Below are 127,574 nucleotides of genomic sequence, written 5' to 3' on the forward strand. Positions count from 1 at the left end.
TTAAGTGTTTTTATATGGAAAACGTTGCACTGTCATTACAGACCACCCAGAGCTGCTCTCTGTTTTTTGGAAACCTGCAAGCCAAGATGCCCACTCACAGCAAGAGGTGGGGGTTGTGACTTCAAGAGTATGACTATGCAATTGTTCACAAGTCTGGCAATAATCATAACCCTGCTGATTGCTTTACTACTACCTTGTCACAATGTAACATCTAAAACGGCTGAGGAGTACATTAAGTTCATTGTGAGGCCCAGCACACCAGCAGCCCTGTCCATTGAACAGATTATTACTGGTACTAATGCCGAAAAGAATATGCTTTTCCTCAAAGACATCATTTCAACTCAATCGTGGAAGAGGCGCACTCGATCTATTGCTGATGATACTGAATTTCAAAACTTCAAAAATATACAGAATGAACTGTCGGTGACTAGGGATGCTCAAGAATTGTCATACCTGAGCACCTAAGACAGCAAGTCTTTGAACTACCCCATGAAGGATGTCATGGCAGTGTAGTCACCCAAAGAGCCAGAGTGTGATTCCCGCACATAGAGGAACGAGTTGAGAGAGAACTCAAAAAGTGTAATCTGTGCAACTGCCTTTCCCTGAAAGTGATGCAGCATCAATTGACAATGTCTGACCTTCCTGCATAGGTTTGGGAAAGAGCTTCAGTTGATTTCTTTGGGCTCCTATGAAACGGACATCATCTCATGGTAGTCATTGATGAGTATTCATGCTTTCCTTTAGTACAGGAGCTATCAACAACACATGACAAGATTGAGTGGCTGGATATTATCTTTGCAGCATGGGGTATCCTCGCAACTCTCAAATCTTTCAATGGTATGGCATTCGATATCAAAGAATTCAAGGAGTTTCTGATCAGACTAAATGTCAAGCATCAGAAGAGTACACCTCTGTGGCCCAAGCCACTGGTGTTGTGGAACAATTCATGGGTACCCTAAAAAGGTTAATTCAATGAGCATTGATGGAAGGGGTTGCTTTAAGCCAGGCCTTGTATCAAGCCTTAAGCGCTTATTGTTCAGCTCCTCACTCTACAACTGGTGAAGGTCCTGCCACCTTTCTATCTGGGGAGCGCCATCAGAACCAAACTGCCACAGGGAATAGTGGATCGACCTTTGAATCTTACGGTTTGTGACACAGACACTTCTCGAAAATGCAAAATGAAAACATATGTTGACCAGCATCAACAAGCTCAGGAAACAGTCTTCGATGAAGGTGACTGGATCCTGGTCAAACAGAAACGAAAGCGATAAACAGGCGCTCCTTTTGCTGGTGATCCTCTGTGGGCAGTGACGTGCAAAGGAGACGTGGTAATGGCACATCGTCCCAGAAAGTCTATCACATGGGACTCATCATACTTTAAGCACCTACCTCGATGTTCATGAGCTCCTGCAGTTATGAATGAGCCAATCCCACAGTAGGAGGCTGGCCTGCTGTGTGGTGGTGTCGCGTATGCTCTCATTATTCTCATAAGAGTACTGGATTTTGAGTGGCAGAGTCGCCCGCAGGGTGGAAGACTAAGTCTAACCCACTGCGGGTGACACCTGTCGCTCCAATCCGGGTTTTGCTCTGGCAGTGCCTCATCTCTACCCAAGGATAGGGACTGGGCAGCCGAGCACGACATTCTTGGTTTCTCAGGGAAGCTGTGGTCACTCAGGTCTCATCCATTTCTCTCAGTTACATTTAGTCTCATATATAAATGACAAACAGAAGCAGTATATGTTTCAATGATTGGTTTAATAAAACGACTGCATCTTAGGTAGCAAAGCGTGAGCTGCAATAACCAGGACGACACAGCATGACAGTATTAAAATGGTGACAAGGAGAGTAAAGCATAGAAATAATGCTATCATATTGTCACTATGGTCAATAGACTAACTCCTACCTAGGCTATAATAGAGCACAGCATGTTAGTCTCTAATTCTGCCCTTCAGGTTCCCCTGGGATAGCATCATCCCCCATATCTGAGCAAAGGCCTGCGGTCTGCGTTAGCATCGGTTGCGCAGCATTTGCCAATCAGCTTACATTCGTGGTTCTCTGGCTGGAATCTCCCTCTAACCTGTAAGGGACAAGGAAGTGTTTTCATAACAACACAGCTGATGCTCTGAGAAATTGTCCCTACATAAGGATGTGTGTTTTCTACAAATGTTAGAGACTAAGGCCCATATTTATACTTTTTGACGCAAAACTGCGCCGGCGCAGTTTTGCGTCAAACATTTACCGCCGGCTAACGCCATTTTGGTGTGCCGTGCGGGCGTCATATTTACACCTAGACGCACGGCCGTGCAAACAACAGGTGGGAGTCATTATTTTTGACGCACACCGCAGCGTCAAGTCGGAAAGCAAAACAACGTTAACGCAGCAGAAATGACTGGGGGTCGATTTACGACCCCGCAAACCGGATATGCGCTGTTTTTGATGCAATAGCGTTAAAAAAAATGCTAACACTGCCATTTCACCAGAGGAGAGCCACAATGGATCCCAGATGCCACTACAGACCTCAGGAAGATGACAGCAGACCAGGAACCAGCCAGGAGGATCCACACAAGAACCAAGACACTTTTAAGAAGAAAAGAAAGTGTCACTTTAGTGCAGAGGAGCAGGAAATTCTGGTTAAAGAGGTGACGGAACACCAGCACCAACTGTTTGTCACCTCAAAGTTGCCAATCAGTAGGAGAGAGGCTATATGGCAACAAATTGTCGACAAGATTAACAGTGTGGCAGAAGTACGCAGAACAGTCATCGAGTGCAAGAAACGCTGGCATGACTGCAAGTGCAGGACCAAGGAAAAGATGGCCAGGAACAGGAAGGCAGCACTACAGACTGGAGGTGGGAGTCCAGCACCTCAGGAGGCCCTGGACCACATGGAGGAGATGGTCGCAGCCGTCCTCCCTGAGGAGATCCTCACAGGGATTCAAGGACAGGACAGCGCAGACTACCAGGAGACAACGCACATGCAGGGTAAGTCGCATGGGGAATTATAATGCACTAATGTCAACTGTGAGCAGGGGGGATACTGACCACAAAATACATGGAAGTCATCTTATACATGGAGTGGCATGGGTAAAGGGGCACAGCAGGGGGGCATGGCCCGTTCGGAGAAGACCTGGGGCACACCATTACACAACACCAACAACAGTCCCATGGGGACATGCTGTCATGCCAACGATGGAGCAAAGAGAAAGCCACGCCAGGAGGGAAGGGCACAACGTCAAACTGACATCCCGGCACACGTCAGCCACCATACCCCTACATTAACTAGGGCCCTCTTAACAACCTCTAGCCATACCGACAACTGGAATGTAACTGCGACAACAGTTGCCACTACCACCTCTGCTCTGTGTGCAGCTCAAGAAGCCAATGGCAGTAACTTCCCCATGGATCATGCACACCTAAATTAGGGAATGAGGATGACAACTTCAACAATCCCCAGAAACAAGACAAAGGCCCCAGTACTCTCAAATGTCAATTCCCATAGTTGTCGCAAACATCAGCCAATGTAAACAACAATAGGAGCTACACAGCACCAAGGACACACCCATGCTGCATATGTCAGGGTCCATCCTGTGCCGGGGTAACAGTGCATCATCCCAAATGTCATACTGCTCCAACAACAGCATTGAGGGGGGACACATGTAACTGGTCACTGAAATACACCTGCACAGTCAGAGGAGGAAATAGGACACTGATACGATTATCAGGGCAATCCAATGTAGCACACATTCCCCAACATCAGCAGGACACATTACCAATGTCAACACCCATATCAGATCATAACATTGCCATGCATAGGATATGCCACATGTCAATTACATTTAAGTGGATGTGAAAGATCAAAGATTCGGGCAGGTCCAGATTGTTAAGTGTGCTGCCAGGGCCATCAGTACACCCACAGCCAGTGAAAAGTCTCACCATGAGAATGGATGTAGACGGAGGCTTGAGTAGGAAAAGAAGGTGTCAATTCTCTATTTGGCATAAACCAACACCTAGAGGCGATGAGGCTGACAAGTCTGATAACTCAATAACATACATGTGACATGCAGGTGGGCCATAGGCCTGGAAGAATGCCCATCTGAAGGGCTGGAGAAATTAACACAAAACAAGATCACAAAGTGAATTCATCAAAAGGCAGGCACGTCACATCAAAATTGCCACAACACAGACACACTAATTGTACCCTGTTTCATTGCAGAGGAAGATGGATCTCCTGCGGATATGCCTGTTCCAGATTTCCCTGATGACATGGATGACGAGCCGAGGAACATTTACCAGGAGACTATCTAAAAGGTCCTTGAAACCCTCCAGACCCCACCTTCAGTCACAAGGAGGAGCACAGAACAAGCAGCCATCGCAGAGGATCCACCCACCACCCCAATTGTAAGACCTGCCAGCTCCAATACAGCTGAAGACTCAGATGACACCGGCACCAGCTTTGAGAGAACTGTAGTTGGAGTACAGCGGGAGCTGGCCAAGGAGGTGCGGTTGGGGATGCAAAATATGGCAGCCAGCCTTGAGGGAGTGCGTTTGTGCATGATGTCATCTGCAGATCAGGCAGCAGCTCTGCAAGCCCTAACATCCATCCTGCAAGGACTACAAGAAACTGTCAAGGAATTCACCACTGCAGTAAGGGAGTTGCCAGAACACCTCGTACTCCAAACCTTCCACTGCATGCACGAATGCAATCATGACCCCCCTCAGGGCCGACCTGGCTGCCTACCATCGTGATGTGGCTGCTATTCTCAAGAACCAGCAGATCCTCCTTGCTGCAGTACTGCCCTTAAGACATTCACAGGGAGCAGCAACCGGGATGTCGGACTCCACGTCTTCTAACACTGAGGTGTGTGTTGCCCCTTCACAACCAACAACAACAAGGACAGAGGAGGCAACACACACATCAGAAGAAGAAGACATGGAACAGATCACATTCACAAGGAAAATGACCCGGAAGCACTAGTCCCTGCGACATGGCCCACATTTACCAAGGTCCTGCGCTTTGTAACTTGCCAGTCTTGGAACAACTTTACTCAAGCACTGTTCTGCAAACCACTGTATATCTTGTCACCCAGCCCAGTATTTGTCTTTCTCCAACTCATTGGCAAATTCTGTCCCTCTGCACTGTCTGAAACATCAACCCCAGTATGTCAAAAGCATTTTGGTAAACCCTTGTGTTGGATCACAATGTAAGAGGTCTCTATAATGGACTCACAATCATGGACAATGTACAGATAGCACTACAGCACTTTTCAATAAATAGCACTTACACAACAAATCTGTCTCTGGGTAATGTGACATATCAACTGTGCAGTAGATAACTGAAATGTGCCTACTGTCAAATTACGTAGCTTGTCAATACAACTGTCCTGATCATATGTAGTCAGAGAAATCTGCGCAGTGCCTATGATTGCATCATACTCTGCCCATCCTGAGGGACAAATCTGATGAAGTGAGAAACCATACACCATCATGCTGTGTTTGAGAGAAGAATGCTTCCTCAGGGGATATCTAAGTCATCAAATAGTGGCCGCAAAATGTTGTCAACATGCCAAAATAACACAAATAAGATGGCACACTAATCTAAGCAAACACTACAAAAACTGCATAAATGAAGGTGTCTGAGTTTACATACAAATAGGTAATCATGCTGAACTGTGTCACAAATGATGTATGAGAGTCATGAAGACAAGAACACAAGATTGCCAATGAGAACTCATCTTATAAGGGTGTTCATGATCATCACACTGCAGTCAGACCTAAAACTCTTTCCCCAATACCAAGTCTGGAAGCACTGTTTGTGACTTTCAAAATACACTTATCAACAGAAACACATTGTCATCCATATTAACTGTGATTGGTGGTTGCAACGAAGGGTCGACAGCTCAGTTGGGATTTGTTTGTAGCATAGGACACAGATGTTATAGTACAAAATTGATGTACACTGAATCCAAACCCACGATCAAGTACCATTCAACACATACTATTAAGGGTTAACCAAATATTTATTAAATGCTAATCACAGAAGGGGAAACTGAGGGAAAAATCTTACCTACCCTAATCTACCCTGACTACTCATTACCCACAACTGTCCCTAACTAACCTAAGCTACACTTACTTATCACATGCAACAAAACGTTCTAAACATCTACCCCCACCCCCCTTATGAGACTGGACACATGGAGGACAACACATACTAACCTAAACACATACTATACTATCCTATACAAATATATATATATAAATTATTATTATTTATTTAAACACACAAGAACCCTAACATAGCCCTCCACCCACACACTTAAGAAGTAAATATATAAAGATTGTGGACCCCCCACCCACTAACTAAACTAACAGCCTATACTAACCTAACACTAAGGGCCATATGTACGAACACTTTTTCCCCATAGACACAGAATGGGTAAAAACCTTTGCTACATTTGGCCCTAAGCCCCGAAACTATAAGAACAAGGAACGTGGAGGGAGGGGAGGGAATCATGTCCATCTAAAAATGTCTAGAGGTTGGCCCTCCAGAGGGTCCTCTTAAGAGACTTAACAAGCTGGTTAATGAGGCGCACATCCCGGCTCAGGTAGCTTAACTTGCGCAGCACTCTGTCCATCTTCCGTTCCATTTGGTTGAAGGATGCAGGGTCAACAGATGGAGCTGTGGCAGTCTGGGTACCGGTGGATGAGGTCTGTGTGGGTGTGGTGCCAGGCCTAGTGGGCTGTCCTGCACCGGTGGCAATGCTGGGGCCTGGAAGTCCAGCAGATGTCGGACCAACAGTCCCAGCTGTGGGTGGGGCCACCTGGCTTGGATTGGTGGTTGTGCTGGTGGTGGCTCTGGTGGGCAAAGTAGGCCCACCCTGTGGGAAGGCTCTCCATGCCCCAGAGGCCTGTTCATGCCGATATCGCCGGGCCATCCTCCGGAACCCCGACTTCACCAGCAGGATGTGCTGGTATCTCATGGCCCGGCGCTGGAATTCACAGACCTGGTCTGGAGTCATGTTAGTTGCTGTGAAGACAAATGCAGATATTCTACATTAGTAACTGCATTGTGTGAAATGGCACAAGAAGTTAATCAGAAAATACATCTACTGTACTTGTAACAGCTCATATCACAATACAGATCATTGAATGTCCCTGAGGAAGTACATGGCAGGCCAGCCTACAAAGGTCACATCACACATGGCCCATCAATAATCTACAAGGTGGGTAACAACTGGCTTTGACTTGCAATCTGAGTTCTGCATGTTATCAGCTAAGAATCATGCTGCATATCTTCCGCCAAGACCTTGGCTACAAATGTCAGTGTACGGAAAGCAAAACTAAAGCCACATGGTCTGCAAGTTGTAACTGGACTTGCCAGTATAGTACCAAGTGCCAAACCTGAGTGTGTATACTAGTTTGCAACCAAAGTCACTTATTCACATGTATGTGTAACATAATGGTAGCATCAGTACTAGGTACCCCATTCACAAACCCATGCCCGTGTTTGAGGGTGGGGGGGGGTGGATAAACAACTATAGTTTGCCAACAACATGTACACCGAGGAGTGTATAGAAAACTCCACACGTTTGTCTCTACAGACACACCGCAGGTAAGGCCTATCAACAATTAGGAGCCAGCAAACCCTAGAGCAATCATAGGGCCACACATATCAGGAAATGCAGAACTTGGTACACAACATATACTTCCAGTGAGGCCTGACTTACATCAGACACATAGTTGCTAGAACACCCATGATCATAAATTGCATGCACACCTAGGCCATTGCACTCAAGTTCCACATACTTGTAGAACTACATGTGGAAGTACATGCTGCTAGGAGGTTCTACCTACTGTTTCATAATTACGTAGGTAAATAGGGAAGCAGATGTCTATTGGAAAGCAATTTGCTGTACCAATCTTGGAGAATGTGGGTCTGACAGGCTGACTAAATCGGAGCTGACTTCCAGTGCGACTCTTGGTGATACAAGTGTCATCCACATTACTAACCCCTGTACTCACAGTGGGGCCTACAGGAATGGCCTACAATCCCTACATAATACCATTGGATACGCATTGGCCAACTCAAAACATGTGAGAAACTGAATTCCCACTCATGGAACAAGAGAAAAGATTGCCCAACGCATCACACCTTGCTATGCGTTCAACTCACATGAGTCCATAACCAGCAAACACAACACATAACAGACATATCAACACTTACTGGAGTGGTCGGGGTCCTCAAATGTCACCACCTCTCCCACAGTGTAGGGTGCCGGTCCACCTGTAAGGTATGGAAGGAAGAAATGTGCTCAAAATCTGTGCACAGCGCAACAATTTCATAAACATATACAATGTGTAGGCTGAATAAGGAAATGGCAGCCATTAAGACATGATGGTACTGCATCTGATATATCACGACCAACTTGTACATAGCATGGGTCTCCTGTGACAGTTACACACATATCTGCACACATACATTGGCCCTAACTATCATGTGGTTGCAAACATGCCCCGTAATTGGTGACCAGAAAAAAATATGGAGTGTAATAGTCTCATCATGTGCATCCAAGAGAGACATCCAAAGCCTGGTTACTTGAGGACTGCATTACCAGTCAAACATGCCTTGTGGCCATGACACATAGGTACAATGTACAGAGGGAGGGGCAGGGACTTTTGTTAGCCCCCCTGTTGTTACATTTGATTCAATTGATGTGCCCCAGCTATGGTGATTTGCACCAACCATGGAGATGTGAAGCCATGTGCATACACTTGGACTGCCATCCATATTTGTAATGTGGCACAACTAACTCCAACAAACATTCTAAGATGTTAGCTGAGGACACCTTTTCACAATGTTTTCAAATCCAGATCTGACATGTATCCAAAAAGATCAAGGAACACAATAATCCCACTAATTCATAGTACTTCCGTGAACGCTTTCCTTCCACACTCACCAGACTCACATGAGACATATGTCTGAGCCACTTTGTTATTATCAATTGACGTGAAGGCAGCACTCATTTTCTGCATCATGTAGTGACTCTAAAGTCAGTCTAGCAATTACGTCAACAAAGTTGGCCTAAATGTTGGTACATCTGTACTTCTCTGTCAATAGTACCCTATATAGACATAATTGGCTCCTATTTTGTTAGCTTTTCTGACAAAAAGACAAGACATTCAACACATTCCAAGAAAAGACATGACATTCCAGGAAAATTCATGACATTCCACACATTCCAAGAAAAGACATGACATTCCAGGAAAAGACACGACATTCCAGGAAAAGACACGACATTCCAAGAAAAGACACGACATTCCACACAGCATTGCAAGAAAAGACATGACATTCCACACATTCCAAGGAAAGACACGACATTCCACACATTCCAAGAAAAGACATGACATTCCACACATTCCAAGAAAAGACATGGCATTCCAAGAAAAGACCTGACATTCCAGGAAAAGTCATTACATTCCAAGAAAAGACACAACATTCCACACATTCCAATAAGACATTCCACATGACATTCCAAAAAAATACTTGACATTCCACACATTCTAAGAAAAGACATGACATTCCACACATTCCAAGAAAAGACAAACATTCCACACATTCCAAGAACAGACAAGACATTCCACGCGACATTCCAAAAAGTACATGACATTCCACACATTCCAAGAAAAGACACGACCTTCCACACAATCCAAGAAAAGACATTCCACACGGCATTCCAAAAAAAACATGACATTCCACACATTCCAAGGAAAGACACGACATTCCACACGTTCCAAAAAAAGACACGACATTCCACACATTCCAAAAAAGACATGATACCACACATTCCAAAAAAAGACACAACATTCCACACATTCCAGGGAAAGACACGACATTCCAGGGAGGGACACGACATTCAAGGGAAAGACACGACATTCCACGCATTCCAAAAAAAGACCCGACATTCCACACATTCCAAAAAAAGACATGACATTCCGCACATTCCAAAAAAAGACATGACATTCCGCACATTCCAAAAAAAGACATGACATTCCACACATTCCCAAAAAAATGACATTCCACACATTCCCAAAAAAAGACATGACATTCCACACATTCCAAGAAAAGACATGACATTCCAGGGAAAGACACGACATTCCACACATTCCAAAAAAAGACATGACATTCAACACATTCCAAAAAAAAGACACGACATTCCACACATTTAAAAAAAAAGACATGACAGTCCAAACATTCCAAGAAAAGACATGACATGCCACACATTCCAAAAAAGACACAACATTCCATACATTCCAAAAAAAAAGATGACATTCCACACATTCCAAAAAAAGACACGACATTCCACACATTCCAAAAAAAAGACACGACAGTCCATACATTCCAAAAAAAAGACACGACATTCCACACATTCCAAAAAAAAGAAACGACATTCCACACATTCCAAGAAAAGACATGACATTCCACACATTCCAAAAAAAAGACACGACATTCCACACATTCCAAAAAAGACACGACATTCCACACATTCCAAAAAAAAGACATGACATTCGACACATTCCAAAAAAAGACACGACATTCCACACATTCCCAAAAAAAGACATGACATTCCACACATTCCAAAAAAAGACACGACATTCCACACATTCCAAAAAAAAGACATGACATTCCAAGAAAAGACGACATTCCAAGAAAAGACATGACATTCCTAAAAAGACATGACATTCCACACATTCCAAAAAAAGACGACATTCCACACATTCCAAAAAAAAGACACGACATTCCACACATTCCAAAAAAAGACATGACATTCCACACATTCCAAAAGACACGACATTCCACACATTCCAAAAAAAAGACACGACATTCCACACATTCCAAAAAAAGACATGACATTCCACACATTCCAAAAAAAAGACACGACATTCCACACATTCCCAAAAAAAGACATGGCATTCCACACATTCCAAAAAAAAGACATGACAATCCAAGAAAAGACGACATTCCAAGAAAAGACGACATTCCAAAAAAAGACGACATTCCACACATTCCAAGAAAAGACATGACATTCCACACATTCCAAAAAAGACACGACATTCCACACATTCCAAAAAAAAGACGACATTCCAAGAAAAGACGACATTCCAAGAAAAGACACGACATTCCACACATTCCAAAAACAAGACATGACAGTCCAAACATTCCAAAAAAAAGACTTGACATACCAAGAAAAGACACGACATTCCAAGAAAAGACACGACATTCCACACATTCCAAAAAAAAGACATGACATTCCAAAAAAAAGACACGACAGTCCAAGAAAAGACGCGACATTCCACACATTCCAAAAAAAGACACGACATTCCACACATTCCTAAAAAAAGACATGACATTCCACACATTCCTAAAAAAAACATGACATTCCACACATTCCCAAAAAAAGACATGACATTCCACACATTCCAAAAAAAAGACATGACATTCCACACATTCCTAAAAAAAAACATGACATTCCACACATTCCCAAAAAAAGACACGACATTCCACACATTCCAAGAAAAGACATGACATTCCACACATTCCAAAAAAAGACATGACATTCCACACATTCCAAGAAAAGACATGACATTCCAGGGAAAGACACATTCCACACATTCCAAAAAAAAGACACGACATTCCACACATTCCCAAAAAAAGACATGACATTCCAAACATTCCAAGAAAAGACATGACATTCCACACATTCCCAAAAAAAGACATGACATTCCACACATTCCAAAAAAAAGACACGACATTCCACACATTCCAAGAATAGACATGACATTCCACAAACATTCCACACATTCCAAAAAAAGACATAACATTCCACACATTCCAAAAAAAAAGACATGACATTCCACACCTTCCAAAAAAAAGACATGACATTCCACACATACCAAAAAAAAGACATGACATTCCACACATTCCAAAAAAAAGACATGACATTCCACACATTCCAAAAAAAAGACATGACATTCCACACATTCCCAAAAAAAGACGACATTCCACACATTCCCAAAAAAAGACATGACATTCCACACATTCCAAGAAAAGACATGACATTCCACACATTCCCAAAAAAAGACACGACATTCCACACATTCCCAAAAAAGACATGACATTCCACACATTCCAAGAAAAGACATGACATTCCAGGGAAAGACACGACATTCCACACATTCCAAAAAAAAAGACACGACATTCCACACATTCCAAGAAAAGACATGACATTCCACACATTCCCAAAAAAAGACACGACATTCCACACATTCCAAGAATAGACATGACATTCCACACATTCCAAAAAAAGACATGACATTCCACACATTCCAAAAAAAAGACATGACATTCCACACCTTCCAAAAAAAAGACATGACATTCCACACATTCCAAGAAAAGACATGACATTCCACACATTCCCAAAAAAGACACGACATTCCACACATTCCAAAAAAAAGACATGACATTCCAAAAAAAAGACACGACAGTCCAAGAAAAGACACAACATTCCACACATTCCTAAAAAAAGACATGACATTCCACACATTCCAAAAAAAAGACATGACATTCCACACATTCCAAAAAAAAGACAGGACATTCCACACATTCCTAAAAAAAGACAGGACATTCCACACATTCCTAAAAAAAGACGACATTCCACACATTCCAAGAAAAGACATGACATTCCACACATTCCCAAAAAAAGACACGACATTCCACACATTCCCAAAAAAGACATGACATTCCACACATTCCAAGAAAAGACATGACATTCCAGGGAAAGACACGACATTCCACACATTCCAAAAAAAAAGACACGACATTCCACACATTCCAAAAAAAAGACATGACATTCCACACATTCCAAAAAAAAGACATGACATTCCACACATTCCAAAAAAATGACAGGACATTCCACACATTCCAAAAAAAAGACATGACATTCCACACATTCCTAAAAAAAGACATGACATTCCACACATTCCAAAAAAAAGACAGGACATTCCACACATTCCAAAAAAAAGACAGGACATTCCACACATTCCAAAAAAAAGACATGACATTCCACACATTCCTAAAAAAAGACATGACATTCCACACATTCTAAAAAAAGACACGACATTCCACACATTCCAAAAAAAGACACGACATTCCACACATTCCAAAAAAAGACATGACATTCCACACATTTAAAAAAAAGACATAACATTCCAAGAAAAGACGACATTCCAAGAAAAGACACATTCCAAAAAAAGACGACATTCCACACATTCCAAAAAAAGACATGACATTCCACACATTCCAAAAAAAGACATGACATTCCACACATTCCAAAAAAAAAGACACGACATTCCACACATTCCCAAAAAAGACATGACATTCCACACATTCCAAAAAAAAGACATGACATTCCAAGAAAAGACACAACATTCCACACATTCCTAAAAAAAGACATGACATTGCACACATTCTAAAAAAAGACACGACATTCCACACATTCCAAAAGACATGACATTCCACACATTCCAAAAAAAAGACACGACATTCCACACATTCCAAAAAAAAGACATGACATTCCAAAAAAAGACGACATTCCAAGAAAAGACGACATTCCAAGAAAAGACACGACATTCCACACATTCCAAAAACAAGACATGACAGTCCAAACATTCCAAAAAAAAGACTTGACATACCAAGAAAAGACACGACATTCCACACATTCCAAAAAAAAGACATGACATTCCAAAAAAAAGACACAACAGTCCAAGAAAAGACACGACATTCCACACATTCCTAAAAAAAGACACGACATTCCACACATTCCTAAAAAAAGACATGACATTCCACACATTCCAAAAAAAAGACATGACATTCCACACATTCCAAAAAAAAGACATGACATTCCACACATTCCCAAAAAAAGACATGACATTCCACACATTCCCAAAAAAAAGACACGACATTCCAAGAAAAGACACGACATTCCACACATTCCAAAAAAAACATGACATTCCACACATTCCTAAAAAAAGACATGACATTCCACACATTCCCAAAAAAAGACACGACATTCCACACATTCCCAAAAAAAGACACGACATTCCACACATTCCCAAAAAAGACATGACATTCCACACATTCCAAGAAAAGACATGACATTCCAGGGAAAGACACGACATTCCACACATTCCAAAAAAAAAGACACGACATTCCACACATTCCAAGAAAAGACATGACATTCCACACATTCCCAAAAAAAGACACGACATTCCACACATTCCCAAAAAAGACATGACATTCCACACATTCCAAGAAAAGACATGACATTCCAGGGAAAGACACGACATTCCACTCATTCCAAAAAAAAAGACACGACATTCCACACATTCCAAAAAAAAGACATGACATTCCACACATTCCAAAAAAAAGACATGACATTCCACACATTCCAAAAAAAAGACAGGACATTCCACACATTCCAAAAAAAAGACATGACATTCCACACATTCCTAAAAAAAGACATGACATTCCACACATTCCAAAAAAAAGACATGACATTCCACACATTCCAAAAAAAAGACAGGAAATTCCACACATACCAAAAAAAAGACATGACATTCCACACATTCCTAAAAAAAGACATGACATTCCAGGGAAAGACACATTCCACACATTCCAAAAAAAAGACACGACATTCCACACATTCCAAAAAAAGACATGACATTCCACACATTCCAAAAAAAATACATGACAGTCCAAACATTCCAAGAAAAGACATGACATGCCACACATTCCAAAAAAGACACATTCCACACATTCCAAAAAAAAAGAAGACATTCCACACATTCCAAAAAAAAGACACGACATTCCACTTATTCCAAAAAAAAGACATGACAGTCCAAACATTCCAAGAAAAGACATGACATGCCACACATTCCAAAAAAGACACGACATTCCACACATTCCAAAAAAAAGACACGACATTCCACCCATTCCAAGAATAGACATGACATTCCACACATTCCAAAACAAAGACACGACATTCCACACATTCCAAAAAAAGACATAACATTCCACACATTCCAAAAAAACGACATGACATTCCACACATTCCAAAAAAAGACATGACATTCCACACATTCCTAAAAAAAGACATGACATTCCACACATTCCTAAAAAAAAACATGACATTCCACACATTCCCAAAAAAAGACACGACATTCCACACATTCCAAGAAAAGACATGACATTCCACACATTCCAAAAAAAGACATGACATTCCACACATTCCAAGAAAAGACATGACATTCCAGGGAAAGACACATTCCACACATTCCAAAAAAAAGACACGACATTCCACACATTCCCAAAAAAGACATGACATTCCACACATTCCAAGAAAAGACATGACATTCCAGGGAAAGACACGACATTCCACACATTCCAAAAAAAAAGACACGACATTCCACACATTCCAAAAAAAAGACATGCCATTCCACACATTCCAAAAAAAAGACATGACATTCCACACATTCCAAAAAAAAGACAGGACATTCCACACATTCCAAAAAAAAGACACGACATTCCACACATTCCCAAAAAAAAGACACGACATTCCAAGAAAAGACACGACATTCCACACATTCCCAGAAAAAACATGACATTCCACACATTCCTAAAAAAAGACATGATATTCCACACATTCTAAAAAAAGACACGACATTCCACACATTCCAAAAAAAGACACGACATTCCACACATTCCAAAAAAAGACATGACATTCCACACATTCCAAAAAAAAGACACGACATTCCACACATTCCAAAAAAAAGACATGACATTCCAAGAAAAGACACATTCCAAAAAAAGACGACATTCCACACATTCCAAAAAAAGACATGACATTCCACACATTCCAAAAAAAAAGACACGACATTCCACACATTCCAAAAAAAGACACGACATTCCACACATTCCAAAAAAAAGACACGACATTCCAAGAAAAGACACGACATTCCACACATTCCAAAAAAAAGACATGACATTCCACACATTCCCAACAAAAGACATGACATTCCAAGAAAAGACACGACATTCCACACATTCCAAAAAAAGACACGTCATTCCACACATTCCAAAAAAGACATGACATTCCACACATTCCAAAAAAAAGACATGACATTCCAAAAAAAAGACATGACATTCCAAGAAAAGACAACATTCCACACATTCCAAAAAGACATGACATTCCTAAAAAGACATGACATTCCACACATTCCAAGAAAAGACATGACATTCCACAAATTAAAAAAAAAGACAACATTCCACACATTCCTAAAAAAAGACACGACATTCCACACATTCCAAGAAAAGGACACGACATTCCACACATTCCAAAAAAAAGACGAAATTCCACACATTCCAAAAAAAAGACGAAATTCCACACATTCCCCAAAAAAAGGCATGACATTCCACACATTCCAAAAAAAGACACGACATTCCACACATTCCCAAAAAAAGACATGACATTCCACACATTCCAAAAAAAGACACGACATTCCAAGAAAAGACACGACATTCCACACATTCCCAAAAAAAAACGACATTCCACACATTCCAAAAAAAAGACAGGACATTCCACACATTCCTTAGAAAAGACATGACATTCCACACATTCTAAAAAAAGACACGACATTCCACACATCTTGGAATGTCATGTCTTTTTTTGGAATGTGTGGAATGTCGTGTCTTTTTTGGAATGTGTGGAATGTCATGTCTTTTCTTGGAATGTGTGGAATGTCATGTCTTTTTTTTTAGGAATGTGTGGAATGTTGTCTTTTTTTTTAATTTGTGGAATGTCATGTCTTTTTAGGAATGTCATGTCTTCTTGGAATGTGTGGAATGTTGTCTTTTCTTGGAATGTCATGTCATTTTTTTGGAATGTCATGTCTTTTTTTGGGAATGTGTGGAATGTCATGTCTTTTTTGGGGAATGTGTGGAATGTCGTGTCTTTTTTTGGAATGTGTGGAATGTCATGTCTTTTTTTGGAATGTGTGGAATGTCGTGTCTTTTTTTGGAATGTGTGGAATGTCGTGTCTTTTTTTTGGAATGTGTGGAATGTCATGTCTTTTTTTGGGAATGTGTGGAATGTCGTGTCTTTTTTTAGAATGTGTGGAATGTCATGTCTTTTCTAAGGAATGTGTGGAATGTCCTGTCTTTTTTTTGGAATGTGTGGAATGTCGTGTCTTTTTTGGGAATGTGTGGAATGTCGTGTCTTTTCTTGGAATGTGTGGAATGTCGTGACATTCCACACATTCCAAAAAAAGACACGACATTCCACACATTCTAAAAAAAAGACACGACAATCCACACATTCCAAAAAAAGACATGACATTCCACACATTCCAAAAGACATGACATTCCACACATTCCAAAAAAAAGACACGACATTCCACACATTCCAAAAAAAGACATGACATTCCACACATTCCAAAAAAAAGACACGACATTCCACACATTCCCAAAAAAAGACATGGCATTCCACACATTCCAAAAAAAAGACATGACATTCCAAGAAAAGACGACATTCCAAGAAAAGACGACATTCCAAAAAAAGACGACATTCCACACATTCCAAAAAAGACACGACATTCCACACATTCCAAAAAAAAGACGACATTCCAAGAAAAGACGACATTCCAAGAAAAGACACGACATTCCACACATTCCAAAAACAAGACATGACAGTCCAAACATTCCAAAAAAAAGACACGACAGTCCAAGAAAAGACACGACATTCCACACATTCCAAAAAAAGACACGACATTCCACACATTCCAAAAAAAAGACATGACATTCCAAAAAAAAGACACGACAGTCCAAGAAAAGACACGACATTCCACACATTCCAAAAAAAGACACGACATTCCACACATTCCTAAAAAAAGACATGACATTCCACACATTCCCAAAAAAAGACGACATTCCACACATTCCAAAAAAAAGACATGACATTCCACACATTCCAAAAAAAAGACATGACATTCCACACATTCCAAGAAAAGACATGACATTCCACACATTCCCAAAAAAAGACACGACATTCCACAGATTCCAAAAAAAGACATGACATTCCACACATTCCAAGAAAAGACATGACAGTCCAAACATTCCAAGAAAAGACATGACATGCCACACATTCCAAAAAAGACACAACATTCCACACATTCCAAAAAAAAAGAAGACATTCCACACATTCCAAAAAAAAGACACGACATTCCACACATTCCAAAAAAAAGACATGACATGCCACACATTCCAAAAAAGACACGACATTCCACACATTCCAAAAAAAAGACACGACATTCCACCCATTCCAAGAATAGACATGACATTCCACACATTCCCAAAAAAAGACATGACATTCCAAGAAAAGACACATTCCACACATTCCAAAAAAAGACGACATTCCACACATTCCAAAAAAAGACATGACATTCCAAAAAAAAAGACATGACATTCAAAGAAAAGACACGACATTCCACACATTCCGAAAAAAAGACATGACATTCCGAAAAAAAGACATGACATTCAAAGAAGACACGACATTCCACACATTCCAAAAAAAAAGACATGACATTCCAAGAAAAGACATTCCAAAAAAAGATGACATTCCACACATTCCAAAGAATAGACAGGACATTCCACACATTCCAAAGAAAAGACATTCCAAGAAAAGACACGACATTCCACACATTCCAAGAAAAGACATGACATTCCTAAAAAGACATGACATTCCAAAAAAGACATGACATACCAAAAAAAGACACGACATTCCACACGTGCCAAAAAAAGACACGACATTCCATACATTCCAAAAAGACACGACATTCCACACGTTCTAAAAAAAGACACGACATTCCACACATTCCAAAAAAAGACATGACATTCCACACATTCCCAAAAAAAGACATGACATTCCACACATTCCAAAAAAAAGACACGACATTCCAAGAAAAGACACGACATTCCACACATTCCAAAAAAAAGACATGACATTCCAAGAAAAGACGACATTCCAAGAAAAGACATGACATTCCTAAAAAGACATGACATTCCACACATTCCAAAAAAAGACACGACATTCCACACATTCCAAAAAAAAGACATGACATTCCACACATTCCAAAAAAAGACATGACATTCCAAAAAAAAGACACAACAGTCCAAGAAAAGACACGACATTCCACACATTCCAAAAAAAGACACGACATTCCACACATTCCTAAAAAAAGACATGACATTCCACACATTCCCAAAAAAAGACGACATTCCACACATTCCAAAAAAAGACATGACATTCCACACATTCCCAAAAAAGACATGACATTCCACACATTCCAAGAAAAGACATGACATTCCAGGGAAAGACACGACATTCCACACATTCCAAAAAAAAAGACACGACATTCCACACATTCCAAAAAAAAGACATGACATTCCACACATTCCAAAAAAAAGACATGACATTCCACACATTCCAAAAAAAAGACATGACATTCCACACATTCCAAAAAAAAGACAGGACATTCCACACATTCCAAAAAAAAGACATGACATTCCACACATTCCTAAAAAAAGACATGACATTCCACACATTCTAAAAAAAGACACGACATTCCACACATTCCAAAAAAAGACACGACATTCCACACATTCCAAAAAAAGACATGACATTCCACACATTCCAAAAGACACGACATTCCACACATTCCAAAAAAAAGACATGACATTCCAAGAAAAGACGACATTCCAAGAAAAGACACATTCCAAAAAAAGACGACATTCCACACATTCCAAAAAAAGACATGACATTCCACACATTCCAAAAAAAAGACACGACATTCCACACATTCCAAAAAAAAGACATGACATTCCACACATTCCCAAAAAAAGACATGACATTCCACACATTCCAAAAAAAAGACGACATTCCACACATTCCAAGAAAAGACATGACATTCCACACATTCCAAAAAAAAGACACGACATTCCACACATTCCAAGAATAGACATGACATTCCACACATTCCCAAAAAAAGACATGACATTCCACACATTCCAAAAAAAAGACACGACATTCCACACATTCCAAGAATAGACATGACATTCCACACATTCCAAAAAAAAGACACGACATTCCACACATTCCCAAAAAAAGACATGACATTCCACACATTCCAAAAAAAAAAGAAACGACATTCCACACATTCCCAAAAAAAGACACGACATTCCACACATTCCAAGAAAAGACATTCCAAACATTCCAAAAAAGACACGACATTCCACACATTCCAAAAAAAAAGACACGACATTCCACACATTCCAAAAAAAAGACATGACATTCCAAGAAAAGACGACATTCCAAGAAAAGACACGACATTCCACACATTCCAAAAAAAAGACATGACATTCCAAGAAAAGACGACATTCCAAGAAAAGACACGACATTCCAAGAAAAGACACGACATTCCACACATTCCAAAAAAAAGACATGACATTCCACACATTCCAAAAAAAAGACATGACATGCCAAGAAAAGACACGACATTCCACACATTCCAAAAAAAGACACGACATTCCACACATTTCAAAAAAAGACACGACATTCCACATTCCAAAAAAAAGACATGACATTCCAAGAAAAGACACGACATTCCACACATTCCAAAAAAAGACACGACATTCCAAAAAAGACATGACATTCCACACATTCCAAAAAAAAGACATGACATTCCAAGAAAAGACACAACATTCCACACATTCCAAGAAGACATGACATTCCAAACATTCCAAGAAAAAGACGACATTCCACACATTCCAAAAAAAGACATGACATTCCAAAAAAAAGACATGACATTCAAAGAAAAGACACGACATTCCACACATTCCAAAAAAAAGACATGACATTCCAAGAAAAGACACATTCCACACATTCCAAAAAAAGACGACATTCCACACATTCCAAAAAAAGACATGACATTCCAAAAAAAAAGACATGACATTCAAAGAAAAGACACGACATTCCACACATTCCGAAAAAAAGACATGACATTCCGAAAAAAAGACATGACATTCAAAGAAGACACGACATTCCACACATTCCAAAAAAAAAGACATGACATTCCAAGAAAAGACATTCCAAAAAAAGATGACATTCCACACATTCCAAAGAATAGACAGGACATTCCACACATTCCAAAGAAAAGACATTCCAAGAAAAGACACGACATTCCACACATTCCAAGAAAAGACATGACATTCCTAAAAAGACATGACATTCCAAAAAAGACATGACATGCCAAAAAAAGACACGACATTCCACACGTGCCAAGAAAAGACATGACATTCCACACATTCCAAAAAAAAGACACGACATTCCACACATTCCAAGAATAGACATGACATTCCACACATTCCCAAAAAAAGACATGACATTCCACACATTCCAAAAAAAAGACACGACATTCCACACATTCCAAGAATAGACATGACATTCCACACATTCCCAAAAAAAAACATGACATTCCACACATTCCAAAAAAAAAGACACGACATTCCACACATTCCCAAAAAAAGACACGACATTCCACACATTCCAAGAAAAGACATTCCAAACATTCCAAAAAAAAGACATGACATTCCACACATTCCAAGAAAAGACATGACATTCCACACATTCCAAAAAAAAGACACGACATTCCACACATTCCAAGAATAGACATGACATTCCACACATTCCCAAAAAAAGACATGACATTCCACACATTCCAAAAAAAAGACACGACATTCCACACATTCCAAGAATAGACATGACATTCCACACATTCCACAAAAAAAAAGACACGACATTCCCAAAAAAAGACACGACATTCCACACATTCCAAGAAAAGACATTCCAAACATTCCAAAAAAGACACGACATTCCACACATTCCAAAAAAAAAGACACGACATTCCACACATTCCAAAAAAAAGACACGACATTCCAAGAAAAGACACGACATTCCAAGAAAAGACACGACATTCCAAGAAAAGACACGACATTCCAAGAAAAGACACGACATTCCAAGAAAAGACACGACATTCCAAGAAAAGACACGACATTCCAAGAAAAGACACGACATTCCACACATTCCAAAAAAAAGACATGACATGCCAAGAAAAGACACGACATTCCACACATTCCAAAAAAAGACACGACATTCCACACATTTCAAAAAAAGACACGACATTCCACATTCCAAAAAAAAGACATGACATTCCAAGAAAAGACACGACATTCCACACATTCCAAAAAAAGACACGACATTCCAAAAAAGACACGACATTCCACACATTCCAAAAAAAAGACATGACATTCCAAGAAAAGACACAACATTCCACACATTCCAAGAAGACATGACATTCCAAACATTCCAAGAAAAAGACGACATTCCACACATTCCAAAAAAAGACATGACATTCCAAAAAAAAGACATGACATTCAAAGAAAAGACACGACATTCCACACATTCCAAAAAAAAGACATGACATTCCAAGAAAAGACACATTCCACACATTCCAAAAAAAGACGACATTCCACACATTCCAAAAAAAGACATGACATTCCAAAAAAAAAAGACATGACATTCAAAGAAAAGACACGACATTCCACACATTCCGAAAAAAAGACATGACATTCCGAAAAAAAGACATGACATTCAAAGAAGACACGACATTCCACACATTCCAAAAAAAAAGACATGACATTCCAAGAAAAGACATTCCAAAAAAAGATGACATTCCACACATTCCAAAGAATAGACAGGACATTCCACACATTCCAAAGAAAAGACATTCCAAGAAAAGACACGACATTCCACACATTCCAAGAAAAGACATGACATTCCTAAAAAGACATGACATTCCTAAAAAGACATGACATGCCAAAAAAAGACACGACATTCCACACGTGCCAAAAAAAGACACGACATTCCATACATTCCAAAAAGACACGACATTCCATACATTCCAAAAAAAGACACGACATTCCATACATTCCAAAAAAAAAAACATGACATTCCACACATTCCAAAAAAAAGACATGACATTCCACACATTCCAAAAAAAAGACATGACATTCCACACATTCCCAAAAAAAGACATGACATTCCACACATTCCCAAAAAAAGACATGACATTCCACACATTCCCAAAAAAAGACGACATTCCACACATTCCAAACCGAGGGGACCGCAATAGAGAGCGCAATGTTTAATTCTCCATTTGTAAGGAATATAACATAGGATGCTTAGAAGTAGGTTTGTACAGGGATTTTAGATTCCCCCTTGAATTCTGGGTTATGGTTTTTCAAAAGAGTCTAAAATATTTTATTTTCTTGTTGCAATTCCAGAATCTTAGATTTAATTATATCCTGTGAAATCTGTAGACCTTTCTCTGCAAGGACAGTGGTAGGTTTCACAACAAGCAACAGCACTAAAGCTTGGATTTTGTTACCACTTGCTACTAGCTGCCTGGGTTCTAGTAGGTCTTTTCTGTCTTTTGCTAAACCGATCATTGTTTACCTTAAATGTAGTTTTAAACATTGCCTCTTTAGTATTAAGTACTGTGATCTTTAGTAGGTCACAAGACTGGGCTATATCATTCAAATGGTAAATAGAGGTTATGAAATGCATCAGCTCTTTTCTTTGGTTGTTGGCTGGTTGAATATTGTATTTTACAACCACTTTCAGCAGACATGCGATAATCAGAACTCCTGCTCAGCAAACTGTCAGCATTGCAAAAGGAGAATGATGCAATACTCAGTCACTGAATCTGGACCAGAGCAGAAAATGAAGTCAGGATCTAGCAAAGTGGTGTTGGTGAGCCAACAAGCGAAATATTCTGATCGTAAATGTTCATTTCTCTTAAGAAAATTCAGTTTTTCAGGACTAGGGTTAACATCCTCACACCTTAATGTAGACATTAAATGCCCTTCATTGTCGGGCACAGGTAAACTGCCCTGCACAAACTTAAATGAAGCACTAGTGGTTTTCTTTCCTAGACCTCTCATCGTGACAGTCAAAACAATTTCACCAACAGCAATTTAAACAGAACAAAAAATGGTAACTTACTGAATGCAAGAAACCTTACAAGTGATCCCGGAAATGTGGGTTGATCATTCTGTCAGGAACTGTCGGGGTGTTGGCTAGACTGGTGGCAGGGAAGTCAAAGGGGGCAGAATACTGGAAAAGAGCTTCCCAAGGTCACACAGAGTCAGAGGAGAGAGGGGATCCAAAAGGGAAGCTATGTTCAAGGGAATAAGAGATGGCTCAGAAAGTACAGGCATTCAAGAGGCAATGTGGGCACCAGACTAACCCCCCAGGACAAACGTGCAAGATATATATATATATATATATAAATAAGCATAAACAATAACGGGAATGTGGGGTGAAGCACTCAGGAGCTCCACACGCTAAGACTGAAGCTCAGTAAGTTCCTCACCCACAATTGCTGTTACAGGTTCTGACTGAAAAAACAGATATATTGGACGTGTGCAAAGGCAGGGTCTGTGGATCTGATCCCTATGGTGATGTTAAAAAGTAACTGAAACACCATGTAGGTTGTCAGCTGAGCCCACAGATCCTGGAGATCAAACAGGAACACACAAGGTGGTAACAGCAAGGGATTAGAACTAAATACAACCACTATAGAGAAGGAGCTAGCAAGGAGGAGCGCTTAACAGGAAAGAAAGGAAAACAAAGGGTACACCTGGGAGAAAACAAGCAACAAACATACAAGGAATCTAGAAGCAAGACAGCAGGAAAGAAGAAAACTACAAACTGCAACAAAGAAATGGAAAGAAAGGCAAGGACTGGGAAAAGGAAAATACAGAAGGAGAGGCTTCAAGGGAGCACAAGGAGTGCTGGTGCCGGAATTAAGGAAACCAGGAAACTCTGCAGGCAGAAACAGTACAAGGAATTGCTGAGGCTCAGGAGTCAAGTAGCAGTGCAGGGAGTGCTAGTTCAGTAACAAGGATAGCTACAGCACATGAACAAGGATAGCTACAGCTCAGGACCAAGGAAATACTATGGCTCAGGAACTAAGAATAACAAAAGCTCAAGCAACAAGGGAGGAATAACTAAGGCACTGTAACAGGAAAATGGAATAATTATGGCTCAGAAACTTCAGGAAACAAGGGTTGGTCTCACTAGAAAACATACAATTACCTACACTGGACTAAATGGAGCTGAGTCTTAAAAGGGCTCACAGTAGTCACATGCATCAGGTGTAAGCAGGCTAGCACCAGTCAGCCACAGGTGTGATGAATTCCTCCACCCGTCCGTAGCTGCATGGGTGGAAATGAAGCAATGAGCAGGGGATTACAGCTATTGGAGTTCCAAACATGGGCATGCTAGCTTCCACAAATCCTGGCATGGATTGGGAATGGATGATAATTTCCAAAGAGGGTCCAAATGGCTGGAAGTCAGACTATGGCCCTCATTCTGACCCTGGCGGTCGGCGGAGAGACGGCGGTCGGACCGCGAACAGACCGGCGGTATTAAAAATGGCATTCTGACCGCGGCGGTCCCCGCCGCGACCGACCGCCACTTCTCCACTCCGACCACCACGGCGGTCATGACCGCGGGGCTGGAGTTTGCGCACTCCGGCCCGGCGGTCGTCCCAAGACCGCCAAGGGTATTATGACCCTGCCTACCGCCGCGGTTTCTTGCGGGCGGGAACCGCCGTGCGAACCATGGCGGTAAGCACTATCGGGGCCAGGGAATTCCTTCCCTGGCACTGATAGGGGTCTCCCCCACCCCCCACTACCCACCCGAGTCCTCCCCCCACACCCTCCACCCCCCTGCCACCCCCCAGAGGTGGTACGAACCCCCTCCCCACCCCCACCCCGACATGCACATACATGCACCCCGACATGCACACACCCCCAACATGCACATATACACACCCCCTACACACACATACACAACGGGGACACATACCCGCACACATACATGCAGACATGCGCACCTGCCGAACAGCACACATTACCCATAGACACAGCAGCACCCCCCGCCCGCATACACGCACTCACACACCCCCTCTACACACTCACACGCACACCCCCATGCACGCCCACATCACACAACACCCCCCCACCCCCTCCCCTCACGGACGGTCAACTTACCTTGTGCGTTGGTCCTCCGGGAGGCGACAGGAGCCATGGGGAGGTGACCGCCAACAGAAGACCGCCAACAGAAGACCGCCACACAGAAATGTGGGTCGTAATTCTGTGGGCGGTGTTCTGCTGGCGTGGCGGTGGAGGTTGACCAGTCTCCACTTTCCCGCCGACCGCCAGTGCGGCTGCTGGCGGTTTTCCGGCGGAACGCTCCCAGCGGTCAGAATGCGCACAGCGGCATACCGCCGCGGTCGGCGGTCTTCACCGCGGCGGTAACTCGGCGGTCTTGCGAAAAGACCGCCAAGGTCAGAATGAGGACCTATGTCTATAGGGGAATGTCTGGAAGCTTATTAGAGCATTGGAAAGTCCCAAAATGTGGCCCCCTGATGGTGGACTTGAGAGTGAAGGGAGCGAATTGTGACAAACATTGTTTTGCACACTTCTGTCACTGGAGTATACTTGGGCTATGCTTGGGTGATATTTGTGCTACCTTTGGACTCTCTTTCTCTGGTGGCCACCTGGGGAGACTTATTTCTTATGAAGCTTCCTAACTTACTATAGTATCATCAGTAGAAAATGCTTTCAGTTTTCCACTTTGATTCCATCAAGACAGCTTTCAGACGTGCCATAGTTTTGGCATAAATTCAGAAGGTTAGCACTCTAGTTGCACACTGGAACTCTGCAGAGAAGCTGCTGATCACTAGGGAGTTAACTGGCAGTCTACAGCTGGTGTTAAAAGTGCATTTTCAGTCTGCATGTCAGAATGTTTTAATGAAAGAAGAGGAAGATATGTGAGAACTCACTTAACATCCTCATTTTTCTTTCTACAGCACTAACCATAATTTCTGTGACAAAATTAACCTCTTCATTTTGTTCCTTTCTAAAATTGTTTCAATTAGTACCAGTTTGGTTCAATCAAGATGGCTTCAGGTGTGCCACTCTTATTATAAGTAAATCTGTTAGCATTCTAGTGGTTCCTTAGAACAGTCTGGAAGGCTGCAGAAGACGACAAGGGAACGGACAGGCTTCTCCTGTTGGAAGTACATATTTTACTGAGAATGTCAGACTTCACACTATCTTTCTCAGCCATATGAGAATGAAGTTACTGAAAATATGCTATCATTTTAGCTTCAGGAGCACCTTCAATAGCCTTGATAGGAAAATAGTTTTCTATCAAACACGATTCATGAAATCCCAGAAGGCTTTTTCACTGGGTAAAATCACCTGAGAACACACCAAAATTGCTACAATTAGTATGGTACCATCAATAAATGAGTTATTTATATTGTAACAAAAACCTGTTATCTACCTTTACACGTTCTGCTTTTTGTGACCCTCAAAACCTGCCGTTCACTACAATGTATTTCAGTGGGGTGCTATCATGTATATTGGTCCCAAGAAAGCTCACGATGAGATCTGTGCTTAGGCTCTGCCCAGATATCTATATTTATTTTTGCTTTAGTAATTCCAAAACTACTCAATGGATTTACACCAAATAACAAAAGGCATGATCTGCACAGCAAGATCTGGCTTCCTGCCAAATTTGGTGCAATTCCATTCAGCGGTTCGGGCTGTAGTCATGGAAAAATGAATTGGAAAAATGTGTTTTACGACGTCCCCCAATCCTTTTTTCTGGGCACAAGCTTGACGAAATACCCCACAACCTTCAACACAGCAGCTGAACTGACTGTAGTATTAGTTTTGAAAATTTTGTGAAGATTCAAACGGAATCAAAGTTATTAACAAAACATGTTTTTCCTATGGAAATTAGTTCCTAACTAACTACCTACTGGCAACAGCCAGTCGGTAATATATATATAGATATTTATATATCTATGTATACACACATATATATTTATATATATCTCTATGTATATATATATAGAGATAGATATAGATAGAGATATATATATAGATCACAAAGTTCTGGAGTCTCGGGGCTCAAGACGCAGCAGTCCGTTTCAGGTCCCAGAAACCCAGATAATGCACCAATTTGCATCCATAAATCAAAGGGACCATGAACACCAAAAGATACAGTAAGTGATTTAGTTACCCAAAATGTCGATACCAATGTGTTTCAGCCGTAGCCTTGATCACAGTAGTTGACAAAAGGAACTGACATGGTCATTATATACATACATTCATGAATATTAAAAATGGACATCAAACAAAATGTGAAAGTTATAATACCTCTGATGGCAGCCGCCATGATTGCATAGTTAACAGTCCATATACTTAATATCACCTAAATAGCCTGTATGCCTCTGTCAAAACCTCAATAGCTGAAAATCAGATTGAGAGAAAAAATATTATGTAAGAAACCCCATGTTACTTCAAAGCCTCCGTCAGACAGTAATGCGGAAGCACCGCAAATGGAATAGTGTACATATAGTTAATGTGTAACCACTTATATTACTGCCCCCCAGAGACAAAATAATCACAAATAGTGATTGCATACCTTATTGTGAATTAACACCTGCTTAGATTGTAAAAGATCACAGGTAGTATAATTTGCATGAATGACCTGGAGGGCGAGTCAGAAGTACTTAAATCAAGGCCCATAGGTTCCAAAGTAGCATGGAACGTACAGGTGGCCCACAGAACATATTGCTGAGCACATTGTACTGAATTCTGGGAAATGCAGGACACATCAATTAATCATCATAAGGCATGTTTACGAGTGCGTATATATGTCATACCAGTGCAACAGTGTAAGCACAAGGTCAGTATGTAATACCATAATCCTCAGTAACCGGCACATAACACAGTAAACTTGTGTAAAATTGCAAGAGCAGTGTTGCCCAAAGTTACTCATAATGTCACCAAATACTAAAATAAAGGAAATGACAAATACAAGAATTATGTATATACATTTGTACTCTAATGACATACATTGCTGATGCTAACCATAATAAGTTCAGCAGCACCAATACTCCGAGCATAGCAAATACGAGTGGTACGGGCATGCAGTGACTTAATAGAAGCCGCATGCTGATGTTAGTAACCGGCTTACTAATACACCCACTCAATCATAATAATCCGTGCACTATATAACCCTATGGATAGTTCATGCAAAGTATCATGCATCAGTGCAACTTAGCTGTTCCGTATTATGCAAATATTGTGGCTTAAAAGTGAATCCTGCAAATGTGGACTTGATATAGTTGTAGCGGTGGCAGAGTACAGTGCTGTGCAATTTTTGGCTGATTTCCAATACATGTAGTGCAGAACACCCTTTGTGGAAACAAAAACAAAATGAATAATAATTTAACATTAAAAACGGTTCATAGTACTGATCTAACCTTAGAAGACTGTAACAAATACACAACTACATATTTGTATTAAAGCAGATGTACTGACAGTTCCTCACTAGAGTTGAGACCCAATGGTGCTAATTTTACAAAGTCCTAGACATATTTTGATTCCAATACTCTCAACTTGTATTCCTTGTTACCCCCTCTCAAATCCAGAGTTATAACATCAATCACAACATATTTCAAGAAATTCTCATTACCAGAATGTGTCACAAAGAAATGCCTGGCCAACGGATACTGTTGATCATTATGCCTGATGACACATTTATGTTCCAGCAACCATTTTTTAAGCCTGATGAATAGTGCTGCCTATATATTTTATTTTAAGGACACATAAGGCAGTACACACAGTATGTTGTATTACAGTTGTAACTCCCTCAGGTGGAATATGTTCTGTTAGTGTTAAGTATCACTTAGGTTTTACAATTTGTACTGTTGCTACAGGCTTTACACTGCATGCAACAGAAAAAGGCATTAATCCCGTCTGCTGGAGCTGATACCTGTGACCAAATTATGATTTAATCTGTTCCTGAAGAAGCAACTCGTCCGATCTTGGGGCCCAGGGTCACAATCACCTGGGACCTGGCCTAATAATTTTTTTTTGGGGGGGGGGGAAGGGGAAGCTGCTTGGCCCACCCTCCCAAGGCTGATCTCTGCCCTGAGGACCCCATCCCCCAGGGCCTGGCCTAATTGTTATTTTTGGGGGGGGGGGGGGGGTGCGGGACCCCATCCACTGGGGTCAGACCAGGTGACCTGAGAGGCACCCAGTCACAATATTGGGGCCCGCGAGGGGGGGGCCTGAAGGCCCCAGTGGTCCCAGCCAGCTTGCCACCTCCTGTGGGAGCCAGCATTGGTGTCACAGAGAGGAAGCTGTTAAAGCAGCTCCCCCTCTTGGTGAGGGCAGTTTCCTCTGCTTCCCCTGCCTGCATTTCACGAGCAGGGAAACAGAGAAAATCTCTGCTCGCATGAAGGTTGAGCTTTTTGGCAGCTGTCAATTCATCCGAGTGGAGTGTTTGCTCTTACTTGGCGTAAGCTGTCAGCTCCCACCAAATCACAGCAAACAGCTATGTCGCGGGGTTGGGCACCCCGGGACATAGCAAGAGCGCAGCCCTGGGGGGGTGGCGTTCCCCAGTGCCATCAGTGGCTTTGCGAGGGGGGGCCGCATGGCACCCCTCCAACATAATAGCCCCCGGAAGGTGGTGGTTCTCCGGGCCTGGGGGTCCGCAACAGACCCCCTATGTGTTTTGAAATTAGGCCCGGGGAGGTTGATGTCACTGGGGCTGCTGCCACCCCCTTTTTCTGAGCCCCCGCTTGACAGATCACCGCAAAACTTTCCAGACAGCAGCTCACATGAGCATCAAATTCTTGGTGGAATTTTCGTGAAGATTTGTCAACCTGTGCCAAAGATTTAGGCAAGTAAAAAAAATGCTTTTTCTATGGAAACTAGGTTCTAACTATAACTGCCTAGTGGCAACTGCAACTGGGTAATGTGTATATATGTATATATATATATATATATATATACATACACACACACACACACCTTACCTACTGGCGGTAGTTATAGTTAGGCCCTGTTTACCATTTAACCAATCTTCACGAAATTTTCCCCAAAAAGCATGGCGGTGGTTCTTGTTGTGCATGGAAAGTTTTGGGGTGATCAGTCATGCGGGGGTAAAAAAAAAAAAGTGCATTTCCCATGTTAATTCCCATAGGACCTTTGAACAGACCTACAGCCTGAACCACTGGATGAAATTACACCAAATTTGGCATAAAGCTAGTTTTCGGGTACACAAATGGTTCTGTGGCTTATTTGGTATAAATTCATTCTGTAGTTTGAGATATGAAAGGGGAAATAAATTTGTATATCAAGGGCTGCGGATCCATGCCGACGTTTTCTTGATTATTGCAGAGAATTTGCAGATGCACGCAACAGCAGGAATGCTGTGATTGGCGGCCCGCTATCTGATCAGAAAGTTGCAGCCACCATTTTGAGTAAAGAGAGACAGTCCCCGGGGCTGAAAAATAAAATTAAAAGTGACATAAGGGGTCAGGGTGGCGGTACCCTGATCCCAGGAATGTGATGTAGGGGTGTTTGAGGGGCAAATTATGGGTTTAAATATTTCTTTTTTTCAGCACATGTGATATTGGCGAATATTCTGTAATCTTCGCAAACATTCGAGAATACACCCTTCTAATAGCCGTAAATATTCGTGAATATGCAAAAAATAATTTTAAAAAACATTCATACACTCATTCATACACTCATTCATACACTCATTCATACACTCATTCATACACTCATTCATACACTCATTCATACACTCATTCATACACTCATTCACTCAGACTCATGCGTCCACTTACACACCCACTCACTCATGCACCCACTCATAGGCTCACACCCACTCACAGATCCACTGACAAAGAGGCCCTGTGACCAACTCCGCTGTGTACAGCCAAAGGCCATGAGCGTCATGGGGTTGGGTGGCAATAAGGGCTTGGTTGCAGGCCCTTTGGCTGTGTGCAGCAGTGGTTGGATTACTATATAGTGATTAAAATTACTTAACGTTAAAAAAATTAATGTCTGAGTGGGTCTGTGAGTGGGTGCATCAGTGACTGAGTGGGTCTGACTGTGCATGATTGTCTCAGTAGGTCTGTGACTGTGTGCATGAATGTGTGAGTGGGTGGGTGTGAGTGGATATGTGCATGCATGAGGGTCTGAGTGGCTCTGTGCATGCATGAGGGTCTGTGTGTGAGTGGGTCTGTGTAAGGAAATGCCTCTTGGCATGGTTACCCCCTGACTTTTTGCCTTTGCTGATGCTATGTTTTGAATTGAAAGTGTGCTGAGGCCTGCTAACCAGGCCCCAGCAGCAGTATTCTTTCCCTAACCTGTACTTTTGTTTACACAATTGGCACACCCTGGCATCCAGGTAAGTCCCTTGTAACTGGTACCCCTGGTACCAAGGGCCCTGATGCCAGGGAAGGTCTCTAAGGGCTGCAGCATGTCTTATGCCACCCTGGGGACCCCTCACTCAGCACAGACACACTGCTTGCCAGCTTGTGTGTGCTGGTGAGGACAAAACGAGTAAGTCGACATGGCACTCCCCTCAGGGTGCCATGCCAACCTCACACTGCCTATGCAGTATAGATAAGTCACCCGTCTAGCAGGCCTTACAGCCCTAAGGCAGGGTGCACTATACCATAGGTGAGGGCACCAGTGCATGAGCACTGTGCCCCTACAGTGTCTAAGCAAAACCTTAGACATTGTAAGTGCAGGGTAGCCATAAGAATATATAGTCTGGGAGTCTGTCAAACATGAACTCCACAGCACCATAATGGCTACACTGAAAACTGGGAAGTTTGGTATCAAACTTCTCAGCACAATAAATGCACACTGATGCCAGTGTACATTTTATTGTAACATACGCCCCAGAGGGCACCTTAGAGGTGCCCCCTGAAACCTTAACCAACTACCTGTGTAGGCTGACTGGTTTTAGCAGCCTGCCACACTCAAGACATGTTGCTGGCCACATGGGGAGAGTGCGTTTGTCACTCTGTGGCTAGTAACAAAGCCTGCACTGGGTGGAGATGCTTATCACCTCCCCCTTGAAGGAGCTGTAACACCTGGCGGTGAGCCTCAAAGGCTCACCCCCCTTTGTTACAGCGCCACAGGGCATTCCAGCTACTGGAGTTGCCCGCCCCCTCCGGCCACAGCCCCACTTTTGGCGGCAAGGCCAGAGGAGATAATGAGAAAAACAAGGAGTCACCACTGACCAGTCAGGACAGCCCCTAAGGCAACCTGAGCTGAAGTGACTGACTTTTAGGAATCCTCCATCTTGCAGATGGAGGATCCCCCCAATAGGGATAGGAATGTGACCCCCCTCCCCTTGGGAGGAGGCACAAAGAGGGTGTAGCCACCCTCAGGGCTAGTAGCCATTGGCTACTGCCCTCCCTGACCTAAACCCACCCCTAAATCCTGTATTTAGGGGCTCCCCTGAACCTAGGAACTCAGATTCCTGCAACCTAAGAAGAAGAGGACTGCTAAGCTGAAAAACCCTGCAGAGAAGACGGAGACACCAACTGCTTTGGCCCCAGCTCTACCGGCCTGTCTCCCCACTTCTAAAGACACTGCTCCAGCGACGCTTCCCCCAGGACCAGCGACCTCGGAATCCTCAGAGGACTGCCCTGCTCTGGAAGGACCAAGAAACTCCTGAGAACAGCGGCCCTGTTCACCCAAGACTGCAACTTTGTTTCCAAAGAAGCAACTTCAAGACAACTGCGTTTCCCGCCAGAAGCGTGAGACTTGCTACTCTGCACCCGACGCCCCCGGCTCGACTTGTGGAGAAAACACCTCAGGGAGGACATCCCCAGCGACTACGAGACTGAGTAACCAGAGTTGCCCCCCCTGAGCCCCTACAGCGACGCCTGCAGAGGGAATCCCGAGGCTCCCCCTGACCGCGACTGCCTGACTCCCAGATCCCAACGCCTGGAAAAGAGAGTGCACCCGCAGCCCCCAGGACCTGAAAGATCGGAACTTCAGTGCAGGAGTGACCCCCAGGAGGCCCTCTCCCTTGCCCAGGTGGTGGCTACCCCGAGGAGTCCCTCCCTGGCCTGCCTGCATCGCTGAAGAGACCCCTTGGTCTCCCATTGAAAACCCGACGTGTGTTTGCACACTGCACACGGCCGCCCCCGTGCTGCTGAGGGTGTACTTTCTGTGCTAACTTGTGTCCCCCCCAGTGCCCTACAAAACCCCCCTGGTCTGCCCTCCGAAGACACGGGTACTTACCTGCTGGCAGACTGGAACCGGGGCACCCCCTTCTCCATTGAAGCCTATGTGTTTTGGGCACCTCTTTGACCTCTGCACCTGACCGGCCCTGAGCTGCTGGTCTGGTAAGTTTGGGGTTGCTCTGAACCCCCAACGGTGGGCTACCTTGGACCCAAACTTGAACCCCGTAGGTGGTTTACTTACCTGCAAGAACTAACCAATTCTTACCTCCCCAAGGAACTGTTGAAAATTGCACTGTGTCTAGTTTTAAAATAGCTATATGTGATTTATTTGAAAAGTATATATGCTATTGTGATTATTCAAAGTTCCTAAAGTACGTACCTGCAATACCTTTCATTTGAAGTATTACTGTAAAATTTGAACCTGTGGTTCTTAAAATAAACTAAGAAAAGTTATTTTTCTATACAAAAACCTATTGGCCTGGAATTGTCTTTGAGTGTGTGTTCCTCATTTATTGCCTGTGTGTGTACAACAAATGCTTAACACTACTCCTTAGATAAGCCTACTGCTCGACCACACTACCACAAAATAGAGCATTAGTATTATCTCTTTTTGCCACTATCTTACCTCTAAGGGGAACCCTCTGACTCTGTGCATACTATTCCTTACTTTGAAATAGTGCATACAGAGCCAACTTCCTACAGTCTGTGTGTGAGTGAGAGATTTTGAGTGGGGCGATGAGTGGGTCTGACTGGATCTGTGATTGGGTGCGTGAGTGTCTGAGCGCCTTTGTGAGTATGTGCACGACTGAGTTGATGGGTGAGTGTGCCAATGTGTTTTATTTGTGTGTGTGTGCTTTATCTGATATTCACGAATTTGGCACAATGCTACACACAGGGACCCGCACTGGGCATTGCAGTGGACTCTCTAATATCCATGTTGTGTAAGAAAAAAACACCTTCCCGTTTTCAAAACACACTATCACTTTCCCATTTCATTCATAGGGTCAGAGTATCTCCACACTGACCTCTAATCCCCCTTTCCCATTTTTTTCCAATCACATTTCAGCCCCAGAGACCAGCCCCCATTTTAGAAAATGGTGGGCGCAACTTTCAGATCAGCTTGCGCCCAGCCAATGAGAGCATTCCTGTGGCTCGTGAGTCTGTGAATAGGTCACAAGTATATTTGCTAACTATTTGCGCTTCCAGATATCTATATTTAGTTTTCTATTATTACCTCAGAGACTACTGAACGGATTTACATCACACCACAAGAAGGCTTCTTTCTGGACTGACCGCTACCTTTCTGCCAAATTTGGTATAATTCCATTCAGGCTGTTGTCATGTTCAAAATTGCTATGGGAATTAGAATGGGAAACACACTCCAGGTCCCCTTTATCAGCCTCCACTTGACGAATCCCCCTGATACTTCCCATCCACAAGACCTTACTGGGCACTTTTTGGGGAAAATTTTATGAAGATTCGTCAAACGGGACCAAAGATATAGGCAAGTCAAAAACGCTTATTCTAGGGAAAGTAGGTCCTAACTATAACTACCTACAGTGATATTATCAATGATGTCCAAGATGTCATGATTGATGTAATATCTCGGGTAATTAGTTGTGCATGTCGAGGGTGCGAGTTATAGTTACCTTAGGACATGAGTTATAGTTACTTGAAATAACTGCTGAATTTCTATGGTTTTGTGTGTAAAAATCTGAAACCATCTATAACGTTCTTGCAACCTTTGTTTTTTAGTGAGTTTCAAAGGTTTTTTTAATTCCATTTCACCCTGCGTAGGTGAGAAGCCTTCAGTCTCTGGAGGGCTTGATAATGCAAAAGTCCTGGAAAATGGCTTTGATGGATGATAGAAGTCCCACTATTCTGGCCAGTTGGCACAGAGATATTCTGTCTTGTCGCAGGATGGTTCTGAGTTTCTTTGTGACCTTTAAAGAGGGAAGACTCAGTGAAGCCACTACTGAATCAATGAGGAATTCTAGGAATGTCATCTGTTGGAATAAGTTCTGATTTCCGTTCGTTGATGACAAACCCCAAGTCCTGGAGGAGAGCAATAGTCATGTTCAGATTGAATCGGAGCTGTGTTTGAGATTGGTCCATCAGAAGGAAGTCGTCCAAGTAGCTGATCATCCTTACTCCTCCTGGTTGAAGGATCTCCGCTACTGGTCTCAGGAGCTTTGTAAAACATCATGGGGTTGAGGATAGACTGAAGGGGCGAACTGGAGAAATCTTCAGTGAGGTGGGAAGATGGGAATTGTGAGGTGGGCATCTTTGAGATCCAACCCGACCATCCAATCTCCCCTCCAAAAAATGTCTCTTAGGAGATGGATTCCCTCCATCTTGAAGTGGCGGTAAACCAATCACTCATTGAATCCTCTCAGATTTACTGCTGGTCTGAAGCCTTTGTCCTCCTTTTGCACCAGAAACAAGTATTTTAAAATCCCCTGAGGGTGGAGTACTGACCTGTACATAGGACCTTTGCATAATAACTCCATCACCTCAGCATAGATGAGAATCATCTCTTCGTTCAAAAAGACCAGAGGTCTCAGTGGAGTGTTCTGAATTAGGGATCCATAAAATTCGATGTGAAAACCTCAGACAGTTTGAAGGATGCAAAGGTCCGTTGTAATCCTCCCCAATTGTGAGCATATTTTAGGAGTCTACCCAGCCCACCCCCCCCCAAGGCTTTGAGGGGGGAGGGGGAAAAGGGTACTGCTTACTGATGTTTCCACCTGGTGCATTAGCACCTCCTCAGTTGTTTCTTCCTCTGCCTGAGCCTCTGCTGGGGTAGAAGGTTCAGTGTGTTCCATCATTCCAGCCACTGTTCCTTTTGAACTGAGTTCTAGAGAGATCTTGGTGGAAGGAGCAGCCCCTGCCTCGTCCGGGCCCTGCAAAAACCTTTCCTAGGAAGATTTTGTTAATTGAAGATTATGCCATGTCAAGGGCGGAAAAGGTTGCCACAAACATTCCCAACTCCTTGATGAATGGCCCCCCAAAGAGGTTACTGTGGGCAGTCGCCCCACCTCAGAAGTTGCTAAATCCCCGAGTTTGGGGTCGATTGTAATAAGCAAGGATCTCCTGCGATCTGCCTCAAGCGCACAGTTCGCATTACCAGCAAACAGATAGCTCTCTGATCCCAACCAGCTACTATTTCAGTGGAAATGGGAATGCCTGATCGCTTTTGCTTGTTCTGCCACCTGGATGATCTGGGCAAGAGGGCAAGCAACGTCCAGGAGTTTATCCAGGAAATTTCTCAAGGATTGGTGTATGCCCTTTTTAGGGCCCTTCATAGATTTATTGAAAAATGGTTTTAATTTTGCATTAAGATATGCGGAGCGGTGGACTTTGCAGGCAGAGTGCCCCAGACCCTCACTGCAAGGGAGTCTTGCTCTGACCTCCTTTTCTAAAGGTTGGTGGATTTTACTAGCAACGTACTCTGCCACGTTTTGGTCGGGTGTCTATTCGGAGGACCGTAGATCGATATCAGAGGGGTCGAACATGTCACACTGGTTTGTGTCCGCCTCAGTGGAATCAGAAGTATTAGGCCCTCGGACGCCATGGTCTACTAGATTCTTGATCCTCAGATGAAATGTCACAATCTGAGTCACCCTCCCCTCTAAAGGGAAACCCACCATCAGGGTCTGAATTTTGGGTGGCAGCGCCACAATTTTCTTTGGGACGATCTCCCTCCCGGTAGGGTGTATGTTTAAGCATGCAAACACTCTTACTGAAGGTTTCTGTCAATTTATTGAAACCCTCCATGGCCCCGCATCATGCTTATAGGCCTTCTTTCACATTTCAACACTAGTACTAGGGCCTGGTTCTTGAGATTTAGGGTCACTAAAACCCCCTGCATACTCTCAGCCAATTTATCCACTTTGTCTTTAAGGGGGTTTTGAGAAGGGGGGGGGGTGTGTGCAGGGATCTAGAAATTGCCAAACAAAGTGCTTGGTCCACTGTTGGGGAGGCCATTGTTCCTTAGCATCCTGGAAGGATGAGTATCCATGATCACCACAGTGATCGATTAATAGTCAGATGATTGCACCAGTGAAAAAATGTACGTCCAAAACTTACAAAGGGGAGCCTGCTGCTTATAACCGTAAAAACAGTTATAAATGAAATTGTGCTCACTAGGTTGCTCTGTAGTCGTAATCCATGACTTGAAATTACAGGGGATAACAACTGCCGTAGTGGTGTAAACATGAGGGTTGGCTGGGGAATAATATGAGGAAACCAAAGGAATTCCTCACAAAAATCCTCTAACGCACGTGCAAGCTTTGTTAGAGTGCTGGATAGAAACAGCTCTTTACAAGGCCGCAACGGGCACAAAAGGACCGTTGTCCACACACGAGAGCACCTCCTCAGGACGCACGAGGTATGGAGAAAAAAAAAAAATCACACTGGGAGATAAACCTACCCTGCGTGATAACAGTACACAGGTCTCAGTTAAACAATTAAATCTTTAAACAAGCACAATATTCAGTGATAATCATTAAATGAGGAGAAAGTAAGAAACACAATGACAACTGATGAGCATTCAAGAAAGAGGAAAAGGAAGGGACGTCATTCACATATATGGCTGACCGAGTTATGATTGGACTGTGGTTACTATGGACACTTATTCCCTATGTCTCATGGGATAAGTAGTTCTATTTTTTCTTACCATAAGTCTTTGATAACTGCTATTTTATATCAAGTGAAGAAAGAAATGCATCATACTTGCCTCTTGACCTTATTAGAACTGAAACTTCCCTTCTCGTTATCTAGGAAATTTATCACCACCTGACAGGTTTGCTCCTGTTGGAAGTAGAACAGTTAGATATTTTATAACTTAAAACAGGTCTTAATTTTTCTTTCTGCAGTACTAACCATAATTTCAATGACAAATGAACCCCTCATTTTAGTAGAGTCCAGTGGCAGAGTAGATTGGCATAGACTGCATTGATTTTGAGTAAAGGATTATAGAGTGCATTGGTGTGGAGTGCAGTGGTTAGAGTAAAGTGAAGTGGCACAGAGTAGAGTGGTGAAGAGTAGAATTGAATGGTGCAGGGTAGAGTAGAATGGTGTGGAGTGGTGCAGAGTAGATTGTTTCATACTAGAGTGAAGTGGCTTAGAATGGAGTGGTGAGCGGCAGAGTGCAATAGCATACATTGACATTTAGTGCAGTGGTGCAGAGTAGATTAGAGTGACGTAGAGTGGATTGGCATAGAGTGCACCAGTGTGGAGAGGAGTGATGCAGTGTTGCAGAATAGTGAAGCGTGGTATAGAGGGGAGTGGTGCAGAGGGGAGTGCAGCGGCCTAGACTGCATTGGCGTAGAGTGCTGTAGAGTAGAGAGGCATAGAGTTAAGTACAGTGGAGTGGTGCAAATTTGGACCATTGGCGTAGAGTGGTGTAAAGTAGAGAGGCATAGGGTGAACTGGTGTGGAGTAGTGCAGAGTAGAGTGCAGTGGAGTGGTGAAGTGAGAAAGTGGAGTATGCATGTTGTGGTAGTGCACTACTATTACAGTCAACACATTTACAATTGAAATGACTATTACATTTGCACAGGCATAAGTTTTACTGATAAAAGTATATACCGCACAAAAGATGAGTGGAACTGTCATTATCCGTTATATTTTTTATAATATTAAAATAGGTTTCCTCCACACTTCAGAATTACCAAAAAATGTGCTTCATTTGTGCTCTCTAATTCTGAAATATCTGCACAGTTCATTTAAAGTCATTTATATTTTGTTGCGTGTTAGAAAAAAATAAAATTTTACATCCTTTGGTCCATTACATCCCCATTATCAGCATGAGTCACTTTGAAGTCAGAGCAAGAAAAGTAAACACCAAGTTCACTCATAAGTCAGAGATTTACATTTAACCTGTCTGAGTGCACAGCAAATATGACAAGATAAGAACAAGATTTAAATTCTTGTTTACAAATTGAGCACTGGTGGAAGGATACCGTAACAAAGGTAAGGGCCATGGAAGGGACGACCTCAAGATGGATAGCCTAAAACAAATAGAGCCAGCAAATAGAAAACAAGCAAATGTGAGTTACAAAACAACAATCCAATGGTAAGCAATGAGCAGATTGAATTCACAGGGGAGCTTTCCGAATGTCCAAGGTTTTGTTTGCAAATCACTTTAACCAAAAACATTGAATTGTACTTCATGTATCAGAATCTGTGCCTGCTAATATGTATTATTGACTAAATATATTCACCTCTAAGATTTCCTTTCTTCTCCAACAGTGTGAGACAGGTTGCATAATCTGCACAGACATGCTGTTTCTTTGGCAGCTGTGAATACAATCTGCAAAGCATAGGCAGGTATCACAGTGCATCCTTTCCCGGTCAATAGCGAGATATAGTACAATCTTTAAAGTTGATTCACCTCGCAGTCGTGCCTCTCCTCCCAGTTGAGTCAGGATGTACTTCCGTCTCCTATAATATTTTCAGAGCACAGACTAACAGGAATGAATCGGCACACCTTTCTCTGGCAATGAGAGACAAGTAAAATATCTTTAGGGTTGAAGCTGCCATCAGGATGCCCTTCCTGCTCTTTCAATTAGAGACAGTGAGCCAAATCTGCTATAGCAGAAATAGCCTTCAGATTGTACGTCTTTCTCTGTGAATGACAGATGATGTGCAATATGTCATCATTGAATAACCAGTCAGGATGCACTTCCGTCTCTGTCAGTTTGAGACAATTCTCACAATCGGTCACAGCTGATCAAGCTGTCAGCTTATGTTCCCTTTCTCTGAATGGCATAACAGTGACAACTGTTGTGGCCATAGTAGTTGTCAAGACGTCTTCATTCTGTCAGGAGATCAGCTATTGCTTCAATAGGTCTTGACCAACAGTTTGTTGAAAGTGGTAACATTACAATCAAAATTCAAATCAGATTAAAAGTTCTGTTCAACACAAGTATACAGAATCAATAGTTAGAATCATCCCAATTTGGCAGATCTTATCAAAAGGCTAAGAAAATTGCTACTATTCCTGACATCTCATGTCACTAAGGAAGCCACACTAAGTTCTAGGAAAATTACCTCTGCATTCAGGGACTATCGTCAGAAATTCTATAAGGAGAATGTGGTTAGGCTTCATCATATTTTCGATTATTGTACGGCACATATTTTGCCTGTTTAGAGTTGGCACATCATGTTTCATTTAGAACAAAACATTTTTAGAAATAGGTATTAGAAACCAGCAGCCAGTTGCGATGTCGCCCCAGAAGTTTGGTGATTAAAACCTAGCGATTGTCTTCACTTAGGTGTCCCCAATCCAGTAGATGTTTATTTTGAAAAATTACATGTGATATAGCAACTGGGGCTTTATCAAAGGGGAGCAGAGGCTGCCCCTCTTATTTTCTGTTTCCAAACTGTGCAAACTGCAGCTCCTGCTCTGATTTTCCATTTTAATGTAAATGCTTTAAACTGTGTGCAGTGTCTTAAACATATGCACAGTATCAAGTCCATAGATGTAGATCAAAGTTAAAACCTGCTATCTTGTCTTTTGTCCCACAGATTGACGTACGAATCCTGGTGTTTGTGTAGCAAAGATACCTCATACTTTTTTTTTCTTTTTATAAATAGATGTTCTGTCCTTATACTATGTATATATGTAACCGACAGGTGAATTAAATGAAGTTTATTTTTCAATATCTGACAACAGTACCAACCCCTCCAACAGGTTTAAAACAGATTAATGTGCTAGTACATATGTCAGACAGAGTGTGAGATGGCTAAAAAGAAGCTGAACATTGGAAATATCCCTTTTTCAATTGGGTTAATGCCAATAATCTTGTAATATGTAAGCATAAATAGTGTGGTGCATTGTGGGAACTGCGATAGTGCCTTGGCAATTTATTGATAAAGACGTGATCACAAGTCAGTCAAATAAAGATTTGCAAAACCAGCTGGCTTATCAAGAGTGGGTGATCTTCAGAGAAATTTTGAAAAGATTTAATTAATTTCGTCTTTGAAAATGCCTTTAAGAGGGCAGGTAAGCCTTAATGAAGAGGAAGATATGTCAGTAAATGATCTTCAAATAAGTTTATTGATATAAATGCATTTTTGGGGCAAAGTACACATTTAGGAAAAATGAATGCCTTACTGAGACGTCTAAGCAGACAAGCAAACACTACAGAGGTTACCTAGTCTCTAGGTTTGCCCGATGATTTGTGACAGTCGTTTGATCGACTCATCTGTCATTGACCGGAATAGAAGCAGGGAGATTATTCAGTCACAGGGTTTGCACTTAATTATTAATGTGTCTAGCCATATGATCATTGGTCGTAAGTTTTTATACTCCAGTACCAAATGATTATGTACATAATGTCTTCTCATGTATTGTGACATATTTAAACAGAGCGCCTTATTGATAGGCCCTCACAAGTGCTATGTAGAGTTAATAAACAGAGGTGATGAAATCTAAAATTAAATTAGAGGAATGGGAGGCTTGAGAAAACCTTACATAGAAATGCTTATGGCAGTTTTAGCAGTTAGTATGAATAATTTCTAAGAAATAACCATTTCACAAAGATGACCCATGAAAAACTAATTTGATAGCTCACCATCAATGCATTAGTGGCATCTCCCTTGTGTGCTTGTAGAATTCGGAATGATAATGCGCCCTGCACAGGAGAGAGTTTGTGGAGGCATCACTAGCCTGCAAACACAAGTGCTTCTTTAACTGGAACAACGGTGTAGCACAATTTACTATCGTAGCACTTCTTTTTTTCACCAGGATAAATTGTGATTGTTCAGTTGGCATGCCAGATGAAACATTGCCTTATGTATTGTAACTCTCTCAATTGTGTCCCCCTCATATCGATTATTAAAAGCAGGTCTGTTTAACGTTTATTCCATCCCAATGTTGACAGTTCAGACTGCACCTGCTTGGGGAGGGCACCTGAAATTAATAGTTCATATGCAGCTTTGGCGTGTCATCTGTTATTAAATGTAAATTCCGAACAGTCAGGAGGAGCTTCTCACTCTAGTAGGTTTGAAATTAGTCCTGCCGAATTTTATGAAACCAGCATACTGCTAATAAAGCAATTTAAGAAATTCACTATGTGCACTCTTGAAGAAAACTCAAATGATGCTGTCACTGTTTCCCTCAAGAAGAACTTATGTAATCGTATTTATGATTTTCGAGCCACCGAGAGCATGGACTGTTTCCCAGAGTGGTGGCTAATCTTACATCTAGCACAAATTGACTGACTTTGGAGGGAACCTGTAAGAGTTTTTGATGATTAGAGGCCCCAAATTGAATAAGATACTGGAATTCACTTTGCCTACCCCAGTTCAGAAGACTACCCACTGAAAATTTCAGTATTGGCTTCTTTTCACGCCAGGTCTCTAATGAACGGTAGTTACGCGTGTGATGATTTGGTCCTGATTGTGCCCTGAAAAAAACAGAGGTTAATTATGACATTTTAGAAAAAACATAAAATCATTAGGTTTTCAGAATATTATTAATCAAGCTTTTGTACTATGATCCCAATTTGTGTACTTCAGAGCTTCATTAGCATTCATCACATTATTAAGAGAAATACATGATAAGCCAATGTTATACCTTCTCGGTTTTTCATATCAAACAACGTACATCAGAGGGAGTGAAGAGGGATAATGGGAAATGGTTGCATTTTACTGGCCATCTAACAAGCGAATCAGGAACATGTGGCCAATGATGAAGTATAGCTGATGTGTTCTACAGTTTATGATATATGAGTAAAATAACTAGAAATTGAAGCCACCCCTCGGATAAAAAGCACCTTAGCAGCTCATTCTAAGGGAACGTCATTCTGGGAACCGGATTTTAACCATAGTATTAAAGCCCCCTGCAGTTATTTTACGAGAGTGTGGTTTACCAGAACGAATGGCCTATGATTCCAGTGTGGCTTACCAGAACCAATGGCCTATGATTCTATCATCTGTGATGTGAAAGAACTAAGCGCCACATTTACAAAACTCTGCCTGTTTGCAAGCACAAAAAGCATTTTGGTATGTATGAATCCCAAATTGCGATCCAGTAACACATTTTGGTATTGAGAATGCATACTGATTTGGTATTTGTTTAAGACGTGCCTTCCAAATATCAAAACTGAATGAATGACCTGTATTAATGATTTGCGACCAAATTCCGGTTGCATAACAGTAATATTTTACCAACATCTCAAGGAGGTGGCAACCGTTATGACCCCTTCCATTTGAGAATGTTTTTTTACGAGCAACATATGAAACATAAGTGCATCATTTTTTTTTTTTTTTTTTTTTTTTTTTTAAATGCTGCCTTTTTCCTTTAGGTAAACAGGCTGCATTTAAACTAAAAAAATGAATGTTTTATTGAAAAGCAATCAGACATGGGGGTTCCCTGACTCCAGCATGCCACCATCCCTTTGATAACCACCATGCCTAATGGGACTCAAACAGCTGACAACCTCATTAAAATCAGCTCAGTATGTGACCCACTAGGAATTGCTATTTAACTGTTGTAAGTTTGCTTACATTAGGAATTGGGATTCCCTAATTACGATTAAGTAAGAATTGCAATTAGGAAATCACAATTCCTACTTTTTGTACATTTGACCCTAACTACTTATCCTATCCACCTATACAGTTGTCCATACTTCACACCTTTCCCGACCACTGTGCAACATCAAAGTACCCCAGATGAAGAGTAGAAGATGTAAAGTGAACCTGGATATGGCATTGGTAATTAGACAATACCATCAGCTTTCTTTCTTGCTGCTTCCAGTCTGGGTGTCGTGATGACGTCAGGAGACGCTGTCCGAGGTGCTGATATTGGGCTCATGGTCTGTGAGCCTGATCCGTAGCTGACTAATAGATGACCTGAAGACGAAGACTGACTTGTTGCTGATCCATCCTGGATAGGTAGCTATGAAAAGGTGACAGACTATTTTTATGCCTTTTATTCTAGGTATCAACTGCGCTTTTTTTTAAGATTCTCACTTAGGTAGATTTTTTCCAAATTGATGTTTTCTCTAAATTGTTTTTGCATGAAGACCCCCATGCTAATGCTAATCTTGGTTAGGTAGGCTGTTAGGGTGACGTTGACAGTGACAATGACAATGACTGACAAACCTAATTGCTGAATTTCACTATTAATGCTGGTATTCTTAGTTTGTGGTATCACATTGTCATAGAAAGCTTCCTTTAAGAATGTATGTCTTTTATGATGGATTAACAAAAAGGATTGATTTGAATAAAGATTGAACTAACGGATGATCTAGAATTGTAATCAATAGGGAATAAAAATTGTTAACTCCTTCCTGAGTAGTGGTTATTCTTGAGTATTATGGTTTAGTTGTTTTCCATAGAAAGTTTCTTGATTATTGATGTTAGCTATAGATTCAATAGTCACTGCATGACTAGGATACTCCATGCGACTCAAAAGGGTCATCGACCTATACGCGTCCCCTCATAAGTTTACTTACTAAGGACAAGGCGAGCTAACACTGCCAACTTTAGTTGTAAGCGCAGCTCCATGCTGTGTTCTTTTGAAGAATGGGTATAAGTTTCCATCCCCAGGAAACTTCAAGGTGTAGGGAATGTAGGTCGGGCCAGGTTTTACAGAAGCCTGAAAGTAAAATTAGCTAATGATGAGTTGTGGCTCCCTGCCTATTACTGTTCAAAGTGGGACAATATTAAGTGTGGGGCTGCCAACTACCCAGTATTATCTAGTCTGCCCATCCCTATTTGCTCAGTTTTAACGGAGGAGTCAGGCGGAATGTGGGCATCTAAAGTTTCTACCGACCATGTGTTACTTTAAATTAACTGGAAGCAACGAGAAATGGGTACCAAAATAGCTCTATGGGTCAGCCATTTTGGAAGGGTGGTCTGTGTAAGGGAGTCAGACAGTATAATGATCATAGGGAGGTGGAAGTGGTCATTCTTTCTTTCTAGTTTGTTTTTAAGTTAATCACATAGTGTTGCGTAGGTTCTCATTAGGGTAATGAGGCTACTGGATTTGGGCAGTAGGACTGCTTAAGTGGTGGGTAATGAGTATAATTCCACACCTGGTGACACTTGTGGGCCTAATCCGGGGTTTCCAGCTAACTAGCAGCACCCCATCGCTGACAGATGATTGTGGCAACCGAGCTCATGGTAAGATAGACTCCCCAGGGAATCTGGTACATCAGATCGCATCCAGTTATCTCAGTTACTAAAATCTCACTCAGGCAAAGACACCAGAGGCAGAATATATTTAAATAGGCATTTATCAAAATATCTGCATCTTAGATAAAAGCAGGTGCATAGCAATAACAAGGATAATGAAAGACAATAGGATCAGGCATGTGACTAAAAATGTAAAACACGAACAGTCCGACTATGCTGTCTAAACAGGGGAGTGGATCTATAGCCCCTCACCTACGCTATGTATGAGCGCAGCATACTAAGCCTAATCTGCCCTTTGGGTTTTCCCGTGGGAGAACATCATCCCTCATACCTGAAAAAGAGGCACGATGTCTTAAAAGACACCGTCCCCATCTGGATCAGGGCTTGGTCGTCTAAGTAGGTAGCTGTAGTGAAGCTTGCAGCAATCAGCATACATTCGTGGTCATCTGGCTAGAATCTCACTAACGTGTTTGGCACTAAGGGGTGTTTTATAATAACACAGCTGACATTCTAAGAAATGGTCCCCACGCATGACTGTTTTTGTGTGAATGCTGGAGACAGCATACCACGTTTGTCATCAACCCTATCTGACTGTAGGCTTGGAGAAAGCACAAAGTGAACTATATGTCCTACTAAGAATGTGATGCTTTCCTAGGCGAAAGAACAACAAGATATAGGGAAATAAAACAGCACCGCAAATGAAGCTATTGCTAGAAAAATAAAGCAATGCTGAATAAAACGTAGACAGGTGAAAGTGCAGAGCTGCAGGCCTAGTTAACTAAAACAAGTGCTCAGAACATGGCTAAAATAGCTACACAATAATAGTATCAATATCGAGCACTGGGGAACCAAACTGACATTACAGGGCATATGGTGTTCAGCCATGCCAATTTAAGGGACAACATGCAACACCCTGCAGAGCTATGTGAATTGATTATTCATTAAAAAAATAAAAGCAACGGAGGTAATCACAGCATCATCGGAATGTTGTGTTATGCCTTTAATTCGAGAAGGTGGTCAACCGCATGCAAGGACTAATTGCATTTCCCTTAAGCTGCACTGCATCCTTCCTTCCTTGACCCCTTATCGTAAGTGGGTTGTTGCTATCTCATATTACTTTGAGGAATGGTGTAAAACTATGACACAATCTTACATACATTTGCACATTCAACCAAAGGAGAATTTTTAAACGGCAATTGAACTGTCAAAATACTGCATTTTTTTCTTCGCTTGTGGAAATTAAAATAAAGCCATTCTGAGGTTAGCTGTGGCAGTTGCCCATGATGCTAAAATATTTCTCTCAAAATTTCACTGGGCATTCTGTGCAAACCAGCAAACTGGTTTAGCTTAACCCCTTTTACGCTACAGACGTAATGGTTATGTCCGTGGTGGCGCGCCTCAGGCACCACGGGCGTAACCAGTCTGTGTACAGACCCTCGGGGGAAGCGCTAGTACTCCCCCTGAGGGCCGCCACCCCTACCCCCCAGGACAGGTTTGGAAGGAAAATAGTTTCCCCTTCCACATCTGACCCCCCACCCCCCCAAGACGTCAGCACGCGATTGCGCGCTGACATGAAAGGGTGCAAAGACGTGCTGGAAGCTATTTGCTTCCAGTGCGCCAAGAGGAAAGAAGGTGAGTTTTACCTCCGGGCGGGGGTCGGGGGGGGGGGGGAATCCCTCTAATAGAGGGGATGTGATCGGGCAGCAGGAATGCCCAATAGACACCTGGGAATTAGTGTGTGTGTTTATAGTGTGGGAGATCGACCCCTTGGGCAAGGGTCACTCTCCTTTGGGGGCCAATGTATTTTTCGCCGTTTCTGCCCCACTTGGGGGCAGATCATCCTTTTATTTTTAGGCCAATCTGCCCCCAAGACGGGCAGAAAGCCACTAGAAACCACAGATTTTTTTTTGGGCTGATTTTGTGTTGGGGGGCACCCCCTTGGGCAAGGGTCGCCCCCAAGGGGCAAAAAGCAATATTGGGCAGTTCTGCTCCCCCTGGGGGCAGATCAGCCTATTTTGTTTTTGGGCCCATCTGCCACTTAGCGCCAGGGACCATGTGTGCACTCTGTGTGGGGGGGGGGGTGGCTCCTTGGGCAAGGGTCGCCCCCCCAGGGGGCAATATATTCTATGGCATTTCTGCCCCCCGATGGGGCAGATTTGCCTATTTTCTTTTTTTGTTTTTAGATAATGCTTTAGCCTTCCACGAGATCACCCTGATTCTGACCGTCTTTTTAAGATTAGACCTGTCCTTGATCATTTGGTAGATCGTTTTTCAGAAATCTATGTTCCAGGCAAAGAAATATTTGTAGATGAGTCTTTGGTCCTGTTAAAGGGTCGTTTGGTTTTTAGGCATTACATTCCTAGCAAGAGGGCACGGTATGGAATTAAATTGTATATGCTGTCTGAAAGTAGTACAGGATGTTTATAATTTCCGGGTCTACACTGGTAGGGATTCCAGTATTGACCCCCCTGATTGTCCACCAACTTTTGGAGTGAGAAAATTGTGTGGGAACTTGGTAGACGACTGTTTCACAAATGTCACCATTTATATGTAGATACCTTCTACACTGGAGTTCAGTTGTTCAAGGAGTTGTTCAGAGTGGACACTCTTTCTTGTGGCACAATCTAATCGGAAAGGCTATCCAAGAGAGCTTGTCTGTAAAAAACTTGAGAAGGGACAGTGCAGTGCCTTGCAGAATGATGAGCTGCTAGCTCTGAAATTTGTAGACAGGAGGGAGGTGTACATGCTAACTACCATCCATGATGAGAGTACTTCACCTGTGGCTGTTTGGCGTCAAGTTGCTGAAGTGCGCAAACCTGTATGCATTTTAGACTACAATAAGCACATGGGTGGTGTTGATGGAGTAGATCAGAGGTTGGAACCTTACACTGCTGCTCGTAAGTCTTATGTTTGGTATAAGAAGTTAGTGGTTCACCGGTTCACTTGGCAACTTTTAATGCTTTTGCTGTGTTCAAAGATAGTTCTCCAGATTCAAGGATAACATTTGTGAAATTTCAAGAGTATCATAGCGAGCCTTGTTGTGCTTGAACAGGCAAGAGTTCCTAGAGAAGCAGTGGTGGAGGATGTGGCTAGATTGAAAGATCGTCACTTTGCTGAGCATGTTCCTCCCACGGCCCCAAAAAAATAAAAAAAAAAACTTTCCTGCTAAGAGATCTAGAGTCTGTGCTCGAAGAGGTATCGGGAAGGAGACTAGGATGTACTGCTCTGATTGTCCTTCAAAACCTGGGTTGAGTGTGGGTGGCTGTTTCAAGAACTACCACAGACAAATTATTGGGAAATACTGTGAGCGTAGACAGCTGTTTTATATTTTCATATGTTCAGTTTCACAGTTGGCATTACTGTCATGTATTCAGTTAGAGCTTTTGTGTTTGTAGTTTTGTATTTATAATTAGTGGTTTCTGTGTTTAAAAACAAAAAAAAGTGATGGCGGTGTGCATGAGGGACCGACCTGGGTGGGGTGGCGCTTGGCTGGCGGTGTGCGTGGGGTGGCGCTTGGCTGGCGGTGTGCGTGGGGTGGCGCTTGGCTGGCGGTGTGCGTGGGGTGGCGCTTGGCTGGCGGTGTAAATATTGACTTGCTGTTGGCTACTGCAACACTGCCAGACAAACACCAGTTCACAAACTCCCATCAGCTGGTGTGATTGCTGTATCAGGCATGAGGGCGTATGTAAGTGATGAGCCCTTGAGTGGCGCTGTCTGACGATGCAAATGTTGTAATGTGTTGGGCCCGTGGCTGCCCGCATGAATGGTCTTGTGCATGTCATGTATGAAAGGTGTGTGAATGGACTGTAAAGCAATAGGTGCCTTGTTGTGGCTTTACAGCTCACAAGCTGTGAGCCATTGGTTCAGTTTTTTGGCCTCTCAGTTATTTCATTTTTGTGAAATCTCTTTAAAATAAAATTTGTTCTACTGAATCACTCACCCTCATGCCAAATCCAACCAGTATGTGTGGTAAAAATAAAATCTGCTCTGCTGTAATCATGCGTCGCACCACACCCGTGACACGCTAGGTGTCTCGGGTGGGACCCCGATGATGAAGTGTTAGAAAATGGGTTGTTAAGGGCAGGCAAGTACCTACACTTAGCAATAGGCCTCTAACCTCCACTTAGGTCCAGTTAGGTCTCAGTAAATTAAACCTAGCTCAACCCTTGGTAGCTTAGCAACGAGCAACAAGGCTTAATTTAGGTGACAAAGCGTAAAGCAATCAGAGATCACAAAACAGTAATTAAAGAAAACACGGGAAACAGTTTAAAAATCCAAAATTAATTTATAAAAAAAGGAAATAATTTTAGCTTTAAAATGACACCAAAATGAATAAAATCGGATATGGGGAACCGGAGAAATTAATTTGAAAAGAATTAATGCTTTCTAGCACATAGAAACAAAAAGCGCCAATCTGGTAATCTGGTCGCACCTCGACTGGGGCAAAGTCAAAGTTTAATCCCAACCACAATGAAGCCCGGCTCAGCTACAGCCCGCAGGAGGCCTCGGTCAAACGTTTACCTTAGGACTTAGTTTTTCTGGAGATTTTCTTCAGCAGGACGGACCTGCCAGTCCAATCCGCCCTCCTGGAACTCTTCCTTGGATACACGTCGCGGATCCCTCGGTGGGGATTTTTACTGTTGGACTTAGTCGTTTTTCAGGTGAAAATCCTTCGACTGGGGCAAACCTGAATCTTGATCCAATGTCCTTGGATCCCACTTCGGATAGGCTATCTGGAAGGTCCCGGTCAACTTCCTACGTTCGGAATAAGTCTACTTTTTGGAGATTTTCTTCACGGGGACGAACCTGCAAGTCAGGCCGGGTTGAGGCAAGCCGGCTAGAGTTGGCACGGTGGGTCGGTCCCTCTATGGAGCTTTTTTCCAAAAGTTCTCCAAAGTTCTGGATCTTCTTCCAGATGTTCTTTTAAGATTCTTTTGAGGTCCACAGTTCACCCCAAGGTTCCAGAAGCTCTGAGATGCTCCTTCGGGGTGCGGACTACAACTCCCAGAATGCACCTGGCACAAACTCCTTTTTGGCCACTGGACAGTAGTCAGGTGGATGGTTTCTTCAGGAGTTGGTGCAGGGGACTCTGGTTATCAAATTTTCACCTGTAGCAAACGGAGTCCCTCCTTGAACCAGTTGAAGCCAGGCAAAGTCCTTCTTGTGGTGAAGCCCAAGTGTGCAGCTGGTGCAGTCCTCCAGAGTGCAGTGTCCAGGTGCAGGTCAGGGGTCCAGCAGGGCAGTCCTTCTGTAGTTCTTCCTGGTAGGGAACTGAGGTGTGGGTGCAGGTCTTAATGCACAACCGGTCAAAAGATAGTGAAGGATTGGTATAAGGGTAGTTAAAAATGACTAGAGGTAACGAATTGTAATTTTATTCTAATGCCTATACCTCTGACATGATTAAAAACAATACATAGGGATATAGTAAAATAAAGTCTACACCCCCCATATAAAAGTATGATTGGTATAATTACTAGATCTCGTAGTAGAGATTAGTAAAAGAGGAGAAAGTAAGCACAGGATCCCCTGTGTCACTATATCGTAGATCAACATGTTTCTCGCTGTTTTATAGTCAATAAATGATCCTATGCAATTCGTCAGGACCTTAGTACATACCTAATCCTTTAAACAATAGGGAATCCCATAATAAGGAAATAAAAAACCCTCCAAATACTAAAGGTAGGGCCTCATCGGGGTAACATCAGGATTGAAAATCCACTATGGTTTTGAGTGGAGCCAAAAAGTTCTTGACCACCTACGCCTGATGATCATCCCGAGGGGTATCTTTTGACCGGTTGTGCATTATTCTCAAAAAGATCTCAGTCAAAGAGCCCCCGTGTGGGGCCCGTCAGGCATTGCAGTGCCGGCCTGACGAGGAGCTTGGCCCTATGATGAAGAATGTCACCGGAAGGTGAGTGAGGGCTCTTGCTTCGAAGACTTTGGTCTCCATTGAATGCTGAACCACCCAGTTTGAAAGAAATCACCTTGCATTTTTGGAACCGTGTGTACTTTGATTTATTGACTGTTGGGAGCTTTACACACGGGACCAGGAGTATTTTTTTCGAATCTCCCACTTTTGCCCCTCTCTGCTGTTGTTTTTTGGTGGGTGCAGGTCTGCCAGTTTTATCCTTGCTCCTGGGTGGGCTCCAGGGGGTCCTGGTTCTCCATTCAGAGGCAGGGTCCTTCCCCCTGTGATGACCACTTTCTGGGAAGTGTGGCAAAAATCAATCCCAGGGAGCAACATTCCTCAAAAATTCATCATGGCTGAAAGTGATTTTTGGAGGTTACATCTGGCTGAGCCCACCCACTGGTGTGGCTAAAAATCCTAAACACACCCCTCTCCTAATCTAATCAAGGGAGCACCTAATTGTCTGGGTTTGCAGGATGCGAGGGTTTTGCTCCAAATGTCCTTCTCTGCCTTTGAAGACCAGTTTGGCAGCCCTCCCCCCTTCCTCCTTCCTCCTTACCCATCTGCTGAGGGAAGATCTCATCCCCTAGGCACATCTGTGTTGAGCCCGGCCACTTCACACCTCATCAAGGCAGCCTGGCCAGGCTGCCAGAGGCTGGCCAATCAGATCAAAGCAGCAAAAACACTGCAGGGCTGCAGTTGGCAACTTTTTAGATAAGGTTTAAAACTCTTTACCTGAACAAGTTATATTAAATCCAACAACTGGAAGTTGTGGGATTTAGTATAACAATTAATTTGATACCAAACTTGAAGTATCTATTACTTAAGGGGATTTTTAAAATGAAAAAGTCTCCCCATTCTACCTATGGAGGCCATTCACTACAATGAGGGAAAAACTAATTTGGCTGTTTTACCTCACCAGGGCTTCTAAACCTATTTTTAAAAGGTCCCTGCTTATAGTTACATGGCACCCAGCAGTAGGGGCACATATGGCACACCTTAGGGGTGACATATGTAACAATAAGGTAGTTTAAGACTTTGGAACCACTTAATTCCAAAGTCGAATTTGCATGTAACTAATTTAAAAGCAGCCAGCAAGGCAGGCCTGCCTTTAAAATGACACTGGGCACCTCAGCAGTGCACCTATGGATGCACTACCTATGCTGGGGTCCCTAAACCTACATGCCCTACCATATAGTAGGGACTTATAGGTAGGTTGACTTAGCCAATTATAATTAGCCTAATTTTCATACTGATTTTACACAGAGCACAGGCCCTGGGACTGGTTAGCAGTACCCAGGGCACCATCAGAGTCAGGAAAACACTAGCAGAAAGTGAAAAATGGGGGCAAAGCGTTAAGGGGCCTCTGCAATCAGCCCTGTTTTCTCACATGAAGCATGCCTCCAACTTGGTTGGTGGGTGGGTGAGGGGTCTTTTTAACATAACCTAAGTGTGTTTCGTTTCACAATTTTAGTGTTTGGAGCATCACATAAGTACGTGGACACATCAAAATGATCTATTGCAAAACTACCTGTGTTTGGGGGGGGGGGGGGGTGGGAGGGTTCACTTGTTTTTGGTCCCGGGTGCGAAATTCATCTAGGGAAACCTACCAAAGCCAGACATGTTTTAAAACTAGACACCCCAAGGAGTCCAGGAGGTGTGGCTTGCCTGGATCCCCCAACATTTTCTTACTCCTCTGCAAACCTCAAATTTCTTCCACCCAGCATTCCCCTCAGTCTCCCAAGTAAAATGATATGTCACTTGTGTGGGTCCCCAAAGCAGAGTCAGCCTAAAAGATGTACAAAAGAAAACCATGTGCTTATCAACTCGCTGTGCTAAACCCTCAATCTCTACAGGTTATTGGCATTTTTCTGTTGCAGGCACCTGGACCACCCACACAAGTGAGGTACCATTTTTATCGGGAGACTTGGGGGAATGCTGGGTGGAAGGACATTTGTGGCTCCTCTCAGATTCCAGAACGTTGTCACCGAAATATGAGGAAAAAGTGTTTGAGCCAAATTTGAAGGTTTGCAAAGGACTCTGGGTAACAGAACCTGGTGAGAGCCCCACAAGTCACCCAATCTTGGATTCCCCTAGGTGTCTAGTTTTAAAAAATGTACAGGTTTGGTAGGTTTCCCTAGGTGCCGGCTGAGCTAAAGGACAAAATCTACAGCTAGGCACTTAGCAAAAAACACGTCAGATTTCAGTGAAAAATATGATGTGTCCATGTCGCGTTTCCTGTAGCGAGCATTAGGCCTACCCATGCAAGTGAGGTACAGTTTTTATCGGGGGAACACAGAATAGCAAAACAAGTGTTATTGTCCCTTGTCTTTCTCTACATATTTTCCTTCCAAATGTAACAGTGTGTAAAAAAGATGTCTAATTGAGAAATGCCCTGTAATTCACATGCTAGTATGGGCACCCTGGAATTTAGAGATGTGCAAATAACCACTGCTTCTCAACACCATATCTTGTGCCCATTTTGGAAATATAAAGGTTTTCTTGATAGCTATTTTTGACTCTCTACATTTCAGCAAATGAACTGCTGTATACCCGGCAAAGAATGAAAACCCACTGCAAGGTGCAGCTAATTTTTTGGCTCTGGGTACCTAGGGTTCTTGATGCACCTACAGGCCCTATATATCCCGCAACTAGAAGAGTCCAGCAGACGTGACAGTATATTGCTTTCAAAAATCGCAGGAAAAATTTAGAGTAAAACATGAGAAAAATGGCTGTTACTTTCACATCAATTTCAATATTATTTTATTTCAGCTGTTATTTTCTGTAGGATCTACACAAATTACCCCTTGCTGAACTCAGAATTTTGTCTACTGTTCAGAAATGTTTAGCTTTCTGGGATCTAGCATTGGTTTCACACCCATTTGTGTCCCTAACTGGAAGGAGGCTGAAAGCACAAAAAATAGTAAACATTGGGTATGTTCCAGTAAAATGCCACAATTGTGTTGAAAAATTGGGTTTTCTGATTCAAGTCGGCCTGTTCCTGAAAGCTGGGAAGATGGTGATTTTAGCAACGCAAACCCTTTGTTGACGTCATTTTTAGGGGAAAAACCACAAGCCTTTTTCTGTAGCCCTTTTTCCCCCCATTTTTTTTTTTTTTTAAATAAACAAAATTTGTGTTGTATTTTGGCTAATTTCTTGATCTCTTTCAGGGGCACCCCCAAAGTATGGGTACCTCTAGAATCCCTACGATGTTGGGAAAAAAAAGATGCAATTTTGGCATGGGTAGCTTATGTAGACAAAAAGTTATGAGCGCCTAAGCGCAAACTGCCCCAAACAGCCAAAAAACAGGCTTGGCACCTGAGGAGGAAAAGGCCTGGCAGCGAAGGGGATAAAAGATAAATCCATAAGACATATTATGGAGCTGCGTTGTGCTCCAAAGCATTATATCTCTGTTGGTTTAGGTCAGAATAGCGTTAGCAAAAGTATCGTCCTACAAACACAATTTTCAAAAAAAGGGCTCTTGGTTGGAAAAGGAAAGGCAGAGCCAAGGACGTGGCTCAAATGAGAGTTGTCAGTGTGGATGAGGTATGGTGCCAAGAGAAGGGATTATGACTTTGAGCTCATCCCTGCAGCCTGGGTGGTGAGTCACGGATTTTGAGCAAAGTGAAGCCCTGAAGGTTTGAGGCTTTGGAGCTTGGAACCTTTCCAAAGCCATCACCTCTCCACCCGTTTGCTGGCCAGCATACGTGCTCACCTGCTCACTCCCTAAACTGTCCTAGGTCTGGCCTGCTCCTCAGGGCTCCAGGAGAGGCTAGGAGCTGGTGGCTACCGAGGCTGGTAGGATTTTAAAGTACACAGTAAAGAATGCTGGGTGTGTGTATTAAGCACAAAGTGAGTTTCTTACAGACTGCACAGATTTTGAACATCCAAAGTGCACTCAGAGGTGGCCAGTTTAGTGGCTGGTTCAGGAAAGTGTGATAGCTATTCCCCTCGGAAAGTAAAGGGTTAGTTTCCCTTGGTTTTTCCACTTACACATTGGGACGAGCCGCAGCAGAGATACACAGAGTACAGAATGAGTGACCGCTGCTTTGAGTGGAGAGCAAGGTGGTGAGTAAAGTGGTCAAGATTGACTATACCACGGCCCAAATTATGGACCCCAAGTAAAGGAGAAATCTGCCTGGTTGCCGCCACCTGGAAGTCCATGGCTTCACCGGTGGTAGTCAGTGGCAGTCAGCAAGCAGAGTTGAAGCCTAATGCCTGAAGCTTGATTCTGAAGCGTCCAGTTAACTGTCCCCTTGGCATATATCAAAAGGGTTGAGCCCCAGGTGTAGCATACATTAATCATGCCTGGTGGAGGGTTGGGCAGTAGTGGTGCATGGAGGCAGCCGGCACAGGAGTCGATGCAGCTTGCACCTATGGTGTTCCCCTGTTTTTCACTACTCCCCGGAAGTGTGCTCGTATTAACACTCAGGCTTAGTTGATGGTTTGTAGGCAGTCCATCCAATTTGGCCCGAAAGAGGACTAATTAAAAGGCTTAAAGGAATTCCATCGAGCTCTACAAAGCCGAGATAAGCTATCGGCCCTTGCTCATGGAGTCTCCTCTGTGGCTGAAAATGAATGCCAGAAAGCTTAGATCAGGTAGAGTAATCTCCACCAGAGTTGGTGAAAAAAACAAGATCAAATCCTATAAGGAATAAATTGAACCGCATTGGCTCTTTGAAGAGACTCTCAAACTGACAGGGGATGATACATTATCAGGCAGACAGGGACAGGTTCACCCTTCAGGAATCTCCTTACCCAGTAGATTATCCCTGTAATAAGAGTTATGTCCCAAGGAAATCCCCAAGTAATCAGGACTAGATCTTATTCTTCTAAGTCCCCTAAGATGGACTACACATTGTCAGATATCACCTTAATCAAAACATCTTTCAACATCACCCGTAGAGCTATTGATCCTCAGTCCCCTGTAAGCTCAGATACCTCCAAATTTCTACACTGTAGTACTCCAAGTAATCTTGCCACCTCTTAAGTATGGCAAGGTCCTCTGCATTTCACATGAAAACTTCATTCCATCTACCTGAGGAATATAATCAACTTTCTGAATCACTTCATTGCTGAGAGTGAATACTCTTCTCGATCTTGAATCTGCTGGAAAAAATTGAGACCTAATTCTGAACACATGCTTCCCATTCTGTCTGATATGTTAAAGTCAGAAGTGGCATTTAACCCCTTCGCTGCCAGGCCTTTTCCCCCTCCTGTGCCAGGGCTTTTTTTGCCTATTTGGGGCAGTTCGCGCTTAGGCCCTCATAACTTTTTGTCCACATAAGCTAACCAAGCCAAATTTGCGTCCTTTTTTTCCAACATCCTAGGGATTCTAGAGGTACCCAGACTTTGTGGGTTCCCTTGAAGGAGGCCAAGAAATTGGCCAAAATACAGTGAAAATGTCATTTTTAAAAAAAAAAAAATTGAAAAAGTGGCTGCAGAAGAAGGCTTGTGGATTTCCCCCTGAAAATGGCATCAACAAAGGGTTTGTAGTGCTAAACTCAGCAGCTTCCTAGCTTTCAGGAACAGGCCGACTTGAATCAGAAATCCCAATTTTTTCAACACAATTTTGGCATTTTACTGGGGCATACCCCATTTTTGCAATTTTTTGTGCTTTCAGCCTCCTTCCAGTCAGTGACAGGAATGGGCATGAAACCAATTCTGGATCCCGGAAACCTAACCATTTCTGAAAAGTAGAGAAAATTCTGAATTCAGCAAGGGGTCATTTGTGTAGATCCTACAAGGGTTTCCTACAGAAAATAACAGCTGAAAGAGAAAAATATTGAAATTGAGGTGAAAAAAACATCAATTTTTCTCTACGTTTTACTCTGTAACTTTTCCCTGCAATGTCAGATTATGGAAAGCAATATACCGTTACGTCTGGTGGACTCCTTTGGTTGCAGGGATATATAGGGCTTGTAGGTTCATCAAGAACCCGAGGAACCCAGAGCCAATAAATGAGCTGCACCCTGCAGTGCGTTTTCATTCTATACCGGGTATACAGCAATTCATTTGCTGAAATATAAAGAGTAAAAAATTGCTATCAAGAAAACCTTTGCATTTCCAAAAAGGGCACAAGATAAGGTGCTGAGGAGCAGTGGTTATTTGCACATCTCTGAATTCCGGGGTGACCATACAAGCATGTGAATTATAGGGAATTTCTCAAATAGATGTCTTTTTTACACACTCTCCTATATTTGGAAGGAAAAAATGTAGAGAAAGACAAGGGGCAATAGCACTTGTTTTGCTAATCTATGTTCCCCCAAGTCTACCGATAAAAATGATACCTCACTTGTGTGGGTAGGCCTAGCGCCGGCAACAGGAAACACCCCAAAGCGCAACGTGGACACATCCTAAATTTTGGAAAAAAACGGAGGTGTTTTTTGCGAAGTGCCTACCTGTAGATTTTGGCCTCTAGCTCAGCCGGCACCTAGGGAAACCTACCAAACCTGTGCATTTCTGAAAACTAGAGACCTAGGGGAATCCAAGGAGGGGTGACTTGCGGGGCTCGGACCAGGTTCTGTTACCCAGAATCCTTTGCAAACCTCAAAATTTGGCTAAAAAAAAACACGTTCCTCACATTTCTGTGGCAGAAAGTTCTGGAATCTGAGAGGAGCTACAAATTTCCTTCCACCCAGCGTTCCCCCAAGTCTCCCGATAAAAATGATACCTCACTTGCGTGGGTAGGCCTAGCGCCGGCGACAGGAAACACCCCAAAGCGCAACACGGACACATCCTAAATTTTGGAAAAAAACAGAGGTGTTTTTTGCGAAGTGCCTACCTGTAGATTTTGGCCTCTAGCTCAGCCGGCACCTAGGGAAACCTACCAAACCTGTGCATTTCTGAAAACTAGAGACCTAGGGGAATCCAAGGAGGGGTGACTTGCGGGGCTCGGACCAGGTTCTGTTACCCAGAATCCTTTGCAAACCTCAAAATTTGGCTAAAAAAAACACATGTTCCTCACATTTCTGTGGCAGAAAGTTCTGGAATCTGAGAGGAGCTACAAATTTCCTACCACCCAGCGTTCCCCCAAGTCTCCCGATAAAAATGATACCTCACTTGCGTGGGTAGGCCTAGCACCGGCGACAGGAAACACCCCAAAGCGCAACGTGGACACATCCAAAATTTTGGGAGAAAACAGTGCCTACCTGTGGATTTTGGCCTGTAGCTCACCTGGCGCCTAGGGAAACCTACCAAACCTGTGCATTTCTGAAAACTAGAGACCTAGGGGAATCCAAGGAGGGGTGACTTGCGGGGCTCGGACCAGGTTCTGTTACCCAGAATCCTTTGCAAACCTCAAAATTTGGCTAAAAAAACACATGTTCCTCACATTTCTGTGGCAGAAAGTTCTGGAATCTGATAGGAGCCACAAATTTCCTTCCACCCAGCGTTCCCCCCAAGTCTCCCGATAAAAATGATACCTCACTTGTGTGGGTGGGCCAGGTGCCTGCAACAGAATAAGGCCCAAAACCTGAAGGGATAGAAGGGATAGCACAGCAAGTTTATAAGGGCATATTCTTTTATACATCTTTAGACGGACTCTGCTTTGGGGACCCACATAAGTGAGGTGTCATTTTACTTGGGAGACTGAGGGGAAAACTGGGGAGTAGGAATTTTGTGCTGGAGCGGTGATCCTAATAAGAAAAATCAGGAAAAAATGTTTTATGCAAATTTTGAGGTTTACAGAGGAGTCTGGGTAAGAAAATGTTGGGGGAGCCACACAAGCCACACCTCCCTAGACTCCTTGGGGTGCCTAGTTTTAAAAAGTTCCTGGGTTTTGTAGGTTTCCCTACATGACGGCCGCACCCAGGACCAAAAACATAGGTGGGTCCTCCCCCCCAAACACAGGTATTTTTGGAATATATCACTTTGATGTGTGCACATACGTCCGTGATGTGCCAAACACTAAAATTGTGAAAAGAAACACACTTAGGTTATGTGAAGAAGACCCCTCACCCACCAACCAAGTTGGTGGCATGCTTCATCATCGGGGTCCCACCCGAGGCACCTAGCGTGTCTCAAGTGTGCTGCGACGCCTGATTACAGCGGAGCAGGTTTTGTCATTTGTACCACACATACTGGTTGGATTTGGCACGAGGGTGAGTGATGGTTCAGTAGATCAAATTTTATTAACAAGAGATTTCACAAAAGTGAAATGCACTGGTAATAACTGAAAGGCCAAAAAACTGAACCAATGACTCACAGCTCGTGAGCTGTAAAGCCACAACAAGGCACCAACCGCTTTACAGTCCATTCACACACCTTTCATACATGACATGCACTAGACCATTCACGCCGCCAGCACATTACAAGACTCGCATCCACAGACAGTGCCAGTCAAGGGCCCATCACTTTCATACGCCCACATGCCTGATACAGCAATCACACCAGCTGATGAGTGTGTGGACTGGCGTTTGGCCGGCACTGCCAGCCAAGCGCCACACCACCAGCCAAGCGCCACCCCACCCACACCACCAGCCAAGCGCCACCCCACCCACACCACCAGCCCAGCGCCACCCCACACACACCGCCAGCCCAGCGCCACCCCACCCACACCGCCAGCCCAGCGCCACCCCACACACACCGCCAGCCAAGCGCCACCCCACACACACCGCCAGCCAAGCGCCACCCCACACACACCGCCAGCCAAGCGCCACCCCACCCACGCCGCCAGCCAAGCGCCACCCCACCCACGCCGCCAGCCAAGCGCCACCCCACCCACGCCGCCAGCCAAGCGCCACCACACCCACGCCGCCAGCCAAGCGCCACCACACCCACGCCGCCAGCCAAGCGCCACTCTACACATGCCATCCCCCTTTTTTTATTTTTAAACAACAAAGAAACCACTAATCATAAATTAGTACAAAATTACAAACACAAAAGCTCTAACTGAATACATGACTAATGCCAACCGTGAAACCGAACATATAAAAATATAAAACACCAGTTTACGCTCACGGAATTTCCCAATAATTCTTCTGTATGTGGTAGCTCCTGAAACAGCCACCCACACACAGCCCAGGCTTTGAAGGACAATCAGGGCAGTACATCCTAGTCTCCTTCCTGATACCTCTTCGAGCTCAGACTCTACATCTCTTAGCAGGAAAGTTTTTTTTGGCCGTGAGAGGAATGTGCTCAGCAAAGTGACGATCTTTCAATCTAGCCACATCCTCCACCACTGCTTCTCTAGGAACTCTTGCCTGTTCCAGCACAACAAGGCTAGCTATGATAGACTCCTGAAATTTCACAAATGTCATCCTTGACTCTGGAGAACTATCCTTAAACACAACAAAAGCATTAAAAGTTGCCAAGTGGAACAAGTGAAGCGCTAATTTCTTATACCACACAAGACTTACGAGCAGCAGTGTAAGGTTCTAACCTCTGATCTACTCTATCAACACCACCCATGTGCTTATTATAGTCTAAGATGCACACAGGTTTGCGCACTTCGGCAACCTGACCCCAAACAGCCACAGGTGAAGTACTCTCATCATGGATGGTGCTTAGCATGTATACATCCCTCTTGTCTACAAATTTCAGAGCTAGCAGCTCATCATTCCGCAAGGCACTGCACTGTCCCTTCTCAAGTTTTTTTTACAGACAAGCTCTTTTGGATAGCCTTTCCGATTAGAGCGGATTGTGCCACAAGCAACAGTGTCCACTCTGAACAACTCCTTGAACAACCGAACTCCAGTGTAGAAGTTATCTACATATAAATGGTGACCTTTGTTAAACAGTCATCTACCAAGTTCCCACACAATTTTCTCACTAACTCCAAAAGTGGGAGGACAACCAGGGGGGTCAATATTGGAATCCCTACCAGTGTAGACCCGGAAATTATAAACATATCCTGTACTACTTTCTGACAGCATATACAATTTAATTCCATACCGTGCCCTCTTGCTAGGAATGTACTGCCTAAAAACCAAACGACCCTTGAACAGGACCAAAGACTCATCTACAGATATTTCTTTCCCTGGAACATAGATCTCTGAAAACCGATCTACCAAATGATCAAGGACAGGTCTAATCTTAAAAAGACGGTCAGAATCAGGAGGATCTCGTGGCAAGGCTAAAGCATTATCTACAAAATGCAACATCCGAAGAAGAAGCTCATACCGGTTACGACTCATGATGGCAGGAAATATAGCAGTTGCCATCAAGGGACTAGTAGACCAATATGAAGACAGCGACGGCTTCCTTATCAGCCCCATCAAAAAAGTTAAACCCAAGAACTTTTTCAACTCTTCCAGATTTGTGGGAATCCACCGGCTAGCTCTAGAGTGTGGCCTAAGTCTGGCAGCGTTGTCCCTCAAAAACTGCTCTGCATACAAATTAGTCTGCTCAACAATCTCTTCCAAAAATATATCGTCCATAAACAACTCAAAAAAGTTGACGGGCAAAAAGTTTTCCGTATTAACTCGACACCCTGGAAAACCAGTAAACGCAGGCAACTGTGGCTGCTCCATGTTTGGTGCAACCCATGCGTCAGGTCTTCCAATGGGAAGCCTTTCAGCTGCTGGCTCCTGCACCATTGGCACATCACTGTCCTCCTCTAAAACAGGCCCTTCATCAGCACCGAGAGTGGCTTCATCATCAGATGATTCATCTCTGACAGAAAATTCACTTCCAGAATCCTGCACTTCCTCCTCTGCCTCAGATGCAGAGTCAGTCTCATATTCATGGTCAGAAGATGACTCAAAAAGCACACTAACAACCTGCTGAGTGGTCATCCTACGGCTGGCCATGAGCCTTCCTACAAAAATTAACTGGACAAATACACCACCAACAACCAGCACTGTGTAAGATAAGTAACAAAGTATAGGTTTATCACTAAGAATTATAAACTCAAAAACTATACTGCTCACTTGCCTGAAAAAGCTTGACTCACCAGCAACTACTCTGCACAGCCACAGCAATCACCAACGATATCCCACTAAAAAGAGAAAAAAAAAAGCAAATTAGACATAAGACAACACAATAATCATTGTGCATAACTCTAAGGACAATTTCACACACAATCCTGCATTCAGTACACCACCTACAAACATGTCATTCATGCATTGCAACAATACTCACTTGGAGTAAATTTATTTACTTACCTAAAACATGCAACTACGCAAACCGCAGGACAACTACTGCCAAAACTGCAACAAGCCACAGCAAAGTCAGCAAAAGCTTTGAACTAGAACAAAAAGGAGAAAAACTGTTATCATAAAAGCAAATACTTCGCCAGTTGACAAACACTCCGCCACTAACCATTTTTTCATTTTCCCTTGTGTCTAGTCTTCTCTGCTTGGGGGAAGATGGGCCTAAAAAAAAATAGGCCAATCTACCCCCAAGGGGAGGGGGCAGAAATCGCCCAGATTACATTGCACCCTTTGGGGGGGGTGACCCTTGCCCAAGGGGCCACACCCCCACACAAAGCACACACATAGGGCCTGATTCTAACTTTGGAGGACGGTGTTAAACCGTCCCAAAAGTGGCGGATATACCACCTACCGTATTATGAGTTCCATAGGATATAATGGACTCGTAATACGGTAGGTGGTATATCCGCCACTTTTGGGACGGTTTAACACCGTCCTCCAAAGTTAGAATCGGGCCCATAGTATCCCTGGCGCTATGGGGATTCTGCCCCCCTTGGGGACAGAAAGGCCTAACAAATAGGCATATCTGCCCCCAAGGGGGGCAGAACTGCCCAAAAATACATGTGGGCCCCTGGCGGCGACCCTTGCCCAAGGGGCCGCCCCCCAACACAAAAAATAAAAACCAACAATAAAATCCCTGGTGTCTAGTGGCTTTCTGCCCCCCTTGGGGGCAGATCGGCGTAAAAATAGGGCCAATCTGCCCCCAAGGGGGGCAGAAACGACGATAAATACATTGCGCCCCCGGGGGGAGCGACCCTTGCCCAAGGGGCCACCCCCCAACACAAAGCACACATACAAACATATCTTTCTGGCGCTATTGGGATTCTGCCCCCCTTGGGGGCAGAAAGGCCTAAAAAAAATAGGCCTCTCTGCCCCCAAGGGGGGCAGAACTGCCCAAAAATACATGTGGGCCCATGGGGGCGACCCTTGCCCAAGGGGCCACCCCCCAACACAAAAAATAAAATCCCTGGTGTCTAGTGGCTTTCTGCCCCCCTTGGGGGCAGATTGGCCTAAAAATAGGGCCAATCTGCCCCCAAGGGGGGCAGAAACGACAATAAATACATTGCGCCCCTGGGGGGAGCGACCCTTGCCCAAGGGGCCACCCCCCAACACAAAGCACACATACATACATACTATTTCTGGCGCTATTGGGATTCTGCCCCCCTTGGGGGCAGAAAGGCCTTAAAAAAAATAGGCCTCTCTGCCCCCAAGGGGGGCAGAACTGCCCAAAAATACATGAGGGCCCCTGGGGGCGACCCTTGCCCAAGGGGCCACCTCCCAACACAAAAAATACAAATCAACAATAAAATCCCTGGTGTCTAGTGGCTTTCTGTCCCCCTTGGGGGCAGATCGGCCTAAAAATAGGGCCAATCTGCCCCCAGGGGGGGCAGAAACGACGTAAAATACATTTGCCCCCAAAGGGGAGCGACCCTTGTCCAAGGGGCCGCCCCCCAACACAAAAAATACAAATCAACAATAAAATCCCTGGTGTCTAGTGGCTTTCTGCCCCCCTTGGGGGCAGATCGGCCTAAAAATAGGGCCAATCTGCCCCCAGGGGGGGCAGAAACGACGTAAAATACATGTGCCCCCAAAGGGGAGCGACCCTTGCCCAAGGGGTCGCTCCCCCACACTAATATAACACACACACATACTGAAATCCCTGGTGTCTAGTGGGCATTCCTGCTGCCCGATCGCATCGCGATCGGGCAGCAGGAATGCTCAAAGAGACATCGAGGGAAAGGAAAACCCTTTCCTTTCCCTCGATGCCTCTCTCAGAGCACCCCCACCCCGCACGAAGGTGAAAAACTCACCTTCTCCCTTAGACGCGCTGGAAGCAAATGGCTTCCAGCGCGTCTTTCCCCCTTTCCATGAAATCAGCGTGCGATCGCGCGCTGACGTCATGGGGGGGGGGGGGGGGGGTGGGCGTGAAAGGGGAAGGGATTCCCCTTTCAGCCCTGGCCTGGGGGTGTTGGGGGGCGGCCCTCGGGGGAAGCGCTAGCGCTTCCCCCGACGGCCAGTCCCAGGACGTAATGGTTACGTCCATGGCGCCACACGGGCGCTGCCATGGACGTAACCATTACGTCCCTGGCGGGGAAGGGGTTAAAGAAAATAAGGGCAAAGCAGGCCTAAAAAAAGGTGTGGAGGTTGCCACATAGGTTGGTTGCCCTTGGTTGAAAGTAGGCATTATAGCTTTGCAGGAGGATGTGAGAGAAACCATGGAAGACTTCCTTTTTCTAGAGGAGCTATTCAAGGTCCCAGAAGTCTTTTCCTCGAGTAATATGTATAGTGATCCCCTAATAGATGTAGAGCGCAAACTGTTCCTAATTTTAAATAAAAAGAAAACATGCATGCAATCGAATTCCCCCAATTCACAATGAGGACCAAAAAAGAACAGACAAAGGAAGAAATATCAAAGGCTGAAAAAAGGGAGCAATAAAACTGAGATTTGCCCCTACTCTGAGGCCACTAGAGAACAACATGGAAAATTTATCAATACATGTAACCTTTGCTGGTGACCGACATTAACCAAGTCAGGGGGACTTAACTCCCAATAACGGTTTCTCAGATGAGAGGGAGTGTGAATCTTCAAATAAATATATTTGTAATCTATGCAATGTAAATCCTCAACCCACAATTTTGGATCCAAAGGCTCAAGACATTATCCCCAGGGAAACCTTTCAGCTTTCTGTTGAGAAATCGCCTCTATGTTTAAAGCGTCCCAATTCAGAAATGAAAGATTTGCGTTTGACTCTTGAATTTATTATGTTTGATGAGGATATTGTTTATTTAAATTATTAACTTTTACTTAATTCTCTCAGAAGTAGAGTCATTGAGGTTGGTAAGGAGTAAAGACATTTAAGTACAATCACTGTATATCTCTGCCAAAAAAATCAACATTGCTCTTTAATTCAAAGGTAATTGTTAATTTAATACTGGACAACTGTGATTTCGATTTTAATAGAGGTATTGACATTATCCCTCACTCTCCAGTAGAGTGCCCCTTTCCTTCAGAAACATTAGGTAAAGCTTTAAGCCCATGTCTCAGATTGTAGTGTTTCTTCCGAAGAGCTGCCAATTTGTGTGGAATTGACAGTTAATTTGGTGGGGTCCAGAGGTAGGTCTGTCACTTATCTAGGTCTAGGTCAGAACAATAATTTTATGACCTGGTGAAGAAGACCAAATAACTAAATGGAATTTGTTGGCTGGGGTACTTAATTTTAAACATCCAAGCTCCCACATGACTGTACAGTCTTTTTAGTAATAGTATTAAAATCAAATCCTTTCCTGGAATTTGGCTGGCAGTTCCCAGAGTCTCAAAAACTGCACTCACTGAATTCTTTGGATGCAGATATTTGTTTACAATAGACATGTTCTGGATTTTACATTGGGACACTTTTTATATAATCAGTTGCCCAGCAAATGAAAATCAGGAAAGCTCACAAAAGTGAAGGGATTGAAATATTGCTATCTACAAATTATTCCTAGCCCTACAAACCATTTAGCAATACTTTGAATTTAGCACAGTGTCTAGTGTTCAATTCAAAAAGGAACTTGGAACGGGGCTTGAAACTCTTCCCCTTGCCAGTTTATACATTCTCCCTTGACTGAAAGTCAACTCATGCATTGAGTCACTGTTCCAGCATATTTTCAAGTAGCAGAAACATAAAATATAAATTAGTAATTATTGTAGGGGATCATAATGCTAATGTTTCAAATCATGGTTTAGCTCAGCTTTAAGATACAGAGAGGGACGAGGCACTAAATATACCTAGCCTTATCTTTCCGAGGTCACGTAGAGCTGACAAAAGGTGGAAGCTCCTTCTTGAACATCGGAGGAATAATAGGTCAATTATCATTATAGGCAAAACTTAATTAAGATATCCCCCGCTCATCCCATTCATTGTCGCTAAAAATCTAGCTCCATAATTTGTTATTGTTTCCTTGTCCGTTTTTTAATTTGCTATCTGACCTAGAGATTATAGATACCAAATTGGGAAATCACAAAATATAAATATTTTCAGGTAGTATCGCCCCAGAGGAAAACTTGTCTTGGAATTTAGTGGGAGAAAAAAAACGCACCTTAGTACAACTTATGCGAAGGTGCATTGGACAGCCTCCAATAAAAGAAAATTAAGAGAGGAATTAAAACGCACTAAGAACTAACCAGTAGGGACCAATGTCAATAGTCAAATTTGATGAAGAAATAGCAAAGTTTGTTGAACAACCACTGTTGGCACAGCGAGTCAATCAGGTAAAAACAGGACATCCAATTGACAATTGCAAAGGTTCTAATTTAAATAAACTAATTAATAATTTGCACAAGTGTCTATTTACATACTTCCTAATGGCGAGAAGGAAAGTAATTCATTTTTAAAAAAAGAAGATGGGCTAGATGGAAAGCTTCTATTGTTGGGCAACCGACCAGTAAGGTCTGGATAGACCTCATTGAAGCCATCACCCATAGTAATTCCAGAGGTTTCTGGAGACTAATTGCACTGGCCAGTGGAAGCTGGGTCATTGCCAAAATGTTCCCAATCTCAAGTGAGACCTGGTTGAATTACATCTCTAATCTTTATGCCGCTTACTCTTCAGAGATTGGAAATATTTCACTTATAGGTTCCCAGGTGATAAAAGAAGCAAACTCCTATTGACTATCAAATCGCATATTAGGGAAGTCACTCATTGTACCTGTATTTCCAGGGAAAGGGGACCGATCAATTAACTATTGCCATCACAAAGTTGGAGGAAGATATGCAGTCCAATTACTTGGCACTGCTCTTTAAATATTGTTAGTAGATATATATATATATATATATATATATATATATATTGTTAAGCTACCGGGTAGGTCCTGAACACACAGAAAGGCAGTATTATTCTCCCTTTACATAAGAACAAAATCAATGGTGAGGCTGGGCTAGATGGTCGTCACTTTGTATTTTTGGGCTCCAAATCTAGTTAATCTCAATGACTGGACTCTGGCAGACAGAGGCGACCCCACTCATAGATTGCAGTTAGACTTGCTCCATCTGCACGGCATACTCACATTGTACAACCAGTCTCCCCATCATTTGTTGCCCTGATCTACAGAGTCCCTGTAGAAAGCTGGTATGTGGCTCTCCACCACATGAAATGGTTTGGCATCATTATCAGGTCGAAAACCCTATGGCAGGAAACATGGCTATCAGAAATGGCAGGGTTGGTGGGTTTCACGGTTGAGACTTTATAGGTAGATCAACACTGGGAGATGGCCGAGGAGCAGGCCACCTGAAATTATTCCAGGAATTAGTGACTGAATTCCACCTTCATTCCTCACAGTTTTACTGGTATCTAAAACTCGCAGCAGAGAACAAGACCTACGGGGAACAGCTGCCCTCATCCTCCTCGACTTATTTGCAGCCTTCAACACCATCTCTCACACCACACGATGACCAGGCTCCACTGCGTTGACATCCAAGTCAATGCACTCAACTGGACCTCCTTCCTCTTTGACTGAACACAGAGGATCCACCTACCACCCTTCGTCTCTGCACCTAAAATACATCATCTGTGGTATTCCCCTGGTCTCCTCCCTCAGCCCCACCATCTTCAACAACTACATGATACCTCTGGCACACATCTCACACACCCACGGACTCAACATTGTCTCCTACACTAACAGCCAGCTTGTCCCATCCCTCACAGACTACACCGCCACCATCACCACACATACCAGTTTCCAAAACACCATGACCAACATCACCACCTGGATGAGGACCAACTGCCTCAAACTCAACTCAAACAGATCCTCAACTTGGTGAACAAGCCCCCTCCACCCTGGCCCCTGTGGTTGCCCTCCATCCTTATCCCCCAAGCACCAGCCATGCACACAACCTCGGAACTATCCTGGACACCCAACTGAGCATGAAGCAACAGATGAACATCGTCTCCTTCTCCTGCTTTTCCAAAGGATCCCCATCTCTACCAGGAAGACAGTCACCCAGTCCCTCATCTCCAGCCAACTTGAGTACGGCAACACTATGCCAGAACCATGAAATATCTCATGAACTGCCTACAGACCATCCAGAATGCGAAAGCAAGACTCATTCTCGAACTCCACAGAAGAACCAGCATCACTCCCCACCTCAGGGCTCTCCACTGGCTCTCAATCCAGCAAAGATGCCTCTTCAAGCTCTTCATGCATGCCTACGAAGGCCTTCACAACTCCGGACCCGCCTACATCAACACCTGCCTCACCTTCCACCAATCGACCAGAGAACTCCGCTCAACCACCCTTGCACAGGCCCACGTCCCCCGCATCCGTTGCAATCGCTTCTGTAGGCTCTCCTTCTTTCACCTTGCTGCCAAGTCCTGGAATGACCTTCTTACACCTGCACACCTCCTTTTCTCTGAAGAACTTCAGAAAGCAGCTCAAGACTTGGCTCTTCTACCGTCATCGCGATCCAGACGAGGCATGCAGCATCTCACCAGCACCTTGAGACCCCTGGGGTGACAAGCTGCGCTCTACAAGACCGCTTGATTGATTGGGGTTCCTGACCCACAACTATACTACCTTGCTGCCCAATCCCAGTATGCCTACCATTGGTGTCATCCAGAGGCGTGGGTCCCCTTTCAAGCTTGAGGGAAATCTGTTTAGGGAACCACATTATCCGCCATCCTACCCAAAAGGATCCCAATTGACCCTGTTGATATACAAACATTGTCATCCAACTGCTGAGTGTGGCGAAAACGTAGATGTGTGCTGGAGGCAGGCTGCTTTACTCACCTGTCTTACCACTGCTGGACAAACCCTGTCTCCCTCTCACAAGAGAGGCATTAGTGCAATACATACTTCATAGCCACGATTTACAAACAATGGGGGAATCTGTTCCCGGGTGGCCAAGTTCTGTCACATGATGACCCCACGCACTTCAATAATGCCTCATACATGGATCACTTTGTTCTTCAGCAACTTCACAATGCTTTGTGAGCTAATCTGTATCTGGTGGCCCAACAACTTCTTGCCATTAACAGTCGCAGATGCAGACAGGGGACACCTGCTCCCCCGACTGTACCTTGTTAGTCTGGCTATGAAACCAGGCCTGACAACATGTAAGGAAGCCCAGGGGAAATTATCTTGGATGCCCCCTGACAAAGTCTAGGCATGGTGCTGCTCAAAAATGAAACTTGTTTCTTTCAATCATAAACACAAACTGCTTGCTTCAAATTCCTGCACCAAGCATACACTACCCCCAAGCTCCTAGTTCATCTAGACCCCCAGCACTCATCACAATGTCCCAAATGTCATAGTCCAGAGGCTGATGTCATACATTTAACCTGGACCTATCCACACATAGGACAATACTGGACTGATATCTTTACTTCACTCTCTATGATGATTGAGGTGACTCTTGTCCACCCAATAGTTGCATTATTGGGTTATACCAGTGACATCCCCCGATCGATCCAGAGAAGTACCTCCATTGCTTTACTACATGTAAAGCGAGAACTGACACTGCATTGGGGCAGTGGTCACCGCCCATCCTAACAGGCGTGGTTAAGTAGCATGGTACAATGTGAGAAGATCAGCATGGATTATACACAGCTACAGTCACTTACTTCCAGACCTAAAGATATTTGGAACCCGCTATGTGTTTATCTGCTGGCCCTAGAGGGAGAAGACTCAGTGTTTTCCTCTCATTAACCTCACCCACTCTATGCCTTTACCAATTTTCCTCAGTTCATTATTAAGTGACCATTTGAAGCACCCCTACCCCACAGCAATGCCCACTGTACCACTCTCATCCTTTATATGGTCTACTGTTAGGCCAACACACCACACTCTCCCACTGTCCAAAAACATTATATTGCTCTCTTAATTATAAGCGCATTCTGTTTTGATGTGCTTATCTTTGATATAACTGAGAAATATGTTTTTGTTGTGTGTTACTATTATTTGAAAATTCAATAAAAAGTTTTTTTAAAGAAAGAAATACTAATTGCACTTTACTCTTTCACCTGGTGTCATTCTGCTTGGAGGGGACTGTGGGCTTTCCCTGAAAATAACTATAGTAAATGGTTTAAAACAAAATGGTTTGCTTGCTCTACTACTAATCTCCCTGTACATTTATGATCCCCCTACTGTATTGAATGACTTGGGAGGTGATGCACCGAAGTGAGGTCATCAAAATATTGCATTGTCACTTTACAGTGAAAATATGGTGCTCATGGACCTCGCCCCTTAAAGGTTACAGAAACGATAGCTTGTAAAAATATGCCTCCAGTAATCACTTGAAAATGATTATTAAAAAAGTAGAGTGATAATGTTTTGAGGCAAGAGTAACAAAAAGATTGGGAAATGCAAAGGGGCTGTGGGGAGTGAGGAAGTGGAAATGTTTGATAAATACCCCTTATTTATGGAATGTTTACTAGCCTCTCAGATAAAGACATCTCCCATCTCTCAAGCAAAGCAATGATCAATATAAATTCTGCTTTATCTTTATATAGAGTTACTTGTGGAACGCACTTTTAAAATGTATCAGTATACCATGCTAAAGCCCCCCCCCCTCTGTATTATACGTCATAGAGGTCATACCTCTTATTTTTTTGCACAAAATGGAGGGAATTGTTTGGGAAAAATTCACACTTAATACAGTGGCCCCAATTAAAACTATATGCCTGGAAATTGGCTTATTAAGTAGCCATAAAAAAGGGTGGGCATCAGCTTTTACATAGCATGGAAAAAAAACCTAAGAGGTCTTTTATGTACGTAACTTTTTTGGCTGAGTATGAAGGCTTTTACTCTTATTAAACATTTTAACCATACACATAGGCACTTTAAACTGTGTAAGCTTGATATAGAGGAAATGTCTTGTTTACAACTGAAAACCTATTTGAAACAGTTTCACATAGTTTCAGGAGTAGCTCGATGGTCAATGACATGCCTGTGTGTTCGGGGAGAAAGAAGTTGGATATTATTGTACCTACCTGTACCGGAGCACAACCACAATCTTACCAAACTTGGAATTTGGAACATGGGGTTTGTCATTTCTCATTAGTGCAGTCACTCTCCATAACAAATGACAAAGCTCTAGTCGAGGCAGTGGATCTGAACACTTTTGACTTGTCAAATATTAAAGAACAGTACCTGAGCCCATCACAACTATCGGAGAAGGTTAATCAAAGTCTGGCCGTACTGCAACAAGAAAAAGTTTCCAACTTGATCATTGAAGTCTCTAGTGATATGAGCGCATTACAACAAAATATAGGTGCAAGGGAACTTAGTAATATCAATACCCCAGTCACCAACAACAGCCCTCCAGACGGCAGCAATAGAAACAGCAAAACTCCCCCTAGAAGCCATCTTCCAGCTGAATTCTCTAGCTGCAAGTTGGGGGATCTCGCCTGGCTACACGCCTCGCATCTAAGCACCCTCCACACTTCGTCAGTCCTCGACATGCAATTGGACAAACTAGATTTACAAATTGACCTAATGAATGTTATGGCCACTCACATTGCTGATATTAAATCGAAAATTGGATATGTTGGCCATCTGGCCACCTGTTCCAAAGGCTAATGTGGATCAAGAGCAAGATCCCTGAAAATGTGGACTGATAATCGACAAATTGAGTACATTACCAAATATTCTAACAGACATGTTAGAAAAATTAGAAACAAATAAGTAATATTTTTACTGCAAATAATCTGAATCAAGGACTATCTCACCTAGCGCATTTGCAAAAGAAACTAGGAGCAGGGCCAGCAAAAGAGTATCGCTCAAGCTGTCCAGTAAAAAATGGGGCTAATGCTCAGAGCACAACCTTCTGTGAAAATGAGGACTCAAAAGCACAAATTAAGTCACCTATAGCCTCGGGAACTCCAGATGTTGTTCATGCCAATGCAATGGGGACACAGATGGAAAAAAACAGCGTAGACTAATCCAAATTGTATAGACAAGCTTACAGCACCAATACCCAAATGTCCATCTAAAAGGCAAAAAAACCGAGCCAGAAAGGCGAGGAAAAGACATAATAGACAGAAATGGCAATTTTTACCCCATATTTTTAGCACAATTAAAGCCACAAACATGGATCCCTGGTTTCTCATGCAATGACAAGGTCTGAAACTATGCGAAAATTACAAGGGCAGGGACAGCCAATGGTTCAGTTAATCTCCAATGATACACAATCTGCTGCTTCTCCACTATCTGCAGAGCACAAAGTGCACCGGCCAATGGAACAACTTTAGATTAATTTACACCATCCAGACCTGAGGGATGCAGAAATCATGGATGTGACTTCAGGTCAAGGGTGTACAATGTCAGCATCAGAAAACAAGTTAGCACACATAGGTAGCAAAAACCCTGAGGCTCAACCAGTCTCCCAACTATCCACGCAGGACCTTCCAGGGATGCCAGTGGCATTAGTACAGAAATTAAAGGATGCTTCGCAGACAGTGCCATTGGGGGGCCAATCTGTCTCTCTGGAATCCGAGGCAGACTGTGCTCTGAAGGCCACCCACACAAAGTGGCTTCTTGCAACTCACAGCTATCTGCCCAGCTGCCATAAGGGGCAGTTCGCCGAGAGCCAAGTCACAGTCATGGAACAGCAATGCGGAACAAATACAGCCTATTAGTCAGTCCACCAAACCATCCCCCTTGGCAAATCATCCACAGTCCAGCACTAAGAACGCTTGTTGGGAAAATATTTTGGAAACAAGCCTAAACTTGAGCTACCCCTCTTGGGTGGTAACAATTAGTAATGAACAGGGGCAAATAACCACAAAAGTCAGGATTTGGAATACACAAACTCTTGAGTGAAGTACAAAATAAGACTTCCTTAACCAGACAAGTAGACGTGCCTATGATGGACCCAAATAGCAATCAGTGAGAGGGCAATCAGCCGAGAAAGCCAATGCCTCTCGGAATAACGGATTACTCCCTCCAACCTCAGCACAGCCATTACTCATATAAAGTCTGGGAATCAAGTCAGATCATTTTAACTCACAATATACATCGCAGGGTCAACAAGACTGCTTGAACAGGGGTAACATCCTGGAGCTGCTGGCTGAGTTGCCATCAACTCAGAAGATTGTATCTACAGACTTTAATGTCAGTGAAATTCCTCTACAGCAGCGACCAGTACAGGCCAGAGCAAATATCCACTACATGGAGAACAAGGGACATCGTTACATCAATCATGGATGAAATAACGCAATTTGAAGCATGGGGAATATTGCTGTCAGACCCGTCCAGATGACGCTACCCTCGCCCCCTGCTGTCCAGTTCTATGGAAAAATCAAATCAATCAGACTTAAAGGCCCACGTATACACAATGGAGATGAATAGAAGGGAGTCGGAGAAGAAGCACTACAGCCAGGGGGTTAGGGGGGGGGTGGAGAAGTCAACCAAAAACCTTTGCATGGCCCCTCAATTGCCTGAAGCTGCATGCCTATACCTCCACAACCACAGAATGATGCTCAGGACGAACGGAGGTGGATGGCTCACATCTTAAACTCAAGAAAGAGCAACTGACAATCACAAAGTAGAAAATATGGATCAGGGGTCTGCTGTTAACATCATGTCTTGGAATATCGCAAGAGCAAAAACCATTATCGCAGATGGATTTGCAATTGCAAACAGTTGCAACTACACTATAATCATATTGCAAGAAACATGGCTAATAGACATGGTCCACTTGGGAGGTTACCCATTACACCACGTCAGTGCCAAAAAATGTAATAAATCGGGCAGGCCAAATGGAGGTCTAGCCGCGTATGTCTTCACGGCGCTACACATTACAACAGAGCAACTGGCATTCTCAAAATGATCTGCAGGCTGTCAAACTCCGCTTCAGTGACAATTGACAAACTCCTCTTGTAATTTTTAAGGTTTACGCTCATCCACAGAAACGTCGAGAAAACCCTGCTGTTTGAGAAATTATTGAATAAAGCAGAAGAGAAGATGCACTCAACCAACATGGGACATTGTAGTCATGGCCGATTTCAATGCCCACTTAATTCATACTCCTGAACCGGATTAGCAGTTGGCAGCTGAAAATGCTCTGTAGTCAGTTCTCCCTCAACTTCCACCAATACAGAAGAGAACGGACGCAATGGGCAAGCAAATGGTCGAGGCAGAGCATTGGAGTATGAGAGTTTTAAATGGCAGGACCAAAGATGACATGCCGCCCAGTTACACCCACTATAGCACAAAGGCTGCAACCATAAGACCATATGGCTGTGTCTCTTCCTCTGCTATCACACGTGAGGAAATTTAAAATCAAAACTACTCTCTACAGCGATCACTCATACCAACATATAGAACTGGACTTGAAAGCCCCACACCACTTGCCCGTCGCTGATCTTGGAAGTATTGCATCTACCAACTTAAAACATCTGATTTTGTCAGAGTCTTCATTACCGCAGCTGTGTGAAAAGATAAAAACCCTGTTTCAATCTGCAACACTCCAAGCCTCGCCTGTAGTGGAAGTGTAGGCCACCTTTTTAATTTCATTATCTTCACTCAGCTCTGCGCCAATCACCAACACAAAAATCAGATGATGTCCTCAAGTCTATCATAGAAATTTTTTAAATTAAGGAACTGAGGCATGTACCTAGAGAAATTAAAAAAGGTCCTTTCACAGAATCTACATGTGTCCAAATAAAGGCCCTTCGAAAAAAACTATAAAATTCAGGACAACTTCTGGCTCAAATTGCTCTATAGCTCAAAAAAGGCAAATTCCAGGGCCTTTTGGGCAACAGTTAACAGCATTGACCGGCAGTCAAGAGTAACTCATTGTTCATCAATTCCCGAAAATAAAATGGGCGGATTACCTGGCCAACAACCTTTTTTTTTTTTTTTTTTAAAGATTTACCTGAAGCAAATTCACACCTGAAGGAGCCTGCAAGTCCTAAGAACCTTGGTCAGATCGACGATGGATACAGCGCTAAGGCAGTCTCTCAAGTAATTAGGAGGGGGAGTAGGGATGGTGCCCCCGGCCCCAATGGCCTTCCACAGGCAATATTTAAGGCCTATCCAGAGTACTGGTCAACTTCACTGGCAATCCTTACACAGAAGTAGAGCGCAACAATCATCCCTGACAGCTGGAGAGGATCTATTATCAATCCAATATTTAAAGGGGGTGACAGAAAAAATCCAGCCAACTACAGACTGATTTCTTTAATTGAAAGTGAGGCCAAATACTTCACCTCGCTGATATTGGATGATCTGCTCCAATTCAAACAACCTCATCCCGTGAACCAAACCAGCTTCCAGAAGGGGTACGGCACAATGATCAATATTTTAGCACTAAGTGACATTGCCGACAAAGCAAAATGCCTAAAGAAAAAGCTACATCTATGCTTTGTTTACTTTAAAAGCGGCTTTGATCGAGTGGACAGAGCATTTCTTTGGCACAAATTTGCAAAGCTGGGGCCTGCAAGAACGGCTTCTCTGCAGCATTGAAATGATATACGATAACACCTGGGTGCAGATCAAGGTAGCAGATAGTATGAAAGTTTCAAGGAGGATTCACAACAAATATAGGCTTAAAACAAGGATGCGTTCTGGCCCCGCACATTTTTAACCTTTTTATGCGGACTTCTCCCCAAAGCTAGACGCGACCAACTCACTCTCCGGGGATGGGGAACTTGCTCATATCACACCTTTCATATGCTGATGACATTGTTTCATTGAGCCACATGAAATAGGGCTACAGCAGCTAGTTAGCACCCTGGGCGATTTTGCAACGTTAAATTAGAAATCAATACTACGAAGACAAAAACCATGTCTATAGGATACGTCTCCAACTCTGTAAATAAAATTAAGTTTGGTGGCATCAGCCTTGAAGAGACTCTATGCTACAAATATTTGGGTTTTACTATAGACAACGAGGCTAGCCTTGCACCGCAAAAGCAGGACATCGCTCAGAAATGCAAAGCGCTGACATTTGCTTTTTGCGCCCCAGCCAAAAGGTTAAAAGGGCCCTCATAGAAACCTCTACTGTCCGTCATGTCAGCCAAATTCCTTCTAGCCACTACGTATGGAAGCTAAGCACTACACGGGAAAGACGCTTCGTTCCTCGATCAGCAACAAATACAAATCTACAAACTAGTTTTCAATCTTCCCTGTACTGCTTCCCCTGCCCAAGTTAGGCTTGAATTTTGCCTTAAACAGCTGGATAGGAAAGTACATACGATAAAGACCAGGTACAAAATAAGAGGAAACACCACCAGCCCTTTCATTGTGGCTTTATAGTATTCAGTTACAAATGACTCAAATTACATACCTATGGGACTCTAATATGTCATATCCCCTTCTGTGCCAGTGTTGAAAAAGGAAATGGGTCTGCAATCTTTGCTAAACGCAAATTTGCACGACGCTCGCATGCCTGGCTTCTCAAGCATGCTTACACCACCCTGGCACCATCGCAATATCTGATCTCAACATTTTCAGTATATGGCAAACGCCACTTGCTTGCGATACAGCTAGGATCTCTTACATCAAGAGCGGATCAGCCACTGTGGAAGAATGGGGGAGAGACGTCATGCAGGCTATGCAATGCTGCCAGGGAGGACATGGTCCATCTGATCTGTATATGCCCGACCCTAAGAGAAGCACGTCATCAACTGCTGAAACCAGTTTTTAGTTCAAATGGGATACACTCTTGTCGGCCAGCAGTGATGACAATTGATTCAACTGATCTGCAGATAAATTATAGACTTATCAAATTTCTGTCTGTACAGACCAAGTGCCTAAATATGCAGCCTGTGGCGGTTAGTGCATCATAAAGATTTAGTTTATGCCCTTGAAAAATGCAGAACCACGCACATTGAAAAGTTTGCGCTTTTTAATAATTGTTTAGTTACTCTTATTGTTTTAGCATAAATTCAAGAATTTTATAGTGGATATTAAATCTTAATTGTGCTTTTTTTTGCAAATATTGTTATCCCCTATATGTTCTTAGGCTGGCAACATAAGGGTAGCTTTTAAATGTCTAGTTGTAATTATATAATTAGTTGACTATTATGCTAAGATTTTAAATAATCATGCAAATAAAATAAACAAACTTGGGGTTTGTCATTTCTTATAATAGTTGGAGATTAATGTTTTGCCATTAAATGTAGTTACAGGTGCCTAGAAAGGATTAAATTACGAGGACAGATTATGTATGTTCTCATACCAAGACCTTAACCATGTGCTATTTGTTTGCCCTTCCCTTTAATCACTGTTTATTGAAACAAGTCTTCCTGAAATATGGGCTCCCCTTAGTGAAAGTATTGCGCTTTGTCTACTTAATGAATGGAATGTTTTACATTTTTTCAAAAGCTTTTTAAAGTTTTATTGATTATGTGATTTTGTATTTATCATTTGGATCTCATGGTCGAGCTAAATCTTAATAAATTGAAAATATTGTTCAATGTTTTAATTATTACCTCAAAATGGGGCAACATTTAGGTAAACAATTTCTGTCAGACAATATTTTGGTTACAATATTCAGGTACCATGCTATCTTCATCAGACGTATTACAGAGGTAACATTCATGTTTTTACAAAGTACAAGGCCGACATTATCTGTGAATACTTCTTACATTCATAATGCCAGAGCTCTTCATAAATTTATTTATAATATTGATGATTTGGGAGTGCCTAGTGCAAATCAGGTTGTAGTTCTACCAGCTGTATTTTATCAATAAAATTCCTAGCATCTGATTAACAAAGGCATTTTTGGACCTAAATGTACATTTAGAGTTGTAAAAGTCTGTTTACACCAGTCAGGAATTGACCAAATGAAACCTGGCAGACGTAAAAGGGTTTTACTACTGTGGATTCCTCCAACGAGTGTAGAAAACCCTGTAGTAGTAAGTCCTATGCAATAGATATAAATTGGGTATAACAAGGTCCAGTTAGCCATGTAAATTTGGTGACATTGACAAACCTGTGATTTTATAGGCACACTCACAACCTGAAATCCACTCTTACCCACCCTAGAAATGGAGGGAAAAGTACTTGAGCCACAGCATTTAATAACTCACCCTCCAGGTGAGAAGGAAGAACAGATTAAGTGGAGGTGTTGGGGAAGCTCTTTCTCCACAAGGAAAAATATTTTCCCTGCAGAGACAAAGCTTGCCTCGATCCTCCGCTGCTCTGTCACGATAGCATTAGTACACATACACTCCGTGTTAGAGCAATTAGCTCAAGTGATTCAAATACAAATTTATGACTGAGGAAGATATTGACAATATTTGCCTTTTTTTTTTTTTTACAGTCGAGGTAACAAGGTATCCGCTTTTGTTGTTTTCTTTTCATGCGAGGTGGAGTTGTGGGCTTGACTTTCTTTGCTGCTGATCAGTATATTGATACAAATGTCTGACTACAAGTAGAGTGCCACAAGCTAGTATATTTGTAACATTTATTGCATTAGCAATGGTCACAATTTTATAATTTGAGAGGCATATCTGTGTCCCAAGTATTCTAGTACAAGGACTTCTAAAAGAGACTGCAAACAAGCTGGTGAAGTATGATAATGATATGTTATTTGTTACAGTCTTTGACATCACAGTTCATGAGCTCTTTTTGTCTTTATCTTCTAAATGTGATTTCCCCCTTGTAGGGAAATGCCTCCCTTGACATGGTTACCCCCTAACTTTTTGCCTTTTGTTGATGCTAGTTATGATTGAAAGTGTGCTGGGATCATGCTAAGCGTGCCCCAGCACCAGTGTTCTCTCCCTAAACTGTACTTCTGTTCCCACAATTGGCACAACCCTGGCCCACAGTTAAGTCCCTTGTAACTGGTACCCCCGATACCAAGGGCCCTGTGGGCAGGAACGGTCTTTAAGGGTTGCAGCATGTATTATGCGATCCCCTCCCTCAGCACATGCACACTGCCTCACAGCTTGTGTGTGCTGGTGGTGAGAAAATGACAGTCAACATGACACTCCCCTCAGGGAGGGGCATAGGTAAGTATCCCCTCTAGCAGGCCTTACAGCCCTAAGGCAGGGTGCACTATACCACAGGTGAGGGCATAGTTGCATGAGCACTATGCCCCTACAGTGCCTAAGCCAAACCTTAGACATTGTAAGTGCAGGGTAGCCATAAAGAGTACATGGTCTGGGAGTTTGTCAAATACGAACTCCACAGTTCCATAATGGCTACACTGAAATCTGGGAGGTTTGGTATCAAACTTCTCAGCACAATAAATCCACACTGATACCAGTGTGGGATTTATTGAAAAGTGCACCCAGAGGGCATCTTAGAGATGACCCCTATATACCAGTCCAAACGCCAGTGTTAGGCTGACCAGTTCCTGCCAGCCTGCCACAACCCGACAAGTTTCTGGTCACATGGGGTGAGTGCCTTTGTCACTCTGTGGCCAGGAACAAAGCCTGCACTGGGTGGAGGTGCTTCTCACCTCCCCCTGCAGCCACTGTAACACCTGGTGGTGAGCCTCAAAGGCTCATGCCTGTTACAGCGCCCCAGGGCATCCCAGCTAGTGGTGATACCCACACCTCCGGACACAGCCCCCACTTTTGGCGGCAAGTCCGGAGGAGTTAATGAGAAAAACAAGGGGGAGTCACCCACCAGTCAGGATAGCCCCTTAGGTGTCCTGAGCTGAGGTGACCCCTGCCTTAAGAAACCCTCCATCTTGATTTTGGAGAATACCCCCCATAGGAATATGGATGGGCCCACCTCCACTCAGGGAGGAGGCACAAGGAGGGTGTTGCCACCCTCAAGGAGAGTAGCCATTGGCCACTGCCCCCCAGACCTAAACACACCCCTAAATTTAGTATTTAGGGGCAACCCTGAACCCAGGAAATCAGATTCCTGCAACCTACAAGGAGGACTGCTGACCTGAAAGCCCCACAGAGACGACAACTGACTTGTCCCCAGCCCTACCGGCCTGTCTCCACACTCAAAGAACCTGCACAGCGACGCATCCTGCGGGACCAGCGATCTCTGAGGACTCAGAGGACTGACCTCTACCTAAAGGACCAAGAACCTCCCGAGGACAGAGTCTCTGTCCAGAAACAGCAACAAAATTGAAACAAAGAAGAAACTTTAAAGAGACTCACTTCCCACCAGAAGCGTGAATCTTCACACTGCACCCAACGCACCCGGCTCGAGTCCAGGACAACAAACATCACAGAGAGGAATCCCAGGCGACTCCAACGTCGTGGACACACTGAGTCGACCTCCCTGCACCCCCACGGCGACACCTGCATAGAGGATCCAGAGGCTCCCCCTGACCGTGACTGCCTGGTAACAAAGGAACCAGACGCCTCGACAAAGCAGTGCACCCACAGCCTCCAGGACCGAGAGGAACCTCCTACCAGTGCAGGAGTGACCAGCAGGCAGCCGTCATCCTAGCCCAGTCGGTGGCTGGCCCGAGAAGCCCCCGTGCCCTGCCTGCATCAGCAGAGTGACCCCCAGGTCCCTCCATTGATTTCTACAGCAAACCTGACACCTACTTTGCACACTGCACCCGGCCGCCCCTGTGCCACTCAGGGTGTGTTTTGTGTGCTTGTGTGTGTCCCCCAGTGCTCTACAAAACCCCCCTGCTCTCTCTCCCCCCCGCTCTCTCTCCCCCCCCCCCCCCCCCCACTGAGGACGCAGGTACTTACGTGCTAGCAGACTGGAACCGGAGCACCCCTGTTCTCCATAGGCACCTATGTGTTTTGGGCCCTGCTTTGACCTCTGCACCTGACCGGCCTTGTGTTGCTGGTGCTGTAGCTTTGGGGTTGCCTTGACCCCCAACGGTGGTCTGCCTATGCCCAGGAGACTAAGTGCTTTACTTACCTGAGAACCCCCCAGGAACGGTTGATTTTTGCAGTGTCCACTTTTAAAATAGCTATTTGCCATTTTAACCAAAACTGTGTGTACTACTGTTTTAAATCAAAGTTCTATACTTACCTGTGTGAAGTACCTTGCATTTTATGTACTTACCTAAAATTTGAATCTTGTGGTCCTAAAAATTAATAGGAGAAAATATATTTTTCTATATAAAAACCTATTGGCCTGGAGTTAAGTCTTTGAGTGTGTGTTCCTCAGTTATTGCCTGTGTGTGTACAACAAATGCTTAACACTACCCTCTGATAAGCCTACTGCTCGACCACACTACCACAAAATAGAGCATTAGTATCATCTAATTTTGCCACTATCAACCTCTAAGGGGAACCCTTGGACTCTGTGCACACTATCTCTCACTGAGATAGTATATACAGAGCCAACTTCCTACACCCCTATACTAACTTCTACAGCTGTCCAGGAATAGATTCTTCAGAACATGTTTGACTGAATACAGTAGCGTAGATAGTATTCTACTATCTGCATTTCCAGTTTTCTGAGGTACAAGTGAGGGGTGCCCTTGCAGCTGCTCATTTTTATCATTGTAGTTAAGCCACTTGCCTGTGAGGTACAATGGTTGACTCTGGAAAAAACAGGCTGTTGACTCTGAAAAGAGTTGCCATGTATACATATGTCATCTTATTTGTTACAACCATTGCTATCACATTACCTGAGCTTGATGTTTTTCCTAAAACGGGGTTGCCAATTTATTTCCAAGGCAGTTTTTGACTGGATTAATAACAATGGGTATGAGTAAACAATGGCTTCTGTGGTATTCCATCAGCAACATTTCCACTTTTTCAAGGTGTGAATGAGGTGAACTGTAGTGCTTTTTTTAATAGTACCTAATGTTACGTTACATGTGAATTTTTAAAGCGCACACATCAGCTGTAGGGGCGCACAGTTCTGGAAGGGAAGACAGGCGTGCAGAAAAAATCCATAGGCTGTAGATTTTTTGAGCTTCTTTGTAAATACTGACTGCAACGGGATGGTTCAGAATCCGAAGGTCAGGACATTCCACGCTTTAGTAGTGAGAAAAGTGAAAGAGCGACCACCCAACTTAGCTTTAAAGTCCCTTCGAACCTGTAGAAGATGCAGACTGAAGATCAAAGAATTCTATTGGGAATTGATTTCTGTATTCAAGATGAGAAGGTATGGAGTGTTGGAATGAATGACCATATGTACTAGGCAGATCAGAAAGATTGGTAGCCAGTGAAGTGCAAAACGGATTTACTAGTGTGGATTCCTCCATTATGAGTGAAGAGAAACCTGTGGTACTAAATCCTATAAGCTGAAAAGGAAGGGGAGAAGCCCTGAAGAAGGAAGGGCCCTGGAAACCAATCTGACTGCCTGCTTCTAGATGACTGCCACTTTCCATGGTATTATCATAGCCAGTAGTTTGTTTGCTTCAGCTGTAAACTCAGGTGATTGTAATACAAACTGTTGACTGAGTGGATATGTTAAATGGATTCTTAAGGATTGTTATAGCCCTTGGTTCGTCAAGGGCTTGTATGTTTGCCCATTGTACTGCATTAGCTATGTACTCATTTTTACAAGATGAAAGCAGAGGTGTGTTTGCCTTCTGATAATTTCCTCAAGGCATCAGAGGCTTGTGTGATGTGGCAGTCAATCCAGATGTCAGTACAATTGCAAGATATGCCACTTTGATTATTTGTTCTGTGTGGCCCCCACCTTCTGAACATCTGCCACAGTCTCCATAGTGATGGGCGTGAGGACAAAAAACTCAGTAAAGAGGTAAAATGAAGTTTGTGTATTAACTAAGGAAGCATAAACAGAGCTGCCACAAAGACCCGTAGGGTTCCCTCACTCCTTCCCTTCTTCAACTGTTAGCAACTATCTTGTATATCAACCACCAATACTCTTCACTGACATCATTCTATTCCAGAGTGATGAATGCAGGTGGCATAGGACAGACCATTACATCACTCTTTCCTTTACAACACAAACCAAGAAAACAGTAATGCAGCACCCTTTATCAATATTAAAATACAAGAAAAACAGTCAAGAACTAATAAACACAAAAGAAACTACACATTAAATAACGGAACAGATGAATAGAACATAAAACTCAAGACCTAAATGCCTATCTAACGGAAGGGTGAGCGCCTTGTGTGGCAACTACTGTATATCCACCCTGGTGCTTCAATGCTTAAATGGATTTGGTTGGTGAAAGGATTCCTCCGGCAGGTCTGGCTGGACTCGTGCACAAGGTACTTCCAGCTAGGCTCCTTTGATTGATGGCTTGATTGGGACGCATGACATCTTTGCATTTCACCACCCTTTCTGCATTCCACCTTTGACTACCATTTACTCCCATTTACTTTGTCAATTCCCATTTACTTTGTCAATGACCACAGGTTTATCATAATGTCACCAATGATAAGGCACCAATGGAAAATTAAGAATCATAATTTTAAATCACTAACATGAGAATGAATTGCTAGGCCTAAAATCTGTTGCTTCAACATTTAAAAGCATGCTCTGAACTCTGTCTAATCCATGGAGCAATACACGCAAAACATGCTACACTGGCACTTGAAAAAAAAAATGTTTATTCCATAACCTCTTTCTGAACTATGAACTATGAAATTACATCTTTCTTTAAAACAATAGAACCAGTACTATATGCACTCATACCCACCTACTAACCTGCCTAATGCGCGGACATGTATTTAGAAAAAGTGAACCAACTCAGAATTGATAGTTGATATTTAATAGTTCTTGAATAATGGCTTTATTCAAAGTGACTTCTTCAATTTATTCTTCAGCATTAAAAGATCTGTATAGCTCTATTAATCCAAATATTCTTTATTATGCGGATTTAGAAAAACATCCAACACATGTTTTGCCCCCTACACTCCTTCAGTGAACAGATGTCCTGTATCCCTTCGGGATTAAGCCCAGGAATTAAAAATGAAAACAATACTTGATGCAAAATGATGTATTCATTTGACAATGCAGCTTGAAAATGTATTTGACAATGTATGAGAGTTACTCCTGTCTGTTGTAATCAGAACCTTGAGAAAGCCACAGGCCTTCAGCTGGCTGTTTTTCTAAAACCTCATAATAAAGAATATTTGGATTAATAGAACTGTACTGATCTTTTCTTTCTGAAGAACAAATTGTCACTTTAAATAAAGCAGTTATTCAAGGACTATTACATTTCAACTCTGAATTCTGGGTGGGTCCAAAAACTGTTGGATTTGAAGAACAAGTGGTCCAAACCTCAACTAGTGACCCACCCCTTTAACAAACATGGGAGCCATGTGACAGAAGGGACGTGTTGGACCTTTGAAGTAAATTATTTAACATGTATTTAGAAAAGTAAACATTGATTTAAGATTGAAAACATTAACATTACATGAATGGTGTGAATTATTCAGGCGTTATACTCATGTATGAAAAATTTGTTCTTATAGAATTTGAGGCGTATGAGAAAGGAAGCGATTGTATCCGATCCTCGCCATCTAACAAGACAAAGCATTGTTCAATGTTTCAACATATCGAAAAATGATAATTATTTTATCGATTGATTATAAAGAATGTCCTAGGGAAAGGTGGGGGAGCATCATCATTGACAGCAGAAAACAAGTGAGCATAGCAGACCAGAAGAGAGCTGACAGATGAGATGAGCACTGTAACTGACCACTAATACTTGCCACTTGAGCTTAGAGGATAGGTAATTCGAGAGCATTATCTGAATGATATGGGTGTGGGGGTGATGTTTTAGAGAAACCATACTGAGCTTGATACTTAAGGGAGTAGGATTGAGCTTAGAAAAGTGCATAGGAACGGTCTAGTTGTCAAGCAGTTAGATAAAACAGTATTTATTCCACTGAAGAGATTCTATTGAGCCTTAGAGAAAATTGATAAATTGTTTCAGAATATTATGATACCTGTAAGCACGAGACAGATAATGGCGAGAATCTTTGTTAATGTAATCTTTCCCAGGCTAAGTTGGCATAATTATTCAGACATATTACATTTGTGGGATGAAGACGAATAGAGTAGGGACCGATTCAGGACACTCTTAATGTAGGATTCTGTAACTTGAGAATTTTGATCAATAAAGATTATATTAATTCTTCAATAAATTATTTTAAACTATTGAGAATTCTCTTTGACTCTAAAAAGGACTTAGTTGTAAATTAAGTAACTGTCAGTCCAGCTTGAGGATTCTACATCCACTTTTAGATAAAGATCCATACTGAGGACTAAGTGAAAGTAATGGGGACCTGCACACATCAACATTGATGAAAAGCTAGACTGTCACTGAATCAAGGGTTATCATGCACTGTATTTCCCATGATGCAATGGGGTGAACGAAGAACTGGGATGTTAGGCAGTGTTCCCACCCTCTTACTTTAAAAGGGCTCCCTCGAACTAATGAGCTGACGAGCTCCTGCTGATGCACCTGCGCCCCGTGAGTGGTACAGAGACCTGAGAAGTCTTTGAGCAGCTTTTCAAACACCCCAAAAAGATTGTGTTGCTCTCTACTAAAGGACAACTATCCTGAAACATGTTCAGAGATACACAGCACTGACTGCATCCATATTGGTGAAAAACTAAAGACTGTCACTGGAGCGTTATCATGCCCTGTATTTACCATGATGCACTGGGGTGCTCTAAGAGCTAAGAGGTGAGGTAGTGTGCTCCCAGCCGCTTTTTTTTTTTAATTAAAAGACTCCCTTGAGTGAATGAGCTGACAGGCTCTGGCTGGTGCACTTGCGTCCAGTGAGTTGTACGGAGCCCTGAAAAGACTTTGGGCAGCATTTCCAGTACCTCCAAAAAAATGCATAGCTCTACTGAAGTAGGAAAACTATCCTGAAACATACGTCCGAGATACACACACTGGCTGCACCAACATTGGCGAAAAACTAAAGACTGTCAACTGAAGCAAGTTATCATGCACTACATTTACCATGATGCATTAGGGCAGTGGTTCCCAACCTTTTGACTTCTGTGGACCTCCACTTTATCATTACTGGAAGCCAATTTTCTAAGCAGTCGTGGACCGTCTGAGGAGGCTTCGCGGACACCCCCGAAGTCCCTGGACCACAGGTTGGGAACCACTGCATTAGAGTAAGCTGAGTACTGGGAAGCAAGGCAGTGTGCGCCCCCACACTGTTTTTGTTTGAATAGATGTAAACAATGGAGGATCACATGATAAAAGATTTGTCAACATGAAATTGAGTTTCCTCAGCTCTTGGGCTTTCTCCTGATAAGCAGGATTTTTTTTGTTTATTTTTTAGGTATTTATAGAGAATAAACAGAGGTGTGCCCCTTAAAGTTCAAGGATTTGCACCTCATAATTGTGTGGACAAGGAAAGGCAATACATTTCGTACATTAGGCAATGTGTCTATATGTAATCTGAATGGACACTAAGCTGCTATGGTAAAGATCATTAAAAATAAGTTTATCTAGAGGGCAGTGTGAAAACTGCAGTCACCCAAGTAAAGCATAATGTCAATTGCTAGGGTGCTGATCTTGATGACCAGTAGAGACTGCAAAGTTGTTTGCTTGCCACTAACAAAATAGCAATTGAAAGTAATGAGGTCAGCTCAAATGCAGATGCTCAAGCTTAGAGCTAGGTGTGCAATACAGCATGTTTTCCTAACATACGGATGATCCCTGAGTCACAGCACAATAACAAGGTCAACAGATCCACCAATGAGCACAAGGCTGACCATTGTTTGGCTTGCTCTGCGTCTCGGCATTTGCAAAAAGGTCTTTGCCCAGAGGCCTGGCACTTTCGTCAAGCTACTTGGATAAAGCCAATCTCATCACTACTATGCCATAGTACTAATAACTCAATGTAGTAGTCTAACTTTTTTTTCATGTGTATTGGAACCCCTCTCTGCCAGTGTTCTCCTGTAATGCTGAGTATGATGTAGTAGGTTGGTAAGAAACGGCTCCTTGTCCACTCTTTAGATGGACATTCAAGCAAGAGTTTTAAAATGTTGAGCATTTGGGACTACATGCATCACCATCTATTAACCAATATCAATATTCCATGCACTGTGATTTTGATTATTTTATTGATTTTATATGCAGTCTTGTTGCCATATTTTACTGTTTAACAGGGATATAATTGCACTGCAGGAAACCTGGTCACAACAGGGTCTTCCGCTGTCGGGTTTCACATCCTTTGAAATAAATACAGTCATGCATAAGAAGCACGGAAAGCAAAGTGGGGGTCTAGCAGTTTACTTTTCATTAACCCTGAAAATGGACACAGAAGAGCTGCCGCAAGAAGACCAAGATGTGCTCAAACTTTGCAACTGAATTTCTAACAATAGGCCACCGATGTTGTTGGTTAACGCCTACATACACCCCTGCTTTTCCCGCAAATGTACTGCAATAAAATGGTTAATAGCAATAATTTCATACTACAGTCAGACCCACCCCGAGTGGGACATCATTCTGACAGGAGACTTCGACTTGAATTTAATTATGGCACAAGTGGAAGACAAAATACTAAGTGCCGACAACTCTTACTGGAACGTCCCGACACAGGTTTCATCGAACTTCACTCATTGTGATCATCAGGGTGTACAGTTGGTGACGTCACTGGAAAACCTCAAATTATGGGTCCTAAACAGAAGGTTCCCAGGTGACCCCCCCCCCCCACCAAGCCACACCTTCCACGGCCCCAATTCACGGTCCATTTTAGATTACACCCTAGTCACACTGCCTCGGATCTCTTTGGTACGGCAATTTAAAATAAAATACACCACATCTAGTGACCATTCCTACCAAATACTCACCCTAAGGTCCTCCTTGCCTGTGCACAAACCTGCTCCAGTACAAGTGGGTTCAATAGAGTGAACGAGCTTCAACAGACTACGTTGGTCCTCTGACACAATATGAGCCTTATCTTTATCAGCAAAGTTGCAGATGTTGGAGAGCCTTAAAAACCACAGACTTGTAATGGATGCCTGTGACGACGTCCAAGTGAAAATACTTGACCAGCATTCTCCTCGCAACCTACCACAGCCAATTCAGTGAATCACCCCAGCCCGCGTTTCAAAACAAGCCCAACTCCTTAAAAAAGTTTAAAGGAAGCTGGTAAGACACCTGAAGGCTCACCCAGGCAATCAGACTGTGGGAACAACTGAAGAATTCAAAGAAAGAGTATAAAAGACATACGCAAATAAAAGGCCAAAGGCAAGAGCTCTCAAAATTAATACATACTGCAAAAGGGAAAAACCGCAGGAAATTCTGGGGCATCAATCTAAACACCCAAGGGAACTCTAACAACTGAAATATCCCTGAAAATAACTGGGTGTGTTATCTCAAGATAATCTTCACAGCAAAGTGCCACCCACGTGGAACTCCCCCACCCCCCCCCATTGCCATAATTGACATCCCGTAAGGGGAAACATCCTCCAGCTGGACGGCGGGGAGATGATCAAACTCACTCTGTCCACTGACTGGACATACCGCGCACTCCTTAAGGCCCATTGTGAAGGAGCCCCTGGGCCAAATGGCCATCCACAAGCCATTTTTATTGAAGAAGCTGTCTTCTGGTCAAAAGTGCTAACCTTATACCGGAAGTAAGTCTAGGACGCGCCATTTTTGAGAGCTGTCAAGGCTATTTAATCAATCCAATCTCAAGGGAGGCAACAGACACAATCCGGCGATTACAGGTTAATCACCCTTATTGACGTTGAGGCAAAAAACTATGTCTCCCTGCTCCTTGTGGCATTAACATGGTAAGAAAAACATAAAATCGTTCCAATTAATCAAACAGGCTTTTGGAAAAGGGTGGGTACCGTGACTAACATCTTAACTTCCTTTCTGGTAGAGCAGAGCAGATGGCAGCACAGGAAACTAGATCTTGGCTTTTAGATTAAGGTCAATCAATCAATCAGTAGTTTGTTAAGCGCGCTCCTCACCCGGCAGGGTCTCAAGGCGCTGGGGGAAGGGTGCTACTGCTTGACGAGCCAGGTCTTGAGGAGCTTCCTGAAGGTCAGGAGGTCCTGGGTCAGATGTAGGTCGACAGGGAGGGAGTGGCAGGTTTCGGCGGCAAGGGGGGAGAAGGATCTGCCGCCGGTTGGGGTCCGTGGACGCAGGGGACAGTGGCAAGGGTGAGGTTGGTGGAGCGAAGCTGGCTTGTCGGGATGTGGAAGTTGAGGCGCTCGTTGAGGTAGGCAGGTCCAGCGTTGTGGAGAGCCTTGTGAGCGTGGATCAGGAGTTTGAAGATGATCCTTTTGTTGACGGGGAGCCAGTGGAGGTCTCTGATGCGGGCTGAGATGTGTTCGTGGCAAGGGAGGTTGAGGATAAGTCGTGCTGAGGCGTTCTGGATGCGCTGAAGTTTTCTCTGGAGCTTGGCCGTTGTTTCCGCGTAGAGAGCGTTGCCGTAGTCCAGTCTTCTGCTGACGAGTGCGAGGGTGACCGTTCTGGTTTCAACGGGGATCCATCTGAAGGTCTTGCGAAGCATGCGAAGGGTGTTAAAACATTAGGATGAGATGGCGTTGACTTGCTGGGTCATAGTGAGCGATGAGTCCAGTATGAAGCTAAGGTTGCGTGCGTGGGTGGGTGGTGGGCGTTGGGGCAGCTCCCAGAGTGGCAGGCCACCAGGATCCATCCCATGCTGCTTTGTTGGAGCCGAAGATGATGATCTTGGTCTTCTCCGAGTTCTGTTTGAGGTGGCTTGCCTCCATCCAGTTGGCGATGGCATGAAGTCCGGTGTGGAGCTTGGTCTTGGTGGTTGTGTGGTCCTACGTGAGAGAGAGGATCAGCTGAGCGTCATCCACATACGAGACGATGTTGGCGAGCAGTGCCATGTAGACATTGAAGAGGGTGGGGCTGAGTGAGGATCCCTTGGGGACTCCGCAGATGGAGTTGGTGGCTTTTGACAGGAACAGGGGGAGGCGGACTCTTTGGGTTTTGCCAGAGGAAGGATGTGAGCCAATCCAGGGCTCTGTGGTGGATTCCAGCATTGTGGAGGCGTGTGCGAAGGGTGTGGTGACAGACGGTGTCGAATGCTGCAAAGGCAACGGTTTCATCTTTGTCAAGCCTGCTCCTGATGGCGTCGGCGGCAGCGATAAGGGTGGCCTTGGTGCTGTGGTTCTTGCGGAATCGGGACTGGGAGAAGTTGAGTAGGCTGTTGTCCTCCAGGAAGCAAGATAGTTGGCTGTTGACTATCTTATCGATGACCTTCACAGGGAAGGGGAGTAGGGAGATGGGACGGTAGTTTTTGAGGTCTTCGGGGTCGGCTTTGGGCTTTTTGAGCAGGGTGTTGACTTCGGCGTGTTTCCAGCTCTCCGGGAAGATGGCGATCTCGAAGGAGCTGTTGACGATGGTGCAGAGCTGGGGAGCGATGATTTGGCTGGCTTTATTGAAGACGTGGTGAGGGCAGGGGTCGGCGGGTGAACCAGAGTCGATAGTGCTCATGGTCTTGGTGGTTTCCTCGTCGTTGGTGTGGGTCCAGGCACTCAGGATGTTTGTGTGGATGAGTGCTTTGGAGTCAGCCTTGACAGTGGTGGGGGACGGCGGTGAGAAGCTGCCATGGATGTCTGTGATCTTGCGGTGAAAAAATGTGGCGAGGGAGTCGCAGAGGTCTTGCGAGAGGGGGGGGCTCGGCAGAGCAGGACTTCGGGTTGGTGAGTTGCTTGATGATGCTGAAGAGCTCCTTGCTGTTGTGTGTGTTGTTAATTTGTTCTTTGTAGAAAGATCTTTTGGTGGTCCGGATGAGCTGGTGATGTTTGCGGATGGTGGATTTGAGGGTGGTGTGGTTGTTTTCTGTTTGTTCTTGACGCCAGATCTTCTCGGCTTTTCGGCATTCCCGCTTGGAGGCCTGAAGGTCTGCGGTGAACAGCGGGCTTTCTTGCTGCTGCGGGTGCTGGTGGTTTTCCTAAGTGGAGGGAGGGTGTCGGCGCTGTCGGCCTCACCTTCAACCGATTAGACACCTGTTCTGGAGCAAGCTGAAGCTATGGGGTCTTCCGCCCCCCCCATGCAATAATTGCTTTATTCTCAGATACATGGGTACGCATAAAGATCAGAGATGGTACTAGGCTCTCAAGGAAAATCCCCACAACCCTCGGTCTGGAACAAGGCTGTGTGCTCGCCCCACACCTGTTTAACTTATTTATGGCTGACCTGACCCCAGCTTTGTACGCAGGAAACATTCACCCCCCTCACATGGGAGGGATCTCACTGACATCTACTATATGCGGATGATCTGGTACTTCTCAGCTGCACCAAGGTCAGGCTACAAAGATCCCTAAACCTTCTGGCTAATTATGTTCATTCCAACCAGCAGGAAATCAATGTGGCTAAATCAAAAATAATGTGTTTAGGATGCAGGTACACCATCAGATCACTGATGGCCTTAAGTAACGTCTCGTTAGAGGTGGTGCCATACTATAAATATCTTGGAGTAATTTTAGATGCCCAGGGATCCTTATGACAACAGAAGAGATACTTTGCGCAAAGAACCCCACCACTAATGTATGCTTTCTCTCTCCTGGACAAACAGCCATATGACCCATCACTCCGTCCTCTGCTAACAGTTCTCATCCAAATTGCTTCCCACTGGATCTGTGGGAGGTAGCACCAACATACAATTCATTTTCAAGAGGGGTTAATAAGGCCACTAAACTGCTTTCAGTTATTGAAGATAAAGCCAAATTTAGTGCCTGGTCTCATGCGTGGATGACCATAAAATACTATACCAAACTGGAAGCGGCTGCCTATTTCTTCACCACCTATGCACCTCACATGAAACTTGAACTTATGACAATGCGACTAGGCAACTTGACAACCTCGACCAATGCTCTGTTATAGAGGAACATTAATGCGCAGTTCATGTCAAAAGGAAGATCTACTACACAATCTGCATCTGTCCGGGTCTGTTAGACCTTCTGAAGAGGATGTTTACTGATGGAGCTAGGACGACCTGTAGGGGAGCCATAGTGGCCTGCTTCAACCAGCACGATCCCAAGCTAAACTGTACGTTTGTCAAGTTCCTGAAACATGCTATGCAAAAAAAAAGGGATGTTCGGGTTTGTAGCACCAGTAGGCCACGACCAAAATAGCATGTCTAATCAACTCCCCCAGGTCACACAGAGATCATTTCAACTGTACATAGACCAATTGGTTCATGGTACTGGCCCGCACATAGGGCACTATCAGCCCTTTTTTAAAAAATTTTATCCCCAAGCCTGAAAAGGTTTCAAGATCAATTGTGTTAGCTCCTGTGGGTCGGGTAGTCGCAGTATTTATCATATATCTTAAGTCCAGGACAGTAATAAAGTGATGTGCTTCCATCTAAAACATTTTGAACCCCTGGCCTGTATATCTTTTACTACAAGTGAGACATTTTACAAGATTTACTTATCTCAGGAAAACTAAATCGTAAAATTGTTTTCTTTTTAACTTTTTAATTTACATTTAATCACCTCGTAGTAAAAATCTTAATTTATTTTAGAATGTTTTTTTATCATGTAAAATGGCAGAATTGTTAAGGTTTTAATTAACTGAGAAACTAAATTATGAATTACACGGCGACTAGAGGTGATAATCCTTCGGGCAATCTTTTACACTGACTGGAAAAACTATCACGTTATAGACTAGGCATTTTAGAATTAACACTTTAAGGCATAGTGTGTATATTAGCAATTCTAACTGACATGCAGCTGAAGTATGTACAAATGAACATGCATGGTTAAAACTAAACACTCATTATGCTAACATTGCATTCTACAAATGCTACATTCCCATATTGCACACTGGAATAAAAGCCTGGGAGAGATGCAGTTATTTCGACTGTGATATAGAATACAAGATCATTATCAAAATGGCTGCATGATTCCCACCACACACATACTCACTGATAAGTCAGATTAATGTGTGTCCACTCAAGTCCCCCAGTATTTTTTCATACTGGCAGCAGTTCAAGTGGTGCCCAATTTTTAGAGATACCCCAAACTGTAGATTAGGTGCCTTGGGTGGTGCTTGAAAGGGGAAACCCACATGGGTCTCCCCACCCGTTGACGTAAGTGATAGTCAACTCTTAATCTCCCATGCAACTAAGCTATTGCTAGTACTGTTGATGTGTATCTTTAATGTGAACTAGCGGATCCAAAGGGCTGTCCACCGAGCTCATGTATATTGAAGGAAAGTGTGATAATTCAAACTTGTTGGGGCGCAGATGTTCACAAACATTCACTGATCTCTTGCACCCTACTGCAGTGACAGAGATGAGCCGCACACAAGATCAACCACTCCATCTGAATTTGAATGATGGTGAATTATCCCAGCAGGTGTAGTTTTACACATTTCTTCCTAAATCCTTTGATATTGCCAAGCCTTGCAGTCCATATCTGTCTGGCAGTCAGATAGCCATATACAGGAACCTCCGTGGTCTACTAAAAGCAGAGTGAGCTCTTGGGCAGTTACCCCTTTGTTTCCATTCATACCCATAATGTTCAGCATACCTCCATTTTAATCTTTGCAGTTTGTTGCCAAACTAACGCTGTTCACACTAGATTTCAAATAGCTTTCATGTTACTTAAGAAATACAACATAGTATATTTGGAGGAAAGGTTTCAGAATCCTCCATTTTGTTGAACAGAGCTTTTTGATAGCTTAATAATCTGTTTATATGACCGTGCTCCCTTGTCTTTCCTGCTTGCAGGTTATTTGCATGATCCGACGTTTGCACTTCTTACACAATCACCAATAACGGAATTGGTTATAAGCTAGTAGACCTTGTTTTAAAACTATTATTTTTTCCACTGCTGTGCTCGAGTTTAAGGATATTCGCCTGAGCATGTCAGTAGTATTATTAATCCCTGAACTGCTTTCCATCTCAACTCAGATTCAAGAATTCTTGAACTGCCTACACTCTCTTGCAGACTAAATACAATGAGCACTGATTGCTAGTGATTCTCATCTTTCACTCATTTAGGGAGCTCAGTGGTCCCTGTTAGTGCTCACTTCAGGAAAACAATCTGACCACATTGTGGTATCTACTTCTGCCTCCCATTTACCATCTGATCTACTATCCTGTTCCTCGTGAACTAGCAAGCTCTACCAACACACAATAGCAGCACGGAAAATTTAACTACAATGCCAATGGAAATTTCTGCTGCAACTGATTACCAGGATCATGCAGTACCAAAAAAGGGTTGACTGAGCTTACAGGCCATAAAATACAAGCTGTACTCCATTGAACACAAGTTGACCATTTTGAATCTGAAAGTCTAATTGTCAATCATTTAGAATGACCTAGGCAGTGTGTTCATGGGCAAGGCAAATATGGGAAAGCTCTTCCTACTGTACATTACAAGGATATTGCAAATCACTGAGGACTTCCGTTACCATGTAGAGGAACAAGGCTGAAGGCAGTGTTCCTGTATAAGGTCACAATATAGTTATAACAGTGGTTCCCAACCTGTGGTCCGGGGACCACTGGGGGTCTGCAAAGCCTCCACCAGAGGTCTGCGACTGCTTAGAAAATTAATTTATCTTAACAGATTAGGTCTACAGCTTTTAGTAATGACTCAGTAGGGGGTCCCGGATTCCAATAATGATTCAATGGGGGTCCCCCAGGTTCCAGTAATGATAAAGCAGGGGTCCACATTAGTCAAAAGGTTGGGAACAACGGAGTTATAACATACAGAAAAGGAAACTTTTTTCCTTTCCCATAAATCACTTAAATCCTTGGTGCATTGCTGTTTTGTATTAAAGATATTGCATCTTTGTAAGTGAGAATACAAGTAGAATCACTATTGCAAGCCTAAACACCAAACAAGCTGTAGATATTTGCTTTTAAGATATTACAATCAGTTTAATACAAGTCAGATTAAAAAATTAAAAAAAAACACTGCAGCTCAGAATGTGTATAAGCATACAGGGTGAGTCTATATTTTCTAAAAAAGGCATGCACAGAAAAACGTTTCATAAATATCTTACTGTTCCACTTATCACTATTCTTCTAGAAAAACAGAGCAAAGCAATGTTTCATTTTTTTTTTAAACTGCATCTTTAATTATGCTTCATGACCTGCCTTTCAACTTTGGATGCTGACTGGCAGAAGGCATTGTTTCATCATCGTGACATCAGTACTGAACTGTAATAAGTTATTACAGTTGAGCAGGTATGTCATTTCTTTATTACATATGACTAGGTGCGTCACAGGTAACCTGTAAAAGGAAATTAGAGCTTGGTCTGGTTTTGGCTTAAATAATAGCTGTGCTATGATTTGCAGTTGCCCACCCTTTATTACAGGTTGGCTCAAGGATATGGTGGAATGGGCTATTGCGGACAAAGTGTGTATTAAGAAGGTATGATCTGATGAGCGGCTTGCTGAGGACTCAATGGGGTGGATGGCCGACTCAAGCACTTTAAGTAAAGATTCAAGCATTGTCTGACCCACCTGATGGAAGATTCCTTGAATGAATGGAATGGTGGATTGTCACTATGTATATGAAAACAGATGTTAGTGCAACAATATCAGGATTCCAGGTTGAAGCCTGGGTTGAATGAGCTTGATATTGAGTGCCTCAATGTAAGGTGTAAAATGGCTGTTTTATTTCTCCTTAATGTGCATTAGTCTGGGAAGGTGTAGGATGATGTATTTTTGTATTTATATTTATTAAGGCGCATTCCGGCTGTAGCGCTGAGGAGTGGGTGAAGCAAGTGATTCCCTAAAGAAACCCCTGGAAAGGCAAGACCGGCAAATGGAGCTCGCCCAAGCTAGAAAAAAAGCCATGTTTTTAGCTGCTTTCGAAAAGACAGGTGCGTGTCTTCTTTCCTGATGGGCAGCGTAAGAATGTTCCATAGTTTCGCAGCCGCTACTGAAAAGGTTTTGTCTCCCAATCTGGCCTTTCGGCAGTGGGGCACTGAAATTAAATTGAGACTAGAAGACTTGAGTGGACGGCTAGGCGCATGCTGCTGCAGAAATGAACAAAGATATTTGCAACCTTCCAAGAGAAGAGCCTTGTGTGTGAGGCAGAATGCCTTAAAAATAATGCGCTTTTCCACAGGTAGCCAGTGCAGCTGCCTCAAGTTGCTACTGGCAGACGCTTAGTGTGGGAGATAAAAGTCAAGGCGAGCCATGGCATTTTGAATCAGTTGTAACCTATAAAGGGACCCTTTGCTAATGCTTAAAATCAGGGCATTGCAGTAATCCAGTTTAGAGGTGAATAAGGCCACAATCACCAAAATTCTGAGTTCCTTCTGAAGAAAAGAAAGGATTTTCTTGAGAATTTTCAAAGTCCAATAACAGGTTTTAATGGTGTGATTAACCTGTTGCTCAAAAGATAGAGTATTAGCAAATAAGATTCAGAGGTTTCTGGCCGTAAGACTAGGACCTGGCCACTCACTGCAGGATGTGGCATGAAATATCAGGGAGGGACAAGATGTGAGCAGACCGGTGTGTAATGTTTAGGAAAGTTGTACTGTACAGCATCAACTACTGTTCTGAATCATCATTCTGTTGCACTTGCTGTGTACACAGATTATTACTTTTATTTCTGTGCTGTTTTTGTCAGTTATATGATGTATCTATATTTCAAACAATACAAAACATTTTAAAAAGAAATAAGAAAATTAGATGTGGGTTTTTATACATGTATACAATGGAGGGATTCTCTTTGAAGGAATAAAGAAAAGGAGGGTCCCCCGAAGCACTGGCCATGCAAATCTCCACATGTGCAGAATCATTTATCCGACAGCCTTATCGAATGTCCTTACTTTAGGACTCCACTTACACATGGGCATCCTAAACTGGGTGCACATCATTCATTGTTTTTCCCTACAGGGGTTGCAGAGTTAAAGGCAAATCTGACCAAAGGATTTTGGAGAAGGGATCCATTTGCCTTCCATGACATTTCCTAACAAAAACCCAAAATGCTGAAGTAGAAATTTATGCAAGGAACATACACACTATGAGTAATAAACCTGAATTCTGGATTCAACCAAATAAGAACCATACTCAAATCCCTCAGGGATGTAGAATAGAGCTAGAGTGCGATTTTAAATGCGCCATGGGATGGCACAACAGATAGAATCCCAAAATGGCAATTTAAAGCAAAACAAAAAAATAAAAATGCTAAACTTTAAACTAAAAGAATTATGGAGATAGGGCAACCATGCAGGTAAAGAGTATGTATTTTCTTCAAGCCAACATCAATTGTTTTCCAGTAGTGATTGTATACTTATTGATGAAGCATATTTGCAACAGTAGACCTCGCTTAAGTCCTGACCACCACTACATATACTGTATTTACAGAAAGTGCCAAAAACCTCTGGTTACAGAAATTGCTTTGAAAGTATTGGTGGTTTTGTTTTGCATCTGTGATCCAAATATTTATGTATACCTGTGCCGTCACAACAACTAATACATAACTATGCTATAAAATTTAGTCTGTAGGTTTACTGTTAACTGAATGGTTTTAACTTTGATGTTTATTTCACAGTTTAATGCTAACCAAATTAATCCATATGCATTGGAAACATTTTGCAGGAGACTTCAGAAAGGAACTGAAAGCATGGTTGTTATAACATATCATGATCCACTATTTCTATTGAAAAGACTCTTAGCAGGACATTGCCCGCTAGCCACACATTCTATGTTTTCTTAAGCTTGAAGGAGTACTTGTATCCTTTGCATGCTAGACCACAATTTGTTGCAAAGTTATTTCAAGGCACATACCTGGTTGTGAGTCCTTTACGCCTGGTGGCTTCCTGCATGGATGTAGGACAGTCATTCCATATGAGAACCTCTCAATGAGGGGTGTCAACAGCTATTTTATATTTATGTAGAAAAGCACAGATTCCTGGAACGTAATTAACAGATGGCAATATTGCCAAATGGTTGGCACTCACTTATTCAATCTCTGGAGAAAGGGAAGATAGATTAGAAATATTCAAAATGTACCCGTCACACATCCAGAAATCATAACGTGTTAACCTACTAAGCTCAATATTCCGAGACCTTCAGATATGTGCGTCCTCAAACAAGCATATGCCTCAACGCCCTCAGAAGCAGACTGAAAGCGTACCTTTGATCAACAGACAGGAGTGTCTATCACTAATCTACTTGTATATACATCATTTTTAAAATATTTCCTTTTTCTTTTGGGATATCACATTTTTGGTTACTTTTCTCACAACCCCGAGGGAGTGACATTCAGTGTCAAAACATGTTAATTGTTCAGGTTTTTATTTGCAGGGTTCAATTGAATTTATCAATGAAATAGCTTAAATGATATTTTCAGTAAAATTAACAGTTTAATCAGGTCTTTATAACACAGAGACACTATCGCAGCAGTCCAGTTTCCTGGCTGGCCTCTTGCTGAACCGGAACCACTGCCGCGATCCTCTGGACCCCAGCAACTCCTACTCCGTCCACCTGCCAAATTCATCGCGGCCCTCCTCTGGCACCTTGCCGCGCGTATGTTTTAGAAGGGATCAAAACTGCCTCATAAATTTGAATTTTTGGCTACCCCTTGGAAGCAATATTTTCCTCTACCCAAGACCAAACAGCTCTCTAGTCTCACATTTCTCCAACAAAAAGTCAAAGCAGCACCATAATTCGAAAGGGGAATAATGGTGGGCCAGATGCTGGTCAAATTGTTTCAACAAATGCCCAGGTTGATTTTGCCTCTCTTCAAGCACCTGCAGCTTGAGGGTCATCCCATATTTTGACCTCACTGACACTGAGCGACTCTACGGGTAGGAATTTAATAAACTCTTATAGGAATCAAGGTGAAATAGAATCAGATGGGGAAGAGGTAAAGAATTCCCCAGAAAATATTAGCAACTCATTGGCTAATAAAGGAAATGACTGGGGCTCGATTACTGATTTGTAACTACTGACTATGAGATCTCCCTCTCCTCCACCACCTCTTAATGGAGCCACTAACTTTTTGCAGACTAAAGGTTCCACCCCTCTAGAAGTAAATGTCATTATTAAGAAGTCAATAGCTATTGAATATCCCAAAATGTTGGTCGGTAAAGAGTCCATGGGGGGTTCTCAAAGCTATTCCGGAAGTCAGTAGCAAACTGCCCCGCACTCTACAGAAAAAGTAGCCGTAAGTCCTAGCGCAGGCAGCGGGAGTCTATATAATGAATGGCAGATATGTTCTAAAAAAAGTGCCAAGGTAACTGCATATTCAGCAACTCAAAAAACAACTTAATTAGAATCTGTGGATGTGCCGCATATAGCGCAGATTACTGCAACCAATTATCAGCCCAATTCATCATCACAAGACAAACTGAGCCTAAAGGAGAAGGACCCAATGCTAGCACAATATGATTACCCCACTCTTGAAGAGACCCAGGAGGGTCCTTTAGGCCAAAACAAAGTTTGGGACTTTAAAACTTCACAACTAACTTTGGACGCTTTATCATATCAATCCTCAAAGATGGATGTGCAAGTTGACCTATTGAACATAATGGTGCATTCGGTTGCTGGGATTGACCTAAAATTGGCAAACTTAAATGCTTTGATCCCACAAGCCCAGACCTATGCCGAAACAGAGCATGATCTCATCTGCACGTTAGCCTCAATTCCTGAGGTTATAAACTCCCTGATGACTGATTTTAAAGCTAATCTGACCACCTCAAAAAGTTAAGATATTGACTTAAAGTTAAATAAGGGTGAACAGGTCGGTGTTGGAAACAGTGAAGGGGAAGAAGGGGGTGAAATAAGGGTTGGTAAACAAAAGGTTTGTCATTGTCCTGATAATAAAGGTCTTATAGAGTTACTTAGTATAACAGAAGAGTGAAAATAAGGTTTATCATAGCCATGCTAATGAATGTATCAGTGTCACCAGTAAATGATTTAATAGGAGCACAGGGTGGGCTATCCAACCAACGTCTTCTGCCCCAGTCTTCTTCCTTCACCCTGCCTATAGAAACTCAACTTCAACAGCTATCTAAACCACCAGAAACTAAAAGGCAAAGAAAACAAGCAGAGAAAGGCTAGGAAAAGGTTGAAAGGTCCACTTATCACTAATGAGGCAGATACACAAAATATACCAATTCCTGAAAATACTAATTTTTAAAAAAAGAGGAAAATACTAAGAACTAAAAAATTGGAAGTAGTCTTGTAACGACCAAGTTGTACCCTTTATTCAACATTCAAAAAGGGGGTCTTCCGATTTAGGCTCAAGTGTGTCTACCCCTTGTTTAAAAGTGACTGAGGATGATGTTATATCAGATATGGGGAATCGATGTTGTGGGGAAGTAGAAACCCAGGCGCAACAAGAGGCAGGGTGAAATTATCAAAAAACAGGTCCCGAATTGGAAATCAAGAAAAAGAAGGTCAAAGAGGGAATTGTAGAAGGAAGGCAGATGAAAAAGTTTTAAAAAATAATGCTGTCAGGGCGGCAGGATTATCAAGCCCTCTACATAGCCGATTACGAATGTTAGCATAAGAATAGATCTTGATCATGGCAAATTACCATTGAATGCTAGAGAGTGCCCCTCACATACCTCAGTGCTCAGCAAGGACTGTCCTGTGAAGTAGGTCAGGACCCTGTAGCAGAGGGCTACCAGCAGGAATCAGCCTGGAGTGGAAATAAGTCGATCTTCTTTCCGAGATATCGGACTAGGGGTTCAGAAGACATTAAATAGTGGGAATATACTTAAACTCCTGCAAGCCATACCCCCGCTGGAGAATATACGATCCGTAGACTTAGAATTTTTAACTGGAGAACGAACGCTAAAGAGTCCCCACCAAGAATCCACCTTGGTGACCTGGTCTTCGGCAACTGTTGTCAACAGGGTTCTTAAGGAAAAAAAAGTTTTTATAAATGGAGAATTGAGCTTACAACTCCCCATCTGATCGGCTATCCGGAACCCTTGGTTTCGGTTAGCCACAGGGTAGATCTCACAGGGAAGAGTAAACCCTATTCAATTTTGAGGACAGCAACTGGAAACCTTACACTGACTATTTATCATCCAATAAATTACACGCTAGATAACAGACATGATCCAGGTCAATTAAATACAGGATGGCTTTGAGCGGCTCTCCACCATGATGTGAACCCCTGACAAAATTCCTCGCTATTTAGATTACCTAAAGTTAACTGTCATCATAACTTATTAAAAATCTGCTCCTGGAACATAAACGGGATAAGTGTCAATAGCCAGCAAAAAAATCTATCCCTGCTAAAAGACTTTCAAATAGTGCTTCTTCAGGAGACCTAGGCAATAAATCCTTTCACAACTGATGGCTCTTAGGGTTTTTTCTCCCCAGCCTATAAGGAAGATATTTGGGTGGCCGAAGGGGGTCTGGCGACCCTTATAGCAGTTGGGCTGAGAGTAACCTGTCAAGAATACCATGCTGATATTTTGGTAATAAAACTCCTAGATTGGCATAAGACGTTAGGTAGAACGATGTGGGTAATAAATGTTTACATACACCCAGAAGCCCGCTCCAAGAAGCTATTGTCCTCTAAACTTGTGGAATTAGTATTGATAGGGATGCAAGAATCTGATGCCCCGGAGCTACTAATAGCAGGAGATTTTAACATGAAGTTATTGCAACCATATGATAGAGAGGAACAGATAGTAAATCAGGATTTTATATGGTCTGTTCCACGACAAACATTGGGGAGTCAAGTTAGGGGCGGGGGAAAGGCTAAAGTGGTTGCTTTCGTTAAAGATCTGGCGGCGTCCAGCCTCAGAATCTTGAATGGGAGATACCAACTGGACACCCCTCCTCCTTCCTATGTTTTGGGATTTCAGTCAGTAATTGATTATGCAATAGTTACTCTGCCACTTTTGCCGTTTATCGCATCCTAAGGACAGATTTAAGTGACCACGGCTTGCAAAGTATAGAGATGAATTAAAGTGTTCCTACGTATAAACCAGCTATTACCTCTCCTAGTAACCTCATCTCAATCAATTACAATAAGCTTCGGTGGCATGGGGATTCAATCGAACCTATTGGGAAAACTTCAGAGGAGCTTTTTAACCAAATTAGGTGTGATTTAACCGATGAAACAATAAGTCTACGGTCATTATTCCTGGAGAAATTTGCAGCTAGATTTCTCTCTGACCCCCTCCCCGTATATCTCATTTGCACTATGAGTTAGAGAAGGAAATAAATAGAAATATAATGAAAATAACAGTGGTCACTGCATTGTGGAGGAAAAAGAGGAACCGGTTATCAAGATTAGCTAAAAAGCACTTTAATGAGCCTGGTACACAAAAAGACTTAAAAGTCATAAATAGTCAATATCGTAAACTGATATTGGAAGAAAAATAAAGAAAAGGCAAGATTTTGGGGCAAAGGCCCATTTACTAAGCAAACAAAAGAACTCTCAGGACTTCTGGAAAATGATTAATAACCTAAACAGGTCACCTACAATTATACCAAGTTCAGATATCTATGAGCTATCTTGGTATGATTTTCTAATGATAAACTAAAGAAGAGGCGCTTTGCACAGGGAGTCTATTAGTGACTCATGGGCTGCAATCAGATGAAAATGTAGTCAGTTATAGATCTACGGATGATAATGATCAACTGTTCTCCGTTCCTCAGATAAAACTTACTGATAAAAGCAGGCAGAACAGGGCCCCAGGCCCAAATGGGATCCCAAATGCTTTATATAAAACCAACCCGGGATTCTGGGCAGAGGGGTTGGCCATGATCTAGAATAGTGCATCGGAGCATGAAACTATCCCATGCTCCTGGAAAGGTGCCATTATGCACCTGATTTTTTAAACTAGTTGATCGTTCCAACCCTGAGAATTATCGGCTAATCACTAACTGACACTGAGGCTAAATACTGTGCGGGCGGCCCTCTTGGGAGTTCTACAGACGTGGGATGCTCAAAAAAATATTATTCCAATCAATCTATCAGTCAGGATTTATAAAGGGGGCTGGAACAGCAGTAAACATCCTATCCTGCACAATTATAAATTTAAACAAAGAAAACAGCCTCTGTATGTATGTTTTGTGGATTTTAAATCTGCCTTTGACTCGGCACAGTGTAGCCTGCTGTGGGCAAAATTAAACTCCTGGGGTATCCCTCCAAAATTATTAAAAGCAGTGCAGATGCTGTATTCTGACATGGATTAGAGTGAAAATTGGGGATGGTACCTTTCTATCAAGGAAGGTGGGGACTGAACGTGGTCTTAAACGAGGCTGCATCCGCACGCCCTATCTTTTCAATCTTTATCAGATCTGTCCTATATATTAAAATGGGGTAAAGGCGCACCCCCCAAAGATTGGGGATCTCTTCATCTCAAATCTGCTTTACACTGACGATGTTGTCCTTTTAAATTACACGAACACTGGATTACAGCGTTTGGTAATGAAATTGGCAGATTTTCCATCATAAAATGGGTTAGCTATAAATGAGAAGAAAACAGACAATATAAATAAGCAGCAAAAGACAGAAAAAATATAAGTGGTACCTTCAAGGCTCAAAACTTGGACAAGTCAAATTATATAGATACTTGGAGGTACTATTAGAGGAGAGGGGGTCATTTTCCCCCCAGATAACTGATTTAGTATGAAAAGGAAATAACTGGTTGCTTGCTTTTCATTCCTTATTAAGAGTGTTAGAGGGCCCCAGTTACAAACTTCTGTTACAAGTGATAGCCGCCAAGTTAATTTCAAGTGTTACTTCCGGTAGCAAAGCCCTGAGGGGTAGGGATGCAATCACCCTGAATGGGATTATTGGGAACGTTTTTAGATTGCTTTTCCATCTTCCCAAGCAAGCATCTCAGGCCCAAATTAGGCTGGAGTTTCGGTGTGTGAATCAAGTGATTGCAAGTCAGGGGGCCTATATTAAACTTTGGAAAAGAGTTCAACTTGCAAACGAAAATGGAAGTAAAGCTCTTTGGAAAGAGCTAAATATGGAACTAAGATACTCCTCACTGTTATATTTGGACCAGTCCTTGGATGATCTGGGTGCCCGTTCATTATGGGATCAGAGTTTGCCAGTGGCCGCTTTAAAAAAAAGTATTAACGGTATGGTAAAGAAAAAGACCCTGGTTGTGGATCAGAGTCTCCTTGCAGGTAGATCTCATTCTTGGTTTATAATTAAGGAATATAAAATGCTAAAATGCCAGGTGTATCAGGACCGGGGTTGGTCAAAAAAAATATAAAATATATTTATTAAATATAGGTATGGTCAACTTCCAGGAGGTCAAGATTTTGCACAAAGGGCAAGTGCAGGATTAACATCATCTTGCTCTCTATGTGGAAGCGGAGTAGGGGGTCTGTTACACCTGATTTGTATATGCCAAAGCTTAGGGCAAGAATGAAGAAGGTACCTCAAGGTTATGTTCAATCAGAAACTCATACATACTTGTAGGCAGGCTGTGATTGCCTGTTTTAATTCCTCACATTCTTCATTGAATGTTAGGTTAGTAAAGTTTCTAAGTCAGGCCTCGAAAAAACAGGAAGTTCAGAGTACGCTAAAATCAGTAGTGGATGCGGAACTAGTTTGAGTTCTGGTCTTTAGATTTATAACTGAGAAGATGCCAGCTGACATACAGAGTTTGCTAGTCAATAAGGTCTTAGCCAATGAGAGAATGGTATGGTAGGACTTTGTTTTCCTTTCTTTTTTAATTCAATTAACAGTGGACTGTTTTAAGGAGATTAATATGTTTTATATGTATTAACAAAATGTAATGGAATTTTATTTAAGGTCTTAAAATTTCTATAAGACTATTTTTAAATTGTACTAATTCATATCATGGCCTGTGTAAAGATTTTAACTAAGGATGTGTTTTGCACAAGCACCTTAGGTCCTTGCTTCAAAAGGTTTTAGTTGGGTAGTTATGACAAACAAATATATTATTAAAAAAGTATAAATTATCACTGATTCACACATTTGCATTTCAAAGTGTAGGTGCTTACTATGAATGTATTTTAGACAATTGCTTACTGCTGATGTTTACATTGTTATGGTTTTAATTAACTAAACAATAAAGGTTGACTTGGTCTTAATAGAAGTGATGGCTTTTTCCATTCAAAATAACTGTGGATTTGTCAATATCGAGTAACAAAACATTGCCCAGTCAAAGAATAGCTTCCAGAGTATGAGCTATTACAATAGCGAGGAAGTGAGCAAACAGACTATATTTTTTTGTTAATTTCCATATTTTTCCACATTGTAACGAAACAAACATTCAACAGCATGAATCACTCCCCAGGTCATGATTTACTATTCTTAACTCCACATCTACATATCTTTAAAGTAGACAAATCTTAAAGATCTTCAGTTTTGGCAACAAAACTGAAGCCCCTGTAACAGCCCTTGATTGCCAGACTAAGACTTGGCAGAGATGTACAGTTCCTTTTAGTACTGTGAGATGCTTGTTTTCACAATTAAATCAGAGACTGCTTTTATTATGGGATGCACCTTACAATGTGACTGAGATGTACTTTAAAGACAGTGTCTTTATTGAATCTCATACATTTCATGTGCAGCACAATTTCAGAGTGGTTGGGTGAAGAGGTTGCAACTGCCCTTTTTGAGCTAGTCCAGTGAGCCACACCTCAATCATGTTTGTCTGTTTTTTTCAGCTCACAGGAAGTAATTACACTCCAATGCATGGAGTCCTTTTTTATCTGAAAAGTACACTCATTAATAACACCTTCAATTCCACATCATACATACATTGTAAATAGGAAGCAATGCCTTCTTGTATTTGTGGTGCAGTAAGCTTTTTTGTAAAGGCCTTTGTGATGACTTGGTACAAGTTTTTGCTTTTTTAGGGTTTACATCACAAGACTGCCTCAACCAAAATTGGTCTGATGTGTCTTGCAAGATCTCAACTTCTTATATTTTACATGCATTAGATACAGAAAACAATGTGTTGTGTTTTGCACTGCTGCGGCTTTTTTTGAGCGACTTGATCTTGAGTTGACAGGTGTTGCTTCTTTGTTCTGTTCTAGTTGTCACTATTTCACTCTCCTAGCACCCGCCCTCCTTGCTGCAGTTCAGGCAGGCACCTTATAGGCACCCTGTTTTTGTTTTTTTAGAGTTAGGAGCCAGCATTTTATAAACATCCTCTGTCTCTGGTAAGGGGACCAGTATTTCTACTGCAAAGCCCTCACTCCTGCGTATTCCACTATCACCATCATTACTTTTGGAACCTTTGCCCCCAAGATTAGCATCACTATCATTACCGCTGAGGACCACTGTTAGAATAACGACCACTGTTACCACCAACATCACCAACCATAGTGACCATTCTATCCACCACTCAGCCCCTGTTTGAGTGGTGCATTTTACAGTGTTTAGGTATGAGAGAATGATTGCGACCAGTTCAAGCACCAACACTTCCTGTCTAGCCCTCAATGCCCTGCATATTGCTTTACCACCATTAACATCAATGTAACCACCACTGTTATTGATGCCACCTCTACAAGCGCCAGGAGCACCATCACCACCAATTTCACTATCTTCATAACTGCAACCATGCCATGTTTGGGCGTGTTTGTGTTTAAGAGTACAGTGTGTTTGACAGTGTTGAGAATACATGTGTAACTGAAAGTGCAATCCGGGCATGTGTTTGAAAGACTGAATTTATATAACATATAGCTGCTGGCTTTTTAGGACTGGTCTAGAGAGTCAGCTTTAGCTTCGTCTTAAGCAGATTACTGTATCAAATATATTATATTGTCACCCCACCAGACACTATAGACAGTGTGGGGGGCAGATCATCCCACTCCAGCCATTGCCTGTTATTCAATGCCAAATGCATTTTGTATCAGCTCACTGGAGATCCTTTCTGTAGTTGGCTGGCCAGGCAGTATAAATTAAATTTTGGCTTTTTGTTACAATGCTTGCTGTGTTCCCACATCGGGAAGAGGCTGGCACTCACAAAGGATTTTGCATTGGTCTGTCAACATCTGTTCTACAGTGTCATTCTTGTTTCAGTTTATCCTTGATAGCGCCTTTAAGATTATTATTGTAGAGGGGGGGGCGTGACCAACAAGATAGCCAACCGGCTCCTCTGAGCAAGAGCTCCCAGAGCCAGCCACAGAATCCTGCAGTATCCTGCGGTTCTGGAGCCTCATGGACACCGCGATCCACATGTGTGAAGAGGAGAGATGAGGAGAAGCAGCACTGGAGAGGGATAGGCCCGGGGACTCTCTCTCTCTCCCTCCCCAGCAGCTCGGTGCAGGCCAGCAGATTGGGCCTTGGCCCCAAGATGGCAGGTGCAGCATATCACACCCTTTGTGCCTGAGGCTGCTGCAGGCCCTGGATGGCATCCCTGGAGCCGGAGAGAGGTGCAACTGGAGAAGAGAGGTGAGCCTCTGCCTGTGACTCTGATGAGAGGGGGCTGTGCAGAGGGCTGCTGGAGGCGCTGGATGTTGGCCGGGGGCTGCCTAATGCTGATTGGCTGTGACTGTATATTTCAGACACGTAGCAGGCCTGCTTGGAGTACTGCTGATCCTGGCCTGTCACTTTTCTTGTGCTGGATGCACCTGGCCCCACACGGGCAGAGGGGATAACTGGCACGGCTCAGTCACTGTCTGGACTCTGCTGCATGGATGGATGTGATTGAGGGGCCTACTAGGGACTGTGGTGACGAGAGGCTTGAGGGTCGGGAGTCCACCTCACTCCCCCCAAAAAGAGCCGAGGGCGCAGTGGTAGAAGACAGACTGGTCCCCCTACAGTTGCTGGGGGATTGACCTGGGGGCTACCAGATGCAGTGAAGAGGCAAGGCCTACATTGGGGCTGGATAGGAGTGCACTGACTGGGCCTGGACCCATACGGAGGGCCAAGAGAGGTAGGCCAAATAACTATGGGGAACGACTGAGGTGACCTAGACTGCTGCGGAGTGGACTTGCCCGCTTTCCCCTACCTGGTCGCCACTAATGGAGCAGCCACTACAGAGGCCTATGTGAGCTACTGGGGGGGGGGGGCGGTGGGGGACCCAGAAACAGATTGATGTTAGGTCTGACACTGGGGCGCCCAAGTGTACCTGGCTGCTGCCTGGTTACAACCCATCAGGTCCTTGACATGCTTGTTGACTGGTGTGCTCCGTGAAGTGGCACTGAAGGTAACCTGCAGGCGCAAGGCAGTGGTGGGTGCCCGTCCTCCCTGTTGAGGATCTGAAAGGCATACTCTGTCCCGGAAGAGTGCTGGTGGGGGGGTAGTGCCAGTAGAACAGAGAGGAATACCTGAGGACGGCGGATTACCACTGTGGACGGGGTTTTGCTCTCCCATCTGCATTTTCAGTGGGGCACTGTCGAGTGAGGTGGCAGCCTGCACTGGCGGCATCTGCAGGATAAGTGATTTAACGGGGCTCCACCTACAAATGGTCCCGAGCTGGGTGCATTGCTGTGTTGGAGAGGTCCCCTGGTCACCATGCTGAGGTGTGCTGGTGGACTGTGATGCTGCGGGAATGCACCTGCTGTGCGGGTCCCACTACATGTGTAACAGCTGGATTCGAAGAGAAGGGAGCTTCCTACCATCTGCCTGACCCATGTCCATGCCTGAGTGCTGGGAGAGTCCCACTGACATTGATCTGCTGCACTTCCCGGCGCCATGGGTAAGGACAGGATGGCTAAAGGCACCCAGCAGACTAGAATGAAACAGTTCACTACACCAGGCGTGAGTGAGGGCTCACAGCCTGGGCAGGGCATCAGGAGTTGCCCGCAAGCCCTCTGGGGCCTAGATCCTGGTGGCAATTGAGGCCCTGGACAGGCGGTACAGGAGAAGATTGCAGCCATGGCAGTTGATGTAAATTGAGGACGCATCTGTGTGCGGTGGCAGAAAGATCTATCGCCACTGAACAACAGGTGACTACAATGCAGACAGACCTAGACGCCCTGAAATCTACCATGGCCACCCTGGAGCTTAGGTTGAGCAGGCTGGAAGTGAGGATGGAAGATGCAAAGGGGAGGTCCCGTAGGTGCAATTTGAGATTTGTGGGGTTCCCTGAGGAAGTAGAGGGAACCGCCCCGGAATCATTTCTTGAAGACTAGATTAAGAGGTCACTCCCTGCAGTACAATTGTCGCCGGTGTTTGAGGTGGTGAGGACGCACAGGGCCCTGGTCCGTCTGCGCCACTCAGCGCCCCCTCGTGGATGATCATTGCTATGATTCTCAAATACAGAGATCAAGATACTATACTGCAGGAAACACGTAAGTACAGGGACCCGGCCTACAAGAATCACACCATACATATTTTCCCCAGACTACATCAGGTCGGTCCAACTCCAAAGACAGTCCTTTACTGGAGTTAAGCAGAAGCTGAAAGCGATGGATCTTACATATGTGCTGCTGTACCCTGCTAAACTGAAGGTGCTCCATGCCGGCCGCTCACATTTTTTCCAAACATCAGAGGCTGTATGGGACTGGCTGGAGCTCAGGAGGCAAGTGTGTCCCGGCAACCCCCTCTGGGAGGACAAGCAGAGAGGCCAGGAGGCAAGCAGACTACAGTACGGAGAAGGAGTAAGCGCCGGCATCACACGAGCTCTGACGCTAAAGGGATAGTCCGCCTAGATGGTACTCTGAGTTTGGAACAGTTGCGGCAAGAGACAGAGGAAGCCAGGCTGCTGGTGAAGACCACAACGTCTGTGGTGCCCTTGCAGTCTGGGTCACTTCGGAGAGAGGATGCCCAGCTTTGGAGCAGGAGGATGCCCGGATGTAATGTATGAAGCCCTTATTGTGCCCTGCCAAGGTGTTGGAGGCTGGCCAGTGTGCCTGGGTGATTCCCCAAGACAAATGAGTAACATTTAAAATGAAGGACTGTAATGTGCTGTTTATTGGGCCTTTCCCTCCCCCTCTCAGTGTGAGATGTTGTGATTGTCTCTGATCCTTTGTGGGTTCAGGGGTAATTTTGACTTTCCTCTCTCCCCTTCTTCCTCCTTCTGGCCTTTTTGTTCTGCCTGGGGTTGCTGGGGAAACGGGACTGCTTTACAGTTGGGGCCATGGCTGCATGAGGTGACTACTCCCTTCCTGTTTCTTTTATACTGTTCTTCTCTCGCTTGCTCCATTACTACTCCTTTTTTTCTCTTCCCTTAACTACAGTTATTGTTGTGCTAGCAGTGGGAGGGTGCAAGTGTGAACTAGGTGCACATAGGGGTGTTCTGGAGAGATTGGTCTGTACACGACCATATGACACCTCAACTTCTGATGGGAGGTGAAGGACAATCTGGTATGCTGCCTTTCCTTAGGCCAGATGGTTCCATATACAAGTTGGGGAGACAAGTTGGGTCAGTGGTGTTTACCCGGTTTGGGATGTGGTTGGTTGGGCTTTGCTGTTTGTTGTACGAAATTGGCTGATAATACACTTTGTGCACATGGATGTTGTGTTGAAGCTTACAGGGGGGAGCTGTATCCTTTCTTGCCTCTTGGTCGGGCGGCGGGTGCTGGGGCGGGCCTGGGACGGGGGAGGGGGGGGGAGGCTGTGGACCAAAATATACAGGGATGTGTGATCTAATATGCTTTCTCACGTGGAATGAGAGGGGACTGAATTCCTTTGTCAAGCGCTATAGAGTACATACATCTCTCAGGTGGGTCAGAGTGCACATTGCTTTCTTGCAGGAGCCTCACCTCTTAGATGCTGAAGCCCAAAAGTTATTTTTTTTTAAAGTGGAGGAGACCGCTCTACTCCTTCACATATTACTCTTATGCTAGTGGGAGTCTCGATCTGGGTTGCCCCCAGGGTACCACTGCAATTAAGAGGACAGGTAGCAGGCAGATATGTGCTGCTCCATGGGATACGCGATGGACGAGCGATATGTCTATTAAACGTTTATGCCCCTAGACGGACGATGATGGGTTCTTCAGGAACCTAGAACAAGAGCTTCTGCCCTACATTGGGCTCACCATAATTTGGGCTGGGTACTTCAACTGCGTCCTTGATGGCAATTGGGATAGAAGCCTGCCCAGGCAGGGCACCAAGCCCTGAATGTCAGCTAGACTTTGAGAGACCATGGACAGACTGCTCTTTGTGCATGTTTGGAGAGAGCTTCACCCTATATCTAGGGTGTACTCGTGCTACACACCTACTCATCAGGCAGACAGCAGACTGGACCATTGTCTATTGGCAAACAACAGTAATTTAAATGTTAGGAGGGCAGTCTATCAGGTGCAGTTCCTGTTGGATCAAGCCCATCACTGATTGGACTTGAGACACCTGATCTCCTGCAAGTGGGCCTGTCATGAGAGACCACTTTTTTCCATTATCTGGGGATGTGGGTGACCCATTTTCCTAAGCTGCAATATGAGCTGAATATGGGCAATGTACTGGATGGCCTCAAAGTTTCTATTCAATTATGGAATACCCCCTGCTCTCTGTAATGGGCAGAGTCACACTAAGCAAAATGATCCTGCTCCCCTGCTGTCTATGTGTAATGCGGGACTCGTTCTGAGTTGCCAATATCCATGTTTCGCCAAATTGATAAGCTATAATATCTTTGATATAGGCTGGAAGGAGATGTAAAGTCTGCCTTGTGGTCTTGAAACTAGATTTAGTGGAGGGGGACTGGGGCGCCCATATCTCCATCTGTATTACATGGCAGGCCTGCTCCGAAGGGCAGCATTGTGGTGCGACACACCACTAATGGGAGAAGAAGCTGCTGGAGCGCTCCGTGCACTTACCAGAGCTCCCTGCACAGCTTATGTGAGGGCTCCAGACTCCCAGCAGATGTCCCCTTTGGGGTATCACAGCTCACCCGGACATGGGAGCGGGCAGTTACACGAGTGCTGCAGTGGGCACCCTATGCACGCCTCCTACATATTTGGTGGCTGCACCCCTTTGCGCAATAGATGTTTCAAGGTGGAGGGCAGGTGGCTGCAACAGGGCAGGAGATTTATATCAAAATGGCGCTTTTGTAACTCTGGAAGAGGCCGGGCCCTTTTTGGTATTGGCCAGGGACAATTCCTACAGTACGCCAGCATATCACAGACAGTTCGGAGATTTAGGTATCCTTCCCGGAGGAATCGGTTGAGTAATCAGTTGCAGACAATACTAGACCTAGGCTCCGATAGGGGGATCTTATCCCATCTATATGCTGCCATTAAAAGAGAGAGACAGCTGTGTCAATGACACGCAGTGTGGGACGCAGACCTGGAAATGCCGCACACGGACATGGAGTGTACTAAGGCCTGGGCACTGGTACGGGAAGGGTCTATCAGTGCCAGATTTAAGCTGGTGTAATTTTATTATCTACATAGAACGTACTTGACAGTGACTTCACCGAAAAACCAGTCGCATATGGACAGTTGTGCACGCTGTGGCACATCTCCTGCTGGATTCGGACATTTTGGCATGCGATAGCGCAGGTACAGAAAAAAAATAACAGCAGTTAGACTGGAATTGACTATGAGACATTGCTTGTTGGGACTGCTACCCCTTCCCAAAAAGGGTTGCAAAATGGCATACCGGTTTGCGCAGTTGGGGTTGGTTCTTGGGAGGCAACATCGCTATTCACTGGGCCAGTCCAACCTCCTCAACGTGGGACAAATGGCTAACTGATCTCTTGGAATGAGCAACAGCTGAGGAGTGCAGGCTTTGTGTGGTCTGCATGGACGACTATGCAGAGCGTGATCTGGAGGTCTGGGTTTGCATGATGGAACAACTGAGGGGGGTGGGGACTGAAGAAGAGGTGACAGATGGGTTGCTGAATGAGTATCTACACAACTCGAATGTTGATCGCTCCTCTGACGACTCAGATTAATGGGAGTGCAGAGGAGGAGGGTAGCAGTCACGACAGTGTGTGACAGTTGACCCTGGCTGCGGAGTGAATGGATAACATGGGTTGTTGGCAGCTGCTGGTTGACCGCCCAGACCGTGTGTGTGTGCCCCCCTTCGCCTCTCCCCCTTTGAGCGCCTTGATTTCTAAGTTTGACAGTTCCTCACATTCCTCTGTCCTCCCGCCTCCTTTGCCCCCCTTGCTGTTTAGACTGCTGGAGGTTCAACTGTTCTCTCTAGCTCCTCTGCTAATGGAATTGTAAGATAGTATATTGCAAGCAACTGCCATACTATTGTTGTTGACTATTGTTCAGCACTGGTGGGGTCTTCTGTATTGCTTATATAAAATTTGAATAACCAAATATGCAACAAAAAAAAAAAAAAAAAAAAAAGAAGATTGTCCAAGCATGTTCACAACAACACTCCCAGCCTCTTCCATTCCTCATTGCTGGATGACTTCTCACCAGAGCAGCGGTGGTGGGTAACTGTGGGCACACGCTATGCAGTCCCCAGGTACTACTAAACCGCACCGCCAGTACTTACACCACCATTTACAATATGATTATGACTCCTTACCACCACGACAATTAGTAATATCATTGCTACGCCTTCAATTACCTTCCCCTCCAATATCACTTCCATTAACACCACCAGTTAAAGGCAAAACCTGTTTGTTTTGCCAGTGCTTGATTTTACTATCAACATTTAACCAGTCTATTTTTTCCACAAGAATAGAATGACATGGCTAAAATAATGAAAACATTATTAAACAGATTATATGCTAAAATTGATATGAACCATTTAAGAGCTAAGAAATAAAACAGGAAAGAATGTTCTTATACATAGGTTATGTTGGACATACAGCTGAAAGAGGTCCTGTCACAACAACTAGTGATATTCAGGACACATTCTCCCTTTTACCAGTGTCAGAAATAATTGCCAGATAGAATTATACCTGTAGCAGTTAAAGAAACGTTTTCTAGAAACTAGTGTGTGGTTTTCTGAACTGCGCAATCTAAGAAAAATCCAATTTAAAAAGCAAGAATTTTAATGAAAATTGGTCTGCCCACAAAAAGTGTTTGAGAATGCAATTTTGTTAGCATTTATGATGCTGTGTGTAAATGCTTCATTTGTTTCCCCTTAGCGCTCCACAGTCTTTTGTTAATGAGCGCTGTCACTTAGTCATTCATTCATTCTGTGCCACCTGGTTGATGCAAAACTGTAGTCCTACTTCTGTCTTTGTGTAGTGTCCCAGTTTTTGGTTTTCACAATCTGGTCACCACATGAACCCACCGTTATCTTCAGGTTCAATTGATGAAAAACGAAGAATATGTCCAGAGGTGAAATATAAGCTCTTGCTATTCATGACACTAATCAAAATTGTGATAAGTCTTATATTTCACCTAGACCCCAATTACTCTGGCCACCAAGGGGGGGGGGGGGGGCAATTTTATCACCCCTAATATTGTCCAACATTGAAAAGTGTAAAGAATAGCACCAAAATACGATTATTGCTTGAACATGGGCCATACAATTCATATGTTTGTGACTGTAAATGGGGCCTTGGCCAGCACCCCTCACTGAACTGCAAGGTTACGTGAGACCTCTAGACAGTGTTAGGGGCATGGCCTGGTCAGTGAGACTGCGGGATTCAGATTTTCCAACAATCATGAAGGTATTTAATGTTAAAGGTGCAAGAGAGGGGCTTAAGGGGCGGTGAAAAGGGACAATAATGCCGAGTAGTATGGTAAGTAAAAGGAACACAAGCTTCGTAAAATTAAAAACACCCTTTTTGACAATTTCGAAAGAGGGAGAGCGTGTGTGTCTTGAGCATGCATATATGTAAAAATATCAGGTGAAATCCGATGTACACCTCACCATACCAAACAAAGCAAAGCACGTGTACCCAACTATCAGAAAATCTATGTTTGGGGGTGTAGCGCCCCAAGCCCACCGAGGGAGGCAAGGCCCCCCAAGTACTGTGCTTAATCCAGGTGGTTTCCAACGTCTATTGCTGGAAATCAATGGGGAAGGTGTGGGTATTTCTTTCTGGGGCCCTTCTGCGGTCTCTGTCCTTTAGAAACGGAATAAACTTGGTGGCGAATTGCCATTAAGAACCATTAAAGACCGGCCTCGCTTCTCGTGCATCTGTACGGTCAGACTGGCCTACAGAGGAATAAGGCAATGCCACATGGGCGCCGCTAGTCCCATAGGGCAGCGTGTGGGCCTTCTTTACGGTTCACTGATCAACATTCAGTTTACTTCCCTGATATGCCACAAAGGTTTCCTGTAGCAAGCTCACACCCATGCTCCCACCTAAACCCTGCAAAACACTTACACAGCATGTCCTTGCAAACTCAAAACTGCCCCACTTTGATAACATGGGCCACGTGTTAGTTATCTAATTCACGAATGTGTTCCACGTGTTTTGTGCTAAGGCCCATTTTCTGTTGCAGTCCGACTCTGGTGTCTGAATCTTATGTTTGTATGACTGCGCATTTGTCAGCTCAAGGGCACTATTATGTAGCTTAATTTTGCTAACAGCTAAAAACAAGAATTAGGTCAGGTTTTACTGTTTTGACGGAGGACATATATCTTGGCACACGAGCGCGAGACAGTCAGCAAGAGTAGACAAAAAGAACTAAAGTTATAAAGTAGCCTCTCGTGCAGTTTAATGTATCCACTCAGGGGAAGGGAAGGATACTTGCAGGTAGTAGCAGCATTCGGCCAGAGACGATTTCCCAGCCGAGCTTCATAACCCAACCCTAAAAAGAGGGTAAATGGCACGTCAGCTGATGGTGCTAATGCAGTTGTAAAAATAGAATAAGTGTACAATATCGTCGAATAAAATAACACAGGCCGAGTCAAACATCGTGATGGATGAAGTAAATGGGCGAAGTAAAAGTGCAATGCAACACAGTTAATATTAACCAGGAGGGCGCACGCAAGGGTTTCCAAAACGAATGTCAGGGAGTTTCTATGTTAAATAGGTTCCACATACGTCAAATCCAGGCTGGTAAGGTATGCTCCGAGGCACCCAAAGTAGCATTTCCAATGTGAAAGAGCATGATGTACATGAAAGCAAAACAGTCATAATAAATTATTCTTACATATCGCTTCTAGCGCTGCAAACGACAAACACCAATTTAATGAATCGAAATAACCGACCTTCGGACTCCTGACATACAGAACATGTTGGTCAGCAGCAAACATTACATTACCTCAATACTCAGTGCAGAACAGGTGGTAAATTGTCTTTCAGACTTATAAATGCGCCGCTCTATTGGCGGTAAACCGACAGCCCCCACAAGCGTGAAGCAAAACGTAGCTTTTTCCAGGTCCCCAACTGAGTGCAAAGCGATCAACGTTTCACTCAGACCGCACCCCGCGCAGAAACAATTTACGAGCCTCTCCTAGACCAGAGCGAAGTTCAATTAACAGGTTCCAAGCCTCTACAACTGGAAACCAAAGAAAAGAGTTGGTCAACGTTCTGATTTTGTTTTCCTCGGCCACTCATATAGAAAGACGAATTTTCTGGATGTTCTGTTAACTGAAAGGGTGAACAAGACATTCATAGAGAAGAGCTTCCGACTAATGAAACTTACAAAAGAAGAAGAAAAAAAAAAAAAAGCCTTAAAGACGCCGACGATTTAAAGACTTGCCTAATTTGAATAATTAATGCTAGTTAGCTTTGTAAGAGGCCGACAGTTTGAATTTTTTTTTAAGGCTCTTCTTCTTTACTATTGGCTGTGCAGGCATTAACGTCATTATCTGCAAGCAGGGATTGTGGGATTTTTGTGGCTATAAAAGCAGCAGGCGTAGTACCGTCGCTGTCTTTGTTGTTTGTCAGACGTGGGGGTTGATAGATTTTATGTTCTATTATTATTATAATAGAAAAAAGAAACTTTAATGTTTTTTAGGGAGTTCCCAAGCTATTTGTGCTTTTCATGTGATTTTCTTTTGCAAAGTTAGTGATACGGGAAAAACAAGGTGATAATCTATTGAGCCGTTTTTGTGGAAAAAATATTTTTTTAAGTACCATGGTTGGGTTTTCTTGAAAGAATTGCATATTGTGATAATATATGTATATTTATGTTTTTGTAACTAAAGCAAATTAAGTTTTAACAGGTGGTTTGTGGTCTTCACTAAACTAACGAAACAACCCATTTTATTGTACATTTTTAGCTGTTTGTTCCATAGAAGCTTAAGTAGTAATAAGTTTGCGAGTATACTGATGAATGTAAAACTAATGGAAAGTGGTGTGTAGCTAAGGTGTAAATTTTAAAACTGTACCCTCGGGTTATAATAGTTTCTTCTACTTTTTTACTTTCTAATTAAGTGCACTATACGGAATATCGTTGCCAATGTAAACCTACAAGATTTAATGCAATGTGTAAATATGTCCAAGATGTCACTTAATATATATATTTTTTTAATTTTTGTTTATGAAATCGCAGTTGGTTTCATTAAGGCTTGGGTTGCCAAATACCAAGACTGTGTAGTCTTTATTGTAGGTATCCATAATTCACCACCAGGCACTCTCTCACCGACTCTTGTAGGTTAGTTATTCATTCTGGCTTTCACCAATTTGTCACTGGTTTTCTACTTTTCTCTTCCGTGGGTCTCACTTTTGTGCTTTTCTCCTCTGCAACAAAGTTTGGGAAGACAAGTGCCAGTCCCCAAAAAAGAGGGCAAGTGGGCCCCTGCCTGCTACCACGGCTCAAATTGAGAATTGGTCATTACAAAATATAAATATGTAACTCATATATGACTAAAGCAGGTTTCTTAATGTAAATGCTGGTTGAGGTGTAGTTTTCATTAAACAAAACAAACGTGTTGGAAATGAAACTTAAGTGAGCACCAGAAATGGTTTCATCCAAAGCACGTGCATTTGTCCAAGAGCTATCATAAAACTGTCCATGACAAAAAATAAAATAAAAAATACATATATAAAAAAATAATTAAAGCGGCTTGGGGTCAGCAGTTATCCTTCAATGTCTTAAACTGAAGTCATTAATTATGCTTATGTCCACTAAAGGGTACATCATGTGGAAATGGGCCCTACTCAAAGGACCTTGCCTCTTTCCTACTGTGAGAGACTGTCTTCTCCCGGATTACCTGTGACAGCTGGCTTAAATACACATAAGTGCCATAGATTGTTCACATCACCAGTGTTTTTTGTTTTCTTTCCATTATTTACTATATTTTTTTTAAATAGGTTTTATTGGGTCTAAACTGTCTTCAGGTTAGAGTAATTGATACCCTATGCATCTTTACTCAAATAGGAATCGTATATCTCTGGGAAGTGCATTAAATCTATCATGGCTTCCTTTACTGTAATATGTAATCATGTCTGATAGGAAAATGCAGTTATGGTCTATTGAAATAATATATATATATATTTCACTTTAAATATTTTGTTGCAAGCATAAGGTCTCCACGTTTAGTCAGACTCTTATTTATTTTTGCCTTTGCTTCCGATGGGGAGACAAAATGCAGCAGATTGCGAAGGCTAGATCAGATGGGTTTGCCAATGCTTGTTTAACGCTAGTTGTATGTAAATAGATGGATTTGTTTCACTATACAGGAACACGTAAGGAAGGCAAAAGATGAATACAATGACGTGTATTACTTAAATTGCCGTTTTATTATATGTAGCTTGTACTCGAGTTCTGAATCCACCACATAACTATGAATCATGTAGTTCTGTGAAAATTACATCTCCGCGTAACTTTGTGAATTTGTACCAAAATCTAATGGTAAATGTGTAGTGCTAATTGGAAATAAAATCCCCACTGGTTTCTCTGTTCCTATCCTGGCAAGTTTGCACAGTATAAGTGTCAATGCATGAAGTTGTGCTATTCTTCTATACATTAAAGATGTGGGAGATCAGTCCTAATTTCAAGGTTCTGAGTTTAATAGTTTTTGTGGTTACATGATGATTTTGAAGTGGTGCCAGCGGCGTGTTGGTGTGTCAGAGGTACTCTGTGCGGAGCTCCCCCACCCCCCTTCCTCAGATGGTACGAAGTGCCATTCCATGCCTTTTTTTAGGGTCGAGCCTGCAAGTGCATGTGTCTCATTTGTGAGACGCTGTTGTTTCGTAAAGGGTTTGGAGCCCGCCTGCCCGCTGACCATTTGTTAGTTTGCGTGGCAATCTTCTTTACAGCCTCATAATTCGTTGAGGCACGCCTTGCATTATTTCTGTTTCTCTGTGTGGAGCAGGGCAAGGGTATAGGAGACACTACCTTTTTAAGAGGGACTGGACTCGGGGCATTCCTATACAAAGTGTCTGTGGTCTGCGATGCCACAGATGCTGATAAACATACAATCTCAAAGTTCTGAAGTGAAATAGAAAGGCAGGCATATCGTCATAGTTTGCAAGAATGTTTTATTGTAATATATGTTCTGCAATAATGCAAGTGTGGTTATGGGATGCCTGGTATAGCTATTGGAGTGGAAGCTGCTCTTTAGCACTTTCCCCACTCTGTGTGTAAGCTATAAAGTGAAGTATGTAGGCCAAGTTCTACAAGTTGAGAGAATAACTTGTCTCAAACTGTATGACTGCCTCGAGGAAGCAGACATTTTGACACAAAATCCTGTCCACTTATTTTTAATAGATACAGCTTTGAATCAAAAACCATGGCTGGTAGGATGGAAATGCCCATTTACCACCCATGCAACGCCCCTCTGGTAAAGAAGCATGTAGCTCTACTTTGCATTACAATAGACAATTTTCAAATGCAAATCAGAAATTCTGTTGGAAAGCAAATCATAACACTTTGCCTTATTTTATGATGCAAACCTAGTGAAGTGTTAGGATATTCCCCCTAGGTCTTTTGCATGTTTTCTGGCAGTGTGTATAGCCTATTACACACTGTCTGTAATATATATTTCAACTGGACTACATACTCGCAGTGCCTTCACTCCCAAGCTGGGACCTCATAGGTCTATGTACACACACGTCACTAGTCCACCAATCAGCTATACACAAAGATGTCTGGAGTAATTATTTTATAACACTAAGGCCCGTATTTATACTTTTTTTGTGCTGCATTTGCGTCGTTTTTTGACGCAAAAATGGCGCAAACTTGCAAAATGCCATTGTATTTTGTAGGTTTGTGCCGTTTTGCGTCAAAAAGCGGCGCAAATGCGGTGCTAAAAAAAGTATAAATATGGGCCTAAGCCTTCCTACCAGAGCAATCCATTTTCGACTTATTAGTTTGTCTAGCATTTCAGTTTCACTCCATGTATCTGCATTATATTTTAGATGCAGTCATCACCTAATGCCAGAGCCACTGGTATTATGTAGTGGCGAGGACCACATTTTGTGGCATGGTTGACTCAATTATGCAGCAATAAAGGGCAAATTATGAGGCATAATGCAGCACATTTTGTGATGACATTACTTCATTATCTTGTCATTTTTACAAATCTTAAGAAAGGTTTCACATCATTGTTTCCAGTTTAACAACCAAATACAGGAATAAGCGGCTGAAATGCTGTGATGTCAACTTATGAATGACTCTCCACTGCTCAGTGATTTGTGTGGCTGCAATGTTAGCAGCTTTTAATCCATTTGACCTAGAAAGAGAGTTTTGTTAAACTCTGGAGGTTATGCAGTAGAAGACAGTATCTGTTACAAATGCATAAATATGTAAAGAATGCAACAGCCACATAATTTTATTATTGCAGTGGCCCTGTTCATGGTGTGCTGCTTGACAGGGTATTAGTAAAAGTCAAGCTCGTTCACACATATATTACAAAAGACTAGCTCGGCACAGTATGATACTACTTGTCAAGACTGGCTGTGCTCAACTTGATGTGAAATGCAGTCACCATCAAGTGACCCATCATGAATTCCAGAAGCAGTAAATTACATTTCTCAATAAAGAATGTAAGAAAATGGAGAACATGAAAAACAGTTGTTGAAAGGTAACATATTGGTAACGCTTCTACACAGAAGCCTTGAAAATTCTATCACCAGCCACTGAAACCTGGAGAAGAGAAGAACTCATCCATGAGGGTCTGAGTCATTTACCAATGTCCTTGGGGAAGGTTAGTGATATCGCCACTATGCCAGGTAATGTAAAAATCCATTTGCAAATAGAACTTCTGAATACTTTCTTGTGAAGTCTAGAGGTTCTAGAGTTACCTCAAAGAAAATGGTTGCAGGTAATGAGATAGCAAGCTCTACTAGATGCATCAAGAGACAAGGGTTTTGGACTACAGGGTTTTTCTGAGTCAGAGGGCGCAGGCTGAAATATTAGCTTTAAGAGGTACATATTCATTGGAGTTGTAATAGTAAGAACATCTGTTTAAAACTTTAGGCCTTATTTAGAGATTTTGGCACAGGAGATATTCCACCATGAACATGGAAGATGTATCATCTGCCTCAAAACAAGTACGTAATAGCCTATGGCATTTGTAATACAGTAAATGGGATATCCTCCCCAATTAGAAGGGGTATCCCATCCACCAACCTCTCTTCCTTTCTTAATCCCTCTTCTCTGATTCTGGGGTCATCTCTGTGTTGGCATACTGCGCAGCAAATTGAGTTTCAACAAGTACACAGATAGGATTTGTATTCCCAGCAGTGTTAAGCCAGGGAGAACCAGCCTAATATTTCTCATACAGAGATGTGTTTCTTATAACTGTTTTGCTAAAGATAAGAAAAATAATGTAAACGCTAGACAGCAACTATTATTACCTGTATAATTGTTTCATGCACTCTTCAACAGCAGAATGCAAATACCCTCAAGGGTGTTCGATCCTCCCATATATTTTGTTTGTTTTGTAGTTTTAAATATCCTATTTCGATCTTCTCACTATGTCAGGTGTGCAGCTACTTTGCGATCGTCGAGTGGGTGGTTTCCGCTGTTCGTCCTCTGATTCGGTTTCATTGCATAGCATAAAACAGTCCATAGCCACAAAACACTCTCCCTCTATTTTTGTTTTTGTTGTTGTATGAGGTTTACATCTGAAGAACTTTAACACGATTGTATGTTTTTAATATCGCTGCCATCCTGGCCGCTTAGGTAATGCGTGGATCGATGGTGCTTCGCAGAAAGCTGAGAGCGCTCTATCCATCATGACTGAGCTCCAAAGGATATGAAATTTCTGCGGCTCTCAGCGGAGCTCTACGACAGACCAGGTCTTGACGAGCAGCCTTTCGTCCAGTCGTCTGTCCACTCATCCATCAGAGGGCAGGCAAAATGAGCTTTAGCGGGAGAGACAGAACACAATATCGTGCTTTCTCAGCTACTAACAGCAGCTGGGACCGAGGTCGGGCGCAGGAATGAGGTATTTCTCTGTAAATTGCATTCACACTTCTGACTGCTTCTCAGAAGTGGTGAGGTGCGGACTGTCACCGTGCTTCTAAACTGCACCCTAACAACACCGCTGGTGGTTTGGTGGTTGTTCTTGAGAGCAAAATGTGTATCAATCATCCTAAAAATTGGAGTCTTGCAGAAGCTACATCCTTTTTTGTTCATTTGTGTGTGCATTTTTTTTTGAGTTTGTAGTTTGATTATGACGTTTCCTCCATACTTGTCTTTATGCCGGATTCTGGATTAGGATGTTAAGAAGCTTTATTCACAATGTTTTGCTTGTCAAACCTTTGACAATCAAGTGTACAATGAACAAATCTTACTTCCGATGCATAAGGAAAAAGTCCAGTCAGGGGTGAAAGGCACTTTTCATTCCTAGTCATTTGCGGACTCTCAATCTTCTGCTCCAATGGCCCATGATTTTATACTGCTTAACTCAGTTGCTTAAGAAAGACACTCTGGCCTGATACAATTTATATTTGGCTGCCAGTGCCTACATAAAGCTACTAGGATTTGTCAACGCTTGTGGTCCATTTAGCCAACACAATATAGCATGAAAAGAGGGCAATAATATATCCGAATTAGAGTGAGGCAGGGGTGTCGAAAATACTTTACTATTGATAAAGGATCAGGGAGACTAAGAGAAAGACAAAACCATTATTAGGAGACATGAAGTAAGGGGCTGGTGACAAACAAGCTTTATCATAGCCATCAGTTGTGTCCTCCATTTAATGAAGCAAAGTATAGTACATGTACTTCGAGGAAACAAATATAATGAGTACAGCAATGTGTGGCTGTAAAACATGACAAAGTGGTGGGCTGTGAGACACGCCAGTTGAATTTATTAAAATGACTTTATTATGTTCTATGTGTCATACTGCCTGTGTGAGAAATTGCATTTGTTGATTTAAGGTAGGTCGAGCTCTACTCTATCTGCCACAATCCTTGTCAAGGTAAACCACAAAGGTCACTAAATTAACCTATGCTTAACCCCTTTGCTGCCAGGCCTGTTCCCCCCCTTAGGTGCCAGGCCTTTTTTGGCTATTTGGGGCAGTTTGAGCTTAGGCTCTCAACTTTATGTCCACATAAGCTACCCACGCCAAATATGTGTCCTTTCTTTTCTCCCCCAACATCCTAGGGATTCTACAGGTACCCAGAGTACACAAAGAAAGTAGCCAAAATACAGCAAAAATGTCAAATAAAAAAATAAAATGGGGGAAAAAAGGGCTGGAGAAGAAGGCTTGTGTTTTTTTTTCCCCCTTGAAAATTGCATCAACAAAGGGTTTGCGGTTCTAAAATCACCATCTTCACAGCTTTCAGGACCAGGCAGACTTGACTCAGAAAACCATATTTTTCAACACAATTTGAGCATCTTATTGGGACATACCCCATTTTTACTAATTTTTGTGCTTTTAGCTTCTTTTCAGTTAGTGACAGAAATGGGTGTGAAACCAATGCTGGATCCTGGAAAGTAGACAAAATTCTGAATTCAGCAAGGGGTCATTTGTGTAGATCCTACAGAAAATAACAGCTAAAATAAAAAAAAAGATTGAAATTGAGGTGAAAAGAACAGCAATTTCTCTCCACATTTTACTCTGTAACTTTTTCCTGCCATGTCAGATTTTCAAAAGCAATATACCGTTACGTCTGCTGGACTCTTATGGTTGCGGGGATATATAGGGGTTGTAGGTTCATCAAGACCCCTAGGTACCCAGAGCCAATAAAGGAGCTGCACCTTAGAATGAGTTTTCGTTGTATACCGGATATACAGCAATTCATTTGGTGAAATATAAAAAGTGAAAAATAGGTATCATGTAAACCTTTATATTTCCAAAATGGGCACAAGATAAGGTGCTGAGAAGCAGTGGTTATTTGCACATATCAGACTTTCGGGGTCCCCATACTAGCATGTGAATTACAGGGCATTTCTCAAATAGATGTCTTTTTTACACACTGTCTTACATTTGGAAGGAAACAATGTAGAGAAAGACAAGGGGCAATAACACTTGTTCTTCTATTCTGATTGCCCCCAAGTCTCACAATAAAAATGGTACCTCACTTGCATGGGTAGGCCTTATGCCAACAACCGAAAACGCACCATGGACACATCACATTTTTACATTGAAATCTGACGTGTTTTTTGGAAAGTGCCTAGCTGTGAATTTTGGCCTCTAGCTCCGTTGGCACCTAGGGAAACCTACACAACCTGTGCATTTTGTAATAGACACCTAGAGGAATCCACGATGGGGTGACTTGTGGGACTCTCACCAGGTTCTGTTACCCAGAATCCTCTGTAACCCTCAAAATGTGGCAAAAAACAATTTTTCCTCACATTACGGTGATAGAAAGTTCTGGAATCTGAGAGGAGCCACACATTTCCTTCTACCCACCATTCCCTCAAGTCTCACAATAAAAATGGTATCTCACTTGTGTGGGTAGGCCTAGTGCCCGCGACAGGAAATACCCCCAAATACAACGTGGACACATCACATTTTCCCCAATAAAACTGACCTGTTTGCAAAGTGCTTAGCTGTGGATTTTGGCCTCTTGATCAACCGGCACCTAGGGAAACCTACCAAACCTTTACATTTTTGAAAACTAGACACCTAGGGGAACCCAGGATGGGGTAATTTGTGGGGCTCTCACCAGGTTCTGTTACCCTTTTTTTCTCACATTTCGGTGATAGAAAGTTCTAGAATCTAAGAGGAGCCACACATTTCCTTCCACCCAGCATTCCCCGAGTCTCCTGATAAAAATGGTAGCTCGCTTTTGTGGGTAGGCCTTGTGCCCGCGAAAGGAAATGCTTCAAAACACTGGACACATCAAAATGATCAAATACAAAACTACCTGTTTTTGCGGTGTGGGGAGGAGGGAGGAACACCAATGTTTTTGGTCCTGGGTCAGCAGCCATATAGGGAAACCTACCAAACCCAAACATTTCGGAAAACTAGACACCCGAGGGAGTCCAGTGAGGTGTCACGTGTGTGTATGCTCCAGTATTTTTCATCCCAGAATCCTCAGCAAACCTCAAATTTAACTAAAAAGAAATGACGTTTTCCCACATTTCAGTGTGAGATCACTGCACCAGGACAAATTTCCTACCACCCAACGTTCCCCTCAGTCTCCCGGTAAAAATGATACCTCACTTGTGTAGGTTGGCCAAGGGCCTGTGACAGGGAAGAGCAAAAAACATGTTGAAATTGAGGGGTAACCAAAGCGGGTCCAAAAGGGCAGTTTGAAAGAGAAAATAAAAAAATAAAAATAAATTCGGCTGACAAGTGGGGCAGAATTTGTATTGGTATAGATGGGACAATGCTGGGTGGTAGCAATTTTGTGGATTCCTGCAGATTCCGGAAGGTTCATTACAAAGATTTGGGAAAAATGTGTGATTTCCAGCAACGTTGGAGGTTTGCCGTGCATTTTGGGTAAGAAAATGGTGTGGGGTGCTTGTGAAGCACACCACCCTGGACTCACCCAGAAGATTAGCTTTCAGATATGTCTAGGTCTTGTTGATTTTTCTACATGGCAGCGTCCCAAAGTCCAAAAAGTGCAGCCCTCACCATTCCAAGTGGGACGATTTTGAGAGTTAGCCAAGCTCTCATGGCTTAAATGTAAAACCAAAACCGAAAAATAATCAAATGTCCTCTTGCTTGCCGTGGGATAAGATATTTTAGTGTGTAGAGGAGAGCTGAAAGACGGTAACCCCCTTCAGCAGGGGTGGGGGCCATAACCATGCCTATACTGGTTGGTAGCCACCAGCCCCCTTTTTTTTATTTCTTAATTCGCTTGCATCTAGACAGACAGACAGACAGACAGACACACAGACAGACAGACAGACACACACACACACACACAGACACACACACACACACACACACACACACACACAGACACACACACACACACAGACACACACACACACACACACACACACACACACAGACACAGACACACACACACACACACAGACACACACACACAGACACACACACACAGACACACACACACAGACACACACAGACAGACACACAGACAGACACACAGACAGACACACAGACAGACACACAGACAGACAGACAGACACAGACAGACAGACAGACACAGACAGACACACACACAGACAGACAGACACAGACAGACAGACAGACAGACACAGACAGACAGACAGACAGACAGACACAGACAGACAGACACAGACAGACAGACACAGACAGACAGACAGACAGACAGACAGACAG

At 43.1% G+C, this 127,574-nt stretch overlaps 1 long non-coding RNA gene across 1 annotated transcript; it reads right to left on the reverse strand.

Annotated features, from left to right (window-relative positions):
* Nucleotides 1-39,051: 39,051 nt before the first annotated feature.
* Nucleotides 39,052-117,616, reverse strand: LOC138273928 (uncharacterized). The gene is made up of 4 exons (XR_011200302.1): nucleotides 117,232-117,616; nucleotides 99,037-99,220; nucleotides 43,624-43,730; nucleotides 39,052-39,126 (listed from the first exon to the last, which is right to left on the reverse strand). It is a non-coding gene; the product is annotated as an uncharacterized lncRNA (long non-coding RNA).
* Nucleotides 117,617-127,574: the final 9,958 nt, after the last annotated feature.

This window comes from Pleurodeles waltl, unplaced genomic scaffold, assembly GCF_031143425.1.
Source record: "Pleurodeles waltl isolate 20211129_DDA unplaced genomic scaffold, aPleWal1.hap1.20221129 scaffold_121, whole genome shotgun sequence".
Taxonomy (NCBI): Eukaryota; Metazoa; Chordata; class Amphibia; order Caudata; family Salamandridae; genus Pleurodeles; species Pleurodeles waltl.